The following is a 144,179-nucleotide window of genomic DNA, read 5'->3' as shown; positions in this document are numbered from 1 at the left end:
GAATTCACAACCTTAGGTAAAAATTCAAAAGAAGTTCGCAACACCGCCTTATCCTGATGAAAAATCAGAAAAGGAGACTCGCAAGAAAGAGCAGATAATTCAGAGACTTCTGGCAGAAGAGATCGCCAAAAGGAACAAAACTTTCCAAGAAAGTAATTTAATGTCCAATGAATGCATGGGTTCAAAAGGAGGAGCTTGAAGAGCCCCCAGAACCAAATTCAAACTCCAAGGAGGAGAAATTGACTTAATGACAGGTTTTATACGAACCAAAGCTTGTACAAAACAATGAATATCAGGAAGATTAGCAATCTTTCTGTGAAAAAGAACAGAAAGAGCAGAGATTTGTCCTTTCAAAGAACTTGCGGATAAACCTTTATCTAAACCATCCTGAAGAAACTGTAAAATTCTCGGAATTCTAAAAGAATGCCAAGAAAAATGATGAGAAAGACACCAAGAAATATAAGTCTTCCAGACTCTATAATATATCTCTCTAGATACAGATTTACGAGCCTGTAACATAGTATTAATCACAGAGTCAGAGAAACCTCTTTGACCAAGAATCAAGCGTTCAATCTCCATACCTTTAAATTTAAGGATTTGAGATCCTGATGGAAAAAAGGACCTTGCGACAGAAGGTCTGGTCTTAGCGGAAGAGTCCACGGATGGCAAGAGGCCATCCGGACAAGATCCGCATACCAAAACCTGTGAGGCCATGCCGGAGCTACCAACAGAACAAACGAGCATTCCTTCAGAATCTTGGAGATTACTCTTGGAAGAAGAACTAGAGGCGGAAAGATATTGGCAGGATGATACTTCCAAGGAAGTGATAATGCATCCACTGCTTCCGCCTGAGGATCCCGGGATCTGGACAGATACCTGGGAAGTTTCTTGTTTAGATGAGACGCCATCAGATCTATTTCTGGAAGCTCCCACATTTGAACAATCTGAAGAAATACCTCTGGGTGAAGAGACCATTCGCCCGGATGCAACGTTTGCCGACTGAGATAATCCGCTTCCCAATTGTCTATACCTGGGATATGAACCGCAGAGATTAGACAGGAGCTGGATTCCGCCCAAACCAGAATTCGAGATACTTCTTTCATAGCCAGAGGACTGTGAGTCCCTCCTTGATGATTGATGTATGCCACAGTTGTGACATTGTCTGTCTGAAAACAAATGAACGATTCTCTCTTCAGAAGAGGCCAAGACTGAAGAGCTCTGAAAATTGCACGGAGTTCCAAAATATTGATCAGTAATCTCACCTCCTGAGATTCCCAAACTCCTTGTGCCGTCAGAGATCCCCACACAGCTCCCCAACCTGTAAGACTTGCATCTGTTGAAATTACAGTCCAGGTCGGAAGAACAAAAGAAGCCCCCTGAATTAAACGATGGTGATCTGTCCACCACGTTAGAGAGTGTCGTACGATCGGTTTTAAAGATATTAATTGAGATATCTTTGTGTAATCCCTGCACCACTGGTTCAGCATACAGAGCTGAAGAGGTCGCATGTGAAAACGAGCAAAGGGGATCGCGTCCGATGCAGCAGTCATAAGACCTAGAATTTCCATGCATAAGGCTACCGAAGGGAATGATTGTGACTGAAGGTTTCGACAAGCTGAAATCAATTTTAGACGTCTCTTGTCTGTCAAAGACAGAGTCATGGACACTGAATCTATCTGGAAACCCAGAAAGGTTACCCTTGTCTGAGGAATCAATGAACTTTTTAGTGAATTGATCCTCCAACCATGATCTTGAAGAAACAACACAAGTCGATTCGTATGAGATTCTGCTAAATGTAAAGACTGAGCAAGTACCAAGATATCGTCCAAATAAGGAAATACCACAATACCCTGTTCTCTGATTACAGACAGAAGAGCACCGAGAACCTTTGTAAAAATTCTTGGAGCTGTAGCTAGGCCAAACGGCAGAGCCACAAACTGGTAATGCTTGTCCAGAAAAGAGAATCTCAGGAACTGATAATGATCTGGATGAATCGGAATATGCAGATATGCATCCTGTAAATCTATTGTGGACATATAATGCCCTTGCTGAACAAAAGGCAAGATAGTCCTTACAGTTACCATTTTGAACGTTGGTATCCTTACATAACGATTCAATATTTTTAGATCCAGAACTGGTCTGAAGGAATTCTCCTTCTTTGGTACAATGAAGAGATTTGAATAAAACCCCAGCCCCTGTTCCAGAACTGGAACTGGCATAATTACTCCAGCCAACTCTAGATCTGAAACACATTTCAGAAATGCTAGAGCTTTCACTGGATTTACTGGGACACAGGAAAGAAAAAATCTCTTTGCAGGAGGTCTTATCTTGAAACCAATTCTGTACCCTTCTGAAACAATGTTCTGAATCCAAAGATTGTGAACAGAATTGATCCAAATTTCTTTGAAAAAACGTAACCTGCCCCCTACCAGCTGAGCTGGAATGAGGGCCGCACCTTCATGTGGACTTAGAAGCTGGCTTTGCTTTTCTAGAAGGCTTGGATTTATTCCAGACTGGAGATGGTTTCCAAACTGAAACTGCTCCTGAGGATGAAGGATCAGGTTTTTGTTCTTTGTTGAAACGAAAGGAACGAAAACTATTATTAGCCCTGTTTTTACCCTTAGATTTTTTATCCTGTGGTAAAAAAGTTCCTTTCCCACCAGTAACAGTTGAGATAATAGAATCCAACTGAGAACCAAATAATTTGTTACCCTGGAAAAAAACGGAAAGTAGAGTCGATTTAGAAGACACATCAGCATTCCAAGTTTTAAGCCATAAAGCTCTTCTAGCTAAAATAGCTAGAGACATAAACCTGACATCAACTCTGATAATATCAAAAATGGCATCACAGATAAAATTATTAGCATGTTGAAGAAGAATAATAATATTATGAGAATCATGATCTGTTACTTGTTGCGCTAAAGTTTCCAACCAAAAAGTTGAAGCTGCAGCAACATCAGCCAATGATATAGCAGGTCTAAGAAGATTACCTGAACACAGATAAGCTTTTCTTAGAAAGGATTCAATTTTCCTATCTAAAGGATCCTTAAACGAAGTACCATCTGACCTTCTGACGTAGGAATAGTAGTACGTTTAGCAAGGGTAGAAATAGCCCCATCAACTTTAGGGATTTTGTCCCAAAATTCTAATCTGTCAGACGGCACAGGATATAATTGCTTAAAACGTTTAGAAGGGGTAAATGAATTACCCAAATTATTCCATTCTCTGGAAATTACTTCAGAAATAGCACCAGGAAAAACTTCTGGAATAACCACAGGAGATTTAAAGACCTTATCTAAACGTTTAGATTTAGTATCAAGAGGACCAGAATCCTCAATTTCTAAAGCAATTAGTACTTTAAGTAAAGAACGAATAAATTCCATTTTAAATAAATATGAAGATTTATCAGCATCAACCTCTGAGACAGAATACTCTGAACCAGAAGAGTCATTAGAATCAGAATGATGATGTTCATTTAAAAATTCATCTGTATAAAGAGAAGTTTTAAAAGATTTTTTATGTTTACTAGAAGGAGGAATAACAGACATAGCCTTCTTGATGGATTCAGAAACAAAATCTCTTATGTTATCAGGAACATTCTGAACATTAGATGTTGATGGAACTGCAACAGGTAATGGTACATTACTAAAGGAAATATTATCTGCATTAACAAGTTTGTCATGACAATTAATACAAACAGCTGGAGGAACAGCTACCAAAAGTTTACAGCAGATACACTTAGCTTTGGTAGTTCCAGCACCAGACAGCGATTTTCCTGAAGTATCTTCTGACTCAGATGCAACGTGAGACATCTTGCAATATGTAAGAGAAAAAACAACACATAAAGCAAAATTGATCAAATTCCTTAAATGACAGTTTCAGGAATGGGAAAAAATGCCAAGGAACAAGCTTCTAGCAACCAGAAGCAAAGAAAAATGAGACTTAAATAATGTGGAGACAAAAGCGACGCCCACATTATTTGGCGCCTAATTGCTTTTGGCGCCAAAAATGACGCCACGTCCGGAACGCCGACATTTTTGGCGCAAAAGAACGTCAAAAATGACTCAACTTCCGGCGACACGTATGACGCCGGAAACAGAAAAGATTTTTTGCGCCAAAAAAGTCAGCGCCAAGAATGACGCAATAAAATGAAGCATTTTCAGCCCCCGCGAGCCTAACAGCCCACAGGGAAAAAAGTCAAATTTTTAAGGTAAGAAAAATAATTGAATCAAGTGCATTATCCCAAATATGAAACTGACTGTCTGAAAATAAGGAATGTTGAACATCCTGAGTCAAGGCAAATAAAGTTCTAAATATATGTATTCAAACATTTATTAAAAAAGTGCCCAACCATAGCTTAGAGTGTCACAGAAAATAAGACTTACTTACCCCAGGACACTCATCTACATGTTTGTAGAAAGCCAAACCAGTACTGAAACGAAAATCAGCAGAGGTAATGATATATATATATATATATATATATATATATATATATATATATATATATATATATATATATATATATAAAAGAGTATATCGTCGATCTGAAAAGGGAGGTAAGAGATGAATCTCTACGACCGATAACAGAGAACCTATGAAATAGACCCCGTAGAAGGAGATCATTGAATTCAAACAGGCAATACTCTCCTCACATCCCTCTGACATTCACTGCACGCTGAGAGGAAAACCGGGCTCCAACCTGCTGCGGAGCGCATATCAACGTAGAATCTAGCACAAACTTACTTCACCACCTCCATAGGAGGCAAAGTTTGTAAAACTGATTTGTGGGTGTGGTGAGGGGTGTATTTGTAGGCATTTTGAGGTTTGGGAAACTTTGCCTCTCCTGGCAGGAATGTATATCCCATACGTCACTAGCTCATGGACTCTTGCTAATTACATGAAAGAAAAAGGGTGGGCCTCATGGACTCTTGCTAATATGAAAGAAATGAATTTATCAGGTAAGTTCTTACATAAATTATGTTTTCTTTCATGTAATTAGCAAGAGTCCATGAGCTAGTGACGTATGGGATAATGACTACCCAAGATGTGGATCTTCCACGCAAGAGTCACTAGAGAGAGAGGGATAAAATAAAGACAGCCAATTCCGCTGAAAAAAATCCACACCCAAAAATAAAGTTTAAATCTTATAAAGAAAAAAACTGAAAATATAAGCAGAAGATTCAAACTGAAACAGCTGCCTGAAGTACTTTTCTACCAAAAACAGCTTCAGAAGAAGAAAACACATCAAAATGGTAGAATTTAGTAAAAGTATGCAAAGAAGACCAAGTTGCTGCTTTGCAAATCTGATCAACCGAAGCTTCATTCCTAAACGTCCAGGAAGTAGAAACTGACCTAGTAGAATGAGCTGTAATCCTTTGAGGCAGAGTTTTACCCGACTCGACATAAGCATGATGAATTAAAGATTTCAACCAAGATGCCAAAGAAATGGCAGAGGCCTTCTGACCTTTCCTAGAACCGGAAAAGATAACAAATAGACTAGAAGTCTTTCTGAAATTCTTAGTAGCTTCAACATAATATTTCAAAGCTCTAACTACATCCAAAGAATGCAATGATTTCTCCTTAGAATTCTTAGGATTAGGACATAATGAAGGAACCACAATTTCTCTACTAATGTTGTTAGAATTCACAACCTTAGGTAAAAATTTAAAAGAAGTTCGCAACACCGCCTTATCCTGGTGAAAAATCAGAAAAGGAAACTCACAAGAAAGAGCAGATAATTCAGAAACTCTTCTGGCAGAAGAGATGGCCAAAAGGAACAAAACTTTCCAAGAAAGTTATTTAATGTCCAATGAATGCATAGGTTCAAACGGAGGAGCTTGAAGAGCCCCCAGAACCAAATTCAAACTCCAAGGAGGAGAAATTGACTTAATGACAGGTTTTATACGAACCAAAGCTTGTACAAAACAATGAATATCAGGAAGATTAGCAATCTTTCTGTGAAAAAGAACAGAAAGAGCAGAGATTTGTCCTTTCAAGGAACTTGCAGACAAACCTTTATCCAAACCATCCTGAAGAAACTGTAAAATTCTCGGAATTCTAAAAGAATGCCAGGAAAAATGATGAGAAAGACACCAAGAAATATAAGTCTTCCAGACTCTATAATATATCTCCCTAGATACGGATTTACGAGCCTGTAACATAGTATTAATCACAGAGTCAGAGAAACCTCTTTGACTAAGAATCAAGCGTTCAATCTCCACACCTTTAAATTTAAGGATTTGAGATCCTGATGGAAAAAAGGACCTTGCGACAGAAGGTCTGGTCTTAACGGAAGAGTCCACAGTTGGCAAGAGGCCATCCGGACAAGATCCGCATACCAAAACCTGTGAGGCAACAACATGCTGGAGCTACCAGCAGAACAAACGAGCATTCCTTCAGAATCTTGGAGATTACTCTTGGAAGAAGAACTAGAGGCGGAAAGATATAGGCAGGATGATACTTCCAAGGAAGTGACAATGCATCCACTGCTTCCGCTTGAGGATCCCTGGATCTGGACAGAAACCTGGGAAGTTTCTTGTTTAGATGAGAGGCCATCAGATCTATTTCTGGAAGTCCCCACATTTGAACAATCTGAAGAAATACCTCTGGGTGAAGAGACCATTCGCCCGGATGTAACGTTTGGCGACTGAGATAATCCGCTTCCCCAGGACACTCATCTACAAGTTGTAGAAAGCCAAACCAGTACTGAAACGAAAATCAGTAGAGGTAATGGTATATATAAGAGTATATCGTCGATCTGAAAAGGGAGGTAAGAGATGAATCTCTACGACCGATAACAGAGAACCTATGAAATAGACCCCGTAGAAGGAGATCATTGAATTCAAATAGGCAATACTCTCCTCACATCCCTCTGACATTCACTGCACGCTGAGAGGAAAACCGGGCTCCAACCTGCTGCGGAGCGCATATCAATGTAGAATCTAGCACAAACTTACTTCACCACCTCCATAGGAGGCAAAGTTTGTAAAACTGATTTGTGGGTGTGGTGAGGGGTGTATTTGTAGGCATTTTGAGGTTTGGGAAACTTTGCCCCTCCTGGTAGGAATGTATATCCCATACGTCACTAGCTCATGGACTCTTGCTAATTACATGAAAGAAATCAGTATAGGTGCCCCACTATCCATTTAGTTTTATACATATAAGAGCCAGACTCTAATATTGTACTACTAGCACGGTATGTAAACGCATAGTGAACATAATATATGAGCAGCTGAGGATAGGTTTTATGCCTTTAATTACACACCACAGAATAGAGCAATTCATTGTAAAACAAGCGCAAAGCCACATATTATACAAAATTTAAACACGTAGTTAGCAGCCCTCTGACATTGCCAGGACACATCCCCAGTAGTGTACCACCCTTCTTAGTACACTCTAGCAAGGAGAGTATCTTTTGCTCACCTGCACTAACATTCTAGTGGATAGATTGATAGGTAGACCAGATTGCTAGTTTAGCTAACAACTTCACAACGCCTGGCCACCAGGATTAGAGGCTACCTACCTTTTCTTCCTACTTCTTCTACTTTCTATTAACCTTTCTACTTTTCCTTTCCCCTGCTACATTCTCTTCTCCCCTCTGATTATCTTACTCACCTACCCCCTTCCATTCCCCCCCCTTTTTTTTTTTTCTTTAAAATGAGCGCACCTAACACCCGCAAAAGGGACCACACTCTGACTCTAGTAACTATCAATGCACACGGACTGAACAACCCTGGAAAGCGCTCTATAGCGATACAAGAGTTTTCTAAGCTACACAGCTCAGTAGTCTTCATACAGGAGACGCACTTTCAACGAGGTAGGGAACCTAAATGGTACACACAGAAATACCCTACAGCTTTCTTTGCATCAGGTTCTCAAAAAAAAGAATGGGGTGGGCATTCTGTTACACAACTCCATAGACTTTCAACTGACATCCATACACAAAGACACGGACGGCAGGTATCTACTAGTGGTGGGCCTCCTTTTTGGAAGACCAATCACGCTTCTAAATGTCTATGCGCCTAATGTGCAGCAGCACCTCTTTTTCAAAAAGATCTCTGGGCATTCTGGATAATGCAAAGGGTACTGTTTTGCTGGGGGGTGACTTTAACACTCCACTCCATCCATTACTAGACACCTCAAACTCTCAAACGATGTGTGGAGAACGCTGCATCCGACAGGGAGGGATTATACCTACCTCTCCAATGTACATCATAAGTATTCACGCAACGACTATCGGTTCACAGACTCAATCAGCCTCCCAGTCATACATTCATGTCACATAGGGCCCATCACATGGACAGACCATGCACCAGTGATATGTGAAGTGGTCTGGCCGGAAGCACCATTAACTGACTATATATGGCGACTAGATAATTACATTCTATCCGACCCTATAGCGGCAAGTACACTAGATAAAGCCTTAAAAGAATTCTTCTTATTTAATGACCACAATGATACATCCCTTCTTACAAACTGGGAGGTCCACAAATGTGTTATTAGAGAGGAATTTTTAAAGATAAAAGCAAACAAAATGAAAGAGAGGCGGTCTCGGTATGAACAAATACACGCCACAATAGCCACACTGGAGAAAACGCACAAAGCAAACCAACAAGACATAAACATTACCAACAACTTAAGTCAAGCTAAGGGGGAGCTTAGGGATCTTCTGACAGCCGAATCACAGCAGCAAACCCTACACTTGAGGCAGATATACTATGACCAAGGGCACAAGCCAGGTAAATTATTGGCAAGATCAATAAAACGTAGAAGGCTTAAAACTTTTATTCACACAATTGTGGACAAAAGGGGAGTAGCAGTCCAGGATAGCAAGGGGATAGCAAACACACTATGAGATTTCTATCATAGTCTATATAATCTAGATCCCCCAACATCAATACCTACCAATAAAAACAACATAAGCAGTAAAGAAGCACTAATAACAAAATATCTCTCAAATTTACCATTACCTACACTGACAGTAGAAGATTCTAGCTCTCTGGATTCTCCCATTACCTCAGAAGAGATTAGTGCAGCGATAAAAAACTTACCAGCCGGAAAGAGCCCGGGCCCAGATGGCCTCACTCCCAAATATTACAAAGTATTCAAGGAAACCCTGGTTCCTCACATACAGGCCTTATTTAATGAATTAACAGAAACCAAAACCCTTCCATCAACAATGCTTGAGGCACATATAACAGTCTTGCCGAAGCCTGGAAAGAAACCAGACAAACCAGAGAATTTTAGGCCCATATCTCTTTTAAACACAGACGTTAAAATATTGGCAAAAGTATTAGCGACCAGACTCAACAAACACTTACCCAACCTCATATCCACTGACCAAGCCGGGTTTGTTCCGGGCCGTGAGGCTAGGGACAATACCCTACGAGTCCTCCAAATAATCAGTTACGCCAAACAAAATTCCATCCCACTAACATTTTCGTCGGACGCCGAAAAGGCGTTCGACAGAGTGAACTGGCAGTTTCTTAGAGAAGTCCTAATTAAAATGAATTTTGGCACCCCCTTCCTTAATATGGTATTCTCCCTATATTCTAATCCCAATGCAAAAATCAAGACCAATGGCACGCTGTCAGATCCATTTGATATCACGAATGGTACCCGACAGGGATGCCCCCTTTCCCCATTATTATTTGTCCTATCCATTGAAGCCCTGGCTGTCTCGATACGGCTTAATCAGAACATATCAGGCATCACAGTAGGGGACAGGGAACATAAAATGATTATGTATGCAGATGACATACTATTTACAATTTCCAAGACAGAAACTACCCTCCCAAATATCTTAGCAGAACTCCAAAGATACGGGCAAGTTTAAAATTTTCATCTAAATGTCACAAAGTCTGAGCTATTAAACATATCAGATACCCCACAGACCATCGCTCAGGTGAAGAACACCCTTCAGATACAGATAGCGAAGACACACATGAAGTACCTTGGGATTAACCTAGCGAGTAAAGAGAAAGATATCATTCAGTACAACTACCATAAGCTTAGTAAGGAGATAGCAAATGACCTACAACTATGGAGTAACAAGCCTATATCATGGTTGGGTAGATTGGGAATAATAAAAATGAATATTCTACCACGGATCCTATATATTTTTCAAACTCTACCTATTCCATTACCCTCAGCATATCTAACTCAGCTACAAAAAACTATTGATAATTATATATGGCAGGGAAGGAAGGGAAGAGTAAGTAGGCAAACATTATATCTGCCCAGACATGCAGGAGGATTGGGGCTCCCTAATATCAAATTATACCGCAGAGCAATTATACTACAACACATTGTAGACTGGAGCCACAACAATACACAAAAGGCTTGGGTACATCTGGACAACCAGATTTTTTCTAAAGGTAACATGGCCACACTGGCGTGGATAGAGCCATGTCATAGACCCCCGATCCTGAAACCTTACTCCATCACACAGGAAACATTTAGAGAATGGGACAAAACCATCTCCACTTCTAATAACATTTCTACACTGTATTCCCCTCTTATGCCCCTAAGAAAACATCCTGGTATCCCGTTAGCCAACCAAAAAATAGCACACAGACAGATGTACAGGTTAAGAGATGGGATTCTACACTCAGCACTAGACAAAGGAGGCATAGCCTCTAGGGAGTTTTTCCAACAGTGGGATGAAGCTCTGTTTTCATCTTGGTTTGCGTACACCCAGGTCAAACATTTCATTATTACGCACAGACACAAAGACAAATTAAATAGTGAACTTACCCCTTTTGAGCAGTTGTGTGTTCAGCAGTGTCCACCAAGGCATACTATATCTCTTATATATAAATTGTTGTTGGTAAGAGATGACCGGGTACTACCCACTTATACACAAGCATGGGATAGAGAGACTAATGCAGTCACTCAACCCGATGACTGGAGACTGGCTTTCCGGATTGCAGTAAAGACATCCTCCTCCGCAAGCACTCAGGAAATGCACTTTAAAATATTGAGCAGATGGTATCTTACCCCTGCAAGGCTACACAAATCCAATCCACAGATTTGAGATCTGTGTTGGAGGGGCTGTGGCCAGGGTGGGACAATGCATCATATTTGGTGGACCTGCCCAGTGATAGTGTCTTACTGGGAAGCAGTGTTTTCGGCGATCTCAGAGATCATAGAAGCCACTTTACCTCGCCAGATGTACACTTTGATGTTTCAGGGTCTCCCTAAACTTCAAAATAAAGCTTTGAGGGCTTTGCTCCCGTTGATGCTCAATGGAGCAAAAATGCTCATCCCAAAAGGATGGAAGTCAATAACCCCCCTGACGGTTGACAACTGGTGGGCGCGAGTATCGGACCTTCTTGTGTTAGAACGATACCACTTTATGAAAACTAACAAAATAGACTTGTATTACCGGATGACAGAGGTGTGGAACCGTTATAAATCGCCAGTGCGGCTTGCCGCAGACCTTTAAAGGGTCATATATCAGGAAATTAGTGCACATATTAAAGGCCCCCTAGGCAGTAGAGTCAGGGGGAATTAACATCATTAATATTAATATTCTTAGTTTTTTTTTTTTCCCCCATTACCTTGCCCTCCCTCCCTCTTCCTATTGTATATCCCCCCCTTCTTCCAGTCAAATCTTTCCTTTCTACTTTTTTCTGTTTCGTAATTAGGCGCAGACCAATGTACTGTTTTTGTGAGAAATGAAGTAAATCCTACCACATCTAAGGATCACAACATATCTTATATATTATCATCAATCATTATGTCTTTAAAAATGTGTTGGATGGCTTTGTAATTATTGAGCATGGCACTGCGCAACTGTTAATTTTTCTCAGTTTGTATATTGTATCTTTGAAATTCTTAATAAAAACTATTTAAAAAACAAACTTTAAAGCACGAATCACGTCAAGATTGTGTAAAAGACGTTCTTTCTTTGAAGAAGGATTAGGACACAGTGACGGAACAACAATCCCTTGATTGATATTCTTATTAGATACCACCTTAGGAAGAAACCCAGGTTTGGTACGCAAAACTACCTTATCTGCATGGAAGATCAGATAAGGGGAATCACACTGCATGGCAGATAACTCTGAAACTCTTCAAGCCGAAGAGATAGCTACCAGAAACAGAACTTTCCAAGATAAAAGCTTGATATCTATGGAATGCAGGGGTGCAAACGGAACCCCTTGAAGAACCTTAAGAACTAAATTTAAACTCCATGGCGGAGCAACAGGTTTAAACACAGGCTTGATTCTAACTAAAGCCTGACAAAACGCCTGAACGTCTGGAACATCCGCCAGACGCTTGTGCAAGAGGACAGAGCAGAAATCTGTCCCTTTAAGGAACTAGCTGACAATCCCTTCTCCAATCCTTCTTGGAGAAAAGATAATATTCTTGGAATCCTGACTTTACTCCATTAGTAACCCTTGGATTCACACCAATGAAGATATTTACACCACATCTTATGATAGATTTTCCTGGTGACAGGCTTTCGAGCCTGAATCAAGGTATCAACGACCGACTCTGAGAAACCACGTTTTGATAAAATCAAGCATTTAATCTCCAAGCAGTCAGACGCAGAGAAACTAGATTTGGTTGTTTGAATGGACCTTGGAGTAGAAGGTCCTGCCTCAGCGGTAGAGTCCATGGTGGAAGGGATGACATGTCCACCAGATCTGCATACCAAGTCCTGCGTGGCCACGCAGGTGCCATCAAAATCACCGAAGCTCTCTCCTGCTTGATCTTGGCAATCAGACGAGGGAGCAGAGGAAACGGTGGAAACACATAAGCCAGGTTGAAAGACCAAGGCGCTGCTAGAGCATCCATCAGCGCTGCCTTGGGATCCCTGGACCTGGATCCGTAACAAGGAAGCTTGGCGTTCTGACGAGACGCAATGAGATACAGTTCTGGTTTGCCCCAAAGTTGAATCAACTGTGCAAACACATCCGGATGGAGTTCCCACTCCCCCGGATGAAAAGTCTGTCGACTTAGAAAATCCGCCTCCCAGTTCTCTACTCCTGGGATATGGATAGCTGATAGATGGCAAGAGTGAACCTCTTCCCATAGAATTATTTTTGAAACCTCCAACATTGCTAGGGAACTCCTTGTTCCCCCTTGATGGTTGATGTAGGCTACAGTCGTGATATTGTTTGACTGAAATCTGATGAACCTGACCGCAGCTAGCTGAGGCCAAGCCTGAAGAGCATTGAATATCGCTCTTAGTTCCAGAATGTTTATCGGAAGGAGTGTCTCCTCCTGAGTCCACAAGCCCTGAGCTTTCAGGGAGTTCCAGACTGCACCCCAGCCCAGAAGGCTGGCATCTGTCGTTACTATTGTCCAATCTGACCTGCGAAAGGTCATACCTTTGGACAGATGGACCCGAGATAGCCACCAGAGAAGAGAATCCCTGGTCTCTTGATCCAGATTTAGTAGAGGGGACAAATCTGTGTAATCCCCATTCCACTGACTGAGCATGCAGAGTTGCAGCAGTCTGAGATGTAGGCGGGCAAACGGCACTATGTCCATTGCCGCTACCATTAAGCCGATTACTTCCATACACTGAGCCACTGAAGGGCGAGAAGTAGAATAAAGAACACGGCAGGAATTTGAAAGTTTTGACAACCTGGCCTCTGTCAGGTAAATCTTCATTTCTACAGAATCTATCAGAGTTCCTAGGAAGGAAACTCTTGTGAGAGGGGATAGAGAACTCTTTTCTTCGATCACTTTCCACCCATGCGACCTCAGGAATGCCAGAACAATGTCTGTATGGGACCAGGCGATTTGAAAATTCGACGCCTGTATTAGAATGTCGTCTAGGTAAGGGGCTACTGCTATACCCCGCGGCCTTAGGACCACTAGGAGTGACCCCAGAACCTTCGTAAAGATTCTTGGTGCCGTAGCTAACCCAAAGGGAAGAGCCACAAACTGGTAATGCCTGTCTAGGAAGGCGAACCCGAGAAACCGATGATGATCTCTGTGTATCGGAATGTGCAGATAAGCATCCTTTAAGTCCACTGTAGTCATATATTGACCCTCCTGGATCATAGGTAGGATGGTTCGAATAGTCTCCATCTTGAAGGATGGGACCCTGAGAAATTTGTTTAGGATCTTGAGATCTAAGATTGGTCTGAAGGTTCCCTCTTTCTTGAGAACCGCAAACAGATTTGAATAGAAGCCTTGCCCCTGTTCATCCTTTGGAACTGGGTGGATCACTCCAAAAACTAGGAGGTCTTGAACACAATGTAAGAATGCCTCTCTCTTTATCTGGTTTGCAGATAATTGTGAGAGGTGAAATCTTCCTTTTGGGGAAGAAGCTTTGAAGTCCAGAAGATATCCCTGAGACACGATTTCCAATGCCCAGGGATCCTGGACATCTCTTGCCCAAGCCTGGGCGAAGAGAGAAAGTCTGCCCCCTACTAGATCCGTTACCGGATCGGGGGCTGATCTTTCATGCTGTCTTAGAGGCAGCAGCAGGTTTTTTGGCCTGCTTTCCTTTGTTCCAAGCCTGGTTAGGTCTCCAGACCGGCTTGGACTGGGCAAAATTTCCCTCTTGTTTTGTATTAGAGGAAGTTGAAGCTGCGCCACTCTTGAAGTTTCGAAAGGCACGAAAATTAGGCTGTTTGGTCCTTAATTTGTTAGACCTATCCTGAGGAAGGGCGTGACCTTTTCCTCCAGTAATATCAGAAATGATCTCCTTCAGTACAGGCCCGAATAGGGTCTGCCCTTTGAAGGGAATGTTGAGAAGCTTAAACTTTGAAGTAACGTCAGCTGACCAGGATTTAAGCCACAGCGCTCTACGCGCCTGAATAGCAAAACCTGAATTCTTAGCCGTTAGTTTGGTTAAATGAACAACGGCGTCAGAAACAAATGAATTGGCTAGCTTAAGAGCTTTAAGCTTGTCAAGGATATCATCCAATGGGGTTTCTACCTGTAGAGCCTCTTCTAGAGACTCAAACCAGAAGGCCGCAGCAGCAGTGACAGGGCCAATGCATGCAAGGGGCTGGAGAATAAAAACTTGTTGAATAAAAATTTTCTTAAGGTAACCCTCTAATTTTTTGTCCATTGGATCTAGAAAAGCACAACTGTCCCAGACAGGGATAGTTATACTCTTCGCTAGAGTAGAGACTGCTCCCTCCACCTTAGGGACCGTTTGCCACAAGTCCCGTGTAGCGGCATCTATGGGAAAAATCTTTTTAAAAACAGGAGGGGGAGAGAACGGTACACCTGGTCTATCCCATTCCTTAGTAATAATTTCTGAAAACCTCTTAGGTATTGGAAAAACATCAGTGTAAACAGGCACTGCGTAGTATTTATCCAATTTACACAATTTCTCTGGGACTACAATGGCGTCACAGTCATCCAGAGTTGCTAAAACCTCCCTGAGTAACATGCGGAGGTGTTCAAGCTTAAATTTAAATGTAGACATATCAGAATCAGGTTGAAGTGTCTTCCCTGAGTCAGAAAAATCACCCACAGAAAGAAGCTCTCCTTCGGCTTCTGCACATTGTGAGAGCTACTAAAGCGTCAGAGAGCTCTGTATTTGTTCTAGCCCCAGCGCTGTCTCGCTTTCCTTGTAACCCTGGCAGTTTGGACAATACTTCTGTAAGAGTATGATTCATAACTGCCACCATGTCTTGTAAAGTATACGCAATGGGCGCGCTAGATGTACTTGGCGCCCCTTGAGCGGGAGTTATAGGCTCTGACACGTGGGGAGAGTTAGTCGGCATAACTTCCCCCTTGTCAATTTCCTCTGGTGATAAATCTTTTAAAGCCAGAATATGGTCTTTATAACTTATAGTAAGATCAGTGCATTTGGTACACATTCTAAGAGGGGTTCCACAATGGCTTCTAAACATAATGAACAAGGAGTTTCCTCTATGTCAGACATGTTTAACAGACTAGTAATGAGACCAGCAAGCTTGGAAAACACTTTAATTAATGTGAAAAAGCAGATTATAAAAAACGGTACTGTGCCTTTAAGGGAAAAAAACAAACAAAAACTGCAAAACAGTGAAAAAAGCAGTTAACTATGAAATTTTTACAGTGTATATAATAGACTAAAATAGCATTGCACCCACTTGCAAATGGATGATTAACCCCTCAGGTTCAAAAACGAAGCAAAAAAAACGGTAAAAACCGTTATAACAGTCACAAGCAAACTGCCACAGCTCTACTGTGGCTCCTACCTTCCCATAAAACAACTTTTGTAGGCACAAAAACCCTTTACAGAGGCCCAAAATGTCAGGGGACTCCTTCAGGGAAGCTGGATGTCTCAGAATGTAAAAACAACTGCGCAATTAGAGCGCGAAAATAGGCCCCTCCCACCATGCACTCAAAGTCAGAGGGCCTAAAAAAACTATTCCTAGGAGTAAAATAACAGCCATGTGGAAAACTAGGCCCCAAACAAAGATTTATCACCTCAGTAAAAAACGTTCTTTATATAAATGCAAACGTTTTACATACTAAGCCATACTAGAAAGTAATATGAAAATTACTTTTTACTGCAAGCATGATGCCAGTCGTTTATTAAATCACTGCAATCAGGCTTACCTTAACTATATCAGGCACTGTCAGCATTTTCTAGTTCTTATCATCCTCTAGAAAATAATATACTGAACATACCTCAGGGCAGTTAATTCTGCAGGCCGTTCTCCCAGCTGAAGTTTCCTCATACTCTTCAGTTATGTGTGAGAACAGCAGTGGACCTTAGTTACAACCTGCTAAGATCATCAAAAACCTCAAAAAACAGTACAACGCCGGCACCGTTTAAAAATAACAAACTTTTGATTGAAGATAAACTACACTAATTCACCACATCTCTCTAGCTACTTCCCTTGTCGAGAGCTGCAAGAGAATGACTTGAGGTGGCAGTTAGGGGAGGAGCTATATAGACAGCTCTGCTGTGGGTGATCCTCTTGCAGCTACCTGTTGGGAAGGAGAATATCCCACAAGTAATGGATGAATCCGTGGACTGGATACACCTTACAAGAGAAACAGTCATTTTCAACATAGGACTAACATGTCCAAAACAACTTCAGAAGAAGTAATAAAGACCATCAATCCCAGAAGGTTCCCGAAGGAAACAAAAACAAATAAAAGACAACCCATCAGGAGCCCTATCTTTCAAAAACTGGGAAATATCTCAAACAAATTACAATCAGGAGATTACTTCATCCCCACATGTCTAATGAGGTGCACCATTCAAATTAGCAGACTGAAAATCCCTGTATCTGGTAATGATAGGGTCATTCAATAACTGAAAAACATGTCTGAGCAATACAGGAAGGCGCGCAATCCTGTAACGAAAGGCACAACACTCAGGGACAGTTACACCCACGGGGAACTGTAGAGGCCCTCCCCAATACGGCACAAGCACATTCTCAAATAAACGTCTGGACTCTGCAGGCGAACAATCGCCAACATTATGTGGAAGTGAAAACATGCTACAACCTCCAGGGGGAACACGCCACCCTGCATGGAGGAATCAGAAACTGGGTTACCCGCCTGTGTAGAAGTATGAATTGGTAGGGAAAGCGCCTCTCGGAGGACAGGACTCCCAGAGGCAGATGGCTCAGCAGTCCCTTGATTCCCCAATCCCAAGGAACCAGGCGCTCTTAAATAGCATATGGAACAAAATTGGTTGACATGTGTCAACGAGGCCAATCCGGATTTGTCACCGGACACAGAATCTGAAATAAAAATAGTCTCAGTATCAGAATCCTCCATAACTGAATCTGAAATCAGCACAGTCTCAGCATCAGAATCCTCCTTAACTGGATAGAGGATAACAGAATTTATGTTTACCTGATAAATTACTTTCTCCAATGGTGTGTCCGGTCCACGGCGTCATCCTTACTTGTGGGATATTCTCTTCCCCAACAGGAAATGGCAAAGAGCCCAGCAAAGCTGGTCACATGATCCCTCCTAGGCTCCGCCTTCCCCAGGCATTCGACCGACGTAAAGGAGGAATATTTGCATAGGAGAAATCATATGATACCGTGGTGACTGTAGTTAAAGAAAATAAATGATCAGACCTGATTAAAAAACCAGGGCGGGCCGTGGACCGGACACACCGTTGGAGAAAGTAATTTATCAGGTAAACATAAATTCTGTTTTCTCCAACATAGGTGTGTCCGGTCCACGGCGTCATCCTTACTTGTGGGAACCAATACCAAAGCTTTAGGACACGGATGAAGGGAGGGAGCAAATCAGGTCACCTAGATGGAAGGCACCACGGCTTGCAAAACCTTTCTCCCAAAAATAGCCTCAGAAGAAGCAAAAGTATCAAATTTGTAAAATTTAGTAAAAGTGTGCAGTGAAGACCAAGTCGCTGCCTTACATATCTGATCAACAGAAGCCTCGTTCTTGAAGGCCCATGTGGAAGCCACGGCCCTAGTGGAATGAGCTGTGATTCTTTCAGGAGGCTGCCGTCCGGCAGTCTCGTAAGCCAATCTGATGATGCTTTTAAGCCAAAAAGAGAGAGAGGTAGAAGTTGCTTTTTGACCTCTCCTTTTACCAGAATAAACAACAAACAAGGAAGATGTTTGTCTAAAATCCTTTGTAGCATCTAAATAGAATTTTAGAGCACGAACTACATCCAAATTGTGCAACAAACGTTCCTTCTTTGAAACTGGATTCGGACACAAAGAAGGCACGACTATCTCCTGGTTAATGTTTTTGTTAGAAACAACTTTCGGAAGAAAACCAGGTTTAGTACGCAAAACCAACTTATCTGCATGGAACACCAGATAAGGAGGAGAACACTGCAGAGCAGATAACTCTGAAACTCTTCTAGCAGAAGAAATTGCAACCAAAAACAAAACTTTCCAAGATAATAACTTAATATCAACGGAATGTAAGGGTTCAAACGGAACCCCCTGAAGAACTGAAAGAACTAAATTGAGACTCCAAGGAGGAGTCAAAGGTTTGTAAACAGGCTTGATTCTAACCAGAGCCTGAACAAAAGCTTGAACATCTGGCACAGCTGCCAGCTTTTTTGTGAAGTAACACAGACAAAGCAGAAATCTGTCCCTTCAAAGAACTTGCAGATAATCCTTTCTCCAAACCTTCTTGAAGAAAGGATAGAATCTTAGGAATTTTTATCTTGTCCCAAGGGAATCCTTTAGATTCACACCAACAGATATATCTTTTCCATATTTTATGGTAGATTTTTCTAGTTACAGGCTTTCTGGCCTGAACAAGAGTATCAATGACAGAATCTGAGAACCCTCGCTTTGATAAAATCAAGCGTTCAATCTCCAAGCAGTCAGTTGGAGTGAGACCAGATTCGGATGTTCGAACGGACCTTGAACAAGAAGGTCCCGTCTCAAAGGTAGCTTCCATGGTGGAGCTGATGACATATTCACCAGGTCTGCATACCAAGTCCTGCGTGGCCACGCAGGAGCTATCAAGATCACCGATGCCCTCTCCTGATAGATCCTGGCTACCAGCCTGGGGATGAGAGGAAACGGTGGGAATACATACGCTAGTTTGAAGGTCCAAGGTGCTACTAGTGCATCTACTAGAGTCGCCTTGGGATCCCTGGATCTGGACCCGTAGCAAGGAACCTTGAAGTTCTGACGAGAGGCCATCAGATCCATGTCTGGAATGCCCCACAACTGAGTAATTTGGGCAAAGATTTCCGGATGGAGTTCCCACTCCCCCGGATGAAATGACTGACGACTCAGAAAATCCGCTTCCCAATTTTCCACTCCTGGAATGTGGATTGCAGACAAGTGGCAGGAGTGAGACTCCGCCCATTGAATGATTTTGGTCACTTCTTCCATCGCCAGGGAACTCCTTGTTCCCCCCTGATGGTTGATTCCAGAATATTTATCGGGAGAAGAGATTCTTCCCGAGACCAAAGACCCTGAGCTTTCAGGAGTCCCCAGACCGCGCCCCAGCCCACCAGACTGGCGTCGGTCGTGACAATGACCCACTCTGGTCTGCGGAAGCTCATCCCCTGTGACAGGTTGTCCAGGGACAGCCACCAACGGAGTGAATCTCTGGTCCTCTGATTTACTTGTATCGTCGGAGACAAGTCTGTATAATCCCCATTCCACTGACTGAGCATGCACAGTTGTAATGGTCTCAGATGAATTCGCGCAAAAGGAACTATGTCCATTGCCGCGACCATCAAACCTATTACTTCCATGCACTGCGCTATGGAAGGAAGAGGAACAGAATGAAGTACTTGACAAGAGTTTAGAAGTTTTGATTTTCTGGCCTCTGTCAGAAAAATCCTCATTTCTAAGGAGTCTATTATTGTTCCCAAGAAGGGAACTTTTGTTGACGGAGATAGAGAACTTTTTTCTACGTTCACTTTCCACCCGTGAGATCTGAGAAAGGCCAGGACGATGTCCGTGTGAGCCTTTGCTTGTGGAAGGGACGACGCTTGAATCAGAATGTCGTCCAAGTAAGGTACTACTGCAATGCCCCTTGGTCTTAGCACCGCTAGAAGGGACCCCAGTACCTTTGTGAAAATTCTTGGAGCAGTGGCTAATCCGAACGGAAGTGCCACAAACTGGAAATGCTTGTCCAGAAAGGCGAACCTTAGGAACCGATGATGTTCCTTGTGGATAGGAATATGTAGATACGCATCCTTTAAATCCACCGTGGTCATGAATTGACCTTCCTGGATGGAAGGAAGAATTGTTCGAATGGTTTCCATTTTGAACGATGGAACCTTGAGAAACTTGTTTAGGATCTTGAGATCTAAGATTGGTCTGAATGTTCCCTCTTTTTTGGAAACTATGAACAGATTGGAGTAGAACCCCATCCCTTGTTCTCCTAATGGAACAGGATGAATCACTCCCATTTTTAACAGGTCTTCTACACAATGTAAGAATGCCTGTTTTTTTATGTGGTCTGAAGACAATTGAGACCTGTGGAACCTCCCCTTTGGGGGAAGCCCCTTGAATTCCAGAAGATAACCTTGGGAGACTATTTCCAGCGCCCAAGGATCCAGAACATCTCTTGCCCAAGCCTGAGCGAAGAGAGAGAGTCTGCCCCCCACCGGTTCCGGTCCCGGATCGGGGGCCAACATCTCATGCTGTCTTGGTAGCAGTGGCAGGTTTCTTGGCCTGCTTACCTTTGTTCCAGCCTTGCATTGGCCTTCAGGCTGGCTTGGCTTGAGAAGTATTACCCTCTTGCTTAGAGGATGTAGCACTTGTGGCTGGTCCGTTTCTGCGAAAGGGACGAAAATTTGGTTTATTTTTAGCCTTGAAAGACCTATCCTGAGGAAGGGCGTGGCCCTTACCCCCAGTGATATCAGAAATAATCTCTTTCAAGTCAGGGCCAAACAGCGTTTTCCCCTTGAAAGGAATGTTAAGCAATTTATTCTTGGAAGACGCATCCGCTGACCAAGATTTTAGCCAAAGCGCTCTGCGCGCCACAATAGCAAACCCAGAATTTTTCGCCGCTAATCTAGCCAATTGCAAAGTGGCGTCTAAGGTGAAAGAGTTAGCCAATTTGAGAGCATGAATTCTGTCCAAAATCTCCTCATAAGAAGAATCTTTATTGAGCGCCTTTTCTAGTTCATCGAACCAGAAACACGCTGCTGTAGTGACAGGAACAATGCATGAAATTGGTTGTAGAAGGTAACCTTGCTGAACAAACATCTTTTTAAGCAAACCCTCTAATTTTTTATCCATAGGATCTTTGAAAGCACAACTATCTTCTATGGGTATAGTGGTGCGTTTGTTTAGAGTAGAAACCGCCCCCTCGACCTTGGGGACTGTCTGCCATAAGTCCTTTCTGGGGTCGACCATAGGAAACAATTTCTTGAATATAGGGGGAGGGACGAAAGGTATGCCGGGCCTTTCCCATTCTTTGTTTACAATATCCGCCACCCGCTTGGGTATAGGAAAAGCTTCGGGGGGCCCCGGGACCTCTAGGAACTTGTCCATCTTACATAATTTCTCTGGAATGACCAAATTCTCACAATCATCCAGAGTAGATAACACCTCCTTAAGCAGAGCGCGGAGATGTTCCAATTTAAATTTGAATGTAATCACATCAGGTTCAGCTTGTTGAGAAATTTTCCCTGAATCTGAAATTTCTCCCTCAGACAAAACCTCCCTGGCCCCCTCAGACTGGTGTAGGGGCACTTCAGAACCAATATCATCAGCGTCCTCATGCTCTTCCGTATTTTCTAAAACAGAGCAGTCACGCTTTCGCTGATAAGTGGGCATTTTGGCTAAAATGTTTTTGATAGAATTATCCATTACAGCCGTTAATTGTTGCATAGTAAGGAGTATTGGCGCACTAGATGTACTAGGGGCCTCCTGTGTGGGCAAGACTGGCGTAGACGAAGGAGGGGATGATGCAGTACCATGCTTACTCCCCTCACTTGAGGAATCATCTTGGGCATAATTTTTTCTAAATTTTGTGTCACATAAATCACATCTATTTAAATGAGAAGGAACCTTGGCTTCCCCACATACAGAACATAGTCTATCTGGTAGTTCAGACATGTTAAACAGGCATAAACTTGATAACAAAGTACAAAAAACGTTTTAAAATAAAACCGTTACTGTCACTTTAAATTTTAAACTGAACACACTTTATTACTGCAAATGTGAAAAAGTATGAAGGAATTGTTCAAAATTCACCAAAATTTCACCACAGTGTCTTAAAGCCTTAAAAGTATTGCACACCAAATTTGAAAGCTTTAACTCTTAAAATAACGGAACCGGAGCCGTTTTTATATTTAACCCCTATACAGTCCCTGGTATCTGCTTTGCTGAGACCCAACCAAGCCCAAAGGGGAATACGATACCAAATGACGCCTTCAGAAAGCCTTTTCTATGTATCAGAGCTCCTCACACATGCATCTGCATGTCATGCTTCCCAAAAACAAGTGCGCAATAGAGGCGCGAAAATGAGGCTCTGCCTATGATTAGGGAAAGCCCCTAGAGAATAAGGTGTCCAATACAGTGCCTGCCGGTTATTTTACATAATTCCCAAGAATAAAATAATTCCTCAAAGCTATGAAGTATTAAAAATGCTTATATATCAATCGTTTTAGCCCAGAAAATGTCTACCAGTCTTAAAAGCCCTTGTGAAGCCCTTTATTCTTATGTAATAAAAATGGCTTACCGGATCCCATAGGGAAAATGACAGCTTCCAGCATTACATCGTCTTGTTAGAAATGTGTCATACCTCAAGCAGCAAAAGTCTGCTCACTGTTTCCCCCAACTGAAGTTAATTCCTCTCAACAGTCCTGTGTGGAAACAGCCATCGATTTTAGTAACGGTTGCTAAAATCATTTTCCTCTTACAAACAGAAATCTTCATCACTTTTCTGTTTCAGAGTAAATAGTACATACCAGCACTATTTTAAAATAACAAACTTTTGATTGAAGAATAAAAACTACATTTAAACACCAAAAAACTCTAAGCCATCTCCGTGGAGATGTTGCCTGTACAACGGCAAAGAGAATGACTGGGGAAGGCGGAGCCTAGGAGGGATCATGTGACCAGCTTTGCTGGGCTCTTTGCCATTTCCTGTTGGGGAAGAGAATATCCCACAAGTAAGGATGACGCCGTGGACCGGACACACCTATGTTGGAGAAATATAAATATGGACAAAAGTAGTACAAACAAAAACGGCACCTGACCCCTGCGGACTAGAACATTTCCTTTGCCACACGGTCGGGAATGCGGAAATGGAGAACGAAACGTAACCACGCCCGAACACATGGTAAACCATAAAGTCCAAAAAAGTGCAGCCAACCAAAAGGCTGCGTCACTTCCAAAGGCCTCAATGTTCCAAACCACGAGCCCATAAACATCACACATAAGCAGGTTCAATTACATAAACATGATTACAAACCCCCCTGTTCAATAACCTCCCTCAGGAGATATTAACCCTCGATTCCAAGATACTACAAGAGACTCACTGAGACCCTTATGATAAGTTAGACCCGCAAGGAACACATTCACATTACAGTATATTGATGATAAAGTAAAATGAAACAATCTTACCGGAATCTACGCCGTGGAAGAGGAACATGGCCTTTCAAGTGTGACGAACAGTGACATCGCCTCCGCCATGGACTTGAGAGAAGAAAGCAGGCAGCAGAGTGAAGTTAGACAACGCAGATTGCTTGAGGAGCTGTTAACATGAGTTGAGATGGTTTCTCAGAAAGACTCTCCCTGCATCTCCGGACTCTAACTTTCATCCAAGCCCTAACTGAGAGACTGACAAGACTACATAAAAACTCCTGCCCCATGCTTAAGAGTACTACCCTCCATAAGAGACAAAAAAAAAAAAAAATTCTGACACTTCTCTGCCAACCTTCTGGGACGAAAGGCAAAGAATGACTGGGGGATAAGAAGAGTGGGAGGAATGTTTAAGCCTTTTGCTGGGTTGTCTTTGCCTCCTCCTCGTGGCCAGGTTCTTATTTCCTAAAAGTAATGAATGCAGCTGTGAACGCTTTCCATTTAAGAAGAAAACTATATATATATATATATATATATATAAAATTAAAGTGTCATTTGAGCATTAAAGGGACATTAAACACTTTGAGATGGTAATATAAAATTATAACTCATATATGTAGAAAAAACTTTGCAATATACTTTCATCATTTATTTTGTCCCCTTTTCCTGTAATTCCATTGTGAAATTGTGAGCATTTTAGTTCCTGTTAGAAATGGAAGTGCAGAACACATATTCCACACAGCCATTGGCTGCTTACCCTAGTGACCCATTTATAACTGTCCCTAATTGGCCACAGCAGAGAAGGTAACCTAAGTTACAACATGGCAGCTCCCATTGTTTTATAGACAACAAAACTTTACACTTATATTGTCAATATTTAACCAGCTAATGAAACTTTAAAAAATACATCTACATGTTATTTTAAGACTAATCTTTTCTTTGAATGCATCATTTTACATAGCATTTATTTAGTGTTTAATGTCCCTTTAAGAGAAAATATGAAATTTTAATGTAAGGGACTATTTCTAATCAACACAAAGTTTAAATTTATGTCTCCAGTAAGCCTCAACAATCAGCTACCAAAATATCAATTACCCCAATTATGTTTATTTTACTTTGGGTAACAAAAAGCCCCACAATTGCACTAAAATGCAGCAAGAGCAGTTTGAACATATTCTACAGGCAAATAATTCAACAAAATGGGAATTTAATTTCAGAAAAGGTGTTAAAATATATATATATAATCTTTACAATAAGTTCTAACAGACTTGTGTTAGTATACACAAAATGATTCTCTCGCAAATCTATTTATGAAATGTACATTTTTTTAATTTAAATACTCGTTATACACTGTACTTAATCTGCATGTTGCATTTATTAAATACATTAAAATCTGCAATGTAACAAAAAACTTTTCTGCATACGAAATTCATAACACCATGTAATGAACAAAGGATGGCTCACTTCATTTTGTTTGCTTTTGTGTGTGTTGTAACTAGTGTATATATATATATATTTATTTTTTTACACTAGTTTATCTCCACCAACACCAGCTGTTTGCTCCGTTTATTTGACGTAGTTCACAGATTACATATTACAATAAGAGTGCTGGACAAAAAAAACATGAGGTACCAAAGTGGTTCAGAGACTATAAATCATGCAGATCATGCTAAACAGCAAAAAGAAAATGTGAATGAGAGAACACTAAATAAAAATACAGAAAATGTGCATAACAGAATAAAAAAAAAAAAATTACACAGCTTTGCTTCTTTGGTTACAAAGTAGGTTGAACAATTTCACAGTTTTCTTTTACATCCCACCCTAAAAAAATTATAACATAAAATGTCTAAAAAGCATAGAATCATGGCAAACTTTCTCTCTTACAGTCGCAAAGAAAAGAACAAAGTTTTCTTCATCAAAATAGCTAATCTATCATTTATTTTAGAATCAGAACTGTTGCTTTGCTGTACAGGTGCATTATGGTTGCATACTTACACTGTTTACAAAATTTACATTCAGACTGGGTCTTAACTATTTTAAAAAATAAATACCAAAAGTAAAACAGCGGTTAGTGTTAGATTATATGCCAGGATAGGTTTGCACAGTTATTGCCTAAACATTTAACCTACTAAATGAAATCCTGTCTATTTTGTCTTATTTAGCGATACTTACATTTATTTTCAAGAAAAAAAATAAAAAAAATAAAGAAACTTTGTGACATTGTTCATACACATGAAAATAGCAGCCCTGTAATAAATAAAAACAACTATAAATGAAACTAAGAGGCAAATGTTATTTATACTTTAAGTACGGTGGCTCTCAAATACAATGAATAGTTTTTACCTAGTACTGACATAACATGGCTCAGAGTATCCAAGGGTGACATAACCTTGGGAGAGCCACCACAAGATCAGAACCTTTTGCTCTGTGCTAAAGAGCAGATGTTCCTAGTTTAAAGCAGCATTTTATGTTAAAGACTATAAATGGGAGGGGTGGTATTAAGTAAAAGACTTATACGTGCTAGTGATCAAGTTCCAAATACACTTTAAACAACCCACTGTGCTGTCTGAGGAAGCAGAAAGGCCTATTTAGCTTTAAAAGCCTTTTGTCTTTCATAATTCAATTTGGAGGAAAAGTACTAAAAAGCTATTCAATAGCAATTGTATAGCATACAAAAATATTGTATCATCATTGTTAGAGGAACGTATATATAGAAAGTGGCCGGCTGGTATATTACTTAAGATAGCCAATATGGTGATTCGGCCACAGCTGCCTGCAAACTCTACTACAACAAGCAGCTTTGAAGCATACATAAATGATTAACAAAGAACACTCTGTATGCTTCAGATTCAGGCAACTGGAAAAGAAAAAACTACAGATGAGCAGTAGAACTTAAGCTGCAAATTCTAATTTAAGCCTTCAATCAGAGCCAGAACCCTTTAATACAAGTGGGCTAAAGCAGATGAAACACTCAAAATTGGAATATTTTTGCATGCGATCACATCTGTATTTATTAATAAGTACAATATTAAACAGTATGATTAGGCAATAACCTAATACAACATACATATATCATGCAATTAAATGATATTCTGATAAGCATCATATTTATGATGAAAAAAGATTTTTCAAAACACAAAATGCTGCTTTAACCTACTCAAGTAACAGAAGAGTTTTGTGCTGTAAATCCCCTGATACTCAACAGGTTAACATCTTCAATGTAAGTGGTCAGTATCTAACATATAGACGAAACCACTGCGCACAATGCAATAGGTATCACTCCTCTCTCGCATTGAGAGAGGTCTGGGAGAATGATTGTCTAATACTGAAAAGGCCAAACACACAAATGAAGCATGGCTATTTGCTTTCATTTTTTTTCTCATTTTCGGTTTGTTGATTTTTTTTGTCTTTTTTTTTTTTTTTTTTTTTTTTTACAGTTTTTGAAGTGAAAAACAGCAGTGGCACACAAGGACAGATTGATTTCTTTTTTTGTTTTTCTTTTTTTGCGGAACAAAGCCAGAAAGCAGTGCCTATTCTTTATGCTGAGGAGACATTCGGTTGTTGCGGGGGTAGTGCTGTCTGTGAAGCAGTGAGGGTAGCAGTAGTCACAGGAGGCTGTTGCTGCTGCTGGCAAGTACTTAGACTAACTTGGGTTGAAAGTTGAGACAACTGATCACTGTTGGAAAGAGATTTTAACAGTGCATTCTCGCGTTCAAGCGTAGAGTTTTTTTCAATTAATTCCTTTATTTGTTCCTTTAGGACTTCCACTTCTTCTCTCACAGCATACATCAAATGGCTTTTTACCAGGTCCTAGTAGGAGGAAAAAAAAAGGAAACTTAAATAAGGAAAATACATTTTTGGAAGTAATGTTACTATTTCTTTCATCAGGCTATTACGTGAAAGTAATTCCAGGGCTCTCTGAGAAATCAATGGAATGGCATGCAACGTGTACAATTATGGGGGCAATTATGTATGCATCTATACTGCTCTTATGTTTTAAATGTTTGTTAATAGTTAAATGTTTAGAAATGCCAAGCAGCTCCTGTTACGTATACACTACTGTATAAACAGCAAACACATGCTAATTCCTGGTATAGCTAGGGCCATTTCAGGACTTTGACCACAGCTACAGTTTCATAAAATTTTACTCTACCAAGAAAACTGCATGACTACAATGTTGAATGTAAAATACAAGCTGTGAAATTTTGTGTGAAGGAACAAAAAGCAATTATACAATTCCTGTAAAGTAGGTTTGTATTTAAAATCAGATTAAAAAGATTTTTGAATTTGACAAGGCATTCTGGTATTATATAACATTTTGTAAATAGATACAGGGCATCTATTATACACGGTATGGCGCTGATGTCCTCTGTGTGTGTGTACGTATGTGTGTGTGTGTACGTGTGTGTACGTGTGTGTGTGTACGTATGTGTGTGTGTATGTATATGTATATATATATATATATATATATATATATATATATATATATATATATATATATATATATATATATATATATCAAAATTTATGTTTACCTGATAAATTTATTTATTTCTAGAATCGGTGAGTCCACAGAATCAATTACTGTTGGGAATATCACTTCTGGCCAGCAGGAGGCGGCAAAGAGCACCACAGCAAAGCTGTTAAGTATCACTTCCCTTCCCACAACCCCCAGTCATTTGACCGAAGGAAAGGGACAGAAAGGAAATAACACAAGGTGTAGAGGTGCCTGAGATTTAGATAAAAACAAAAAAACAACTGTCTGAAATTAAGGGTGGGCCGTGGACTCCCCGTGTCTAGAAATAAATACATTTATCAGGTAAGCATAAATTTTCTTATCTTTCTTAAGACACGGTGAGTCCACGGAATCGTCCATTACTGTTGGGAATCAATACCCAAGCTAGAGGACACAGATGATTAGGGAGGGACAAGACAGGTAACCTAAACAGAAGGCACCACACCACTTGCAAAACCTTCTCCCAAAAGAAGCCTCAGCCGAGGCAAAAGTATAAAATTTATAAAACTTTGAAAAAGTGTACAAAGACCAGGTTGCAGCCTTGCAAATCTGTTGTACAGAGGCCTTATTCTTGAAAGCCCAAGAAGAAGAAACAGCCCTAGTAGAATGATCTGTGATTCTCTCAGGAGGCTGCTGTCCAGCAGTCTCATATGCCAAACGAATAATACTTCTCAACCAAAGAGAAAGGGAAGAGGCAGTAGCTTTCTGACCCTTGCATTTCCCAGAAACACACACAAACAATGCTGAAGACTGGCGAAAACCTTTGGTCGCCTGCAAATAAAAATTAAGAGCATGCACAACATCCAGGTTGTGTAACAAACGTTCCTTATGAGGATTAGGACAAAGAGAAGAAACCACAATTTCCTGGTTAATATTTCTGTCTGAAACAACCTTAGGAAGAAAACCAAACTTGGTACATAGAACTGCCTTATCTGCATGAAATATGAGATAAGGAGAATCACACTGCAAAGCTGAGAGTTCAGAAACCCTCCGGGCAGAAGAAATGGCAGTAAGAAACAAAACCTTCCAAGGTAGCAACTTAATATCTATGGAATGCATAGGCTCAAACGGAGCCCGTTGAAAAACTTTGAGAACAAGGTTAAGGCTCCAAGGTGGAGCAACAGATTTAAACACTGGTCTGATTCTAACCAAGGTCTGACAAAAAGATTGTACATCTGGCACGTCCGCCAGATACTTATGCAACAAAATAGATTGTGCAGAAATCTGGGCCTTCAGGGTACTGACAGATAACCCCCTTCTCCAAGCCTTCCTGGAGAAAGGACAGAATTCTTAGAATCCTGATCCTACTCCAAGAATATCCCTAAGACTCACACCAATAAAGATATTTACGCCATATCTTGTGGTAAATCTTTCTAGTGACCGGCTTACGAGCTTGAATCATGGTCTCAATGACCGACTCGGAAAAGCCAAGCTTAGCTAGAATGAAGTGTTCAATCTCCAAGCAGTCAGCTTCAGAGAAACAAGATTTGGATGAAGAAAGGGCCCCTGAAGTAGAAGTTCCTTCCTCAGAGGTAGTCTCCACGGAGGTAGAGACGACATTTCCACTAGATCTGCATACTAGATCCTGCGATACCACGCAAGAGCTATTAGAATCACCAACGCTCTCTCCTGCTTTATCCGAGCAATGACTAGTGGAAGGAGAGCAAACTGAGGAAACAGATATACCAACCTGAAGTTCCAAGGAACTGCCAGAGCACCTATCAGAAAGGCCCAAGGATCCCTTGACCTCAAACCGTACTTTGGAAGCTTGGCGTTCTGATGAGACGCCATCAGGTCCAATTCCGGTAATCCCCATCTAATTGTTAACCTGGCGAACACTTCCGAATGAAGTTCCCACTCCCCGGGATGAAAAGTCTGTCTGCTCAGAAAATCTGCTTCCCAATTGTTCACTCCTGGGATGTGGATGGCAGATAGATGAAGGATTCTCGCCACTTCCTTCATGGCTAAGGAACTCTGTGTTCCCTCCAAATTCCAGAATGTTTATGTGGAGAGTTGATTCCTCTTGAGACCAAAGTCCCTGCGCGCCTTCAACGAGACCCAGACCGCTCCGCAGCCCATCAGGCTGGCGTCCGTGGTCACAATCACCCAAGAGGGTCTCTCAAGAACATCTGTCCCAGGGGACATGCTTTAAGACAGCCACCACGGCAGTCTCTTGTCGACTGATCCAGAACTATCCTCAGAGAGGTCTGCATAATCGCCGTTCCATTGACTGAGCATGCATAACTGAAGTGCTCTCATATGGAACCGAGCAAAGGGAACTATGTCCATTGAAGCCATCATCAAAGAGGCCCCCTGAATTAAACGATGATGGTCTAACCACCAAGTCGGAGAGAGAGTTGAATGTTGGGATTTCAGTATATCAATTGTGATATCTGAGAATAATCCCTGCACCATTGATTCAGCATACAAAGCTGCAGAGGTCTCATATGAAAACGAACAAAGGGGATCTCGTCTGATGCTGCAGTCATGAGACCTAAAACTTCCATGCACATAGCCACTGAAGGGAATGATTGAGACTGAAGGTTTCGACAAGCTGAAACCAATTTCATTAGTCTCTTGTCTGCTAAGGACAGAGTCATGGACACAAACTATCTGGAAACCTAAAATGGTGACCCTTGTATAAGGAATCAAGAAACTCTTTGGTAAATTGATCCTTCAACCATGTCTTTGAAGAAACAACACTAGTTGATTTGTGTGAGATTCGGCTAAATGTAAAGACTGAGCTAGTACCAAGATATCTTTCAAATAAGGACACACTGCAATACCCTGTTTTCCGATTAGATAGAAGGGCACCGAGAACCTTCGAAAAGATATTTGGAGCTGTTGCTAGGCCAAATGGAAGAGCGACAAATTGGTAATGCTTGTCTGGAAAAGAGAATCTCAGAAACTGATAGTGGTCTGGTTGAATCGGAATGTGAAGATATGCATCCTGTAAGTCTATCGTGGACATATAATGACCTTGCTAAACAAAAAGGCAAAATAGTCCTCATAGTCACCATCTTGAAAGTTTGGACTTTCACAAAACGATTCAAAAACTTCAGATCCAGAACTGGCCTGAATTAATTTTCTTTCTTTGGGACAAAGAATAGATTTGAATAAAACCCCAGACCCTGTTCCTGAAAGGGAACTGGTATTATTACCCCTGAAAGCTATTGATCTGAAACACTTCAGAAAAGCCTGAGCCTCACCGGATTTGCTGGAACTTGAGAGAGAAAGAATCTTCTCACAGGAGGTCTTACTCTGAAACCTATTCGATACCCATGAGAGACAATACTCTAAATCCACTGATTTTGAACAGAATCTGACCAAATGTTTTGGAATAATTTCAATCTGCCCCCCACCAGCTGAACTGGATCAAGGACCGCACCTTCAAGCAGACTTTGGGGCTGGCTTTGGTTTCTTAAAAGACTTAGATTTATTCCAACTTGAAGAAGGTTTCCAATTGGAACCAGCGTCTTTAGGGGAAGGATTGGTTTTCTGTTCCTTGTTCTGATGAAAAGAACGAAAACGATTAGAAGCTTTAGATTTACCCTTAGATCTTTTATCCTGAGAAAAAAAAACTCCCTTCCCCCCAGTGATAGTTGAAATAATTGAATCCAACTGAGAACCAAATAAATTGTTACCATGGAAAGAAAGAGATAGTAATCTAGACTTGGATACCATGTCAACATTCCAAGATTTGAGCCATAAAGCTCTTCTAGCTAAAATAGCTAAATACATAGATTTAACATAAATTTTGATGATATCAAAAATAGCATCACAGATAAAATGATTAGCATGTTGAAGCAAACGAACAATGCTAGACAAATCAGGATCTGTTTCCTTATAGCACTCCTAGGTCTGTAAATGAATTAAATCTAACTGGATGATACAAATTATTCCCTAAGGAATAAGTGGAAGGGGAGAAAACAGATTACAATTAAAATATAACTTTTATTGGGTTTACGTTAAAAATAGGAATACACTTAAAATCACTCTTAAGCACCGATTTTCCTGATGTCAGCAAATTAGTATAAGTCAAGGTTATTGCTCCTAGTACTTAGGTGTTGATTGTGGGCTGGAATAGGTGCTGCTATATACTTGTATCAGGGGACCTGATATACCAATTTATTGAAGTCCAAAGATACTAATTCTTATGTGAGAATTAAGTATATGATATATTCTTTATATCTCAATAGTGATATATCTTAGCGTAGCCTGATTTAGATTAAATACTGGATATATAATTTTTAATATTTCTGCTTGTTGCCAAGGTGGAATTATATATACCCAATTGATTATTGGATTCTAAATAGAATCTCTTGACTCCGCTTTAGAGTATTAGCAGTTGCCTACCTCCGGATTGAAGAGTAGGTTGTTCCCTCCATTATAACAAAAGCTAACCTTCATATATGTTTTTAAATTGTATCTGAATAATTGAGCTACAATTTTATCTTTATTGAGACAATGTATATTATTGTTGTACTTAATAGACTTATGTGTGTTGGTTTCTCTGCGATTGTGAATGACATTCGTTGCTGTTTGGTGTACTTAAACAATAATTTCAAAGATTATATTCTTTAATCTTTGCACTTAAACTGTATGTGCTTCCGACTTGTGAATCATACACAGTTTGTATATTATGAATGAACTTCGGTAAGATTTATCTGCTCACAGTTTCTTTAATATCAGTTTAAATAGCTCTCTGTGATGCGGTAGTAGATAACCTTATATGTCGCAACTTTGGAGCTTATCTGATTCTATCATCACAGAATGATTAAATACCCATCTGGATAACTCATAATATACTAGTGATTAAATAATATAGTTTCTTAGTATAATGGAACGTATCTGTTCTCAGTGACAACAAAGTTTAAACAGATAGATGTACAAGCATTCCGCTTATTTTGTGAGTCTCTAAAATTGTAACCTAATGTTCATATCAATTTCACACTTGCAGTAAATTATACTTAATCTGTGTACATTTCACTTTGCATACAGACAGGATTGCCCCGGAAATAGGTTTGTGCACTGTTTTGTTGTATAAGCTGTATTAACGGCAAAAATTATGCATACGTGATCAAGCTGCACATACTCATCTAGTCCAAAGCTAATATGATAGTACTCTAAATATATTTTGTGCACCTAAGTTATGTAAAACACAGTTATCTTACAACAAGCGGTATCATGGATGTGGATGTATACCAAATACAGCTCGAAATGAATTAAATTATTAGGCAGTAGCGCCAAACAAAGTTCTATTGTTAAGTCTTTATATATTTTGCAAATTTAAGTTAGCTCATATAGGAGAGATAGTACTTGCAATAATATTCAGTACCAGCACCATATATTCAACACCTGATTAGATCTGAGCGTTCATTTTCAAGTGAAACCGTGGCTGACTACAGTAATTTGCGGTAGCTTAAGGCTGTCTAAAAACACAGGAGCTCCTAGGACTCCTCACCATTGCCCTATCGTCCCTAACATGTTTCGCAACTAACCGTTGCTTTTTCAAAGCAACGGTTAGTTGCGAAACATGTTAGGGACGATAGGGCAATGGTGAGGAGTCCTAGGAGCTCCTGTGTTTTTAGACAGCCTTAAGCTACCGCAAATTACTGTAGTCAGCCACGGTTTCCAATGGTGAGGAGTCCTAGGAGCTCCTGTGTTTTTAGACAGCCTTAAGCTACCGCAAATTACTGTAGTCAGCCACGGTTTCACTTGAAAATGAACGCTATAAGTGTATACTTTCTCTTTCTTTGCTAAATACGGTTTTATACACAGCACCCACATCCTGACAAATTATTAAATAAGTGTAGGAATAAGGTCATATACGCTAGTAGTGCCATTGGTTTCCTTTCAAATCTCGAGGATCTGTTTCCTGTTGCGCTAAGCTATCCAACCAAAAGTTTGATGCAGCTGCAACATCAGCCATAGCAATGGCAGGCCTGAGAAGATAGCCAGAATATAAATAAGCTTTCCTTAGATAAGATTCAAGTTTCCTAGCTAAAGGATCTTTAAAAGTACTGTTTTTCCATAGGAATAGTAGTACGTTTGGCAAGTGTAGAAATAGCCCCATCAACTCTAATCTAGCCGCTGGCAAAGGGTACAACCTTTTAAACCCAGAAGGAATGAAAGTACCACCAGGCTTAATCCATTCCTATAAACAGAATTTAAGCTTTTACTAGTTATGATAGCAAGAGGACTAGCCTCCTCAATATCCAAAGTAACCAACACTTCTTTTAACAAGGAACGAATATACTCAATCTTGACAAGATAAGTAGATTTGTCAGTGTCAATGTCTCAGGCAGGATCCTCTGAATCAGAGAGATCCTCATCAGAGGAGGATATTTCAGTAAGTTGTCGGTCATTAGAAATTTCATAAATTTTATGAGAAGTTTTAAAAAGAACTTTTACGTTTATTAGAAGGCGGAATAGCAGACAAAGCCTTTTGTATCGCATCAGCAATATAATTTTTCATATCAACAGGGATATCATGTACATTAGATGTTGAAGGAACAGAAACTGTACTAGTACTGATGGAAACGTTTTCTGCGTGCAAAAGCTTATCATGACAACTGTTACATACTACAGCTGGAGATATATAATCTCAGCTACCGTACAAAGGATACACTTAGCTTTGGTAGAACTGTGATCAGGCAGCAGAGTTCCAACAGTTGCTTCTGAGACAGGATCAGATTGAGACATCTTGAAAAATGTAAAAGAAAAAACAACATTAAAGCAAAATTTACAATTTCCTTATATGGCAGTTCAGGAATGGGAAAAAATGCAAACAGCATAGCCCTCTGAACATAGAAGGAAAGAGGCATATAGGAAGTGGGGTGAAAAATAAATTAATTTTTTTGGCGCCAAGTATGACGCACAAAGCAAAAGTTGGAAAAAAAATTGTTGGCGCCAAGTTTTCGCGCCAAGAACAACAGCATTTTGCACCCTCGCGAGCCTTATTTTGCCCACGAAATTAAAAGAAAAAACAGTCAATTTGAAAAAAAGGACTATACCCCAGGTAAGACAAATAACTTCCCAAACTGAAACCGACAGTCTGCAAAAACAGAATTTATGTTTACCTGATAAATTACTTTCTCCAACGGTGTGTCCGGTCCACGGCGTCATCCTTACTTGTGGGATATTCTCTTCCCCAACAGGAAATGGCAAAGAGCCCAGCAAAGCTGGTCACATGATCCCTCCTAGGCTCCGCCTTCCCCAGTCATTCGACCGACGTAAAGGAGGAATATTTGCATAGGAGAAACCATATGATACCGTGGTGACTGTAGTTAAAGAAAATAAATTATCAGACCTGATTAAAAAACCAGGGCGGGCCGTGGACCGGACACACCGTTGGAGAAAGTAATTTATCAGGTAAACATAAATTCTGTTTTCTCCAACATAGGTGTGTCCGGTCCACGGCGTCATCCTTACTTGTGGGAACCAATACCAAAGCTTTAGGACACGGATGAAGGGAGGGAGCAAATCAGGTCACCTAAATGGAAGGCACCACGGCTTGCAAAACCTTTCTCCCAAAAATAGCCTCAGAAGAAGCAAAAGTATCAAACTTGTAAAATTTGGTAAAAGTGTGCAGTGAAGACCAAGTCGCTGCCTTACATATCTGATCAACAGAAGCCTCGTTCTTGAAGGCCCATGTGGAAGCCACAGCCCTAGTGGAATGAGCTGTGATTCTTTCAGGAGGCTGCCGTCCGGCAGTCTCATAAGCCAATCTGATGATGCTTTTAATCCAAAAAGAGAGAGAGGTAGAAGTTGCTTTTTGAACTCTCCTTTTACCAGAATAAACAACAAACAAGGAAGATGTTTGTCTAAAATCCTTTGTAGCATCTAAATAGAATTTTAGAGCGCGAACAACATCCAAATTGTGCAACAAACGTTCCTTCTTTGAAACTGGATTCGGACACAAAGAAGGCACGACTATCTCCTGGTTAATGTTTTTGTTAGAAACAACTTTCGGAAGAAAACCAGGTTTAGTACGTAAAACCACCTTATCTGCATGGAACACCAGATAAGGAGGAGAACACTGCAGAGCAGATAATTCTGAAACTCTTCTAGCAGAAGAAATTGCAACCAAAAACAAAACTTTCCAAGATAATAACTTAATATCAACGGAATGTAAGGGTTCAAACGGAACCCCCTGAAGAACTGAAAGAACTAAATTGAGACTCCAAGGAGGAGTCAAAGGTTTGTAAACAGGCTTGATTCTAACCAGAGCCTGAACAAAGGCTTGAACATCTGGCACAGCTGCCAGCTTTTTGTGAAGTAACACAGACAAGGCAGAAATCTGTCCCTTCAAGGAACTTGCAGATAATCCTTTCTCCAATCCTTCTTGAAGAAAGGATAGAATCTTAGGAATTTTTACCTTGTCCCAAGGGAATCCTTTAGATTCACACCAACAGATATATTTTTTCCATATTTTGTGGTAAATTTTTCTAGTTACAGGCTTTCTGGCCTGAACAAGAGTATCAATAACAGAATCTGAGAACCCTCGCTTTGATAAGATCAAGCGTTCAATCTCCAAGCAGTCAGTTGGAGTGAGACCAGATTCGGATGTTCGAACGGACCTTGAACAAGAAGGTCTCGTCTCAAAGGTAGCTTCCATGGTGGAGCCGATGACATATTCACCAGGTCTGCATACCAAGTCCTGCGTGGCCACGCAGGAGCTATCAAGATCACCGATGCCCTCTCCTGATTGATCCTGGCTACCAGCCTGGGGATGAGAGGAAACGGCGGGAATACATAAGCTAGTTTGAAGGTCCAAGGTGCTACTAGTGCATCTACTAGAGTCGCCTTGGGATCCCTGGATCTGGACCCGTAGCAAGGAACCTTGAAGTTCTGACGAGAGGCCATCAGATCCATGTCTGGAATGCCCCACAGTTGAGTAATTTGGGCAAAGATTTCCGGATGGAGTTCCCACTCCCCCGGATGTAATGTCTGACGACTCAGAAAATCCGCTTCCCAATTTTCCACTCCTGGGATGTGGATTGCAGACAAGTGGCAGGAGTGAATCTCCGCCCATTGAATGATTTTGGTCACTTCTTCCATCGCCAGGGAACTCCTTGTTCCCCCCTGATGGTTGATGTACGCAACAGTCGTCATGTTGTCTGATTGAAACCTTATGAACTTGGCCTTTGCTAGCTGAGGCCAAGCCTTGAGAGCATTGAGTATCGCTCTCAGTTCCAGAATATTTATCGGTAGAAGAGATTCTTCCCGAGACCAAAGACCCTCTGTATAGTCCCCATTCCATTGACTGAGCATGCACAGTTGTAATGGTCTTAGATGAATGCGCGCAAAAGGAACTATGTCCATTGCCGCTACCATCAAACCTATTACTTCCATGCACTGCGCTATGGAAGGAAGAGGAACGGAATGAAGTATTTGACAAGAGTTTAGAAGTTTTGTTTTTCTGGCCTCTGTCAGAAAAATCCTCATTTCTAAGGAGTCTATTATTGTTCCCAAGAAGGGAACCCTTGTTGACGGAGATAGAGAACTCTTTTCTACGTTCACTTTCCATCCGTGAGATCTGAGAAAGGCCAGGACAATGTCCGTGTGAGCCTTTGCTTGAGGAAGGGACGACGCTTGAATCAGAATGTCGTCCAAGTAAGGTACTACTGCAATGCCCCTTGGTCTTAGCACCGCTAGAAGGGACCCTAGTACCTTTGTGAAAATCCTTGGAGCAGTGGCTAATCCGAACGGAAGTGCCACGAACTGGTAATGCTTGTCCAGGAATGCGAACCTTAGGAACCGATGATGTTCCTTGTGGATAGGAATATGAAGATACGCATCCTTTAAATCCACCGTGGTCATGAATTGACCTTCCTGGATGGAAGGAAGAATTGTTCGAATGGTTTCCATTTTGAACGATGGAACCTTGAGAAACTTGTTTAGGATCTTGAGATCTAAGATTGGTCTGAACGTTCCCTCTTTTTTGGGAACTACGAACAGATTGGAGTAGAACCCCATCCCTTGTTCTCCTAATGGAACAGGATGAATCACTCCCATTTTTAACAGGTCTTCTACACTGTAAGAATGCCTGTTGTTTTTTTTTTTATGTGGTCTGAAGACAATTGAGACCTGTGGAACCTCCCCCTTGGGGGAAGCCCCTTGAATTCCAGAAGATAACCTTGGGAGACTATTTCTAGCGCCCAAGGATCCAGAACATCTCTTGCCCAAGCCTGAGCGAAGAGAGAGAGTCTGCCCCCCACCAGATTCGGTCCCGGATCAGGGGCCAACATCTCATGCGGTCTTGGTAGCAGTGGCAGGTTTCTTGGCCTGCTTTCCCTTGTTCCAGCCTTGCATTGGTCTCCAGGCTGGCTTGGCTTGAGAAGTATTACCCTCTTGCTTAGAGGACGTAGCACTTGGGGCTGGTCCGTTTCTACGAAAGGGACGAAAATTAGGTTTATTTTTGGCCTTGAAAGACCTATCCTGAGGAAGGGCGTGGCCCTTGCCCCCAGTGATATCAGAGATAATCTCTTTCAAGTCAGGGCCAAACAGCGTTTTCCCCTTGAAAGGAATGTTAAGCAATTTGTTCTTGGAAGACGCATCCGCTGACCAAGATTTTAACCAAAGCGCTCTGCGCGCCACAATAGCAAACCCAGAATTTTTCGCCGCTAACCTAGCCAATTGCAAAGTGGCGTCTAGGGTGAAAGAATTAGCCAATTTGAGAGCACGGATTCTGTCCATAATCTCCTCATAAGAAGGAGAATTACTAGTGATCGCCTTTTCTAGCTCATCGAACCAGAAACACGCGGCTGTAGTGACAGGGACAATGCATGAAATTGGTTGTAGAAGGTAACCTTGCTGAACAAACATCTTTTTAAGCAAACCTTCTAATTTTTTATCCATAGGATCTTTGAAAGCACAACTATCTTCTATGGGTATAGTGGTGCGTTTGTTTAGAGTAGAAACCGCCCCCTCGACCTTGGGGACTGTCTGCCATAAGTCCTTTCTGGGGTCGACCATAGGAAACAATTTTTTAAATATGGGGGGAGGGACGAAAGGTATACCGGGCCTTTCCCATTCTTTATTTACAATGTCCGCCACCCGCTTGGGTATAGGAAAAGCTTCGGGGGGCCCCGGGACCTCTAGGAACTTGTCCATTTTACATAGTTTCTCTGGGATGACCAAATTCTCACAATCATCCAGAGTGGATAACACCTCCTTAAGCAGAGCGCGGAGATGTTCCAACTTAAATTTAAATGTAATCACATCAGGTTCAGCTTGTTGAGAAATTTTCCCTGAATCTGAAATTTCTCCCTCAGACAAAACCTCCCTGGCCCCCTCAGACTGGTGTAGGGGCCCTTCAGAAACAATATCATCAGCGTCCTCATGCTCTTCAGTATTTTCTAAAACAGAGCAGTCGCGCTTTCGCTGATAAGTGGGCATTTTGGCTAAAATGTTTTTGATAGAATTATCCATTACAGCCGTTAATTGTTGCATAGTAAGGAGTATTGGCGCGCTAGATGTACTAGGGGCCTCCTGTGTGGGCAAGACTGGTGTAGACGAAGGAGGGGATGATGCAGTACCATGCTTACTCCCCTCACTTGAGGAATCATCTTGGGCATCATTTTCTCTAAATTTTGTGTCACATAAATCACATCTATTTAAATGAGAAGGAACCTTGGCTTCCCCACATTCAGAACACAGTCTATCTGGCAGTTCAGACATGTTAAACAGGCATAAACTTGATAACAAAGTACAAAAAACGTTTTAAAATAAAACCGTTACTGTCACTTTAAATTTTAAACTGAACACACTTTATTACTGCAATTGTGAAAAAGTATGAAGGAATTGTTCAAAATTCACCAAAATTTCACCACAGTGTCTTAAAGCCTTAAAAGTATTGCACACCAAATTTGGAAGCTTTAACCCTTAAAATAACGGAACCGGAGCCGTTTTTATATTTAACCCCTTTACAGTCCCTGGTATCTGCTTTGCTGAGACCCAACCAAGCCCAAAGGGGATTACGATACCAAATGACGCTTCAGAAAGTCTTTTCTATGTATCAGAGCTCCTCACACATGCATCTGCATGTCATGCTTCTCAAAAACAAGTGCGCAATACAGGCGCGAAAATGAGACTCTGCCTATGATTAGGGAAAGCCCCTAGAGAATAAGGTGTCCAATACAGTGCCTGCCGGTTATTTTACAAAATTCCCAAGATTAAAATAATTCCTCAAGGCTATGGAGTATAAAATATGTTTATATATAAATCGATTTAGCCCAGAAAATGTCTACAGTCTTAAAAAGCCCTTGTGAAGCCCTTATTTACTGTCTGTAATAAAAATGGCTTACCGGATCCCATAGGGAAAATGACAGCTTCCAGCATTACATCGTCTTGTTAGAATGTGTCATACCTCAAGCAGCAAAAGTCTGCTCACTGTTCCCCCAACTGAAGTTAATTCCTCTCAACAGTCCTGTGTGGAACAGCCATCGATTTTAGTAACGGTTGCTAAAATCATTTTCCTCTTACAAACAGAAATCTTCATCTCTTTTCTGTTTCAGAGTAAATAGTACATACCAGCACTATTTTAAAATAACAAACTCTTGATTGAATAATAAAAACTACAGTTAAACACTAAAAAACTCTAAGCCATCTCCGTGGAGATGTTGCCTGTACAACGGCAAAGAGAATGACTGGGGAAGGCGGAGCCTAGGAGGGATCATGTGACCAGCTTTGCTGGGCTCTTTGCCATTTCCTGTTGGGGAAGAGAATATCCCACAAGTAAGGATGACGCCGTGGACCGGACACACCTATGTTGGAGAAAGGAAATATACATAGACCTGACTCACGGCAAATATAAATCAAACCATAGCCGAGTGTCTTAAATAAGAAAAAACATACTTACCGAAAGACACCCATCCACATATAGCAGATAGCTAAACCAGTACTGAAAAAGTATCAGCAGAGGCAATAGTATATAAGAGTATATCGTCGATCTGAAAAGGGAGGTAGGAGATGAATCCATACGACCGATAACAGAGAACCTTTGAAAAGATTTCCCGCGAGGAAAACAATAAAATCAATAGGCGATACTCCCTACACATCCCTTTTACAAACACTGTACTCTGAGAGGAATTGGGCTTCAAAATGCTTAGAAGCGCTTATCATAGAAGAAATCATAGCAATCAAGCACAAACTACCGGACCAACTGGACATAAAAAAAGTGCCGCATGTCTGAACTAGGCCTCAAAGACAGAAGGATCTGTACCCAGTCAGGACCAGCCTGAAGCCAAGGGCCCCAGCACTGTCAAGGCCACAGAGTCTCCCCCGAGATGGAGGGATAAAGAACAGTCAGACAGACTCTTGTAAACAATGCAACCACAAATTGTGAGTATCAATTCCAGAGAAGAAAGTTCCCGAAGGAAACATCACACCACAACAAAAAGACCAAATAAACATCATCCTCACTGGATGAAAGTAAAGGATAAGGCAACCAGTAGGCTATCGCCCAGGAAGAACGAACGGACAGACCCGCAGGACTAGCCCAACAGGGGTCCAAGACTTCCAAGCTCAGAACTGGAAAAGGATACACATATAACAAAGACTATAAAGACGCTTACTTCATCCCCTTATGTCAATGCATGGAAGCCAGTCGAAGATTAAGACTGAGAATCCCCAAACCCATTAAGAGTGGGATCCTCCAGCAGCGCCAAAAACGTGCCTTAGAACATGAAGGCGCGCCAATCTATAACGAAAGGCGCAACATACCTCCACCGGGACAAAAGAAAACACCGGCCCCGAAGGTTGACCCCCTGAGGCCTCAGGGGCAGTGGCTCCCCTGGAGGGCTGAACTGGACCAGCTGATCCCAGATAGTTGCTTCGCTTCTGCCATGGACTTGAGAGAAAAAAGCAGGCAGCGAAACTAGTCAACGCTGATTGCTTGTGGAGCAGTTAATATGAGCAGGATGGTTTCGCAGAAAGACTCTCCCTGCATTTCCATACTCTTTCACCCATGCTCTCACTGAGAGGCTGACAGGACTACTTAAAATTCCAGCCTGACGAGCCCCCGTTAACGGAACACGGACAATATCGTGAGCACACTCCCGGGAGGTGCAGATGCGCCAGCGCCAAAGATATGGCCATGCGGAACTGTGTTGTAACCTCAGTGGCGTTTGGGTTACCTGCATGCGCAGTAAGAGTTGGCGGTAGGGAACTCGTCTCATGGGAAATAGAATGCCCAGAGGCGGATGGCTCAGTGGGCACCTGATTCCCTGATCCCGAGGAACAGAGCAGTCTAAAACGGCATTTGGAACATAACTGATGGGCATGCATCACCCAGGCCAATTCATATTCTTCGCAAGAAGTAGAGTCTGAATCAGAGACATCCGTCTCCAAAAAAATCAGAATCCTTCAAAACTGGGACACTGAATAAAAAACGGCACCTTACACACCCTATGGCTGGGGTACTCACCACCTCCAGAGAACCAGACACCAGCAGACTAGGATTTCTCATTCGCCACAAGGTCAGGAATGCGGAAATGGAGTCACAAGGTAAACCGTGCAGTCCATGCAAAAGCACGCCCGACCGTAAAGGCTGCGTCACTAGACCTAGGCCGTTATGTTCCAAAATAGCCATAAGCCGAAGCAAACACTACACAGTAGCAGACAGAATCACATAAACAGGATTATAAACCCCCCTGTTCAATACCCCCCCCCCCAGGAGATATTAACCCTCGATACAAAAAGGAGCCTCACTGAGACCCTATGTTAATGTTATCCCCAAAAGGTTGTAGCCCCTCTCAACAGTTGTATTACAATACATCCATGATGAAAGTAAAATTAAATGATCTTACCGGAATCTACGCCGTGGAACAGAAACATGGCCCTTCAAAGTGTGACAGATAGTTGCGTCGCTTCTGCCATGGACTTGAGAGAAAAAAGCAGGCAGCGAAACTAGTCAACGCTGATTGCTTGTGGAGCTGTTAATAGGAGTCGGGATGGTTTCCCAGAAAGACTCTCCCTGCATCTCCAGACTCTAACTTTCACCCATGCTCTCACTGAAAGGCTGAGAGGACTACTTAAAATTCCAGTCCCATGCCGAAGAGTACTACCCTCCATAAGAGACTATCGAAAATTTCTGACACTTCTCTGCCAACCTCCTGGGATGAAAGGCAAAGAATGACTGGGGGATGAGGGAAGTGGGAGGAGTATTAAAGCCTTTGGCTGGGGTGTCTTTGCATCCTCCTGGTGGCCAGGTTCTGATTTCCCAAAAGTAATGAATGCAGCTGTGGACTCTTTCCATGTATGAAGAAAACCGAGCTCTAGACAGAAACAACTGCATGAAGAACTTTCCTACCAAAAGAAGCTTAAGATGAAGCAAAAACATCAAAATAGTAGAATTTAGTAAAGGTATGCAAGGATGACCAAGCAGCTGCCTTGCAAATTTGCTCCACAGAGGCCTCATTCTTGAATGCCCAGGAAGTGGCTACATAGCAAGTAGCATGAGCTGTGATAAGTTTAGGAGTTTGACCTGCTCCTACATATGCCATATGAATTAATGGTGTAATTTAAGAGGCCAGAGCAACAGAAGATGCCTTCTGCGCTTACCTGAAAAATGAACAAACAAATCAGGAGTCTGTCTGAAATCTATAGTAACCTCAAGATAATATTTCAGTGCCCGGACAAAATCTAAGTTATGAAGAAGTCTCTCAGAAGAATTCTTAGGATTAGGCCAAAGGGAAGGAACCAAGATTTCCCTACTAATATTGTTTGAAGAATAAAAAAAAAAAAAAAAAAAAAAAAAAAAACAGGCAGAAAATCAAAAAGAAGTTCTCATAACAGTCTTATCCTGATCATAAAATAAAGGAGGCTCAGAAGAAAGTGCATACTTACTTCAAAAAGCTTTTAACCTAGTACTGAGAGCATTATCAGTAAAAGGTTCAAGAATACCCAGGAATAAGAAATAAAAGACAAATAAGTGCAAAGAAAGTTCCCTGCACTAAATGTCAGAAAAACAATTTATGCTTACCTGATAAATTAATTTCTTTCATGGAGGTGAGAGTCCACGATCTATTACTCAAGGGAATTACTTTTCTCTACCACTAGGAGGTGGCAAATATTCCCAAACCTCAAGAGCTCTATAAAACCCCTTCCACCTCACACAAACCTTAGAGGCAAGGAAAAGGAATAAGAGCCATAAAAAGGAGTAGGGAGAAAAAAAAAAACATGTGCTCAAAAAAACAACCCTAAGAAAAAAAGAATGGGTGGGGGCTTGGGAACTCTGACCACCATGAAACAAATGAATCAGGAAAGCATAAATTATATTTTCTTCCATAAAAGTGGTGAGAGTCCACAATCAATTACTCATGGGAATTAACACCCAAGCTGTGGCAGTGCATGAGTAATAACAAAGGGAGGGATTTAAAAAACAATTTTTTCATTGAAAAAATAAATCCACAACCCCAAAAGAAATATTTATTTTTACAATGAACTTAAAAATCAGGCATAATCAAACAGACAACTGCCCGAAGGACCTTTCTACCAAAGGCTGCTTTAGAGGAAGCAAAAAAAGTCAAAATTTTGTAAAAGTATGCAAAGAAGATCAAGTAGCAGCCTTGCAACTCTGATCAATTGAAGCCTCATTCTTGAAAGCCCAAGAAGTGGCAACTGACCTAGTAGAATGGGCCGTAATCCGCTGTTGCCGAGGCTGACCTGCCTCCAAATAAGCTCTGTGAATCAAAAGTTTCAACCAAGAGACTAAAGAAGCCTTCTGACCTTTCCTAGGTCCAGAGAAAAAAACAAGTTAGGGCATTGAAATATTATATAGATGCTAACATCCAGAGTGCAAAGATCTTTCAGAAACATTCTTAGGATTAGGACACAAAGAGGGAACAACAATCTCTTTAAAAAGTTGTCTGAAGAAACATTAGGCAAAACAAAATATCCTGAGGATCCCAAACCCCCTGTGCTGACAGAGACCCTCAAATAGCTTTCCAACCTGAAAGATTTGCATCTGTGGTGATCACAGACCAGGGTAGGATGAGCAAAAGAAGCCCCCTGAATAATAAACTGATGATTCAGCCACCAAGTCAGGCATCTACTTCTACAGAAATCTAAGAATATCTTTTGAGATAGCCGAGTAAAATCCCTGCACCATTGACGCAGCATACAAAGTTGAAGAGGCCTCATGTGAAATAGAGCAAATGGAATTGCATCTGAAGCTGCAATCACGAGAAGTAGTACTTCCATACACAGAGCTACTTAAGGGAATGAAAAAGACCAACGGTTCAGACAAGCGGATACCAATTTCATCCATCTACTCTGTTAGAGAAAGACTCATGGACACTGTTTAAACCTTGCAGAAGGATTAAAAGACACCTGGCTTAGACCATTCCCTAGCAATCATGTCAGAGACAGCATAAGGCACAGGGAAAACCTCAGGGAGAATAATAATTTTAATAATAATAATAAAAATAATAAGAGAGGAAATATTAGATTCTACTTCAGATGAGATGAATCTGTGAAAAAAGATCACATACAGAGGGCGTCTCCTAGTGTAATACTGCAGTGATAAAGGGAAGCGTGAGTGTCTTGTGATATGGGTATGCTCACAAAAATGGCAGAACCCAATGTGCTATATAGCACAGGCTGGGAACTCTAAGTGCCCAAGCTAAATGTTCCCAGGTGTAGAGAATATGGCCCAGTAATCCAGGAGTCTGTGTCAGGCGGATCAGATAAGAAAACTGTATCTATAAAAGAATATCTGTTATTTGCATTGTTTTTATATGCTTTGGGAGAATGCGTAATCCTGTTTTAAAATAAAATATACTGAACTTTTGGGAAGCTTGAGCTTGGTTTGATTTGCCTGGTACAGACACTTGGACTACTGGGCCCTTTTCTCTACGCCTTGGATCAGTTAGCTGGGGCACTGAGAGTTCCCAGCCTGCACAATTTAGCACATTGGGTGCTGCCTTTCTTGTGAGTATAACTAAAACACAAGACACACACGCTTCCCTTTACTATCACAGTAATACACTAGGAGGCGCCCTCTGTATGATCTTTTTTCACAGATTCATCTTTTTTGTTTTAGTTGTTTATACTTGATGAGCAGCCGTGACGTTCACCGTGGATTGCACTACCCAGGATTGTACCAATTGCAACTGAAGTTACATCTGACACTGGTCTGTTTTCCGGTCTTCAATTGAACTCAGATAAGAACTTTGTTGGTGTCCGTGACACAAATATTGTGCCTCTTTCTCCTTAACTATATAGTGTTAACCATATATATCTTGTAAACTTTGATCTTATTGTATCTAGTTCATATGATCACCATCTCTTTGTACTATTGCCCCCCTAGAGCTGGACACGCCAGTGTTACCAGCAGTTTTGTATACTTCAGATGAGGAATCCTCACCCCCCGAGGAAACTTTACCATCTGAAGATACAACAGTATTCCTTGGTTCAGAGCACACAGTGTTTGTAGAAGGTAAAATCTGAACGGACCTTTTACGCTTATTTGAAAGCGGGAGAGCAGCCAAAACCTCATTAACCTGTAATGAATAAAGAGTAGGTGCATTAGTATTTTTACAATAAGCACACCTAATAATGGTAGAAAGGCGTTTAGTAGACTCCAATTTTTAGGGTAAATTTAGGGACAGAATTCCGCTGCTCCATTATAGCATTTAGCAAAGCAATGTAATGAACACTAATAAAACCCCTTAAAACAGCTCTTGAGGAAAAGAAACCATATACCCCCTCTTAAGCAGCTTACTGAGACAATGCACGCTAAACTGAGTTGAGCATAGAAGGAAACATTACTGTTGAATGCGTGCCAAACAACAGTATAAATGGCAAAGAGCGTGCCAAAAACACGAAGTGCGCATAACCTGACTGACTACACCTGGTGCGCAAAACTAACCTGTAACTCCTAGAAGGCTAAGGGACGTGTGCCAACCCGATGAGCGCATCCAGACGTGTGTCGACACGTGAAAAACATTTTATTTTTTTGTGTACATCACATGCCACGTCCAAAGCAAGGGGAAGAGGTTAGGATATGTTCTAGGGCCATATATAATTAAATATAATACATAGAAAAACATAATTTATGTAAGAACTTACCTGATAAATTCATTTCTTTCATATTAACAAGAGTCCATGAGCTAGTGACGTATGGGATATACATTCCTACCAGGAGGGGCAAAGTTTCCCAAACCTTAAAATGCCTATAAATACACCCCTCACCACACCCACAAATCAGTTTAACGAATAGCCAAGAAGTGGGGTGATAAGAAAAAGTGCGAAGCATATAAAATAAGGAATTGGAATAATTGTGCTTTATACAAAAAAATCATAACCACCACAAAAAAGGGTGGGCCTCATGGACTCTTGTTAATATGAAAGAAATGAATTTATCAGGTAAGTTCTTACATAAATTATGTTTTCTTTCATGTAATTAACAAGAGTCCATGAGCTAGTGACGTATGGGATAATGACTACCCAAGATGTGGATCTTTCCACACAAGAGTCACTAGAGAGGGAGGGATAAAATAAAGACAGCCAATTCCTGCTGAAAATAATCCACACCCAAAATAAAGTTTAACAAAAAACATAAGCAGAAGATTCAAACTGAAACCGCTGCCTGAAGAACTTTTCTACCAAAAACTGCTTCAGAAGAAGAAAATACATCAAAATGGTAGAATTTAGTAAAAGTATGCAAAGAAGACCAAGTTGCTGCTTTGCAGATCTGGTCAACCGAAGCTGCATTCCTAAACGCCCAGGAAGTAGATACTGACCTAGTAGAATGAGCTGTAATTCTTTGAGGCGGAGTTTTACCCGACTCAACATAGGCAAGATGAATTAAAGATTTCAACCAAGATGCCAAAGAAATGGCAGAAGCTTTCTGGCCTTTCCTAGAACCGGAAAAGATAACAAATAGACTAGAAGTCTTACGGAAAGATTTCGTAGCTTCAACATAATATTTCAAAGCTCTAACAACATCCAAAGAATGCAATGATTTCTCCTTAGAATTCTTAGGATTAGGACATAATGAAGGAACCACAATTTCTCTACTAATGTTGTTGGAATTCACAACTTTAGGTAAAAATTCAAAAGAAGTTCGCAACACCGCCTTATCCTGATGAAAAATCAGAAAAGGAGACTCACATGAAAGAGCAGATAATTCAGAAACTCTTCTAGCAGAAGAGATAGCCAAAAGGAACAAAACTTTCCAAGAAAGTAATTTAATGTCCAATGAATGCATAGGTTCAAACGGAGGAGCTTGAAGAGCTCCCAGAACCAAATTCAAACTCCAAGGAGGAGAAATTGACTTAATGACAGGTTTTATACGAACCAAAGCTTGTACAAAACAATGAATATCAGGAAGAATAGCAATCTTTCTGTGAAAAAGAACAGAAAGAGCAGAGATTTGTCCTTTCAAAGAACTTGCGGACAAACCCTTATCCAAACCATCCTGAAGAAATTGTAAAATTCTCGGTATTCTAAAAGAATGCCAAGAAAAATGATGAGAAAGACACCAAGAAATATAAGTCTTCCAGACTCTATAATATATCTCTCGAGATACAGATTTACGAGCCTGTAACATAGTATTAATCACGGAGTCAGAGAAACCTCTATGACCAAGAATCAAGCGTTCAATCTCCATACCTTTAAATGTAAGGATTTCAGATCCGGATGGAAAAAAGGACCTTGTGACAGAAGGTCTGGTCTTAACGGAAGAGTCCATGGCTGGCAAGATGCCATCCGGACAAGATCCGCATACCAAAACCTGTGAGGCCATGCCGGAGCTATTAGCAGAACAAACGAGCATTCCCTCAGAATCTTGGAGATTACTCTTGGAAGAAGAACTAGAGGCGGAAAGATATAGGCAGGATGATACTTCCAAGGAAGTGATAATGCATCCACTGCCTCCGCCTGAGGATCCCGGGATCTGGACAGATACCTGGGAAGTTTCTTGTTTAGATGAGAGGCCATCAGATCTATCTCTGGGAGCCCCCACAATTGAACAATCTGAAGAAATACCTCTGGGTGAAGAGACCATTCGCCCGGATGCAACGTTTGGCGACTGAGATAATCCGCTTCCCAATTGTCTACACCTGGGATATGAACCGCAGAGATTAGACAGGAGCTGGATTCCGCCCAAACCAAAATTCGAGATACTTCTTTCATAGCCAGAGGACTGTGAGTCCCTCCTTGATGATTGATGTATGCCACAGTTGTGACATTGTCTGTCTGAAAACAAATGAACGATTCTCTCTTCAGAAGAGGCCAAAACTGAAGAGCTCTGAAAATTGCACGGAGTTCCAAAATATTGATCGGTAATCTCACCTCCTGAGATTCCCAAACTCCTTGTGCCGTCAGAGATCCCCACACAGCTCCCCAACCTGTGAGACTTGCATCTGTTGAAATTACAGTCCAGGTCGGAAGAACAAAAGAAGCCCCCTGAATTAAACGATGGTGATCTGTCCACCACGTTAGAGAGTGTCGAACAATCGGTTTTAAAGATATTAATTGAGATATCTTCGTGTAATCCCTGCACCATTGGTTCAGCATACAGAGCTGAAGAGGTCGCATGTGAAAACGAGCAAAGGGGATCGCGTCCGATGCAGCAGTCATAAGACCTAGAATTTCCATGCATAAGGCTACCGAAGGGAATGATTGTGACTGAAGGTTTCGACAAGCTGTAATCAATTTTAGACGTCTCTTGTCTGTTAAAGACAGAGTCATGGACACTGAATCTATCTGGAAACCCAGAAAGGTTACCCTTGTTTGAGGAATCAAAGAACTTTTTAGTAAATTGATCCTCCAACCATGATCTTGAAGAAACAACACAAGTCGATTCGTATGAGACTCTGCTAAATGTAAAGACGGAGCAAGTACCAAGATATCGTCCAAATAAGGAAATACCACAATACCCTGTTCTCTGATTACAGACAGAAGGGCACCGAGAATCTTTGTGAAAATTCTTGGAGCTGTAGCAAGGCCAAACGGTAGAGCCACAAATTGGTAATGCTTGTCTAGAAAAGAAAATCTCAGGAACTGATAATGATCTGGATGAATCGGAATATGCAGATATGCATCCTGTAAATCTATTGTGGACATATAATTCCCTTGCTGAACAAAAGGCAATATAGTCCTTACAGTTACCATCTTGAACGTTGGTATCCTTACATAGCGATTCAATAATTTTAGATCCAGAACTGGTCTGAAGGAATTCTCCTTCTTTGGTACAATGAAGAGATTTGAATAAAACCCCATCCCCTGTTCCGGAACTGGAACTGGCATAATTACTCCAGCCAACTCTAGATCTGAAACACAATTCAGAAATGCTTGAGCTTTCACTGGATTTACTGGGACATGGGAAAGAAAAAATCTCTTTGCAGGAGGTCTCATCTTGAAACCAATTCTGTACCCTTCTGAAACAATGTTCTGAATCCAAAGATTGTGAACAGAATTGATCCAAATTTCTTTGAAAAAACGTAACCTGCCCCCTACCAGCGGAACTGGAATGAGGGCCGTACCTTCATGTGAACTTAGAAGCAGGCTTTGCCTTTCTAGCAGGCTTGGATTTATTCCAGACTGGAGATGGTTTCCAAACTGAAACTGCTCCTGAGGACGAAGGATCAGGCTTTTGTTCTTTGTTGAAACGAAAGGATCGAAAACGATTGTTAGCCCTGTTTTTACCTTTAGACTTTTTATCCTGTGGTAAAAAAGTTCCTTTCCCACCAGTAACAGTTGAAATAATAGAATCCAACTGAGAACCAAATAATTTGTTTCCCTGGAAAGAAATGGAAAGTAGAGTTGATTTAGAAGCCATATCAGCATTCCAAGTCTTAAGCCATAAAGCTCTTCTGGCTAAGATAGCCAGAGACATAAATCTAACATCAACTCTAATAATATCAAAAATGGCATCACAGATGAAATTATTAGCATGCTGGAGAAGAATAATAATATCATGAGAATCACGATTTGTTACTTGTTGCGCTAGAGTTTCCAACCAAAAAGTTGAAGCTGCAGCAACATCAGCCAATGATATAGCAGGTCTAAGAAGATTACCTGAACATAGATAAGCTTTTCTTAGAAAAGATTCAATTTTTCTATCTAAAGGATCCTTAAACGAGGTACCATCTGATGTAGGAATGGTAGTACGTTTAGCAAGGGTAGAAATAGCCCCATCAACTTTAGGGATTTTGTCCCAAAATTCTAACCTGTCAGGCGGAACAGGATATAATTGCTTAAAACGTTTAGAAGGAGTAAATGAATTACCCAATCTATCCCATTCCTTAGCAATTACTGCAGAAATAGCATTAGGAACAGGAAAAACTTCTGGAATAACCGCAGGAGCTTTAAAAACCTTATCTAAACGTATAGAATTAGTATCAAGAGGACTAGAATCCTCTATTTCTAAAGCAATTAGTACTTCTTTAAGTAAAGAGCGAATAAATTCCATCTTAAATAAATATGAAGATTTATCAGCATCAATCTCTGAGACAGAATCCTCTGAACCAGAAGAGTCCAAAGAATCAGAATGATGGTGTTCATTTAAAAATTCATCTGTAGAAAGAGAAGATTTAAAAGACTTTTTACGTTTACTAGAAGGAGAAATAACAGACAAAGCCTTCTTTATGGATTCAGAAACAAAATCTCTTATGTTATCAGGAACATTCTGCACCTTAGATGTTGAGGGAACTGCAACAGGCAATGGTACATCACTAAAGGAAATATTATCTGCATTAACAAGTTTGTCATGACATTTAATACAAACAACAGCTGGAGGAATAGCTACCAAAAGTTTACAGCAGATACACTTAGCTTTGGTAGATCCAGCAGGCAGAGGTTTTCCTGTAGTATCTTCTGGCTCAGATGCAACGTGAGACATCTTGCAATATGTAAGAGAAAAAACAACATATAAAGCAAAATAGATCAAATTCCTTATAAGACAGTTTCAGGAATGGGAAAAAAATGCCAAACATCAAGCTTCTAGCAACCAGAAGCAAATGAAAAATGAGACTGAAATAATGTGGAGACAAAAGCGACGCCCATATTTTTTGGCGCCAAAAAAGACGCCCACATTATTTGGCGCCTAAATGCTTTTTGCGCCAAAAATGACGCAACATCCGGAACGCCGACATTTTTGGCGCAAAATAACGTCAAAAAATGACGCAACTTCCGGCGACACGTATGACGCCGGAAACGGAAATGAATTTTTGCGCCAAAAAAGTCCGCGCCAAAAATGACGCAATAAAATGAAGCATTTTCAGCCCCCGCGAGCCTAACAGCCCACAGGGAAAAAGTCAAATTTTTGAGGTAAGAAAAAAATATGATAATTAAAGCATAATCCCAAATATGAAACTGACTGTCTGGAAATAAGGAAAGTTGAACATTCTGAGTCAAGGCAAATAAATGTTTGAATACATATATTTAGAACTTTATAAATAAAGTGCCCAACCATAGCTTAGAGTGTCACAGAAAATAAGACTTACTTACCCCAGGACACTCATCTACATGTTTGTAGAAAGCCAAACCAGTACTGAAACGAGAATCAGTAGAGGAAATGGTAAATATAAGAGTATATCGTCGATCTGAAAAGGGAGGTAAGAGATGAATCTCTACGACCGATAACAGAGAACCTTATGAAATAGACCCCGTAGAAGGAGATCACTGCATTCAATAGGCAATACTCTCCTCACATCCCTCTGACATTCACTGCACGCTGAGAGGAAAACCGGGCTCCAACTTGCTGCGGAGCGCATATCAACGTAGAATCTAGCACAAACTTACTTCACCACCTCCCTTGGAGGCAAAGTTTGAAAAACTGATTTGTGGGTGTGGTGAGGGGTGTATTTATAGGCATTTTAAGGTTTGGGAAACTTTGCCCCTCCTGGTAGGAATGTATATCCCATACGTCACTAGCTCATGGACTCTTGTTAATTACATGAAAGAAAACAAATTAAAAGTGCCCACAATATAGCTAAATGAGTGTCTACATATTAAAATAAAATATACTTACCCATAGACACTCGTCCACTATCAACCAGGTAGAAGATAGCCAAACCAGTACTGAAACATATCAGCAGAGGTTATGGAATAGAAGTATAATGTAGATCAATAAAGGGAGGTAGAAGATATGTCCCTGCGACAAATTACAGAGGGTTTATGAAGGATTTCCCATGAGGTGGATCATAAACCATACCCCAAATACATCCCTCTGACAAGCACTGCACTCTGAGGGGAACCAGGCTCAACATAGATTGAAAACCCCTTTCTCTGAAGAACACATGCACATCTTCATTTGTCAACCACCTCCAGTGGAGGCAAAGTAAAGACCAAGGTATATGTGAGGGGTTTTATAGAGCTCTTTGGGTTTGGGAATCTTTGTCTCCTCCTAGTGGTAGAGAAGAGTAATTCCCATGAGTAATGGATAGTTGACTCTTACCACCTGTATGAAAGAAACCCATTTTACTTCTTGAGAAATACCCAATTGAGAGGGGCATTGCATTTGCGAGGGAATGGTGTAAAGAACTTGCAATACTGTCCACACAACCATTGCATAGTTGTGCAGGATGACAAATAAACACAAGTTTGCAAAACTTGCACTTAGTCTGAGATGGCAAAAAAAAAAAAAAAATCTACAGAGCTCCCCTCTAAAGGGTCAGGATGTATATTAGCAGAGTAGACAGTTAGATCCTAGTCCATAATAAGAGATAACAAAACAGACAGGTACAATGAAATAAAACAGTACACACACAATAGTAAATTTAACAGTAACTGAACTTGCATAAAAGATCACATATGCAGAAAACTAAGGACACTAGCACTAACAGACTGTCAGAATAAGTCCCAATGCTAGGCAATGTGGGAGAACTTTAATGAAGACTGATGCAAGTCTGGCACTAAAACCCAATATTATATGTCATAAGCAGTGAGACATTAACAGCAATGATTTAAATAAACATGCCCCAGTAAGCTCTTGATACGTGGGTACCTTTAACTTCGCTGGAAGACATCACTGGAGCACCGCAACAGCAGAGTGCATAATATGGCAACCGCTGCACTGAGGAAACGGAAGAGTGTGGGAGCGCAAAGCACAAAAATGTCTTAACCCTAGTTTGACCAGAAAGCTTTCACAATAGCACTAATATAGCCCCTTCGGAACAGCAGCGCTAAGTAAAATATAAGTAGCCAAGACGTAAGGCTTTTGAAAAACATCCAGAGCATATTAAAAACATAGAAATGATCTAAAGAATGACAAATATATAGAGTATGCTATACATGCCACGCTGTCTCTCACTAGCCACATGAATAAAAGGACCCCACATTACATTATCCCGTAACACCATTTCCAGTTACATGTCCACTATGTGCGTCCCCTATCAATAATGTCCCCTGGCCCTAATATACAAAAAAATATTGTACCTTCTAAGCAGCCTGAGGGCTTTGTGAGTGTAGTGGCATATGCTTACTGTAAACACCCATTCTATAGATTTTTCTTACCCAGCATTTGCCTTGCATCCAGTAGATGAGCCCATCCTAATTAGATAGGACTAACTTGGGATGTATCCTAATGAGGCCAACAGGAGGAGGCTGCAGGACCAGTCCCAGTGATACCTGTGGCAGGCTAGTGAAAAATTCCTTTAGAATTACTCATGGCATATGGTACTCCTCTACACACCTTTGCCCTATTCTCGGTCCTCTGTGGGCAATATTGTGCATCAACTGTTTGAGCACACCATTCTATGAACATATAGCAGCACAACACCATGTCACCTATCTCCAGCGAAGGAGGAAAAAAAAAAAAAGAGAGTGAGGGGAATCCGGAGGTGGGAAGGATTAAACCTCTTGGTATGATGGGTAATTTTTGCCTGCCTCCTGGTGGAGTACAGTGTAATCCCAAATGTCAAGGCTTGTGGACTCTCGCCACCTTATGAAAGAAAAACAAAGGCATTGTTTATATATGTAAGATTGGGGCATTTGTACAGGCATAAAAACAGACCCCAAAATGAACTCTAGAGAGGAAATGATGCAAAGACTGCAGAAAAGAGAAGTGGACTTAAAACCGCACAAAAGCGTCCTATATCATGAAACCATTTAGGAGTCCGGATGAAAAAGCTGTAAGGGACATTAACCACATTGTGCTTACGTGTGTGTGTGTGTGTGTCTGTAAGTTAGGTTTTCAAAATGCAAGATGTGTTTAACCCCTTCCTGCTGGGCTTTAGCGCTGTTAGGACGGCATGGAGCATCCTAGCAGTTCTGCTGTCCTGAAGCCATAACTGTTTCCTAACTGTGATTGCGGACTGGAGGGCGTGCCTAACGTCATAGGCACTCCCCCCTTGACCCGAGCCCATAGTTGAAATCATGAAATGTAACAAATAAAGTACCGGCAGGAAGGGGTTAAAGGTACTTGGAAGTAAAAATTAAACACTCAATATTCAGATAGAGCCTGTAATTTAAAATAAACAAATTTTCAAATTTATTTCTGTTATCTAATTGACTGTTTTTTGGTATCCTTTATTAGAAGCATTATGCCCCAAAATATGCATGTCCATTGAGCAGTATATGTCAGCAGTGTTTGCAACTATATTTGAAGAAATTATATATATATATATATATATATATATATATATATATATATTTTGTGTGTGTGTGTACAGTATGTACTGTGTGTGTGTGTTTATGTGTATATATATATATATATATATATATATATATATATATATACACATATATACATACACACACACACACACACACACACAGTACATACTGTACACACACACACACACAATATATATATATATATATATATATATACACACACACACATATATACACATATATACACATATATATACACACAAACACACAGTACATACTGTACATATATACACACACACACATATACATATATATATATATATATATATACACACACACACACACACATATATATACACATATATATACATATATATATATATATATATATATATATACACACACATACACACATATATACATATATACTCACACACATACATATATACACACACACACACACACACACAATGCAGCAAACTCAGCTGCTATATAGTGACCAGGACATGTGTATGTTCCTGAGCCCAACTAGGTACACTCTCCAATTTACTTTTTTTCTCTTTAAAACATTGGTTGGACAATTAAAGTGATTGTAAAGTTTAAGGAAATAGTGCCCGGTATCTAAAAATAATCTTAAACAGGGGCACTTTAATTCATTAAACTTTACAATGATGCTTCTTTAAAATCCGGCTTCCTCCAAACCTTGCGTGCCCCCTTTGGCGTCCAGCTCTTGGGGCACACAACTATTTGAGGAAGCCGGATTCGTCATCCATATGCCAAATACAGTAGGAGATGTGGGCAGAGTATCGGCAGTAGGTTTTCCATAATGTAACGATAAGAATTTAAAAAAAAAAAAAAAAAAAAAAAAAGAGTAAAGTTTAATGAATTTAAGTGCCCCAGTTTTCAAGATTATTTTTTTTAGATACCAGGCACTAGTTCCTTAAACTTTACAATCACTTTAACATTGCATCTGGTGCCTGAATCATGAAAGTTTAATTTTCATACTTTCAAATCTCATAGTATCTTGCACACATTTCTTTAACAGTAAATCAATACCTATGCTATAGATGCAACTGCTGCAAGCCTATTTACCACACTTCAGATTAGGCCATACACAACCAGCTGCCAAAGTCACACAAATAAGTTCTCCTTTTAACCTATAAAAACTTTGCATTAATTACTCACCATTGCCTGTTCTATTTTGTTGTCGATGGCTACGACATTTGCACTTGATGAACTGCAATGGAAAAAAATATATATATATTATAATAAATTTAGAAAGCTTAAAAAAATTGATAAAATAAAAAAACTGCAAATACTGCAGAACAAATACTACTAAAATAGTTTTTAATAGCTAAATCAAAAACATGCAATAGAACATTTTATAAATTGTATAAAACGTAAATATAAAACGTATTTCAGATAATCACGTAAATGCAAAACAAAACTACAAATCACAAATGATTTGGCGATTTATGTCCTTAAAGGGGTACGAAAGTCAAAATTAAAAACATTTCAGATGGAGCATATCATTTTAAGACACTTTCAATTCACTTAAATTTCCAAATTTAATTTGTTCTCTTGGAATCCTTTGTTGGAAAAGAATATGTACATATCCTACACTACTGGGAGCTAGCTTGTGATTGGCGGCTTTACAAGTCTCTCGCCATTGCTGCTCTGGATCTGAATTCAACTGTGTTTAATCCCTTTGCAAGGTTTAAACACAGAGTTGTATGCAAACAAAAGTGCAATATCAAAACGCTATAAAATAAGAACATTTTCTTTTTGCACTTTTAGGTTAAATGGATATGGAACCCACATTTTGTCTATTTTGATTCAGACCGAGCATGCAATTTTAAATAACTTTCCATTTATATTCAATTTGTTTTGTTCCATTTCTATCCTTAGTTTAAAAAAAAAGAAGTAATAGCTAGGTATATATTTTTAGGTGTAGGCACAAGCTAGAAGCATCTAACAACTTATTTTTTAACAGAATTAAAGGGACACTAGTCAAAATGAAATGTTTATGACTCAGATAGAGAACAAGCAATTTTAAACAAATTTCATATTTACTTACATTCAAAAAATGTAAATATAAAAAGACTATGCACTTTTTGTTAGTCACCAGATCCCACTGAGCATGTGCAAGAATTCACAAAATATACGTATATGCATTTTTGATTGACTGATGGCTGTCACATGATGCAGTGGGAGTGGAAATAGACCAGGGGTGTGGAAATTCAAAAAAACAAAAACTACTTGTCCAAGGGACTAAAGCAGGAGCCCAATCTACTTGTCCCTTGTGACAATTGACTTGTCCTGTGCGTGTGTTGTCTGTAGAGCTGCATTACTTTATACAGTACTAGAGGGGTGTTATCTGTAGAGCTGCACTACTTTATACAGTACTAGAGGTGTGTGCGTGTCGTCTGTAGAACTGCACTACATTATACAGTACTAGGTGTGTGTGTTGTCTGTAGCGCTGCACTACTTTATACAGTACTAGAGGTGTGTGCGTGTGTTGTCTGTAGCGCTGCACTACATTATACAGTACTAGAGGTGTGTGCGTGTGTTGTCTGTAGCGCTGCACTACATTATACAGTACTAGAGGTGTGTGCGTGTGTTGTCTGTAGAGCTGCACTACATTATACAGTACTAGATGTGTATGTTGTCTGTAGCGCTGCACTACTTTATACAGTACTAGAGGTGTGTGCGTGTGTTGTCTGTAGAGCTGCACTACATTATACAGTACTAGATGTGTGTGTTGTCTGTAGCGCTGCACTACATTATACAGTACTAGAGGTGTATGTTGTCTGTAGCGCTGCACTACATTATACAGTACTAGAGGTGTGTGCGTGTGTTGTCTGTAGCGCTGCACTACATTATACAGTACTAGATGTGTATGTTGTCTGTAGCGCTGCACTACATTATACAGTACTAGAGGTGTGTGCGTGTGTTGTCTGTAGCGCTGCACTACATTATACAGTACTAGATGTGTATGTTGTCTGTAGCGCTGCACTACATTATACAGTACTAGAGGTGTGTGCGTGTGTTGTCTGTCGCGCTGCACTACATTATACAGTACTAGAGGTGTGCGTGTGTTGTCTGTAGAGCTGCACTACATTATACAGTACTAGATGTGTATGTTGTCTGTAGCGCTGCACTACATTATACAGTACTAGAGGTGTGTGCGTGTGTCGTCTGTAGAACTGCACTACATTATACAGTACTAGGTGTTTGTGTTGTCTGTAGCGCTGCACTACTTTATACAGTACTAGAGGTGTGTGCGTGTGTTGTCTGTAGAGCTGCACTACATTATACAGTACTAGATGTGTGTGTTGTCTGTAGCGCTGCACTACATTATACAGTACTAGAGGTGTATGTTGTCTGTAGCGCTGCACTACATTATACAGTACTAGAGGTGTGTGCGTGTGTCGTCTGTAGAACTGCACTACATTATACAGTACTAGGTGTGTGTGTTGTCTGTAGCGCTGCACTACTTTATACAGTACTAGAGGTGTGTGCGTGTGTTGTCTGTAGCGCTGCACTACATTATACAGTACTAGAGGTGTGTGCGTGTGTTGTCTGTAGCGCTGCACTACATTATACAGTACTAGATGTGTATGTTGTCTGTCGTGCTGCACTACATTATACAGTACTAGAGGTGTGCGTGTGTTGTCTGTAGAGCTGCACTACATTATACAGTACTAGATGTGTATGTTGTCTGTAGCGCTGCACTACATTATACAGTACTAGAGGTGTGTGCGTGTGTTGTCTGTAGAGCTGCACTACATTATACAGTACTAGAGGTGTGTGTATGTTGTCTGTAGTGCTGCACTACTTTATACAGTACTAGAGGTGTGTGTGTATATAATGTGCTTTATAAGAATGCACTATACAGAGCTGGCAGCTTATATTGTACAGCAGGCATGTATTATCTGTTCAACTGAACAGTAATTGTTCCTAAATATAGAATTTTACAGGGGAAACCTTTGTACATTATGTAACCTTCTGGACAAACTAAAACAAATGCAATTTACCAGGACAAATAAAGAAATATGTACAGTAGTATAAATTAAGCAGTAAAATGCAGGTATATATAATGGGTTTGTAAACATATACCCACATTGTCACTGTAAAGAACATATATGGAGCAGTGAATTACCAGACACATAGGAGCAATGATTGACAGAAGCGCATATCCAGCAAATAATGTACCTGCAATGCGGAAATCACCCGATAGTCCTGGCTATGAAGTACGCGTGATTTATACTCTTGTCTCAGCGCCCTGTTAAACTTCTGCCCAGCCCGACCAATAGCGTCTGACAGTGACACAGAGGAGTTATTCTATGGGCCCCAGGATGTCAACCTGTTCTGAATTGCTATCTCTTGAAGCGGTTTTTCTAACTGTAATGCTGCCAGGTAGCCATAAAGTGACAAATGCTATATTAAAGCATGCCACAAAGGGCTATGTCTCCCGTCACTTTCTGGTTGCCTGGCAGCGTTGGTTAGAAAAACTGCTTTAAAAGATAGGAACTCAGGCATATCAAAGAACTCCTCTGTGTCAGTGTCAGACGCCATCGATCGGGCTGGGTGGAAGTCGGCCTGGCATAAAATCTGCAGGCTCCCGCTAGCAGGCAAAGCTCTGGGAGGATAGGGGAGGGGGCGGACCCGGCACACATACACACGACTACCGGGATCTTGCGAAAGTACGCCTTACTGACAGGAAGAGGCTGGTTGAGCACAGGGAGCTGCTACACATTGGACAAGTATGTCCCCTGCTCACTCACAGCCGCTCTGTCCTTATATAAGGCAGAGCGGACCTTTTAAGTGTAAAAGAGAGTGTCACCCCGCGGGCCATTATTTAAATAAAAAAAAAAAAAAAAACTTTAGCCCTGCTACGGTCTGCTTGCCCGCAGCAGGACTAAATGTAAAAAAAAAAAACACAACACATATCCTGCGCAAGAAACTACATGTCCCGGGCGTTGGGCAATAGGAATTGCGCATCCCTGTAGTCATAACTGAAATTTGTCAGAAACAATTTTTACTACTCATTTGAAGTTCAGACCAAGTGCTATTGCATTGTCTTTTTATCGCACATTTGTTGATTATGCAAATCTACTGTATTTACTGGTTGTTTAAGTAGTGCTTAAAATGGACTTTCAGTAATGAAGTATAAAAAAAACAAAAAACTTCACGCTTACTGCAGTTTATGCGAGGCTGAGTGCCTCCAGCCACTCAAGGCAAACCGCTATTTTTTCTATGAGGTGACGTTTCAACCACTTAACTAATAGCAGTGCAAGCTGATCGGCATTATGTTAGATGGCTAGCAAGCTATTGGCTAAGAGGTCTGGTTGAGAAAATAGCGATTTGCCGTGGGAGGTGCTCAGCTTCACAAGTTTTTATACTTCATGACAAAGTCCCTTTATTTTTAAATCAAAGAATATGTTTTAACCTACAGAATTAGTATTAAGCTTTGTAGAAAGTGTGTAATTAAAATTTAGAACACTTTATAGCAATATTGTAAGCACAGTCATAGCTAAAATTGTCAATTTCAAGGTTATCTTTGGAGATTGCATGCAGCATATCCTTAATGAATACAGCAATAGCATCAGGAACACTTTTACCACCACACAGATAAAATCTGCAGTTACAACACTAAACCTCTATGTTTTCAATGGAAGAACAACACTGCCATACCAAGTGTATATGGGAAGAAAAAAAAAAGGGTTAGGTTCTGGTAAGATGACAAAACTACTAAGAGTAAAGATAATAAAGGAGTGTTTTATAATCAGTACACACAATATGTAAATTTTGCTAAAAAGGTGATGTGTTGGCTCAACACAAAATACCAAGCCGGTCACATTGACAAAAAAGAAATTGCAGCTGCTCCAGCAGAGATAACTTACTGAGAGAATGTTTAGAGGTTATAGAGAAGGCTTTGTTCAACCTAAGACACAGGGGCCACAATGTGTTCTGCTAATGCTCTTCACCAGTCCAGACTGCATACAAATGAACCAGGGTATTTTATATGCTACAGTATCAAGAGTTTCCACTTTTCTTTAGATATGAAGCAATAATGAAACGTGTAATGTGTATTATCATTCCAATACATTACTTACAGCATTATTAGTGCTGTTTAGGGTCTGAATCACTGAACACAGCTAATCCAACCTACACATTTAAGAGCTGCAATACCCCCCAGTCGGATGTGCACTTCTAAACATACAATCTCTCACACTTTTGCTTCCAAGTACTGTGTTAAATAGCAATCCCATTAAAAGAGTGAATGCAGCAAGAACAAACACTTTTGGACAGTAGTGTTTGAGTTTTAACAGAGGGTAGGTTTAACTTGCAGCTGGGTGAAGCTTCTTTCCAGAGAAAAAGCAATGCTCATTTAAGTTATGGTGGAGATAAAAAAAACTTTTGGATTAAAATCATCCATTACATAAAAGACATAGAAAATTAGCAAATCTAGGCAAATATTCCCCCTTGCTTTTCCCCAGAAGTACTTTGTATACATTGTTGCCAATGCACCATGGAATTCTGGGTATGATATGCAAATTAGATATACAATCTCACACACTTTTTGCTTCCAAGTACAGTTTTAAACACAGCAATCCCCTTTTATAGAGTGGATGCAGCAAGAGAAGCCACTTCTGAACAGCTGTTTTAAGTTTTTTCATCTGCAGAAAGTAGGTTTAACTTGCTGCTTGGTGTAAAAGGATTTTAAATCTCATGCTTTTATCTCCACCATAACTCAAGGAGTATTGCTTTTCTTTGGAAAGAAGCTTCATCAAGCAGCAAGTTAAATCTACCTTCTGCCGATGAGTCAAAAAACCTTGAAACGGCTGACCAGCAGTAGTCTCTCGTGCTGTATCCTTGCAGTCCAAGCTCTTCTAAAGAAGCACAAGGAAACTGTCAACATTGAGGACAATAGAGGCAGGGGTCTGCCAAGGAAACAATGTAGCAGATGAAAGACACTATTGCTCAGAGAGAAGACTGGTCAGAAATGGTCTTCATGGAAGAACTAAGTTCGAAAAGTCATACCTCTGATGTGGAAACAAGGTCAAACTATGCACAAAAGCACAGGAGCTTGGGTGCTCTAGATCAGTGTTTTTCAACCAGTGTGCCGTGGCACACTAGTGTGCCGTGAGAGATCTTCAGGTGTGCCACGGCAGACTGACAACAGTGTGACATATTTTTTAAACTTTGCTTGTTTTTTACTCCCAGTGCAGGGGTAGTTTGTAGGAGGCATGGCATAACAGCACAATACATACAGTATGTGTGTGTGTGTGTGTGTGTGTGTATGTGTATATATATGCTGTATTAGGCTACAATGTGTGATTTTTTTTAACATTTTGGGATGGTGGTGTGCCACAGGATTTTTTAATGTAAAAAAGTGTGCCACGGCAAAAAAAAGGTTAAAAATCACTGCTCTAGATTGTCAAGTTAATTTTAAATATTTGGCTGTAGCAGAAGCTTTGTTTTCCGAAGGGCTGGAAAGCAGTACAAAGAATGAGTGCCTGCAGGCAAAATTGAAGCATGGTCGAGTTCCTTACAAGTTTGGGGTTGCATTTCTAAAAATTGATTTGGGGATTTGGTCAGAATGAATGGTTACCTCATTGCTGAGAAGTACAGACAGATACTTATCCATCATGCAGTACCATCAGGGAGGCAAACAAACAACGTTTCAGGCCTACTTTAGACCCTTAGTCATATATATTAGTCATGACTAAGGGCCTATAGAAGGCCCAAAATGTTGTTTGCATTCCTATGGACTATGGCGTTAATTGAATAAAGGTAATTTTTAAATCAAGAGACTGGAATCATACCTTGTTATTTTGTAAATCCACAGAACTACTGTGCCAAGTCTCATCAAAAAAACTGTGTGCAAGTGTACCTAGAAGAATGGATGCCGTTTTGAAAATAAACCAAGTTAAAAGGGACAGTCTACCATAGAATTGTTATTGTTTTAAAAGATAACCAACACAGTTATATTATTACACTTTTTACCTCTGTGATTACCTTGTATCTAGGAACCTTCTTCCAGCCCCCTGATCGCATGACTGACTGTTTATTATATATTGTCTTAAAATTTAGCATTGGTTTGTGCTAGATCTTAAATAACCCCCTATGCCTGAACACAGTGTTCTCTATAGGCCCACATGTACTTTCTGTCTCTGTGTTGAAAAGAGATTTTAAAAGCCTGTGATAAGAGGCAGCCCTCAAAGGCTTAGAAATTAGCATATGAGCCTACCTAGGTTTAGTTTAAACTATGAATACCAAGAGAAAAAAGCAAATTTGATGATAAAAGTAAATTGGAAAGTTGATTAAAATTAAAAGTCCTATGTGAATAATGAAAGTTTAATTTATACTAGACTGTCCCTTTAAACTATTAATATTTCTATTTTTGAAAGCATTCTTACTTTACAGCATTTTTTCCGACCTGCCTAAAATGTTTGCACAGTACTGTATATAAAAACCTTTAGGAAACATAGTTTTTACCCAGTTATCTATGCTCTGAAGAATGGCAATATCAATGCACAACATACCAAGGGAAACCGAGTTATGAGTAACATGTAACAAATGTACATCAAGGCAATACATACAAAGAAATTGTACAATGTATTATAATGTAAGGAGGGAAAGAAAATGTGTGTGTGTGTGTGGGGGGGGGGGGGAGTAGGAAACACACAGGTGAGGATAAAGATAATCACCAGGTATCAAATTTAAACACATGCTAAGACACCCCTCTAAATTTGTGTTTTATGTCCTTTTTTTAGATTTATTTCGCCCTTTTCCTGTTTTTAACTATTAACTTTTAAACTTTCCTATTTTGACTTGTCTGTTCCTAACTGACCTCAAAAAGGAGATCAGATAAAAAAAATGCATAACAATTTCTATGAGCAAAATGACAGTGGCAAACCTTGTCTTTTCCAATAGACACGCAAACGTCTATATTGGTTCCACCATACAAGAACAAGTGATAGGAGGGAATTTGTTTAGAAAACAATTGCAGCAAACACGCTGTTTATTCATTCAAATAATGTTCATGCTCAATGGGTTAATTTATTGCAGGACAGCAGAAAAACATAATTTATGTAAGAACTTACCTGATAAATACATTTTTCATAGTGGCAAGAGTCCACAAGTTAGTGACGTATGGGATATACATTACTACCAGTAGGGGGCACAGTTTCACAAACCTTAAAATGCCTATACATACACCTCCCACATACCTCAGTTTAACGTATACCCAAGTAGTGAGGTGTGTAAAAAAAAAAAAAAAAAAAAAAAAAAAAAAAAAAAAAGAGTAAAAAGCATACCAAGAGAGGAACTGGAAAAATAATGTGCTTTATACAAAAACAATTATAATCACAAAAAAAATATGGACTCTTGCCACTATGAAAGAAATTATTTTATCAGGTAAGTTCTTACATAAATTATTTTTTCTTTCATGTAAAGTGGCAAGAGTCCATGAGCTAGTGACGTATGGGATATAATACCCAAGATGTGGAAGTTCACAAGTCACTAGAGAGGGAGGGATAAAATAAAAACTGCTATATCACTGAGAAATTAAATCCAAAAAATAATTAAGTTTTCTTAAAAATTAAAAAAAAAACAAAAAAAACAAACTCAAATCAAAAAGGCACTAGAATCAACCAAAGGCTGCTTCCGAAGCAGCAAAGACATAAAAATTGTAAAATTTAGTAAATGTATGCAAAGACAACCAAGTTGCTGAAGCTTCATTCTTGAAAGCCTAAGAAGTGGCAACTGATCTAGTAGAATGAGCTGTAATTCTCCGAGGCGGAGACTGCTCCTCCTCCAAATAAGCTTTGTGAATCAAAGGTTTCACCCAAGATTAAGTTTCAACCTTATTAATGTTAGAATTCACAACTTTTGGCAAACATTTAAATTAAGTCCACAAAACAGCTTTATCTTGATGGAAAAATCAGATAAAGGAGACTCACAAGAAAGAGCAGACAATTCAGAAACTCTTCTAGCAGAAGAGATAGCCAAATGAAATAACACTTTCCAAGAAAGTAATTTAATATCCAGAGAATGCATTGGTTCAAAAGGAGAAGCCTGTAAAATCTTCAATACCAAATTGAGACTCCAAGGAGGAGAAATAGATTTAATAACAGGTTTGATACAAGTCAAAGCCTGAACAAAACAGTGAATATCAGGAAGCTTAGCAATCTTTCTATAAAATAAGACAGAAAGAGCAGAAATTTGTCCTTTCAAAGTATTTGCAGACAACCCATTATCCAAACCATCCTGAAGAAACTGTAAAATCCTAGGAATTTTGAAAGAATGCCAAGAATAATCATGGGTGGAACACCATGAAATATAGGTTTTCCAAACCCGATGATAAAACTTCCTTGAAACAGACTTACGAGCATGTATCATAGTGCTAATCACTAGTCAGAGAAACCTCTATGACTAAGCGTTCAATTTCCATGCCTCCAAATTTAGAGAAATTTGAGATCCTGATGAAAAAACATCCCTTGAGACAAAAGGTCTGGCCAAGGCTGGCAACTAGACATCCGGACAAGATCCGCATACCTAAACCTGTGACGCCATGCAGGTGCTATCAGAAACACATAAGATTGTCCCATTATGATCTTGAGATCACCCTTAGAAGAAGAACCAGAGGCAGAAAAAATCCACATCTGTACAAGATGAAAAAACATCTGGATGGAGAGACCACTCCCCCGGATTTAAAGTCTGACGGCTGAGATAATCCGCTTCCCAATTGTCTACACCTGGGATATGAATCACAGAAATTTGACAAGAGTTGGATTCCGCCCAAGAAAGTATCTGAGATACTTCTTTCATTGCTAAAGGACTGTGAGTCCCTCCTTGATGATTGACATACGCCACTGTTGTGATATTGTCTGTCTGAAAACTAACGTAAAGTTCTCTCTCCAATAGAGGCCAAGCCTAAAGAGCTCTGAAAATAGCACAGAGTTCTAAAATATTGATTTATAACCTCTCCTCTTGACGATACCAAACCCCTTGTGCTGTCAGAGACCCCACAGACTGCTCCCCAACCTGTAAGACTTGCATCTGTTGAGATCACAGTCAAGAAAGGACGAACAAAGGAGGCCCCTTGAACAATAAGGTGACGGTCTAACCACCAAGTCAGAGAGCGTTGAGTGTTTAAGGATTTAAGTATATCAGTTATGATATTGGAGTATAGTCCCGGCTACATTGGTGCAACATGCAAAGCTGTAGAGGCCTCAAATGGAAATGAGCAAAGGGGATCGCGTCCGATGCTGCAGTCATGAAACCTAAAACTTCCATGCACATAGCCACTGAAGGGAATGAAAGAGACTGAAAGTTTAGACCAGCTAAAACCAACTTTATTCGTCTCTTGTATGTCAGAGAAAGAGTCATGGACACTGAATCTATCTGGAAACTGAAAAAGGTGACCCTTGTCTGAGTATTTAAACTCTTTTGTAAATTGATCCTCCAACCATGTCTTTGAAGAAACCACACTAGTTTTGTTTGAGATTCTGCTAAATTAAAAGACTGAGCTAGTACTAAGAAATCGTCCAAATAAGGAAACACAGCAATACCCTGCTCTCTGATTACAGATAGAAGGGCACCTTTGAGAAGATTATTGAAGCTGTCACTAGGCCAAATGGAAGAGCAACAATTTGGTAATGCTGGTCTAGAAAAGAGAATCTCAGAAAACTATAGTGGTCTGGATGAATTGGAATGTGAAGATAAGCATCCTGTAAGTCTATTGTGGACATGAAATGACCTGGCTGAACAAAAGGCAGAATAGTCCTTATAGTCACCATCTTGAAAGTTGGGACTCTTACAAAACTATTTAAAAATTTCAGATCCAGAATTGATCTGAACGAATCTATCTTTAGGGCAATGACCAGATTTTTAATAACAACCCAAACCCTGTTCCTGCTGAGGAACTGGAACAATTACCCCTGAAAGCTCTAGGTCTGAAACACTTCCAACAAACCCTGTGAAGGCTCAGGCTTTTCGGAACATGAAAAATTAAGAATCTTCTCATGGGAGGTCTTATTCTGAAACCTATTCGATACCCTTGAGAAACTATATCGTGAATCCACTGATTTTGAACAGAATCTGTCCAAATATCTTGAAATAATTTCAGTCTTAGGGGCTGAATTTGGTTTCTTATAAGGCTTGGATTAATTCCAATTCAGAGATGGTCTCCAATTAGAGCCAGAGTCCTTAGGGGAAGGTGTCATGATACAATCATGTAGAGTAGTTGATACCTGGATTGGCTACCTGGCAGAGGTGGTATTGTGTTCTCAGCCTGGAAAAGGTTAATGTGAATTGCCTTTTCCTGTGTGTGAAAACTGCTTTGAGAAAAGCTGTAAGCTGAGACTCCCCTCCCCCCCCCCGTAACTGTGTGTAGGAATGCAGAACGCTCCTCCCCTTGGAGACCGATAGTGGGAGCTAAGAATTATTTGCATTGGTTGCCCTCATTGTAATTATAACCCGGGCGTTGTCTTTGATAAGACAAAGAAAATTTGGTTTAAATATGTAACAGAAAGACTTGGTGGGGAGAACTGCCCTGTGGACCAAACCACTAACATCAGGAACGGCATTCTCCACATATCTAAAGGAACTTGGTAATAAGTTAGATATTGTGTGTAATTCTTTTCATGTCCCATTTTCTTTTTAAAGAGCTGCAGCATTGCATTTGTATGTTATTTTGAATGTCTTTATAATTTTGCACTGTGTAACCTGTATTGATATTTTGTTATTAAACACGTAGAAAATCTAATTCTGTCTTTTGGGCTCTAATATCCGAATTCACACTCCTGTTGAGACAAGGTTAAAGGCACGTTACCTAATTGTTGAATAGTGTGAGTTTTTAGGGGTTCCCCAAAACTCCCATTTAATTTAAAAAGTTTTGGTGGTGGCAGCAGGGAAATTGTTATTTAGAGCAGTGTGAACAAGATTTGGGGTCTAATGTGGTATCCCTTTTAAGGTCCTTTTGCTAAGTTGCAAGGATAAGGGAACCAGAGCTGTGTGCAATTAACCCCTTCATGCCCACATCCCTCTATTGTGACGTTGAGGTGGTTTGATTCGTCACAGAAGGAGAGGTCTTTTGTTCTCTATTCTGACAAAAAGGAACGAAAACTATTGGGAGCTTTAAACTTAGCCTTTGATTTCTTATCTTGGGGCATAAAAACTCCCTTTCCACCAGTGATAGTGAAAATAATAGAATCCAATTGAGAACCAAATAAATTATTACCCTGAAACAATAGAGACGGTAATCTAGATTTAGACACTATATCAGCATTCCAAGATTTAAGCCATAAAGATTTTCTAGTAAGAATAGTCTTGATAAGGTCTCTTTGTGACCGAAAACGCCTTGACTGGTAAGCACAATTTCATTTTCCATTTGATCTAAAAACAATCTACACCATCATATCTTTCTTTTACAGAAGGATCATCCAGGGATTATAACAAAATATTTGCCAAGAGGACAGAATTTTGGGTTTCGAAAACAGCTAGCAAGTACTGACACTGCTATTCAGTATAAAACACTTGGAAAATCACCATAACTATTGCCGTTTAGGATTCACAACACTTTAAGGATTATTGTTTTTTCTTAAATAGACACACTACCTATTATAAATTTATTGTTGTATTATTTTTTCTATTAAGTTTTCACTGTTGGACTATTTTTAACGGTTGGACTATTATTTACTTTTATATGAGTCAATATTTGAACACACCACAATGTTTTTGTAAAATTTTTGGTTTTTCATTTTTCACAATCTTTGTTCTTTATTCACATTTTTTGAAGATCCACCTATTTTTTTGACCATTAATATTTTTTGTACACTAATTTTTGCACACAATTGCTGTCACATTTTTTACATTGGCATATTGCCGTCACTATATTTTTCACTTGACAATGCGTATGTGTTAAACACACAGTTAATGGTCTTACTCAGAGCCTTACACATTAGTAACCATTGGCAATATTTAGGAGCATTGCATAAAATCGAGAACATTATTGGTTAGATAATATTATATAACTGACTAATATATTTCACCTATTATGTGTATGTGGTAAACACAAAGTTGAATTTTTGTTGTGAGCCTTATACAGTAGATGTATTTGTACTTATAGAAACATTATCAGCATGTAATAATTTACTATAACAAGTGCCACATTTGAGCTGAAGTAGTAAGATCAGCTAATTTACAACAAATAGACGTAGCTTTGGTAGAATTGTGTTCATGCAGCTTAGTTCCTATGGTAACATCAGAGGCAGGATCAGTTTGAGACATCTTGCAAAATGTAACAAAATATAAAAAAATAACATTTAAAAAAAAAAAAAAAAAAAAAAAAAAAAAGACGCCAGAAATGATGCGACTTGAATCACTACAGATGCGACTTTACATCAAAAATTTTCGCACCAAAAATGACGCAATAAAGAGTAGCATTTTGCATCATCGCGGGCCTATTAGCCCACGAAAATTTAGAAAACAAACAAACTCCAAGCTACAACTAAATGGAACCCCAGGTAAGAAAAAAAAATTCCTAAAATCTCCCATAAACATAATTTCCCTGCTGAAACCCTTAGAATGCAAAGGGAAATACACAGACCTGACTGATGGCAAATATATGCAATATACATTAAAAACTTTAAAATATAAAGTGCAAAACATAGATGAAAGCGTCTTTATAAACAAAATAAAAAAAAAATGAATGATATATACTTACCAGAAGACACCCATCCACATATAGCAGACAGCTAAACCAGTACTGAAACATATCAGCAGAGATAATGGTAGAGGAGTATAATGTCAATCTGTAAAGGGAGGTGGCAGATGAATTCCTGCGACCGATTTACAGAGAGCCTTTGAATAGATTTACCATAGGCAAAAACATGGTATCATCAGGCAATACTCCCTTCACATCCCTCAGACAAACATTGTACTTAGAGAGGAATTGGGCATCAAAATTCATAGAAGGGCCTTTCACAGAAGAAGATCAAGCACATCTTGCTTCACCACCTCCACAAGGAGGCAAAGTTTGTAAAACTGAGGTATGAGTGAGGTGGGAGGTGTATTTATAGGCATTTTGAGGTTTGGGAAACTTTTCCCCTTCCTGGCAGGAATGTATATCCCATATGTCACTAGCTCATGGACTCTTGCCACTTACACAAGGGTCTTATTCAGCTCTATGAAATTTTACTAAATTATGAAGACTGACTGATTGGCAACAGATTGCTTACTATAAAAGGGTGATTTATTTCCTTCCCATTTGAGTACAGCCAAAACCTAGTGCTCTCTCTTTGCAATATACTTCATAAAGTTGACATGTGACCACTGTTTAAAGTGAATCCATGTTGTCTCCATAAATCACATCTTGCTTTCTGTTTGCTTTGGAAGAGATCATACTCAAAAAAACAAAAACAAACAAAAAAAAAAAACACATTTCAATCCACAAACTTAAAATGGTTTTAAATTATGGTTTCCAAAATAAACACAAAATTAAAGAAAATGGTTTGCAAGTATGGTGAAAGGTTTGTCATCACAAAATGATTCTAGGTCAAAAACTAAACACTCCGTATAACACTCCCACCCCATAAGTGCTTATACACCAAATTGTAAATTGACAAATTACAAAATGCTACTCAACTCATGAAGGCCACATCTCACAAACCAGATTTAAAAGGTACAGTATCCACCAGTTTTCCTATAACTGCATGTAATAGACACTGCTATAAAGAATATGCACAGATAACGATGTATAAATCCAGTATAAAACCTTTTAAACAATTCCTTAGAAGCACCCAGTTTAGCTCTGTTGATGGGGCCGAGAAAGCAGGAAAAGCAGACACTATCCCCTCCCCTGCATATGAAAAGAGCCATTAGACAAACAGGAGCCAGCTTGAATCTGTAGACATCAGTCTACATCTAAAACTGTGGGTTTTGGCTAGGGAGTTTGAATAAGCAAAACTATACATTGCTACAAAAAAACTCCCAGATAGGCTATATAAATGGATCATCCACAAAACATTTATATAAAGAAAAATCTAATGTACAATGTCCCTTTAACATTCCTACAAAGCCAGGTCAAAAAATGTGCAGAGACTGCAAAAAGGGTAAAACTATTTCCTAATATTTTTCCAGTTTGACTGACCAATCCCCTCACTTCTAAAACAACTAAGGACCGAAACAATGCAAAGGCTAAAATATATTTAAATGGTTATGGTACAATCTTTAGATCATATTTCAAATCACATTTCAAAGAAGGAAGCTATAGATATTATAATCTCTTCTGCTCCAAACATCTATTATGTTGTATCTGTCATTAAGGCAGGCACCTCGGTTGCTTAAAGGGGCTTCAATAACATTAGAGGAAAGTTAAAGTCACAATTGTTTCTTTGCTGCATCCAAAGGGGCATTTAAAATAATTTCTCGTAGGCACTTTCTGTTTTCATGCTCTTAATGGCACATACCAAGTAAACAGAGCTGTGGGATTTGTCCTCCTCCGCCAAACAGAAAGGGATTTATTGGGATCCGGTGATCACTACTGTACAGTTAAGCATTTCCCATTTGTTTCAACAACATTACACAAGTGTTGTATATCCCTATTAAACTGAAGAGTTGCAATAAATTAAAAGGGGCATGAAACCCAGTTTTTTTCTTTTAGGATTCAGAGTATACAACTTTAAAAAGTTTCCAATTGACTTCTATAATCAAATTTACATTGTTCAAGTTATTCTTTGTTGATAAAAATAACTAGATAGGTAGTGTACACGTCTAGAGTACTACATGACAGGAAATAGTGCTGCCATCTAGTGTTCTTGCTAATGTATAACACTGTTGAATAACTGCTACCATATAGTGCTGCAGACACATGCACGCTTCTGAACTTACCTTCCTGCTTTTCAACAAAAGACAACAAGAAAACAATTAAAATTTGATAAAGTACATTGGAATATGGTTTAAAAAGTGTATGTTCTTTCTGAATCATGAAAGAAACATTGAGTTTTTATGTCCCTTTAACATGTGTCCAGAATGAAAGCATTCCAAACAGATTATCAGCATGTTTGCTGAATGATTTTTCCAAGGCCAAATCATAGGGCTGGTGGTAAATGGGGAAAATATAAAATGTGTAAAAAATAAATAAAAAAAAATCTACTTATTTGAAATTCAGAGTAAATGTTATAACATTGTTTTCATATTATGCACTTGTTAATTGTTCAATTCTATTGAATTTAGTGGTCCTTGAAGCCTGTAAAGCCCCAGTGTGTACTTCCAATTCTCAGAAAAGGAAAATTTGCAAGTTTCATAGATAAATTACAGGGGGAGGGGTGGATCAGGTGATACCTTTAATGGTTAAATAATAGGGGATACAATTGCAAGCTTTCGTGACACTGAGATCTCTTCGTTAGGCATTAAAAGGCATCATCTGTACATCAATTGTTATTTTCTTGCTAATGGATTTGAATACACTGGCTAACATGGTATTGACCTTTTTCTGCATGAGTTGGGGGAAAAGGATTTTATTTTTTGTATAAACCAACCTTTTATGCAACAGTTTTATGTTGCTATAATAGTGATCAATTAAAATGATCTTGGCATGAGACCAGTCTTAAATTGTTATTTATTTAGAAACATTATTTATAAAACCAGTTCATTCAATACTAATATAATAAATATTAAAAAGTTCACATTGCACAGTTAAACATATGTTGCTGGGTTTTCCTTTAGAGTTTATATATTGTCCACAGCCACCTCTGTATTTCCAGGGAGCCAATGTTCCTATTCCAGAGATCAGGAAGGAGGTAAAGAGAAAATCAGTCTCAAAGCCAGGATTCCCTCTCCCCAGAAAAGGGAAAAGCCACCATGAGCAAAGCAAGATGAGGTTTTGTTTCTATATAAAGCCCCACTCAGTAAATCTGTAGTAAAAATAGAAATGATTGTAAAAAATTACCTCTACTATTATGTGCTAACAATAACCAGTGACAGTACCCAATTATGTATTTAATGTGGCATTGGGACACTATTTGTGAGAGCTGCATTTGTTAAAGTCTAGGCACACAGAATATTTGTGGTTTAAAAAGAAAGATAATCCCTTTATTACCCATTCCCCGGATTTGCATAACCAACACTGTTATGCCTCTGCAAATTGTCCCCTTATTTCAGTTCTTTTGACCGACTTGCATTTTAGTCCATCAGTGCTCACTCCAGGGTAACTTCACATGCATGAGCTCAATGTTAGCTATATAAAACACAAGAATTAATGCTCTCCAGTGGTCAAAATGCATTCAGATTAGAGGCAGTCTTCAAAGTCTAAGAAATTAGCATATGAACCTCCTAGGTTTAGCTTTCAACTAAGAAAACCAAGAGAACAAAGCAAAATTGGTGATAAAAGTAAATTGGAAAGTTGTTTAAAATGACATTCCCTATTTAAATCATGAAAGTTTTTTGGACTTGACTGTCCCTTTAAGATGAGGCATAAAGCGCTGTGCTACTAATTTTGTGTCTAACACAATTTTTAATTGTGTGTAGCAGAGCAATTCACAAGAGAGTAAGTAGAAATAGAAACAATCACTAAAATGAACCAGCTGATAAAAGCGTAATAAAAAGATTGTTATTTTGTTCTTTATTGTTTGTATCAAGGCCAGATACCTGACCCGTATCAAGATAAAGATTGTATCAGTTTAATCCATATCCAGGCTTTGTATCGGTATTCAATTGTCTCACCTGATCCAGTTTAAACACTAACTTATCAAGAGTTTACAAATGTGAAACTCCTGAGGATCCAGGCACAGGTTAGAAACCATGGCTCACTTACTTCAGGGATTTATGACGCCCTAAAGTATGCCAAGATAACAATTTTAACATTGCTGCCATTGTAATTTTGGCAATCCTTTGAATAAATTACACACCACGTCACCCAACAGATCTTAACTTTTCTTTTATAGTGCTTTTCCCCATTAAGTTTGCACTTTATGTATAGATATAAGTTATTTGATGCTAAAAGGGAAAAAAGTTCTCTGTAAATCTAAACTTGCTAAAAGAGTTAGGAAACAAAAACAAACACCTTTTTTGCCCTTAGGAATTGCTAAAAGCCCAATTTAGCAATCAGCCAATGGGTGCTCCTGTAATAAAAAGGTGTAAGGACCCACAACAAAAAACTTGAGCAAAATCTGTCTAAAGTGTTGCTAACACTGTGGATTTCTCACTCAAGTATAATGTTTTACATACCCACAAAAAGCAGAACATATAAACACACTTATCTACTGAAGCAATATCAAAACGACAGTAAACAACTCAAGATATATTTTTTGCATTATACATTCAGTATTTATTTTGCCTTCTTTCAATGTAATTTAGCTCTACAAATTTATAATTTTCTGATTCTCAGAAATGAAAAAGCATTAAGGCTAGCCCTGTTACATATCCACTAACAGGCTTTAAAGAGACAGTCTAGGCCAAAATAAACTTTCATGATTCAGATAGAGCATGTAATTTTAAACAATTTTTCAATTTACTTTTATCACCGATTTTGCTTTGCTCTCTTGGTATTCTTAGTTGAAAGATTAACCTAGGAGGTTCATATGCTAATTTCTTAGACCTTGAAGCCACCTCTTTTCAGATTGCATTTTAACAGTTTTTCACCACTAGAGGGTGTTAGTTCACATATTTCATATAGATAACACTGTGCTCGTGCACGTGAAGTTATCTGGGAGCAGGCACTGATTGGCTAGACTGCAAGTCTGTCAAAAGAACTGAAATAAAGGGGAAGTTTGCAGAGGTTTAGATACAAGATAATCAGAGGTTAAAAGTATATTATTATAACTGTGTTGGTTATGCAAAACTGGGGAATGGATAATAAAGGGATTATCTATCTTTTAAAACAATAAAAATTCTGGTGTAGACTGTCCCTTTAACAGATAACTCAATTCACTTTATACTAACAATATAACCCTAGCTAGGCTTGCATATAATACATTATATACACAAAATATACATAATTACATAACTAAAGGTCTGTAATGTACCACTTGTACACTAATCTATAACCAATATAAAAAGAAAACTTTCCTATTTCTAACATAAGACTAGTAACCTCTTTTTGCTGGCTGTCAGTTTAGTAAATAAATTTTACAACCTAGGTATCTGAATATAAGCCTTCATCATAGTTGCGTTTTTATAAATTGCCTTCTGCATAATAAAATATGAAGTTGCATTACATAAACAAGCAGCTGCACATCTCCCTTTTGTAAGGCTCAAATAAAAGGTTAGTGAAACAATTATGCTTCAGTTTATTTTAAGAACAAAAAATGTTCCAGAAATTCACAACTAAATTAAGCATTAAATTATTTATATATATATATATATATATATATATATATATATATATATATATATATATATATATATATATATATATATATACATACACACACACACACACACACCTGCCTCTATAAATAAAATGCGGGATAATATCAGACTCACCAATACACTTTTACACGTGATGTTGAAAAAGGGGTGCCAATATAACAACGTCTGCATGCCATTTTCTTTTACATTAAACAATTCCTGAGACGACAAAAACAGAAAACTTTCTTAATAAGCTGTCAGCCTTTCACTCAGCACGTAGATATGGGAGGATTGAGCAACAGAATTGTGTGTCATGAAAAAGCTCAGCAGCAAAGCTTTATCAACAAGGGGTGTGTTACCTGCCATGCCATTTGATTAATGACCCAAAACATTAGGGGTGGGGACAAAAGTTTACGAACCTACCAGCAACAACCAATTAGTGTCTTCAAAAGAAGTCAAGTCATCCTAATTTAATTAAGTCAATTCAATTAAACACAAATTATTTACCACTGTGTTCACAAAGTTTAGCAGAGGACATTTTAACCTCTTAAGGACATATGACGGAATTTTTCCGTCATAAAACAATTGAACAAACTGAAAGCTTTGTCCTTAAAGGGTTAATAAACAAAATTATAAAACAAGATTGTATATGCAATTTGTCCACAGTTAAAATTATAGTTCTTGATTGATTAAACATTTTCAGTTTTTAAAAGGGACACTATATTTACAAAAATGCTGCTTATGGAATAAGCAACTGAACAGGCAAAAACTTTTTTTGCATAAAAACAAACCAACCAAAAACACAAATTGTGCACAGATATTTTGGTGTAATAATGTTTCTATGGCACAGGAACAACTATTTTTCAAACAAAAAACAAATATTTCTTTTGAAAATGTACCATTTTAAGAGGAAAATAGACCCGATCTGAGTAGTGTCCCTTTAATTAGGACTATGTTTCATTTATCATGCATAATCTAAAAAATATATATATATTACTGAATATGAGCAGGAAGCATGTTGTGCAGTCTGCATTCTTGCTAGGCCTCAAGAACCTATGTAAAGCAACAGAACCACTTATTGCTTGCCCTATCACTTCCAAACTAGACTTACAAAATACTCATGCAGAGAGTTCTAGAGTAACAAAAATATCATTTCTTCAGTCTTACCATTTTGCTTGTAGCATGTCAGAAATAAATGCAATTAATCAAAAATACAGAAGGGACTTTCCATGCTAGTTTTATTTACATATTTATCAAAACATTTCTTTAAAAAAACTCCTGAGACAGAAATGTAATCCAACTGGAAAAACACAACGTTACTGCTAAAACAAACTATCAGTATAACAACTTAAAAAAAAAGTGCACTAATTTACTTGCTTGTAAAAAGGGTTTGAGGACTGTAATATTGCAGTTGTCTGTGCACTGTACGATATGGTTTGTGCATACTTTACTGTAAGCACTCACCTCAAATACTCTAATTCTTCATAACATGCTCTATTAGGAAAATAGTGTTACTAATATGGTGGAATAAGGGATTGTGACAAAAACAGGAAGGGCAGCTTTAGTTACAAGTGAGCACTGTAGTCAGTCATTTCTTTAGCAGGCAGTATTTCAAGTATTGACAGAAACCTATACAGGTAAATATTGCCTCAAATCAGATTGTGATATCATCCTTACAAAAACAATTGCATTAGTCACAGTTTTAACCTAAGAGTGCTGTTTAAAGAGCTTTGCTTTGTAAACCAAAAAGTTGCCATTGTCAATTCCTAATGACTCACCTAATTACAAACTATCTTAAGTATTAGGATGACAAATTACCTCAGAAAACTGGTTTAAACGGACACTTTCAGGAATAGGAAAGCTTTTATTTAACTTTATTAAACAAAAATGATCAGATTTCTTTCAGGAGTACTTTGCGCACTTTATATATTTTTTTAAACTGTCTCTACATTGGTAATCTATTTAGATATCAAGAGCACATGGTTTTCAATCTGCTGTATTGAGTTTTGTTTCATGCATGGAAAATAATGACCGTGTGATGTTCAGAGCAGAAAGCCGAGACGTAGGATTGTATGTTCTCCTGTTTCAAATGAAAGCCAATGGAATACAGACATAACTAATATTTAAGGGACGATGTCCTTGTGTGTATATTACTTTTGAATGTAAGCACATCTGCAGTATAGATCATATACTAGAAAAAATGATTACTGCTTCAGGGGCATATGTACATATACTGCTCATTCCCAGTGCACTCACATTTAATCACCACACCACTGAAGCCCTGAAAATGTTTTACTAGAAGCAGTTTTGATAATGCAAAAACATTGCAAAATTAAGTTTACTCGCACATCAATTTTAAAGGGACACTCAAGTCAAAAACTGTACTTACATGATTCAGATAGAGCACACAATTTTAAACAACTTTTCAATTTACTTCCATTAACAAAACGTGCAATCTTTTTATATTTATAATAAGTCACCAGCTCCTACTGAGCATGTGCAAGAATTCAAAGAATATACGTAATGCATTTGTGATTGGCTGATGGATGACACATGATACAGGAGCAGAGCAAATAGACCTAACTTTGAAATTAGTCAGAAAATGCAAATCTACTGTATTTACTGGTCCTTTTACTATTATACCCCTTTACGCACACTGTAGGTATAAAATATGATGACCGAACTAGATTTTAAAAGCCCCATATTACAGGTGTGTAGATTTAATCTTCCAGCAAAGATGAAATCAGTTATTGTAAAATAAAAAAGTGTAACAAAAATATATATTAGAGACTGTATTAAAGGGATATGAGACCCATTTTTTTCCTTTCTTGACTCAGATAGGGCAAGCAATTTTAAACATCTTTCTAATTTACATTTCAGTTTTCTTCTCTCTCTGCATCTTTTGTTGAAAAGCAGGGACGTATGCATCGGAGCAAGTCCCTTTTCTGGAGCACTATAGGCAGCAGTTTTGCAAGAATGGTATCCATTTGCAAGAGCACTAGATGGCAGCAGTATTTCCTGCCATGTAGAGTTTACAATGTCTACCCAAATACCATGGGAACAAAGCAAACTAATGGCATGCTCTGTCTGAGTTCCTTTAAATAGCAAGTGTATGCATTATATATTACAGAAGAGAAAATGTTAATAGGAAATAACTACACTTACAGGCACTCGTTCAAGATGCAAATATTATTGTTTGTGTAGGTTTTAAACAAAATATACCCCTGGGCTTGCAGTCTCCAGCTTGGACACAACCAAGCAGTGCCTGGGCCATTGTAATAATGGTTGCACAGTCTGAAGGCTGCATGCATCAGATATAAGTCAATCAAAATATGCATTAAAGGACCATTATAGTGGCGGGGAAAAAAGTACATGCCAATTTGTTAAGAGCGTGCAATTTGAAGACCATCCACCCTAGACTACAGTGTGCTTAACCCCCGCAAAACACACAATAAAAATACAGCTCAGGACTTGCAGAGCACTACTGATCTAGAGTAGTAGCAGCGCTAGTTGCACATCTGAGTCATGTGACTAGCACTGCTGATTGGATCAGTGACGTTTTCCGCTTGGGACCTGCAGTGCTCTGCGAGTCCCAAGCAGTATGTGTGTTTAGTCCCTTTCTGGGGATTTAAACACACAGTAGTCAAGGGTCAATAACCTTATGATAACATGTTCTAACAAATTAAAGCATGTAATAGTTTGACTTTTATGGCTCTTTGACAGACAAAAAAAAAAAGTATATTTGACGGTACGCTTGACTGTATAGCAGTGCCAGTTCTCATCAACCCCTGAAGCGATGTATTAATGTTTCCCTCCCTTTGCTCAGAAGGATGATACTGCAAAACACTAGGAACTAAATTCAAATCCCTCGGAGACCTGTATCCTTTTAAATAAAAATGCATTCTCCAGATCATGGAGGTAAGCCAAAGCATGGTGAGAACCAATCTTACATTGAAGGAAAAAAATAAAGATGCATACTATGCAAAACTTCAAAGAGATGATGGCCGGTCTAATATCTGTACTGCTCAGAGACATTCCAAGTTCTAACATAGTAGATGAGGTTGAAAAAAAGTCCATGAACTTCAACCTCTACAAATCTAATATACTTACAAAAAGCTCCAGTTGATATTAAATTAACCCCACTAAAATGTGACCATTTAATACAAACAATCATATCCATGAATTCTTTTTCTAGACAGAAATGCATCCAAACCATTTTTAAATGTATCTAAGTTTGGCAAAATAGACCTAATGAGTATTTGGGGGAAAAATACTCAAAACTAATAACATGATCTAGATTTAATGCCACAAGAGGATGGGAGAACGCCCCTCCCTCCCAAAAAAAAACCCCTTCTTTAGCATTTAAATTCTCAAACAATTTCTTAACATTTAGGGAAATAACTGCCTTTGGCAAACTTCTGATCTGTATGTCAAGTCAAGTTAACACACAGCAGTTAAACTTCTCTCGTCATAAAATTGCAAGGGAGAAATAATAGCTTGTACATAAGAACCCCTATGGGAGTATGATTAATCATAGGAATCGCAATACCTAAACCTCTTAGGATCATCAGGGTTAGAAGAAGTGAGGTTAAACTAAAAACAATATCTCTCTTGACAGATGCTGGCTAAATCAGGACACAGCTTGCAAGGCAGAAAAAAATAAATTAGGCAAAAGCAACAACATTCTTAAATAACAAAACACAACTAAATCATGATCCAACTTGATACACTCAATATAGAAAGATATACTCCATATCTTATACTGTGTCTCCCATGCAAATTTACCACTGCAAATATGAGAAGCAAACACCTTGAGATATTAAAATAAAAAATATTTAGTTATGCATAATCAAAACATTTAGCTCTGAAAATCGAGCAATTTCTAGTTTTCAGAAAATGAAAAGCACCTTGCTGACTGCTCAAGGGTAACTTTGCTACATATCTAACTAATTTGCAAAACAGAGTACTTTATACCAACTTTATGGACCGGCTTTGCAGACAAGGCTAAAAATAAAAACTTCATGTAGAAAATTAAAATGAATTTAAATCAAGTCTTATTGCTAGTGATTTAAAGGGACATGAAACACAAATTTTTTCTTTCATGATTCAGATAAATACAATTTTAAGCAATTTTCCAATTTACTTCTATTATCCAAGTTGCTTCCTTCTCTTGATATCCTTTGCTGAAAGGTTTATCTACTTAAGCTCAGGAGCAGCAAAGAACCTAGGTTCTAGCTGATTGGTGGCTGCAGATATATAACGATTGACATTGGCTCACCCATGTGTTGAGTTAGAAACCAATAGTGCATTGCTACTCCTTCAACAAATGATACCAAGAGAATGAAACAAATTAGATAATAGAAGTAAATTAGAAAGTTGCCAAATTGTATTCTCTATCTGAATCATGAAAAAAAAATTGGGTTTCATGTCCCTTTAAATCAAATATTTATAAGCAAATGTGCAAGAACATACATTTTAACTGTGTTTTATGCCTGCTAAGAAATTAAACGCAGAGTTAAAAATTAACTCCAGAGCAGCAATGCACTACTGCTAGGCCTGGGTACAGCTACAGGCCATATAACAAAAGTTATAAATTTTCATATGTACTAAAATATTGTGTTCTTTCAAGACCCATTACTTTTTTTTTTCTATCCTGAAGTGGCTTACATTTGTGTGAAGGTCAAAAAAGCATTCCCTTACAAGAACAGCAGGTGGTGCCATTACTCAAACATTTACAAAGATATACATGTTTCAATCTGATTCAGCATGATTGAAAGTTTTTTTTTACATGGAGCTGAACCAAAATAATAATTAGTAGTTTGTTTAGTATTTATTTCCATTGTGTGTATTCTTTAAAAAGAAAATAAAGAGCCCTCATAATTCAACTTTTACATTATCATATGTAATGTTTTAACCTTAATTGCTAATTGGATAATAATTGTATGCAATTAAATGATGCATATTCTTTAGAAAAAAAAAGTCCACCTATATAAGTACATATATTTTTGATAACTATTAAAACTAGTTCTTAATGAGAACAAATTCCAATAGATCTAAACATGGCACAACAGTGAAAAGTTTAAATGAAGTCAGTATACAAACACTGACTAATCAAAGGCTATAGGTTATGTGCTAAACACAATTAACCTCAAGTTTTAAAAACATTAATAAAAAAAAATAAAGATGAAATGTATATAACCAACATATTCGTCTACAGCATTCAATAATTTTGCACTACTTTAAGGGTAAAAATGTTTAGAAAGTGAAGTTAGTTCAGAAATAAACCTGTTACTGTGCCCAAGTACGCTAACAATGTTATGACAACTATACGCGATTATGAAATAAAACGGAGACAAATGAACTACCATTTTTCAACAAGCAATATCCTGGACCCTAAATACAGGTTTACAAAGGTTTTATTATGCTCAGTGATGCTCTTTTTTTTGTCCCTAGAAACAGGTAGAGCCTAATACAGGGCTCGACAAACACAGGAGCCTGGTAGCCACTGGCTCCTAACCTTTTGGGTTATTTTCCATATATCTATATACAAATCACACTATCTGGCTCCTAATTTTTAAACATATTTGTCAGGCACTGGCCTAATAGGCTTCTCAGTGATGACAATGTGCACAGCAGAAAGTCTGTAGGGTCTTGCTGCAAACTATATCAGTGCTGACACATTACATTTTTATGATGCTCTAAAGAAGGCCAGTGGTAAACAATAAATCATCTCTCCCCCCCCCCCCCCTAGTTTATGCTTACCTAATAAAATTATTTTCTTTCAGAATGATGGTCCATAGGGCTCCATAACATATGGTATATATTTCCCACCACTAGGAGGCGGCCAAGAAAAAATACAAGAGTTTAAAATCCCTCCCACCTCTACTCAGTTTAAAGGGACAGTATACACCAATTTTCATATAACTACATGTAATAGACACTACTATAAAGAATAATATGCACAGATACTGATATAAAAATCCAGTATAAAACAGTTTAAAAGCTTACTTAGAAGCTTCCAGTTTAGCTCTGTTTAAAAGGTAACTGGAACACCCACTGCAAGTGAGAAATAGCAGAAACTCCCCCTCCCTTTGCATATGAAAAGACCCTTTACACAAACAGTATTCTCCTAAAACTTTGGGGCTTGGTTAGGAGTCTGAAAATCAGAGCAATGTTACTTAAAAATAAGCAAAACTATACATTTAATTTTTATTTTTTTTAAATGTATAGGCTATATAAATGGATCATCTACAAAACATTTATGCAAAGAAAAATCTAGTGTACAATGTCATTTTAATGTATAACTGATCAGAGAATAGGAAACATAGGTAGGAAAGACAAAGCAGGGTTAGTAGAGGTGTCATTAGTACTATTGCCCGAAAATTTAAATTGGGGAGGGGGCCTATGGACCATCATTCAGAAAGAAAGAATTTATCAGGTAATCTATCTTATGGAAAGGGTGGAACTATTTTTCTGGCAGCTCCTATTTAGCCAATACTGCGGCCTGAAGGACTTTCCTGCCAAAAGCAGTTTGCTAAGAAGCAAAAACAAAGCAATACAATTTAGAAAAAAGAATGCAGAGAAGACCATGCTGAAGCTTTGCAAACCTGCTCCAAAGATGCATCATTTTAAAAAGCCCAAGAGGTTACAACTGTTCCTGTAGAATGAGCTGTGATACGCTTAGGAGGCGACTTTCCCGCCACCAAGTAAGCCTTGTGAACCAACACTACCACTGTAGCCTTCTGCCTCTCACGAGTCCCAGAGTAGACAATCTAGAACAGGGGCATCAAACTCAAAGTATTTGGGGGCCACTTGCCAAGTGTTCTTCTCCCATGGGGGCCGCTTGAACTGAGTAAGTGCTCCGAAACTGGATATACTAGAAAATGGAAGTGACATTTATCCAAATAGTAGTGAAAGTGGGAGTTGTAGCCCACAATAGACATACACAGTTGTATAATTATCTTCTGAGTACCAAGTGAAGAGATCATCTTGGAACTGTATAGCAACGTAAAAAGTGACATGTACCCGACACATTGTGTGGTAGGAGTCTACACTGGATGCTTTGTCCTTATATTTGTCTTGTGAGTGCCTATATAGAATATCAACTAGTTACACCTCTAAGAACCCTAAAAAAAATTGACAGCTCAAACTAATCGTTTACCTATTAAACAAGGGAGGGTCAGATGAAACTATCTGAGGGCCGCATTTGGCCCTGGGGCCTGTACTTTGAGACCACTGATCTAAAAGATTGTTGGAATTCTTTAGTAGCTTGAAGATGGAACTTCAAAGCTCTACTACATAGGGATTATGCAGAAGTCACTCTTTAGAGTTAGTAGGATCTGGACCTAAGGAAGGAACAACAATCTTCTGATTGATAGTGTCCGAAGAAACTAACTTAGGAAGAAAATCATATGTAGTATGAAGTACAACCTTATCGTTGTGAATAATTTTAAAATGGAGAATCAGTCAAGACAGACAACTTACTCTACTAAGGAGATAGCAGGCATTTTAAGCTCTTGGGCTCCTCCTAGTGGCGGGAAATATACCCCATATGTTATGGTGCCCTATGGATAATCATTTTACGAAACAAAAAGGATTCACGTAACAATTGCATGGTGCATCTGAACACGTGCAATCTTTGGAACCTTTTCATTCCTGTTTACCTAAAATTACATCTAGTTTGCTTATGTTGAGTCAATCTGGTGCCACAATCTTTTGTTGTAAGCTGGGCGTCATCTAAAGCTACAGTTGAAGGCACATGAAACCCAATTTTTTTTCTTTTAGGATTCGGAGTATGCAATTTTAAAAGGGACAGTGTACACCAATTGTCATAACTGCACGTAATAGACACTACTATAAAGAAGAATATGCACATATGATCTAAAAATCCAGTATAAAACCTTTTTTTAAACTTACTTAGAAGCTCCTAGTTTAGCACTGTTGATGAGGTTAGGTTGGGACACCCAGTAAATGGGCTGGGAAAACATAAGCGCAGACAAATTCCCCCCACCCCCACTTTCCCTGCATATGAAAAGACAAATAACAAACAGGAATCAGCAGGAGTCTGTAAACGCACGTATACATCCGATACTGTGGGGCTTGGTTAGAAGAATGAAAATGTTTTTAAAAAATATGCAAAACTATACATTCTAACAAAAACAGACCCAAATGTGCTATATAAATTGTTCATCTACAAAATATTTCTGCAAAGAAAAATCTAGTGTACAATGTCCCTTTAAATAATTTTCCAATTTAATTCTATTTTTCTTCAATCTCTTGGTATCCATTGTTAAAAGGAACAAGTATTCACTAATGAGAGCTAGCTGAACACATCAGGTAAGCCAATGACCAGAGGCATTTGTATGCAGCCATCAATCAGAAGCCAACAACCAGTAATGCTCTGCTGCTCCTCAACCTACCTAGGTAGGCTTTTATAAAAATAAAAAAATAAAAAGATACTCAAACAATTAAGCAAATTCAATAATAAGAGTACATTGAAATGTTGGTTAATATTATATGCTCTGTTTGAATCAGTAAAGAAAAAGAAAATTTGGGTTTCATATCCTGTTGAGTGTATTTAAATCAGTCAGTTTAACCTAGCATTTTAGCAGTTACCCTGTCTGTTTAGGGAATAAATCATTTTCCAGATTTACATAATGTTTTTTGGAACTAGAGCTAGATTGGGCTAAAGATTATCAATCACATGCCCTCAAATCTTGAAGCAATGCTGTTGTCACAAGGAGTACCTATTTTAGGATAAACAAATAAACTGTCCAACCATTATTACAAACGTTTTCCCACAACATGTGAATAAGTTATTCATCGCTTTAGAGATCACTATTCTATGTACAAGACACCATAGGCAATTAAACATCTAGGTCTTCCTCAAGATGCCTTTCTACGCCAAGGAAGGTATCTTAACTTTTGCTGGGTTATAATTGGTATTTCAAATTAAATGTTGGATTCTAAATTTAGAGTTTATAAAATCTAGAAGCCAGGCAGAATTCAGTGCTGGAACATAAAAGCTAACAGTAATGTCAAAATTAAACTTCCATAAGTCAGATACAGCATGCAATTTTTAGAGACTTTCAACTTACTATTGTCATAAAATGTACTTTAATCTCTTGGTATCTTTCGCTAAAAATGCATCCTAGGTCGGCATTGGAGCCCTAAGGGAGAACATGCTGTGATCCGAGATATCATTGCATAAAATGTAGCATGTCTGCAGAAAGAAAATGACATATGCAGAAACTGTTAAACTCTTTCGCTTTGCAGCGCTGCTCCGTATCAAGCTGTTTTTGTCAAAAAGTGCTGTGCTCTGGTTGCCCTGTATAAAAGTTTTCCATAACAGTTCAACCAGAGAGAAGCACTGTTGGAAGAGATCAAATATGTACCAGGAATAGCTCTCATGGATTATTACAACCCACCCCACTAGCCTTTCCTGGTCTGCAAAGCTGTGACTCCTAAATGTAAGACATTCTGGTGAGCAATGCATCTTTTTATTGTTACTAAATATTTAAATATTTACCTTATTTACCAAGAGCAAAGGAAACAAATGTATTAAAGAGAGGGAGTGTGTATCTGGCATATGCAGATGCAGTCATGTTATTTTCCTATTCAGTTTAAAAGGGACACCCAAGTCAAAATAAAAAACTCATGATTCATCAACAACTTTCCAATTTACTTCTATCAACAAACTATGCCCAGTCTTTGTATATTTACAAATGTACTGAGCATGTGAAATAATTCACCTAATATACGTATATGAATTTGTGATTAGCTGCCTGCTGATGGCTGTCACATGATACAGGAGGAGTGGAAATAGACATAAGCTGGTGTCTTAGAAAGTTTGCACATAAAAAGATTGTGCACATTTCTATAATAGAAGTGAATTGGAAAGTTGTTTACAATTGTGTGCTCTATCTGAATAATGAAAGCTTAAAATTTGACGTTTGTATTCCTTAAAGGGACAGTCTACACCAGAATTGTTATTGTTTTAAAAGATAGATTATACCTTATTTACCCATTCCCCAGTTTTGCATAACCAACAGTTATATTTATATATTTTTTACCTCTGTGATTATCTTGTATCTAAGCCTCTGCAGACTGCCCCTTTATTTCAGTTCTTTGACAGACTTGCAGTTTAGCCAATCAGTGATGGCTCCCAGGTAACATCACGTGCACGAGCACAGTGTTATCTATATGAAAAACATGAACTAACTCCCTCTAGTGGTGAAAAACCTGTTAAAATGCATTAAGAGGCGACCTTCAAGGTCTAAGAAATTAGCATATAAACCTCCTAGGTTAAGCTGTCAACTAAGAATACCAAGAGAACAAAGAAAAATTGGTGATACAAGTAAATTGGAAAATTGTTTAAAATCACATGCCCTATCTGAATCATGAAAGTTTTTTTTGGACTAGACTGTCCCTTTAAATTCTCTAGTTTGTCTTTGATGAAAATGTGGGATCAACCTTTCTGTGGAAGTGTGAGAGAGATCGCAAATTTAAATACAATGAATTCAGCTGCTTCTGCTTATCTGAATACATTGTCCCTTTAAACATTTATGTTCAAATGCTTATAACTTTCAGTTGGATACACAAATATGGCTACAGACTGGTAGTAACTACAAATCATAAAGCATCTGAAGTAAATTTGTTCAAAGGTTTTAAATGAATTGAAAATGATTATTTTTAGTCAAATTTACAGGGTAAAACAGTGGTTCCCTAAGTGGGCTGTACTGTGAAATTACCAAGAGCTGCACTTATAGGCAAAAGAGTTGAAAGGAGGCGCTAGCAAACAAGAAGGCGTGGAAGCAGCGTGGACTCTGCTGTTCAAGGATGCATACAACCTATGCTAACCTTACTTTATACCAGTTCCACTCCTCCATTGCTATCCCCTGAACCCCCTTAGCATGCAAGCCTAAGAGTCCAGCTATTTGTAGATCACCTTCTTAAGAGTGGATTACAACAGTGCAACTCTTGGCAGGGCCCTCTACCCACTTTATCCCTTAATTGTTTTATACTCCCCTTTGTTTATAGCGCTGCTGAATCTGTTGGCGCTCTACAAATAACCGATAATAATAATAATAATAATAAAAAAGCAGAATTTAGTGAGGCCCTTCAAGTGCAATTATCTCAATTTGCTAAGCTTTACCAGAGATGTGTAAACAAAACAAGTTTCTCGCTTTCTATCCGAATTTTTATACCTTGCATTTATGATAATTCAGGTTTATCAGCAACTTGAAGCCACTTGTACAAAAGGCTGTAATTTGTTGTTTTATTAGCACGTATTGTTAAAGGGACACTGTACCCAAAAAATTTCTTTTGTGATTCAAATTGAGCATGAAATTTTAAGCAACTTTCTAATTTATTCTTATTATCAAATTTTCTTCATTCTCTTGGTATCTTTATTTGAAATGCAAGAATGTAAGTTTAGATGCCGGCCCATTTTTGGTGAACAACCTGGGTTGTCCTTGCTGATTGGTGGATAAATTCATCCACCAATAAAAATGTGCTGTCTTGAGTACTGAAACCAAAAAAAAGCTTAGATGCCTTCTTTTTCAAATAATGATAGCAAGAGAACGAAGAAAAATTGATAATAGGAGTAAATTAGAAAGTTGCTTAAAATTGCATGCTCTTTCTGAATTACAAAAGAAAAAATTTGGGTACAGTGTCCCTTTAACATTAACTGCACATTTTGGAATTACTGAACAGTAGCAGGAAACACAGCAAAAGGCCTGTTGTGCTGGTCTGAGTAGTTTTACATAGAGCTTTCTGTCTGCTGCCTATGGATATAAGCCATGTGGTGAGCACTACAAAACACTTTAGTAAGCGTAAATTTTCCATAAAGTTTGTGTATTGTGCAGGTGTACAACTATGCACCAGGCAAAGAAGTTGAAACCAAATAGTCAAATGGAGATTGAAGACTCCAATTATACTATTTTTCAGTATACTGTCCCTTTAATATCATCAACTATCACATAGCTCTAGTTCTTATGGGGTAAAGTATTTTAATCTTAAAATGATGAAAACCCCTAGAGATAAAAGTTTTGTTTTTTAAATAAAAACACTTGATTTTGGTAAATATGCACAGATCGTTTCAGGTCTTTTTCAGTACCAGATCATACTTTTTATTTAATAGTGAATTTGCAAGCTGTGTGTCTAACTTGCATTTCTCATTCAATTTTTAATTGCAGATATATAGTTTAACTTTTAACAAAGTTTCTTTTTAAATTTCAGTTTTCAAAGCTGCAAAACTTTGAAACAAAAAAAACTAAAAATTATGCTCAACTTCTTTCATGATGGTTAGAGTCTACAAGCCACTACTCCTGGCCACTAGGAGGCGGACAAAGATATCCAAAATTCCAGAAGCTTTTATTCCCTCTCAACTCTCTCTAGTATCCCAGCCTAATGTATAGCCGAGAAAAGCAGAAAATAGAGAAGTAGGAAAGGACAAAGCAGGGCAAATGGTACACACTAAAAGGGCTACACATGAAAAATATAACAGGGCAGGTCTCATAGACTTTCACCACCATAAAAGAAATTAAATTAATTTATCAGGTAAACCTAAATTTTGTTTTCTTTCATAAGGTGGTGAGAGTTTATAAACTATTACTCCTAGGATCTAATACCCAAGATGGAGTCCACGAGTAAGGGCTAGATTACGAGAAGCACACCATTTGGCGCTCACACATCAATTTTCGATAGAGGCTTTTTGTGCTCGTATTACAAGTTAATAGTAAAAAGCTTGCACGCAAGTAAAACCCAAAACCTTCAGAAATTATACAGCATACAAATTATTTAAATCAAGTAGCATTACTACTTTAATTCCTAATGCAATATAAGATCCACATAAAATTGCAAAACAAAACATTCAATTTGGAAAAAAAAAAATAATGAACTGGATCTACCCTTTGTAAGGTGTATAGCAGAATCAAAGTAAAGACCTTTCAGGTATGTGCCACATTAATTATGAACTAGAGTAAAAAAGACACAACGACAATAATAGTGAATATATATTGATATTACATATAGTACCTGGGACAACAGGGATAAAGTCCGATATATCCGGCGTACGGAATATATATTCTTGCCCCCTCCAGCAATTACTAACCGGCAGAGCAGCACAGAATTTAAAAAAAAAAAATTAAAAAAAGGGCTGCTGCCTATAAAGGAAAAAAATGTAAACGGTGGGAAATAGTGTGGCATTGTCCTACTATGCCAAAGCTGGGCACATTAGCTTCAACCAAGAACGTGTCACAATATCTTGTATGCAGGGGGAAAACAGTTTGAGCATGTGACTATAAAAAGCTTATAAATGGCCAGGAATTGAATCCCAGGAGTAACAGCTTGTGGACTCTCACCATCTTATGAAATTTTTCAAAACTGGCAAAATTCCAATGAATTAGTCAACCCTTTTTAAACTTATTTAATGTAGAAAAATTCCATTGACTTATTATTGGGATTTGTGGGCAGTTTTACATGGCTGAATATATTTTCATGAAACTTTGATTTGTTCGAATGTCTTGGTAGTTTGAAGTATATAACTTCCATTATTTAAGTTATTTTATACAAACTTGCATTTGTTTTGCTACAGTCCACAGCCCAGTACAGCACGCCAACACCTGACACACTCAGAGTGCTGCTTCTTCAGCACATTAGCAAGCGAGTCTGCAATCAGCATCATCAGTTCTTTACTATGATCAAGGAATTTCAATGAAATCTTACAAGATTTTATAGTAAACTTCATTAAACTGAGGGAAATAAAAAGACTGATTGGATGTTTAAAGTACCTTTAAATCGGATTTGGCTAATGAGGAAATTATGAGTTAAAATATCTTCCTATTTTACGTTGATACATTCAGATATGCTGCATCACTATCAAATATCAAGTGATTGAACATAGAAAGTAATGAAGCCCTCTGTGATACAAAAACACTCAGTGGAGAGTCTGCCAGAACTAAAATAAAAAAAGCATTTTTTTAAATTTATTTTTTATATTAATTATGCAGTGTTGCATCCCCCTTAGCCCCCAACCTTCCTGATCCTCCCCCCCATACAGCTATCTAATTCCTCCCCCCTCTACCTACTTGCCGCCATTTTGGGTACTGGCAGCTATCTGCGAGTACCCAGTTTGCCCAAATAAAAGTTTTTCTCTTTATTTTTTATCTTAAAAATAAGTTTTCTATGTAGTGTAGCTGCCCCCCTCAACACCCCCCCCCCCAGATCCCTTGGCCAATATTTAAATATCGCCCTCTCCCTCTCGTTGATGCTTACTTTTATTTTCTGTGTGTAAATGTGGCGCGCGCACGTCCCCGACGTCCACCGTGCCGCATCCGCGACTGAACGAGCACACATCAGTGTACACCGGAACAAGCCATTGATCGGCCGCCCACCCGCCTCCCTGCTGCTGCTCCCACCCACCAACGATCGGCACCGTCAATCGCCAATGCAGGGAGGGCCACAGAGTGGCTTTCTCTGCATCAGTGGTTTAAAAAGGGTATTGCAGTTATGCCTCAATATCGAGGCATCACTACAATACCCTGGAAGCGATAACGATCGCTTCCAGCGCTTTAAACCCAGAGGACGTGCCAGGCACGTCCTTGGTCGTTAAGGGTAGTTTTTTGGAGGACGTACCTGGCACGTCCTCTGTCATAAAGGGGTTAAACTTGCACTTGCCTCTAATTTAGTAACAATACTTTCAGTTAAAGGGATAGTAAACACCAAATTTTTCTTTTACGATTCAGATAGAGCATACAATTTTAAACAACTTTCCAATGAATTCTATTATCACATTTTCTTCATTCTCTTGTTATCCATTGCTGAAGGGACAGCCTTGCACTACGGACAGGAAGCTGAAAGTATCTTTTTAGCCAATCACAAAAGACAAATGTGTGCATGCATCAATTAGCAGCAGCTCCCACTAGTGTAGGATATGTGCATATTCATTTTTTTAACAAGGGATACTAAGAGAACGAAGCACATTTGAAAATAGAAGTGAATTTAAAAAAAGTGTCTTAAAATGACATGCTCTATCTGAATCATGCAAGTTTAATTTTGACTTTCCTATCTCTATACATTACACATATACATACAGCTCCCTCGGCTAAAAAATAAACCAATATTAAACAAAGATTAGTTAATATTGACTAATCATGTGTAAGTCATTTGTGCATTTATAAATGACAGAAAAAGTTATATTGCAATATTCCACTGCCTTTTCTGTGTAGAACACTGATAATATAGGAGCCCTGTGCTTAAGGGGTGAAATGTGCATAGCCGGCAATGCATACAACGGAGTTTAACTTTTCACTCATTCACCGTTTGTATGGGACCTCAGCCTGAACATGGTCCTGAAGGTGACTTATGGCTTAACACCAAGTTTGGATTGGAAGAACAGGAGCTGTTAGCGACATACGGTTACAAAGAAGGTCACATTGGCAACACTGACCTGTGGGGTAAGCAGCTACTAAAGAGAAGCGGTTATGGAAGCTGAGAGACAACTGCGGATGAACTCCCAGGTGGAAAAAAGTCTGAATGAGTACTCCTTGTAATTATCTGGATTCCCTGTAGCTCAGTTGGGCAATTTTATATGTAAAGGGGTGCTGCTTATTAAGTAACTGCTCACTAATCTACTAAAATTAATTAGTAACACTTACAGTATATGGAACGTTATGGTGACAGAGGAAACTCTTGGCCATAATGAAAATTGAATATAACTGGGGTTAGCCACTTACATCTCTATGGACAGACCTTATTGGATTTTCATTATGCTACATAAAGGGACACTTGCTTTTTTTCTGAGTTGCGCCCCCCTTTTTTGCTTGAATGCTTATAGAGCTCCAGGATTAAAAGGATAGTGCCGATTGTGGTTTGTGGTCCTTTGTATTTATTTATGGATTTAGTCATTTATTCACTAAAGATTATACACTCTTCGTAATTGTCAACTATAAATTATTATTATTATAGTATTTTGTGATCTTGTTGGTCACTGCCTGTATAGACATCATTTATCTACCTCTCTATTCACCGCACTTCAATTTCTACTCACACAGGGTGAGTGGAAATTTTGAGCCCTATATTAATTATATAAAACATGTATTTATATATAAATATAAAGATAACAGACAAAGTTTGCACTAGTTGCCCTACTCAAACTTAGGGGTTAAACATCTTACTTTTTATTTTTGGTTTAACTTAAATGGACTTACCATTGCCTATTCTTTGAATGTTAGTCATAATTAGAACATTGGAGACTACAACAGTTACTAATAAAGTCCATCAATGTTTAAATTAAAAAAAACTTTAAATGGAATAAAGGAGGGAAGAATAGGTTTCAGTGCGGCAGTATGCTTGAAAAGTCCGGGAATCACTAGTAAAAACATCAATCATGAATTCACATATTTGTGGATATCAATAATGTATTGGATTTTAATTCAGCAACGGTTTTATATTACATATCCATAAACACCAGACGTGAATACTTGAGGAAGCAGACTAATTAACTGAATATGTATTATATAAAAAACTAAATGCAACAGTATCTGCCATACAAAGCAAAGTATTAAAACATCTTGGGAACACACACACACATTATATATACATTTAACATAACTATTAACAGAAGCAAGGATTAAAAATATGCAAAATTACAACCATAACCAAGTGAGGAAAATCATTAGTCCGGGCTATAAGTAGATTCAGAGCTCCACAAGACAAGATCCACACACAACACATAGCTCCTGTCCCTAACTTTAAGACTGTAGGTAATAAAAGGTTGATATAATTCAAGTTAGAACTCATTTTCCAATGCAGAATTTATCATTTTGTGGTCATACAACAAACCCTTTTAAAAACGGAAAATGAATCTTACCTTTCATCATATTTATATTTTTTTCTGCTTGGGCCTTAGAATTAGATGCTAAATGAGTTGATATTCAAAAATTGTTAATCCCTCTTACTTTTCCTTTACGATATCCCTTGCACCCTTGACTGCTCTAATCCAGTTCCAAATTCTTCCATAGAAAAAAAGCAATACTGTAGATCTAAAAAAAGACTAGAGAAAAACGTTGTACAAAATTAGAAATGCTGCTACCTCTAAAGATACCAGAAATGTCAAAGGTTCAAAATGGGTTGGGATGAGGTATCTGGTCAAAAAGATGAATTATCAATAGATAATTTTAGCTTTAGCAAGTGGTCAAATGGCCATTTATTTGATGAATGAACAGTTTCCTCCATTTGGTGACAGCACAAACTTTAGAGTCATTAAACCAAGAAATCTTTAGCAGCAGAGAAGAAAATGCATGGCTCAGTAGGAGATTGAGAAAAAAAAGAATATGTAAAACTTTCAAAACTGAAAGTGATGTTATTCAAAACTAAACTATTCTGGTAAGCGACCCAGTACTAGGCAAGTCCTAGTTCAGCTGAGGGTGCCTTCTGTCACATGTAAAACAAGACACCATTGTGACTGTACTGTATGGTACAATAACTAACAATACAACTAATGTGCTAATAGTTTTGGTACCACATAAACTAAAATTTGAACAATACCACCAAGACATAATTTTTTTTAATGAAGGTTATAACATAACATTGCTTCCAATTACCTCACATGAAAATAGCAAAAGAAAAAAATAGAGGGAATTCAATATAAAAATGTATCTATAAGATACAGCAATACAGCAAAAGTATATTATTACATCAAACATCTTCGGGTACTGAGGGGACTACTATTTTTGATGGGGTGCATTAGAATGATAAATATTTTTTAAAAATGACCATAACCTTGGTTGGTAAACTATGGTAGCATTGCCATAAAAAAATTAACTAATTTTCTCCCACTGCCATTTGCTTTAGGCAAAATCATGTGGGACAGCCCCACAACAAGTTCATCCTTCTTGTTTAGAGGGGGGGGGGGGGAATTTATGTTGAAAATATCACAGTATTACTTCTTGCCAATCATGGATCTTAAAACCATAAAAATGGTAGCGGTCACTTTAAAACAAAAAGGTGCGATTTGGCCAGACCTTAAAATGTCCTTGCTGAATTTAATCAAAGCCCAGAATGCCATTATTTTATATACAAGTAAGATAGCCTTTATTCTTTGATAGAATAGGATGGGTCAGTATGCTTCAGCTTCCAAAAAGACTTATCCACAAATGCCAATTCTTCAGAGGACATTTGGGGGAACCTTATTCAAAAATTAAAGAACACCAATAAAATTGAAAAGCCATGAAGGGTAAAAAAAAAAATGTTCCTATAATCATATGATTAAAAGAGACAGTCAACTCCAAAAAAACTTTCATGATTCAAATTGTGCATGTAATTTTAAACAACTTTCCAATTTACTTTTATCACCAATTTAGCTTTGTTCTTTTTGTATTCTTAGTTGAAAGCTAAACCTAGGAGGTTCATATGCTAATTACTGGTGTTGACTGTCCCTTTAACCTAAACAACAGGTAGAATACTAGAACTGGATTGAGCAGGAAAAACTAAAATATGGAATTAATACTTGATTTCACAATCTGTTAAGATTAAGAAGAAAAAAAAAAAATTAAGTGACAAGACACAAACTGTACAAATTCCAAAGCACCATTCCCAAGCTTTTTTTTTTTTTTTTTTTTTTTTAATTAAAGAATGATCAACCTGCAAGCAGTTCATGCAAACATCTGCATGGGGACATTCAGAAGTCATACCTATCATAAAGTTTCTTTGACCCACGGAACTTCACTTGAAATGCTTCATAGAAAGCAGATGAAGGATTCCTAGGAGACCCAAGAACCAAATAAAAAACAAGTTGAATTTTTTATTTTTAAAAACAAACATAAAAAAGTTGTGGGAAAAGCTTTTAATTAAAGGGATAGTGAACACAGATTTGTATGTAAAAATGTTTAGTTATGTGGAACAAAATAACTTTACAATATACTTAAATTTAAAATGTACCCTGTTGACTTCTCAAGGGTAACCATGCTGCTACATATATCTTTCCCTAATTGGTTTTAACTGAGGACGCCTGCAAAACTATGTACTTTATACTAAAATGATATCCATAGCTAGCTTGTTGTCTGCAGAAGCACAGATTGGCTCCTCCAAATAAGGCAAATGGTGCGTGCAGTGGCTATTGGAAAATGAATTCCAGTATAAAGGATGTTAATTTCTATTAAAACCATTTAGACTTAGCCGATATGTTGTTCCATAGCAACACATCAGAAATGTCTTGTAATTGCTAGGTTCACAATATAAAAAAATGTTTGCTGCACAGCTGAAATTTGACTGATATAAAAAATCAAAATTAGAAATCAAATTTTATAAGCCAGAAAAGGTTTGGATTTTGGAATTTGTGTATACTAGTATCTGTAAAATGTGTCATTTAGGCAATATTTACATGTCATAGTACAGTATATACATACAATAAAGGTAGGCTTTATCTTTTGTATACTTTTTTATACATAGTACCCTCAGAAAGATAATACAGTACTGTTATTTAGAAAGGTATTAGTTGCCGTTTTAAATACACAGACTATTATTTGAATTTTATAACTCAAACCAGACAAAGGCTGAGAACATTGTGACTTACTGGCAGGGGGAAAATTTGTTTTGATAATTGTAAAATAAAAACAACAAAAAAAACATAATTTATGTAAGAACTTACCTGATAAATTCATTTCTTTCATATTAGCAAGAGTCCATGAGCTAGTGACGTATGGGATATACATTCCTACCAGAAGGGGCAAAGTTTCCCAAACCTCAAAATGCCTATAAATACACCCCTCACCACACCCACAAATCAGTTTAACGAATAGCCAAGAAGTGGGGTGATAAGAAAAAAGTGCGAAAGCATAAAAAATAAGGAATTGGAATAATTGTGCTTTATACAAAAAAATGATAACCACCACAAAAAGGGTGGGCCTCATGGACTCTTGCTAATATGAAAGAAATGAATTTATCAGGTAAGTTCTTACATAAATTATGTTGTTTTCTTTCATGTAATTAGCAAGAGTCCATGAGCTAGTGACGTATGGGATAATGAATACCCAAGATGTGGATCTTCCACGCAAGAGTCACTAGAGAGGGAGGGATAAAATAAAGACAGCCAATTCCGCTGAAAAATAATCCACACCCCAAACAAAGTTTAAATCTTATAATGAAAAAAACTGACATTATAAGCAGAAGAATCAAACTGAAACAGCTGCCTGAAGTACCTTTCTACCAAAGACTGCTTCAGAAGAAGAAAATACATCAAAATGATAGAATTTAGTAAAAGTATGCAAAGAAGACCAAGTTGCTGCTTTGCAAATCTGATCAACCGAAGCTTCATTCCTAAATGCCCAGGAAGTAGAAACTGACCTAGTCGAATGAGCTGTAATCCTTTGAGGCGGAGTTCTACCCGACTCAACATAAGCATGATGAATCAAAGACTTTAACCAAGACGCCAAAGAAATGGCAGAGGCCTTCTGACCTTTCCTAGAACCAGAAAAGATAACAAATAGACTAGACGTCTTTCGGAAATCTTTAGTAGCTTCAACATAATATTTCAAAGCTCTAACTACATCCAAAGAATGCAACGATCTTTCCTTAGAGTTCTTAGGATTAGGACACAATGAAGAAACCACAATTTCTCTACTAATGTTGTTAGAATTCACAACCTTAGGTAAAAATTTAAATGACGTTCGCAAAACCGCCTTATCCTGATGAAAAATCAGAAAAGGAGACTCACAAGAAAGATCAGATAATTCAGCCCCCGCGAGCCTAACAGCCCACAGGAAAAAAAAGTCAAATTTTTAAGGTAAGAAAAATTGATTATTCATATGCATAATCCCAAATAATGAAACTGACTGTCTGAAATAAGGAATATCGAACATCCTGAATCAAGGCAAATAAATGTTTAAACACATATATTTAGAACTTTTATATAAAAGTGCTCAACCATAGCTTAGAGTGTCACAAAAAATAAGACTTACTTACCCCAGGACACTCATCTACATGTAGTAGAAAGCCAAACCAGTACTGAAACGAGAATCAGTAGAGGCAATGGTATATATAAGAGTATATCGTCGATCTGAAAAGGGAGGTAAGAGATGAATCTCTACGACCGATAACAGAGAACCTATGAAATAGACCCCGTAGAAGGAGATCATTGAATTCAAATAGGCAATACTCTCTTCACATCCCTCTGACATTCACTGCACACCGAGAGGAAAACCGGGCTCCAGCCTGCTGCGAAGCGCATATCAACGAAGAATCTAGCACAAACTTACTTCACCACCTCCACGGGAGGCAAAGTTTGTAAAACTGATTTGTGGGTGTGGTGAGGGGTGTATTTATAGGCATTTTGAGGTTTGGGAAACTTTGCCCCTCCTGGTAGGAATGTATATCCCATACGTCACTAGCTCATGGACTCTTGCTAATTACATGAAAGAAAGTGTGATGATTCTCTTCTGTTTCTAACCCTTTACATTGCACGTAGTAGACCGAACTTGGCCAAGAGTTAAGCGCATATCAATCCCCCCCCCCCCCATGGACTTTCTGACCAGAGAAATTGACAGCCCTTGCTCGCACGTAACTGGCTCCATGCCATCAGGAGACTGCGTTGCACAATAGCCATAGTGTGTAATGATTAATGTAGGGACGCAAAGATGTACTCCCGTCTGCCGGTTTTTGTTAATTCTGGCCCATTTTATGACACATTTTTTAAAAAATGGTTGAAACAAAAAAAGATGAGAAAATAAGATATAAATTCACCCTCTGTTGGTGTCTACACAACTTCAATAGAAACAGGCAGATCAAAATAACCATAGATAATCTGGAACAGAGTAACAATTCCTATTTTACATGTTATCATACCATAATTTTATTATTTATTTATTTATTATTTCCATAGAATATCCAAGCATCACTGACATTTTCAGATATTGAAGCAATTTGGATTTTGATGCAATATACAAATACGAAATCTAACTTACATCAGATTTGAGTAAAACATTGTATGGTACTCGTTTACCTCACAACTTAACACAAAAAAAGATGTTTCTCAACTTGAATTTTTTTTTTTTTAAATAATCATTCTTAAAATCTGAAAATGATTACAATGTTGCATTTGATAATCAGTGGCTTATCTATCATTGATTGGATGGACAAGGTTCAAATTCCACATTTATTACTGCACGAGTAGACACTTGTGCAATGGTTTAGAAAACAGCAGTTGAAACAGTTGCTTCATAACTATATTAGATGCAGTGAGCTTGCAACTGATAGGGGCATATGTCTCAAAGGGATATGAAAGAGAGCATACGATTTAAAAAAAAAAAGTTTCCAACTTCTGAAGTTAAAATTTGCTTTATTCCCATAATATTATTTGTTGAAGATACCTAGGTAGAAATCTGGGGCACTACATCAGGAAAACAAAATGTATTCTAACCTGATAAATTAAAATGTATTTTTTGGTAATTAAGAGTGCACAAGATCTTACTCTTAGGAATTACATCACATGTCAACCAGGAGGAGGCAGAGACATCCTACCAGAGTTCTAAATATCCCTCCTACTTCCCCTTCCCTCCCAGTAGTGCTTGTAGCAGAAGATAGATAATAGAGTAAAGAGGTGCAAACTAGGACTGCCACCACCAGAAACTAATTGGGTGGGTTTGTGAACCTTTCTGCCAAAGACTGCCTCTGCTGAGACAACATTTTTGAAATGCTAACATTTAGTAAAGGTATGCAGAGACCACCAAATCGTGGCTTTGCAGATTTGTTCTAAAGTAGCTTATTCTTGAAAGCTCAGGATGTGGAAATCAAGCATGTAGAATTAATGAGTAATAATTATTGAAGGCGGTTGTTGACCCGCCACCAAGTAAGCTTCACTTATCAAACTTTGTAACCAAAATGACAAAGACAATGCTGTAGCCATCTGGCCCTTACGCTTACCAGAAAACAATGCAAACAAACGGTAAGACTGACGAAAATATGTATTCGCTTGGAGATACAAATTGTTAGAGCCCTAAAAAGCCTCTACTTTAGAATCACTGGGTTTAGGACAAAAAAGATACAGGAAAAGTTCCAGGTGCCCTGGACCTGAAAATGATATCTAATTTAGGAAGTGGTTTTTCCTCAGATGGTTTAGACTCCTATAGTTCTAAGTACATGAATTTCTAAACTGTAACTAACAGCAGAAGGATCCTAGAAATACATCCATCTGGCCATAAAAGGAGGTGGCTTAGGAACTACCAAGCAACATCCTTGGCTACTGTTGTGCAAAATACTTTATAATAAGATTTACATTGCACCAGTTGGCTATTCCATAACCGTTCTTCAGGGAACTATTAACTAGGGGAAAATACACAAATAAAAATCTTTGTACATTAAATAACTCTCTCCATGCTTTTTCCTTGACAAGGACAAAGAACTACTGGGAGGGAAGGGGAGTAGTAGAGGAATTTAGAACTCTGGTAGGGTATTTGCATCCTCCTGGTGGACAGGTGATGTAATTCCCAAGAGAAAGGACTTGTGGACTTTCACTACCATTAGAATAATATTGCTGCCATCTAGTGCTTTTGCAAATGGATAACATTCTTGCAAAATTGCTGCCATAAAGCGCTCCAAAAATGGTTCCTAGGCACACATGCCTTTCAACAAAAAAGATACCAAGAGAACGAAGAAACAAATAAACCAATAAGTAAATTAGAAAGTTGTTTAAAATGGTATGCTCTATCTGAATCATTAAAGGAAAAAAATGTCCTATATATATAAGTATATAAGTAAAACAAGGGCTTAATAAACGCCAGGCGTTTAGGAATTACTGCTTCTGGCTCAAAATGTCCTATAGAAAGCATCCCTCCTAAATTTTGCTTCAAAATCCTAAATATACTGTATTATAAATGGCTAGGAAAGCCCCAAACATTTTTTTGATCCTACAGAAGGTTATAGATACAGAACACAAAGTATTACTTGAGCCCTGACAAAAAATAAAATGTATTTCAAATGGTACTCTTCAGCAGGTTCAATAATAAATAGCCAAAGCAAATCATTACTATATGAGACAACGGGCACCAAAGAAAGAGGGTCTTCAATCAGTTTTAATGCTGCTAAATGGCTGTGGACACTACAATCACTGGCATTCATTAGACCTTTGGAATGATGCCTGCAAAGTTCATGCTGGTCAGCTATCTATGGAAAATGATCTTTACTCTGTTGAGTCTGTTCTAATTCCAACACACGGTGGTACATTTTGAAACTAAAACTGTGCCAAACATGAAGTTTTGAGCAGTTTTTCAAGAAACATTCTTCCTCGATGTGCAAATATGTAAATCTAATAAAATAATTTTAAAATGACATGGTGCATGATTTTTAAAAATATATATATACACACACATACACATATACATACATACATATATTCTGTGGAGAGAACTTCTCCTGAAGAGAATAAGTTAGCTTTAAAATACATTGGTCCCTACCATTTGTTGAATGGGGTGGGGGGCAGTAAAGGACTAGAGGGCTACATTGTGGCTTGATGGGGAAACCACACCCTTAAAAGGCCATAAAACAAAGAGTGTAATATAAAATGTTAGTATGTATTATAACAAAAAATAAATTTGCAATATACTTGCATTGTTTGTTCTTCCCAATTGCCTGTTCTTTAACTAAAATTAAGAGTTTTTTGATTCTGAGAATTGGAAGTACACATGACAGTCTAAGCCTGCTACATATATGATCCTAACTAGAGCAGAGATTACCAGGTAGAACCTGCAAATCTACAGAATGTTTGTTAAAGGGACAGTCTAGTCCAAAACAAACTCATTCGGATAGGGCATGTAATTTTAAATAATATTCTATCTATCATCAATTTTGCTTTGTTCTCTTGGTATTCTTAGTTGAAAGCTAAACCTAAGGGGTTCATATGCTAATTTCTAAGTCCTTGAAGGCAGACTCATCTCAGGACATTTTGACAGTGTTCCCCACTAGAGGGTGTTAGTTCATGTGTTTCATATAGATAACACTGTGCTCATGCACATGGAGTTCCTAGGAGCCAGCACTGATTGGCTAAAATGTAAGTCTGTCAAAAGAACTGAAATAAGGGGCAGTTTGCAGAGGCTTAGATACAAGATAATCACAGAGGTAAAAAGTGTATTAATATAACTGTGTTGGTTATGCAAAACTAGGAAATGGGTAATAAAAGGGATTATCAATCTTTTAAAACACCAAATATTCTGGTGTAGACTGTCCCTTTAACCAAATTGCCACAATTTACTGTGTCAACTTTAGTAACAAGTCTGGATTGACGCCCCTTAATAAAAGCAAATGGCGGGTGAACTCAGCTACTGAAAACAACTGCAGCAAACAAGGTGTGTCAAGTCAAAATTGTTTCACACTTACTTACTATGTTAATATATTGCAAGACAACATAAAAAAATATTGTAATTGTAATGTGTTTACTGTTGCAAATTTGTTCCACAGAAGCTTCATTTTGAAAGCCAAAGAAGAGGTAACGGCTATTGTGGAATGAGCCGTAATTCTCTCAGGAGGCTGCTGTCCAGCAGTCTCATAAGCCAAACGAATTATACTTCGTAACCAAAAAGAAAGAGTAGTAGTAGTAGCTTTCTGACCTTTACGTTTCCCAGAGAACCAGACAAAGAGGGCAGAGGACTTGCGGAAATCCTTAGTCGCCTGTAAGATTTTAAGAGCACGTACAACATCCAAATTGTGTAACAAACGTTCTTTGGAAAGAGGAGGATTAGGACACAGAGAGGGAACAACAATTTCCTGATTAATATTTCTATTAGAAACAACCTTAGGAAAGAAACCTAACTTAGTACAAAGAACCGCCTTATCAGCATGATAAATAAGAGAAGGGGAATTACACTGCAGAGCTGAGAGTTCCAAGACTCTTCGAAGAGAAGAGATAGCAACAAGAAACAAAGTTTTCCATAGATATTATCATCTTAGAAGGTTTTAAGGTCAAGGTTAAAGTGAAGGTAAACTAAACTGGTGTGCAATAAATCAATCAATATATCAAGACAAATAAATATGTTCATTCATCAATATTTCTATATATCAATATTACCTTAGATATTTGATATATTTCGCATCGATTCTGCTATTTTAAAATCAACCCGTAATATTTTTTTTTTTCCAAACAACGGTCACGTTGTCTAAACATCCAATTGATTCTTTGGCCGTTAGGCGGCCGTCAATTGACATAATCAGTGGATGTTTCATTCTGCGCATGCCCAAGTTCTTTTAGTTCATACTAGCAAAGCGAGCGTGTCCACGTTCACCGATGACCGGGATTAATGCATGTGCAAAGGTGAGAGTGAAGTCAGGATGCGCATGCGCCGTTGTTAGATGCTAGATGTGCACGAGCCTAGTAGACACGTATAGAGCGGGTGGGACCGCTCTATACGTCACTATCTAACAAAGCCGGAAATGGTGAGTGGGAGGAGAATTGCAAGGCAACGAGCATAAAAGTATATAAATAATGTAAAAAATAAATTTATTGAAAAAAAAAAAAAAAAAACTTAGCGACTGGGTTTAAGACAGTAAAAGGATTCTAAATATCATTCTTTAATGCCCAAACTTTACCTTCACTTTAAGGCTCCAAGGAGGAGCAACAGACCTAAAGACAGCCCTGATTTTGACCAAGGTCTGACAAAAAGATTGCACATCTGGCACATCCGTCAAACGTTTATGTAGTAAAACTGATAAAGCAAAAATCTGACCCTTCAGAGTACTGACTGACAACCCCTTCTCCAGGCCTTCCTGAAGAAAAGAGAAAATTCTAGTAATTCTAATTCTACTCCAAGAGTAGCCCTTGAATTTACACCAATAAAGATATTTACTCCATTTCTTATGTTAAATCTTTCTAGTAACAGGCTTGCGAGCCTGAATCATGGTCTCAATGACCGACTCAGAAAAACCACACTTAGACAGAATTAAGCGTTCAATCTCCAAGCAGTCAGCTTCAGAGAAACGAGATTTGGATGAACGAAGGGACCCTGAATCAGGAGGTCCTTCCTCAGAGGTAGTCTCCAAGATGGGAGAAATTACATCTCAACTAGGTCTGCAAACCAGATCCTGCAAGGCCACACAGGGGCTATTAGAATCACTCACGCCCTCTCCTGTTTTATACGAGCACTGACTCATGGAAGGAGAGCAAATGGAGTAAACAGGTATGCCAACCTGAATACCCAAGGAACCGCCAGAGCATCCATCAGAACGACCTGTGAATCGCTTGACCTTGAATCGTACCTTGGAAGCTTGGCGTTCTGAGGGGGCGCCATCAGATATAACTCCGGCACCCCCACATTTGAAAACTAAGCTGGAAAACATCTCTGGATGGAGTTCCCACTCCCTGGGATGAAAAGTCTGTCTGCTCAGAAAATCCGTCTGGAATGTGGATGGCAGATAGACAGCAATTGTGGGTCTCTGCCCACTAAAGAATCCGAGTAACCTCCTTTATGGCTAAGGAACTCTGAGTTCCTCCCTGGTGATTGATGTAAGTGACAGAGGTTATGTTGTCTGACTGGAACCTGATAAACTGGGCTGAGGATAACTGATACCAAGCCAATAGAACATTGTAAATCATCCTCAACTCCAAGATGTTGATGGGAAGAGCAGACTCCTCTAGAGTCCAAAGGCCCTGAGCTTTTAACAAGTTCCAGACTGTTCCAGCAGGTTTGTGTCCGTTGTCAAGATCACCCAGTAAGGTCTCCAAAAGCATGTGACCAGAGACAGATGTTCCAGAGAAATCCACCACAGGAAAGAGACCCTTGATGACTGATCTAAGTTTATTCTCTGAGAAAGATCTGCATGGTCGCAATTCCATTGTCGGAGCATGCACAACTGGAGAGCTCTCAAATTGAATCAAGCAAAAGGAATGATGTCCATGGAAGCCACCATCAGACCGATTACCTCCATACATTGAGCCACTGAAGGATAAGCAGTAGTAGAGAGACAAGAGGAAATGATTTTGTTTTTCCTGACCTCTGTCAGAAAAATCTTCATCAATAGAGAATCTATTATAGTCCCTAAGAACACTACTCTTGTAGCAGGGGAAAGGGAACTTTTTTTTCTAGATTCACATTCCCTTTGTGAGATTTTGCTTGTTGAAAAGATGGCGCCTGAACCAATATGTAGTCCAGGTAGAGTGCCACAGCAATTCCACGAGAACTGATCACTGCCAAAAGAGCCCCCAGAACCTTTGAAAAAAATTCTGGGAGCCGTGGCTAGACCAATTGGAAGGGCCACAAACTGGAAATTTTTGACCAGAAAGGCAAATCTCAGGAATCTTTGATGGTCCCTGTGAATAGGAACATAAAGATACGCGTCCTTCAGGTCTATGGTTGCCATGGACTGACCCCTCTTGCACTAAAAGGAAAAATGGAGCATAAAGTCTCCATCTTGAAAGATGGAACTTTGAAAAAACTTGTTTAGACACTTCAAGGCTAGAATGGGATGGAAAGTTCCCTCTTTTTTGGGAACCACAAATAGGTTGGAGTAGAACACGAGACCCTGTTCCTGCACTGGAACTATCACTCCCAGGGAGGAAAGATGTTGTATACATGTCAAGAACGCCTCTCTCTTTATCTGGTCTGCAGATAATCTTGAGAGAAGGAATCTGCCTCTGGAAGGAAAAAGTCTTGAATTCCAATTTGTAACCCTGGGATACTATGTCCACAGTGCAGGGATCTGGGACATCTCGTATCCAGGTTTGAGATAATTGAGAAAGTTTGCCCCCCACCTAATCCGATCTCGGATCGGGGGCAAACCCTTCATGCTGATTTGGAATCAGCTGCAGGTTTCTTTGATTGTTTACCATTGTTCCAAGGCTGACTGGGTTTCCAAGAAGACTTGGATTGTTCCTGTTTGGAAGAAGGGGTAGGCTTTCCTCTGGAGTTACGAAAGGAACAAAAATTACTCTGATGTCTTTCAGGCCTATTCTTATCTGGAGGTAGAAAATACCCTTTTTCACCCGTAATATCAGAGGTAATTTCTGCCAAACCGGGTCCAAACAAGGTTTTGCCCTTGTAAGGAATCGACAGAAGCTTGACTTTAGAGGAGACGTCCGCAGACCAGGATTTCAACCATAACGCCCTGTGGGCTAGGACAGCGAAACTAGAAGTTTTAGCTCCTAGTCTAACAACCTGTAAAAAGGCATATGCAATAAAGGAATTGGCTAATTTAAGAGCTTTAATCCTATCTTGAATTTCATCCAAGGAAGTATCTACTTGAAGACAATCAGACAAGGCATCAAACCAATAAGATGCCGCACTAGTCACGGTGGCAATACACACCGCAAGGTGCCATTGGAGACCTTGATGAACATAAATCTTTTTCAAATAAGCCTCCAGCTTCTTATCCATCGGATCCTTAAAAGAGCAGCTATCCTCAATAGGAATAGTGGTTTTCTTAGCCAAAGTGGAAATGGCCCCTTATGAGAAATGGCAACTTGGGAAGCAGAACTGAGGACAGGCACCTTACTTTCTGAATTTCTAGATTTCCTCTTGCGGTTTCCCTGTAATCTGGGAATGGCAGCTAATGCCACAGATACCGCGCTGAAGATACTTGGGCAGCAATTTCTTTTAAATAAACTCCACTAGGATTTATAGAGGAACCGCAGGGCACTGTATCTGACGCCATTGAGGCTTGGGACGTAGCAGGAGAAAGCTGAGGTTTTATTTTAACAGCATCCTCCTGAGAGACATTAGGCCAGGGGTCAAAAAATCTGTTTAAAATTTAGGCGCCAGTTCTATTTGTATATAGATATATGGAGAATAAACCAGAAAGTTAGGAGCCAGCTGTGAAATTCTAGGAGCCAGTGGCTCCCTGGCTCCTGGGTTTGTCAAGCCCTGCATTAGGCTAAAAAAAAATTACCTTTATTTTGCAAGGTTTTCTTGACACATGAAGAACAAAATTGCATAGAAGCTGCAATTTGTGCATCTAAACATAATAAGCATGAATTCATGAAGGCAGGCTCTTGCTCCATATCAGACATGTTGTGAAACAGTAAATAAACTTGTACAGATAAGTTTCAAGGATTTCAATATTCAATCAAAATAAGCCAAGGAAAAAATACTTTAAATTTTATTCCAAATTAGGATCGAGTCCCAGCTAAAATTATGTGAGAAAAAAAAGTTAAAACAAAACATTTAATAAAGATCAAATAAACTTATAAAATACTCCTCAGGCAACCCTATGCCTCAATTATTGAGGTGCCTTACCGCTACCAATTAAGACCGGATCACCCAGAAAATGAGAAAAAAAAAAAAATTCTCTCTCAGAAACGTTATGAAGTAAAGCTGGTCATGTGACTGATACAACACAGGCACTACTTTCTGGTACACTGAGTACCAGAAATAACCGTTTTTTTTTTGTTTTGTTTTTAAACCTGACAGTTTAAAATGTTGCATTGTTTTATTTTAAAGCACAGGGGAAATGAATAAGCTGCTGAAATAGAAAATTTAGCCTTACATTCAGTTTAAAATTGTATTTTTTAAGTAAATATGTGTCAGAAAATAAAGCCTAATAAAACGCTTTTAAAAAGAAAGGGTAAAACATTTTAAATGTTAGTCTCACACATGCTACAGTGCCTGCTTCATGCCCCAGTGTAACCTATACAACAGGATTATCTATGTCCCAATAAAAAAAGCAGTGTCTTAATTTGTTAAGTGCATGGTCTCCCTAACTGGAAGAAAAAGCACTTAGCTGCTCTGCTGTCCGGCATGTAGACAGTTACAAGGTATGAGAGGACACAGTTCCTCACAGAGACCTTTGAAAAAGAAAGAACAGAGTAGCCAACTCTGGATTTCTAAACTAGGGCAGCAATTGTTAGGAAAACGCAGCAAGTACCTCTTTACAAGTTCCTAACTGCTTTAAAGCCACCACTACCCGACTGCAAGGAATGACGTGGAATTAAGCTATACCCCAAAACTTGCTTGTAGATTAAATCAAAATTTTTCAGACACCTAAGCTTCACCTCCTCCATGCACTGAAGGCAAAGAGAATGACTGGGGGTTGTGGGTAAGGGAGTGATACTTAGCAGTTTAACTGTGGTGCTCTATGCCTGATATTTCCAACAGTAAATACTCAAGCCGTGGACTCACCATATCTTAGGAAAGAATCAAACCCTATAGTGAATTGCTATTCTGTGGTGTTCTTATTTTTTTGTTAATAAAATGTGTTACTCTGAACAAGCTGCAAACTATTAAATAGCACTGGTTGTGATGGAAACAGAATGTTTAATAACAGACAAATAATTCAGAGCAGCAATAACATCATATGACTTTTGTCCCGTGAGAATTATAATTACATCATTTATTTACATATAACATTTAGCATTAAAATGGCACAGATGGTAATAAATAGGTTAGTTTAAGGGGGGCACACAAAAAAATACTAGTTGTAATTAAAAACATTTCTGTTCTATTGCTATTTAAGAAAAGCCAAATTGAAACATATTCTAAACAAATTAACATTTGCTGAAAAAATATTTCAATAGCCAAACTCCACCCACCATTTGGAGAACCCAATTCAGACTTTTTACTGGAGTAGAAAAACAACCAATGGCCTTTACATTGTTTTGCAGTTTTTTTTACTGTGCCTTTAACACTGTTCACAAAGATGGAACATTGGCCAACTTAGCTGAAAGATATATTAGCATTGTACATTCCGTAAACTAATTGCATCCATCCGAGCCGCATGTAAAGATGAGATTATCTTTTTAAAATTAAGACTGGATGAGGGCGATGTATCCTGAAAAGAAACGTAGTAATAAAAGACAGTTTATGTTTAAAAGGGACATAATACTCATACTTGAAAGTGATGCAGCATAACTGCTAAAGCTGACATGAAAAAATCACCTGCACATCTCTATGTAAAATGGGAAGATATTTTACCTCTGTGAACAGTTGTACTTTAATGCTGTCCAGCTTTGCTGTGATCTCATGAGATCACATAGTAAACTTCCTTAAAGGGACATTATACACTCGTTTTTTTTTCTTTGCATAAATGTTTTTTAGACAATTTATATAGCCCATAAAGTTTTTTTTCAGACTCCTAACCAAACCCCAAAGTTTTAGGAGAATACCGACATATACCTACTCCAGCTTGCTCCTGGGCATGTGCAAGAATTCACAGTATATACACTTATGATTGGCTGATGGCTGCCATGATACAGTTGTAGTGGAAATAAGACAATACTTTAAAAATTGTCAGGGAAAAAAATCTACTCATTTGAAGTTCAGACTAAGTGCTATTGCATTGTCTTTTTATAATTTGTTGATTATGCAAATCTACTGTATTTACTGGTCCTTAAGTTTGAACTTCAAATTTGTATATTTTTTTCTGACAAGTTTCAAGTTCTCTCTATTTTCACTCCTGTATTCATGTGAGATCCATCAGCCAATCAGAAATGCATATGCGTATATTCTGTGAATTCCTAAATACGCTCAGGAGCTGGTGACTCAAAGTGTGCATAAAAAAAAGACAAAATTGTGTGCTCTATCTGAATCATGAAAGTTTAATTTTGGACTTGAGTGTCCCTTTAAACTGTAAATGAGAACATGACTGTGCCTGCACACGCCAGAGGCACACTACCTTGCAAGTCCTGGGACTAGCATCCTGATTGGCTGCTTAAAGACTCTTTACAGTGGGGTTTGAATGCTTAGGAAATTTTGAGGCAACATATCTTCCTCTTTACCATAGAGATGTTTGGGTGATATTTTCTAGTCAGCTTTTACAGCTATGCCTCACCACTTTCAAGTGATTCAACATTTGGTTATGTTGCTTATAAGTGGCAAAAAGTCTAAAACTGCAGCTACTTAAAGTGAAAGTCAACCATAGCGTTTTGGAAACGCTAGGGTTGACTGTTGAAACAAATAAAGGGCACTTTCATTCATGAAGTATAAGATACTTCATGCAGAAAGTGCCTTTATTTCTTTCAATCGCCGTTCTTAACTGCTACGGCAGCCCACGGCTAAACAATAATTTTCTATGAGGTCACGTTTTCACCGCTTAGCCATTAGTCGTGCAGTAAATTCAACTTGGCGCCCATGGGAGCCGGATTTACCGCACGGCTATTGGCTAAGAGGTGAAAACGTCATCTCTTAGCAAAAATTTTTTAGCCGTGGGCTGCTGTAGAAGCTAAGAACGGCGATCGGTTAAAACAAATAAAGGAGCTTTCTACGTGAAGTATATTATACTTCATGAATGAAAGTCCCCTTTATTTGTTTCAATAGTCAATCCTAGCGTTAGGATTAACTTTCACTTTAAGAAGACTTTGCATAAACATAACAATCATTGTTGATTATTCAAGTAATACGTTTTTGCCGTACTTTTAAGGTTACACCTTACAATCAACTTGGCAAACAAGGGATGAAAACACAAACATGCTCAAGAGGACAGAACACCCAACAAATGTTGTTCTTGCATTCCACATGTTAAAAATATTTTGAACACGAAAAGAGTTGAAGGGATGTGAACCCCAAAATGTTCATGATTCATAGAGCATGCGATTTTTAAACAAACTTTTTAATTTACTTCTATTATCAAATTTTCTTTGTTCTCTTGGTATCTTTTATTGAAAAGCAGGGATGTAGGCTTAGGAGCCAGACCATTTCTGGAGCACTATATGGCAGCAGTTTTGCAAGAATGTTATGCATTTGCAAGAGAACTAGATGGAAGCACTATTTCCTGCCATGTAATGCTCCAGATTTCAACCTAGATATCTCTTAAACCCAGATTATCATGGTAAGCAAATTGGATAACAGAAGTAAATTAGAAACATTTTTAAAATGGTATGCGGTGTCACAAAAGAAAATGATTAGGTTTCATAACCCAAAGTGGTTTATTTTTACTTTGAGGCTAACAGGAAGTGTAAATGGGCCTTAAAAAGGATATGAAACAGATTTTTCTTTTCTTTAATGATTCAGACAGAGCATGCAATTTTAAAGGGACAGTATACTGAAAAATAGTTTTTCCCTTAATGTGTTTACAATTGCTTTTTTTTACCAACTGCAGAGTAAAAAATGTATGAAAAATAGCTTTTTAAGGTTTTTTGTGTTTATTAAAGCTCTGATTTTGTGTTTTGAAGCCACCACCTAATAAAATGGGTTGAGCTTGTAGGTATAATCAGATCTCATTACTGTATCACATTGTGCACATATACCTGCTTCTTTATCTTATATCTGTCCATAAAACAATCACCAGTACTTGGAGAGAACAATGGAAAATCAACATTTTATTACCTTATCTCTGCTACATCCCACTGGGAGTGTAATTTATTCTGCTGGCTGCGTTTACAAAGCTTATCTATAGCTTCTACCTGCAGCCACAAATAGGTGTGGATACCATATGCTAAATCAACTATTTCAAATGCCAATATAAAGGTAAAGGAGCTAATTGTAAACAATTTAATACACTCCAGCAGGTAAAGTGGATCATTGGGAACAAATTAAAGGGGAGAACATTTTTGAGTAAACTGTCCCTTTAAAGTGCATGTAAAAATACTTACATTTGTTTTATGGAAAGCAGACCGGCAATCCTCCGCCCGCAGCTCCTGCTGTAGTCAGCAGATCGATAACGAATCCGGCTTCCTCCAATCGTTGCGTGCCCCCCTTTGGCGTCCAGCCCGTGAGGCACGCAGCGATTGGAGCAAGCCAGATTCGTCATCAATCTGCTTACTGCAGCAGGAGCTGCGGGCGGAGGATCGCCGGTCTGCTTTCCATAAAACAAAAGGTACGTTTATTAAAAAAAAAAATCTGCTTCATTGTAAAGTTTAACAAATGAAAGTGACGATTTTTAAGAGAATTTTTAGATACCGGGCACTTATTCATTAAACTTTACATTCACGTTAAACAACTTTCCAATTCTACAATATTGTCAAATTTTTTATTTTTTTTTATTTTTATTTTTTTTTATTTTTTTTTGACAGGGAAAACACAACTTCTTTAATAACAAGTAAATACGAAAAAACTTACAATGTCTTAGTAACTCTTATAAATACATAATATGGCGGATAAATAATACAAAAAAAGAAGAGAGAAAATATTTTTTCGGCTTTCATAAGCAGCATTAATAAATATATATAAAATATAAATATGTCAAATTTTATTAATTCTCCCGGCATCCTATGCTGAAGGAGCAGATATGCACTACTGGGAGCTAGCTGATCCCATCTGGTGAGCCAATGACAACTCTGAGTAGTGTAATGCTGCTCCTATTTAGGCATGCATTTCAGCAAAGGATAAAAAGAGACAAAGCAAATTAGTTACATTTTGAATTTATTGTCCCTTTAAAGTGAAAGTAAATCCAAGCGTTTTACAAACGCTAGGATTGACTTTTGAAACAAATATAATATACTTCATGTAGAAAGTTCCTTTATTTGTTTTAACCGATCGCTGTTTTTAGCTGCTACAGCAGCCCACGGCTAAAAAAATTTTTTGCTAAGAGGTGACATTTTCACCTCTTAGCCAATAGCCGTTTGGTAAATCCAGCTTGGCGCCCATGGAAGTCGGATTTACCACACGGCTATTGGCTAAGAGGTGAAAACGTCACCTCTCAGCAAAAAATTTTTTTAGCAGTGTGCTGCTGTAGCAGCTAAAAACAGTGATCGAATCGAATCAAATAAAGGAGCTAGGATTTACTTTCACTTTAAAGTACTGATTGCTCACTAGGTGATAAAAAAAATGTACACTGCTCCTTTTGTGGATATTTTTCTCTGTACAGGAGCACACGGACACACATACAGCCAGTTCTTGACCATGGCTTTTGGTACAGGAACAAATAGGGGGGGAGGGACGGTCCTGCATATTTTCCAGAGTGGGTTTTCAAAACCTGATAATGAATCACTGATACCTGATGAAGAACACTTTCTTTTCAATGGGAAAACATTATGAAATGCAGGAAATTGTGACACATGAGGAAAGTAGCTATAAAACTAAAACAAAAAGGGTAGAATAGCAAACATTGGTACCCCATTTTATATAACTTACATAACACTTTTCACATGAAACATTGTTATTAGCAATTGATCATTTATCTGTATGGGGTCACTTAGTCATTTGATTGTGTATACGATGTAAATTGGTTATAGGATGAAGCTTAAAAAAAAAAGACAATGTAATCAAAAATGTTTGTTCATGCAAATGAAAGTAGCATTTAAAACATGCGAAAAAGTAAATGAAGAACCAATTGCTTGCTTCCTACTAATAGAATCACTGGGTTGATAAAGACATCTCCCTTAGCTTCATTGGTAGAGAGAGGGACACAAAGCTTATTCAAAATAGGTACATTTAAAGAGACAGTAAAGTCAAAACAAAATGTTCACGATTCAGACAGAACATGCAACTTTCCAATTTACTTATTGATCACATTTGCTTTGTTCTTTTGGTATCCCGTGTTAAAATACCACTAAATACAGTAAATTTGCATAATCAAGAAATGCATGATAAAAAGACAAGTTTGAACTTCAAATGAGTAATATTTTTGTCTGACAAATGTCAGTTATGTCTATTTCTACTCCCACTGCATCAATGTAATAGCCGACAGCCAATCACAAATGCATATACGTATATATATTCTGTGGATTCTTGCACATGCTCATTAGGAGCTGGTGACACAAAGTGTAAATATAAAAAGACTGTGCATGGAAAGTTGTTTAAAATTGCTGCTCTATCTGAATCATGAAAGTTTAATTTTGACTTGAGTGTCCCTTTAAAGTGATTGTAAAGTATAATGAATTCAAGCCCAATATTTAAAAACAGGGGCACTTTAATTCATTAACCTTTACAGTGCTGATCTAGGTAGCTTGACAGGAGCTCAGGAGCATGCACACGTCTTTAGCATTCTATGGCAGCAATTTTTTGAACTATGTATAACATTACTATAAAAACCATTGTTGCAAAAACAGCTGCCAAATTGCTAAAAGATAGGTGCAAGCTCCTAAACTCACCTAGGATTACTCTTTAAAAGGGATTTGAAACCCCCCAAAAATATTGTGTGATTCAGACAGCGCAAACAATTTAAATAAAAACACAAAAATTCCTGTTGACATCTATTATCAAATTTTCTTCATACCTATGGTATTCTTTTGTTGAAGAGATACCTAGGTAGGCGTCCGAGGCACTACATGATAGGAAATAGTGCTGCCATCTAGTGCTCCTACAAATGGATACCATTCTATCAAACCTGCTGCCGTATAGTGCTCAAGACACATGCACGCTTCCTAAGCTTACTTTCCTGCTCTTCAGCAAAGGATACCAAGAGAATTAAAAAAATATTGATAATAGAAGTAATTTAGAAAGTGGTTTAAAAATTCCATGCTCTATCCGAATAAGGAAACAATAATTTGGGTTTTCATGTTCTTTTAAGAAAGGATAACAAGAGAACTAAGCAAAACAGAGGCAAACTGCAAAAAAAAGTTGTTTAAAACGTAATGATCTTTGAAATACATTTAAGCTTAATCTTGACTTTACTGCCCCTTTATAAATTATAGAAAATGTATATAATACACACACACACACACACTGAAATGCCATTTTTAAATTAAATAAAGGGACTTTAGTAATTTGTTTTCTTTAAAATATAGCAAAAAGCATAGAAAAACACTATGCTAAGAATGAACAGAATACCATAGAACACTGGTTTTCAAACCTGTCCTCAGGCCTCTCTAAGAGGCCAGATTTTCAGGATTTACCTTGGGTGAGAGCAGGTAAAAAAAAAAAAGTGACCATGGTTTCCTAATCAGCCGAATATTTCACCTGTTCTCTAGTTCAGATATCTTCAAAATCTGACCTGTTAGGGAGGCCTATGGACCAGTTTGAAAACCAATGCCATAGAATAACTTTTCTATCAGCGTTTGTTCAGTGTACTTTTGTAAAAGTTATATACACAAACAAATGCCTATATAAATAATCATAACTTTAAATAAAAATACTTTCTTAAAACATCCCTTTGTAGCATGTTCACCGTGCAATGCAGGGACGCCCTTTGAAAAGGGCAGAGCAAGTATGTAGACACCACCCCAGCCAATCAGGATAGCATATACAAAAGAACAGGCCATGCATACATGCATTAAGCTTGCATGTGATAGCCCCCCACCTTTCTAGACAACATTCAAAAGGGCATAAATCTTCCAATGTGTTGTAATAGTAAGCACAGCCCACAAGAACTCCCTCCCAAGCACCAAAGAGAAAATTGGCCCATTGGCACCTAGTAAAGTGTTCCCACAGCTGCAATCACCATCAAAACACTGATGCACGTTGCATTTTTCCTTTTTTACAAGGCCCACATTTATAACATTTTAAAATTAGTTGCTAATATCATTTGTATGGTGCGGTTTTGACTTACTCCATTTATTTCAATTATTTAGTGCTTAGTATAAAGAATACTAGTTTAATTCCCATGCCTGGTAAACAAATTTGCAGCATACAGCATTACAACCTGAATCTGTTCTGGTACAGCAGGCTGTGCACAAGCTTTTAAACAGACCCTTTAGCGGTGTGAACAATGGAATGTTGCGCATGCACAAAACACACACAGACTACATTAGTCCAAGTAATACTTTTTTTTAGAAATGTAAAAGGATTTGGGCATTGGTTTGCCTTTGAAAATGTGAAACATTAAAAACTTGGAGGTATTAGATTAGCAACGTTTTGAAAAATCACATACCTAAATACGTCTTTTATTAACAAGTATACCACAATGCGGAATGTCAAACATTATTTTTTTTAAGTTTTCCTAAAACAAAAGGGTTGTATTGATCAGCTTAAAATGGACATTATACCAAAAATTTCTCTTTGCATAATTGTTTTGTAGATGATCCATTTATATAGCCCATCTGGATGCATTATGTAAAAATGTATAGTTTTGCTTATTCTTAAATAACATTGTGCTGATTTTGAGACTCCTAACCAAGCCCCGAAGTTGTAGATGCATACAGACTTTAGACTGCTTCTGTTTGTATAATGGGTCTTTTCATATGCAGGGGAGAGGGGATTCTATCAGCCCCTTTCAGTGGGTGTCCCAGACTTATCTCATTAACAGTGTTAAGTTAGTAGCTTCTAAGTAAGTTTTTTTTATACTGGATTTTTATATCAGTATCTGTCCATATTATTCTTTATATTAGTGTATTATATTACATGCAGTAAAATAAAAAATTGGTCTATACTGCCTTTTGAATGCAGAATATGTGTCAGTATTCTAAGATATTATGAGCTGCATGATCTCCTTAAATATATATACACTTTTTTGACAAATGTGTTGTAAATGTAGGGGCCAACCAAAAAATGTAGAAGCTCTGGGTTTTTTGGAGGGGCTGATAAAAGATATCCAGAGAGTATTAAAAAAAAAAAAAAAAAAAAAAAAAAAAAAAAAGCACAAATTACCATAGTCCTGGTGCAAAAAGTGGCATCTATATGAATTTGGTTCCCACACATTTGTGCTGGCTGCGTATGTGACTTTACAAAACTATGTCACTGGCACCCACCACAGAGCTGCACTAGGACTGTGGAAATTGAGAGTCCTGTTTACACAGACAAAAAAAAAAAAAAAAATTATTATAATGTAAAGGACATGCAAATGTAAGGACATTACTCAAGAATGTAGTGTAATGTAAATTAAAGAGCATCAGTTAACCTTCCATATCAAAAAGTGATATTGTATATAACAACTGTTCAAATGTAAAGTGAAAGAAACAGGAAATGCATGACTGTACAACAAACAGTTTTAGGACTCTACAGCTCACTGGCTAACAAGGAGAACTGTCACAGGGGTGAAAAGTTGCTCTAATCATCCAAGGAACATCAATTTCTGGTTTGAAAAAAATAAAAAAAGCACTGGACGACATTTGTACACAAACTTTTTTCTGCTTGATCTAAACTATCTAAATTCCATAAACAGATAAAACGTTGAGAAGCATATTAAGCATAATTCTTTATGAATTATTTGTTTACACACAGACATGGCTATAACAAAAACAAATTAATCAATGTTAAAGCAAATGTAAATAATATTCACGGCCTACAACAAAACACTAGAGAGACAGCTTCCCATTCCAGATATGGTATAAGGATATGAATACAAACAAATAAATCCAAAGAGAAAGTTGTTTTTCCACCAGATAAAACAATGCAAAAATAAAAAAAATTATATATAGATAGACACACACACATATATACTGATGATGCATTACACAGATAATGTCTTGCCCTCAAGGATTTAATAAACGGTTTCAAGTAGGCCTGTCAAACTGTGTAAGGGGGTGTTGTCAGTCATGCAATCATTTTATTACACATGATAGCAAAACAAAAAAACAAAAATACACAAGCATATAACAATTAAAGAACAAAGAAAAACCAATGCACAATAAATGTATACGAATACTGTTAATAAGGCAAGCAGATAAAGCTATCATGTAGGACTCACAGCTTCTCAAAAATTGTTACACAGAAGTCACTTAATTTGACTTACAAGCAGTTTATCATTCTGGGGCTGCAAATGCAACACAATAATGTAGAGCGTTTAGCATCATTGCACTTCTTTTAAAATGTCAAATGACGGTACATAAATCACTTGGTATTGCAGAACATTACAAACCTGCTATTCGAGTGTGTCATTCAGTTATGCTTAAACACTAACTAGGTGTAAGTTCCTGGAAAGAAAGGAATATGCATTTACAGTCTTAAAACTAATTTGAAGAGCATCATACCTGTCATCATCACCATCAACTGGAATAGGTAAACCAAACACAGGTAAGTGGAGAGGGTTTGTTAGAGTATCCGTGATAGGAGCTTTCACAAAAGACTTCTCAGAAATCAAGGAAACTGGTGGCTGAGGTAGGGGTTCTGATTTTCTTCTATCATCAATATGACCAACCAATGGCTGGGTCTGGTTCTGAAATTGATTAATGTTTGACTGTGGCAGACTTGTATGTACATTTGCTGTACCTTGCATTGTTGGAAGCCCAACAGGTGGAATTAGGCTATTGCTCCTACTTACAGTTGTATGGCTACTCATTTGGGATTGCACAAAAGTATTAGGAGCTATTGGCATAGTAACAGAATTTGCAGACACACTAGGCACACTACTTGGCATTCCAGTACCAGGGACATTTTGCACCCCAGCAGCCAAAGTATGTTGTCCCCCTGGAATGCCTGACATATGACTACTCACACTGACTTGCTGTTGATTTAAAGATGTATGTTGCACAACTCCAATTGTTGGCACATTAGGCTGTGCCACACCTCCTGGTTGCTGCATATGCATTGCTTGGCTCTGGCCTGTTTGGCCACTCTGTATTAGCCCTTGGCTCACAGAGTCATTTACTTTAGAAAGTAAACCCATCATTTGTACTCCACCAGTTTGCAGATGCTGGCCAGGAAGACTAGATTGTGGCCCAGTACTTGAAATAACAGAACTTGGAGGGGCTGTTCCTTGTGATTGTATAACAGTAAGGTGTTGTAAGTATTCAGTCTGGCCAGATGTCTGTGTGGGTATTATATGTCCCTGTTGTTGGCCCTGGGAGTATGTGAATTGTTGAGGCTGACTCACAGACATATTTGACTGAACTATGGATACATTCGGAAGTGCTGTGCATTTGCCATTATGTCCACTTTGTGCAATATTGTGTGCAGTTACATGAGACTGGCTTTGCTGCACCATCATCTGCTGACTAGTAACTGCAGCACCAGTATACATTGGTTGAGCAGCAACCTGTGATACTGCTCCACCTATGGGTTGCTGCCCAATAACAAAATGCTGCTGCGGGGAGGGCTGGTTCGTCTTCTCGGTCTGAAGCAACTGTGACACAGCAGTAAGAGAACTGTCAGAAACAGATTCAGTACCATGTCCTACGTGCACCGCAGACACCACCACTGAGCCCCCTGTGGCGCCCAAACCGCTGTCCGCAGAATGTTCAAAGTTACTCGTGTGCCTGATTGTATCCCCAGTCCTATTAATCAGACTGCTGTCTGAGTCCCTGTCATAAAACTCCGTGCATGTCCAGCGCCCCCTCCTATAGGGCTCCCCGGAGCTGTGATCCAACTTGATTACCCTGAAACGTGAGCTACAAGCGGTCGTGCTGGTGGTGGCAGGCTGCGTTGTGACAGAAGCCACACTGGTGGGGGTAGCACAGGGGGTCTGAGAGCATGCAGGGGGCTGGGTCGCAGGGATTGAGGAAACCGGCTGACTTCTTATCACAGCTCCTCCGTTAGCTCCCATTACTTGTCCGACAGACCCTAACCCTTCTACTGCCACATTAGGTGACATGGTCCCCGGTGTCTCCGCTTCCCCAACGTTATTCAAGGTCTCCTCAGACGAGCTTCTCTCCACCACGTCCTCGGGGCCATAGTCCGTAGCCCTTGACACATCGAATATTTCAGAAGAAACATCCTCCGTTCGTGATTCGTCTGGATCGTCCAGGCTCTCCGTATCCTCCGTGATACTGCTTGCCGCCTGGGCCGTGGTGACACTGGTTATCTGGAAACAGCTTTTCTTCTTAGCAGGCATTTTGGACATCTTGGAAGAGTCAAGCCAGCACCAATCCCTCAGGGAGAGTGTGAGGGGGAGGCGGCCGCCTCTGCTGAATCCTCTGCTTCCTTTTCCCCTCTCTAGATTGCTGATGCCCAATATGGATAGGGAGTTAATGTGCCACTTGTCAGTGATCGCGCAGCACACGCATCCCGTAGCTTCCACGTCCACTTGCTCACTCCAATACCAAGAATCTCAAAAGTGGGCCTGTTGCCGGTGTAAGTCCCGTTCGCCACGAAGGTGCCACCAAGGCCCGGCCCCTCTTCAATCCCAACTCGGGGATGATACAGGCCGCTGTCACAGATGGCGCTGCCGGCTCCAGCTGACGCCTTGGTGGGGAGGGGGGAAAGCCCCGGTGCTCCCCTACCTGAACTCCTGAGCGGGTGACATGGCGAAAGCCTAGGCGGGCGGATATGAGACAACCCGTCCTGTAAAACTCTCAAAGAGAGAGAGAAACCTCCCCGAATACTACACACAGAGGAAGTGATACACTCACTGAGCTGAGAGTGAAATGTCTGTTACTGAGAGCCACTCCCCCTGCGCCGTGACCTCCACCTCCTTCCCCGTTTCCACCTCCCTCAGCGCCGCCGCACACACTGAAATTCAAACTAGAAGCTCCCACCTTCTCCTTCTCTGCAAGATGGCCGCCAGGGGCACTGTAGGGAGAGAAAAAGAGATGGGCGGGGCAATGCCCTAGATACACACCCCTTCCACTGACCAGAGGCTGGTTATTCCAGAGAGAGGCCGGGAGCGAGGATTACTAGAGTTTGCGCTGCTCAGGGTTATGTGTTGGATGCGGTTTAGGGGCTCTGTGCTTTGGTTTATACGATGTTTACCACAGCTAGGCGATCTCCCTGGTGGACTGGTGCTGTTCTTTTAAAGCTAGGCTAATAACGATTGTCATACGAATTGCAGCAACGGGCGAGGAAATCTCACACGAAAGAGCTCGCCTAAGATAGTGTCGTCCGAATTATTAATGTTGGAACTCATTCTCTCCATCTACAGGCTGCTCAAATCAAACGATTGGAATCTTTAACGGGCGTAGTAGTTGTGTAGCTCCTACCGGTTAAACCAGCGAAGTGAACTGAAGAAAGTGGTTTCGCTGTATGAAACAGCTAGTGGGAATGTTATAAATTACTGGTAGTACAGATAGTAACAGTATACTTAGAGACTTTTATTAGTATTGTAAGAGGTTTATCACGCTTAAAAGGACGAATGCAGACGGGCACATTAGTTGAATGTGAACTTTTTTTCTTTTTAAAGGGGCATAGAAGTGTAGAAAGACTGTTGCTTGCATATTACTAAAGGGCCATTATAGTCGAAAGGTTATATATTCAAAATTGTTAAAACATCAGACATACCAATCTGCAAAAACTAATTTCAGGGAGGTGGCTTCACCCGCTACTTCGCTGCCTCCCCCGTTATATAATGGACACCTTGAAACACTAAATAAGATAGATACTTATCATTCAAGTAGCTTCCCACTAGAGTCGCATTTAAAAAAACATTAGCTTTATTGCACAACCACATACAACAAACCTATTTTTCAGTGATCGTTTGCTTGTTGAATGCTTAAATATTTTAGAATACGAAGTTTAATTGCATGCAGTAAATGAGGTAGTAAAGCACTTCCGAATTTGGGCCACATTGGATCATGGTACTTGGAGTTTCAAGGAGATTGCATTCCATTTGCTGTCATCAGGGAGCCGCTATTACAATCCGGGAGACTCCCTGAACTTCAGTGGGAGTTGGGATGTCTGAAACATGTAATTGTAAAATAAGTCAATTTATAATGCAAATTTAAAAAAGTAAACTTACTGTAAAGTGCACATTACATAGATTCTTACCTTCTGTCAGCAACACTGTTTACTATCCCTTTAAAGGGACACTGTACCCAAAAATTTTTCTTTTGTGATTCAGATTGAGCATGAAATTTTAAGCAACTTTCTAATTTACTCCTATTATCAAATTTTCTTCATTCTCTTGGTATCTTTATTTGAAATGCAAGAATGTAAGTTTAGATGCCGGCCCATTTTTGGTGAACAACCTGGGTTGTCCTTGCTGATTGGTGGATAAATTCATCCACCAATAAAAAAAGTGCTGTCCAGAGTACTGAAACCAAAAAAGCTTACATGCCTTTTTTTTTCAAATAATGATAGCAAGAGAACGAAGAAAAATTGATAATAGGAGTAAATTAGAAAGTTGTTTAAAATTGCATGCCCTTTCTGAATTACAGAAAAAATTGGGTTCAGTGTCCCTTTAAATCTTTTATATTGCAACCTCAGTGTTTCATGTCCCTTTAATTACCTGTACCATGTGACAGCCATCAGCCAATCACAAATGCATATACGCTTATTCTTGCACATACTCAGTAAGAGTTGGCGATTCAAAAAAGACTGTGCACATTTAGTTAATGGAAGTAAATTGGAAAGTTGTTTAAAATAGCATGCTCTATCTGAATAATGAAAGTTTAATTTTTGATTGAGTGTCCCTTTAAGGTTTTGGGTTAACTAGAAAACCGGATGCGTCGGTCCAAGTTTCTTTATTTTATGCAGCAATCTGTAAATGGAAATGTGTTTTTTAACTTCATGTGAAATTTCCAACAGTTCTATGTTAGACATTGTTCACCCAAATACACTGCAATCAAATGTACATCTCCCTCCATTACAAAGCAGAACTGGTATTAAAGGGACATTAAACACTTTAAGATTTGAAAGCATAGTATTGCGGTTATTCTCCACCTCCCTATAATCATGGGATGCTGTCAAGCTTTCACTGCATTCCAGTGCTGATGTCTTAGCACATGTGCAGCAACCGCCTTCAGATACTTCCAGTGAAACCTAAGTTCTAATATGGCTAAACTCATAATTAGAGGGAGGTGCATGAACATCAAAACAAATTAGATAACCCTCTTTTCCAAAGAACCCCCACACACACACAAAGGCAATTCTACTAAATGTTGGGATTATGGGTAAGGATAACTAAATTAGTTTGATAACGCTTCACACTTTTGCTTCTTGCATAAATTTAAACAAACCTCCCTTTTGCCAGTGCAGTGCTACTCTATGCAGTTTTAAAGCATGACATTAACCCCTTAGTGACCACAATGTACCCTGTATGTCACTGGTTGTTAAGGGTTTTTTTCAGGACATAATAGCACAAGTCTAGCAAGAACACGCTATTAATGCCCTCCCTCCAGAAGGCTTTGTGGAATAGAGCAGTCTCAACGCTGGTGGCAAGACCGCGCTATAAAACAATCAAGTCCCAAAAAAAGGCCAGCGACATACAGGGTACGTCGCTGGTCCTTAAGGGGTTAATAGATTTGTACAGCAAAATAAATCGCAATTTGATAGCTATTTCAGTCTAGACCTTATCAGCACATGATGGAGAAGCAATGTACGGTTTAGCAATTCATTGCTCTGCTATACATGTCATGTTATATATACTGCATGTGTATGTTATAAATAATTTCCAAAGTTTGCAACACATCTGCTGATAAAGCTCCAGGAACTAGAGTTTCTGTGCTAACTACTCCAGTATTGCTTTGTAAATGTTTCACAATATTATCCGAGTCTTAGAATTTATGGTCTCATTTGTGTAGAAAATAGGCTACATCACAAAGTTTGTTGGTTTCTTACAGGGTGGATTTTATTTGTCACTAGTCTGTAAGATTTATTTTAAATCCCTGCTTTCTACATAAAGGCTCATTCTTGACGTTTGTTATAATCTCAATATTATTAAAGGGACATGAGAGCCAACATTTTTTTTATCATTCATTCATTAAATACCATTTAAAACAATTTTCCAGTTTACTCATGATCAAACCGACTTTATTCTCTTGTTATCTTTTGTTGAAAGAGTAGCAGATGTATATGTTCAGCCACCGATCAACAGCTAGCCCCCAGTGGTGCATTGCGGCGCCTGAACCTACCTAGGTATGCTTTTCAGCAACGGATACCAGAAGAATGAATCCACCCTGGTTTCTTACTCCACCATGGTTTTTTTTGTTTGTGTAAGTTGGGTTCTTATTTTCTTCAGACAGGTTCACACAGTTTAATCTAAAAATATAGTTTTTAGTTAAATAAAATCTGATTTCAGTCATGCAAACATACAGAAGGAAAGCAAAATCTATCTCCTAATGTTTTTAATGATTCTGTACAAAAATACCTTTGTCCCTTGTCTGCCATCTCAACCAGCTGTCTTTGTAACTGTCTCATGTGTGTCTTCACACTGCTTTCAGCTCAATAAGTCAAAAACAGATTTTTTTTTTCTTACTCTCCCAATTATAGACCCCCTACCCCACATATCTCTCTTGTAGGCTCTGTACTCAAACCTCAATACTGATCTGCTGTGATGCAGGACCCTGAATTCTGCTTCAGTCTAAATGTGCTCACTAAATTCAAAGAAAACTGATTCATTAGCATAAGACAAAATACAGGTAGAAAGCCCGAATTCCAAAATTTAAACGTATTGCTTTTCAAATAAAGATACCAAGAGAATGAATAAAAATTGATAATAGGAGTAAATTAGAAAGTTGCTTAAAATTGCATGCTCTATCTGAATCTGACAAATTTTGGGTATCATTTCCCTTTAAGTTCAAATATACATGAAGGGAGATGTCTTTCTACAGCAGAACTTTGTATTACCATTGGCTGTCTACATTTTGTAAACTAATACAATATTTTTCAAAATTGGTAAATCTGCCAGTGCTTAAGAAAAATAAATTGGCTAGACTTGTCATAACTTGCTCTCTTTTTAAAAAATCATCTTTAAACCCCTTTTGTGGTAACGGAAGCAGCATATGAGGCCCTCATAATATTTTAGTTGTCTTTCTATGCTTTTAAAGTACCTCTTTTGCCTTCCTATTTTGAGGACTGTTTGGTGGATATAGATTGTCTTCCTCGAATAGAAGCTGCTTTTATGGGTGTCAATTAATATCTAAAAGATCTATAATGATTTGTCATCTTTTTGAAAAAGACAATTCTAGATTTACTGTCATATATGTAGGGGACATTAAAGGGACAGTTCACCCAAAATTTTTCTCCCCTTTAAATTGTTCCCAATGATTCATTTTACCTGCTGGAGTGTTTTAAATTGGTTACAAGTAGCTCCTTTACCCCTATTTTGGCATTTCAAATAGCTGATTTAGTCTGTGGTATCCCAACCTATACTGAAAGTTTCTATACTGGAGTATATTCTACTGAATAGCCTAAATAAACACAGCCAGCAGAAGAGATTACACTCTCAGTGGGAGGCATGATAGTTAAGTAATACAATTATAATTTTCCATTGTTCTCTCTAAGTATTGAGCTTTAGTTTTCTAGACAAATATAAGATAAGGAAGCAAGTATGTGTACATAAAGTGATAACATAATGAGATCTGATATCACCTGAAGCTCAATCCATTGTAAAAGGCTGTGGTTTAAAAGCACAAAACCAGCTACTTCATATACACAAATAAACCGAAAATGCAATTTCTCATAAATTTTATACTCTGCAGCTGGTCTAACAAGTCATTGAAAATACATTAATTTAAAAACAATTTTACAGTGTACTGTCCCTTTAAATGGCAGATTGATTTTACAGAGTCACAAGTAGAGTAGGCACATAAAAGAATACACATAAGCACATGAAAGTTGTGTGCACATTTAGTATTATTAAAAAATAACTTTTATTCAGTATCAGTGTCTAAAACTTAAACAGGTATTTTCAAAATCTGCTTGATGGGACAAAAAGAGAAATTATATTAGCCCTGCTGGAAAAAGTAAAATCACTACACTATTGTCTGTGAACTTATCTTCTAAAATGAATGTATCTTGTATATATAGCATAAAACTGATTTATCTGATATTACTAAATGAGAATACCCGCAATGTAAGGTTAACTTAGGATGGAATTATTGTTTTTAAGAAAAATAGGGCTACCTCCAAATATTCACAATAATTATTTATTAGAATTTACATAATTATTATTCCTACTCTGTATAGTGCTATATTATCTCCCTAATAAAGAAATAATAAAATAATCAGATTACACCCATACACTTTTTTATTCCCTGTGTTCAAGGTTCCCACTGAAAAAATATTTATAAGCAAAAAAAAGAATATCAACTGTTTCAAATTTAAAAAAGGCTTCAGCTACTACTGAGCAGGTACAAGAGTTTACGGTGCATATGTATATAAGTCTGTGATTGGCTGATGACTGTCACATGAATCAGGGGATGGCAAATTGAAGTCAATTGAAATTTGTCAGAAAACTTCTAATTTAAAATTCAGAATAATTGCTTTTGCACTGTCTTTTTATTATGCACTTGTTGATTATGCTTTCTACTTTATTTAAGGGTCCTATAAATGGTTCAGCATCCAGGCTTTCAAGAATAATGCCAGTCCAGGATAAAATATGCAACTTTTCTACACTCCAATTGCATAAGAATAAGATGCTTTAACCTTTTAAGGACCAGTGCTGTACAGGGTATGACACTGGTCGTTTAGTCATTAAGGACCAGCACTGCACCCTGTACAGTGGCTGTGTCCTGGGCTGTTAGTACACCTATCTCATCATGTCGTCACGACTGAGCTAACTGCATGCCTCAGGAGTGAGGCATTGCCAAAATAGTGTAACGGACGACACCCAAGGCTAGCAATCACAGGGGCAGGATGTTCCAAGCCTGTCAGTTGAGTGTCTCCATACATGTGATTCACGCTGTGATCAGTGTGTATCTCATGCTGTTGCTTGAAGCCTGCATGTGAGGCTATCCAGCAACAGTACAGTAACTGTAAAAAATGACAGTTACTATGTATACAGTCACTGTGATAGCAAGTAACAGTAATTGCATAATTAAAGGCACAGTCTACTCCAGAATTTTTATTGTTTAAAAAGATGTACAATCACTTTATTACCTATGCCTAGAAATGGGCCAGCTCCTAAGCATACATCCCTGCTTTTCAACAAAAGGTACCAAGAGAACAAATAAATATTTATAATTGAAGTAAATTAGAAAGTTGTTTAAAATTGCATGCTCTAGCTTAATCATGAAAAAAAATTGGGCTTAATATTCCTTTAAGCACTGAAACTACAACAAAAACATGGTTCTTAATGGGTCAATTTTTTAGAGCATTTTATTGCTGGACTGGGTAAGCCATACACAATACCTTTTGTTAAAGGGACAGTCAAGTCCAAAAAAAACTTTCATGTTTCAAATAGGGCATGTAATTTTAACCAACTTTCCAATTTACTTTTATCACCAATTTTGCTTTGTTCCCTTGGTATTCTTAGTTGAAAGATAAACCTAGGAGGTTCATATGCTAATTTCTTAAACCTTGAAGGCTGCCTTTAATCTAAATGCATTTTGATAGTTTTTCACCACTAGGGCATTAGTTCAAGTGTTTCATATAGATAACATTAAGCTCATGCACGTGAATTTATCATGGAGACAGCTCGGTTTGGCTAAAATGCAAGAACTGAAATAAGGGGGCAGTCTGCTGAGGCTTAGATACAAGATAATTACAGAGGTAAAACGTGTATAATTATAACTGTTGGTTATGCAAAACTGGGGAATAGGTAATTAATAGATTATCTTTTAAAACAACAAAAATTCTGTTATTGACTGTCCCTTTAAATACACAATAAGAAACAAGCTTAAGTTAATGATAAAATGCTGTAACTAAATATGTATGGTATTGTTACACTTTAATGTCCCTTTAAAATGCAGAGAGAGAGAGAAATACACATTTTAGTGAATTTAGGAAGTCAAAAAGATGCATTTTGTGTAAGTTGCACACTAGCTAGCTGTCTAGTAAAGGGTTTGTCTAGTCAAAATTAAATTTCATGATTCAGATAGAGCATGCAATTTAAATCAACTTTCTAATTTACTGCTATTATCATTTTTTTCTTCGTTCTCTTGGTATCTTTATTTAAATGTGAGTTTAAGAGCTGGCCCATTTTTGGTTCAGAGCCTGGGTAGCGCTTGCTGATTGGTGGCTACATTTAGACACCAATCAAAAAGTGCTACCCAGGTCTGAACCAAAAATGGGCGGGCTCCTATGCTTAAATTCTTAATTTTTTTTAATAAAGATATCAAAAGAATGAAGAAAAATTGATAATAGGAGTAAATTAGAAAGTTGCTAAAAATTCCATGCTCTATCTGAAAGTTTCATTTTGACTAGACTATTCCTTTAAAGGGACAGTAAACGCCAGAATTATTGTTGTTTAAAAAGGTAGATAATCCCTTTATTACCCATTCCCCAGTTTTGCATAACTAACACAGTTATAATAATATACTTTTTACCTCTTTGATTACCTTGTATCTATGCCTCTGCAAACTCCCCTTTATTTCAGTTCTTTTGACAGACTTGCATTTTTAGCCAATCAGTGCTGACTCTTAGGAGCTTCATGTGCCTGAGCTCAATGTTATCTATATGAAACACATGAACTAACGCCCTCTAGTGGTAAAAAACTGTCAAAATGCATTTATATTAGAGGCCTCTTTCAAGGTGTAAGAAATGAGCATATGAACCGCCTAGGTTTAGCTTTCAACTAAGAATACCAAGAGAACAAATCAAAATTGGTAATAAAAGTAAATTGGAAAGTTGTTTAAAATGACATGCCCTATTTAAATTATGAAAGTTTTTTTTTTTTTTACTTGACTGTCCCTTTAATCATTTTATGTATATGTTATTAGAACCATTCTCAGCTGTTTAACATTAATTCAAATCTTAAAGAATTGAAGACATATCAAAACGCTCCTTCCAAATAAAATACAAGGCATAAAGGAATAAAATAGGGCATTTGTATTAGTCTCAGTCATCATTACTGTTTTATGATCTTTTTAAAAATGCACATTAGTTCATCAGCTTCTTAGATTTCATCTTATTTATAACCGCACCTAATTGGGCTCAGTCGGGCAGATCAGATAAGAAAAACAGGCTTTTTTAACCTGTGATAAGTTAGTTACAACATGGTGGCGCCCATTACTAAAATGAAACTAAAATGTATGCTTATTTCTTAAATATTTATACAAATCTGATTTAAATAAAACATCTGCATACTATTATCATGCTAATAGTTACTTTTGAACATACGTCATTAATATTTATTCATTTTGGATAGGTTCACATATAATAATAAGATCTCTTGTTTACGCTAAAGGTATGCAGAAGTATTTTTGTGATAAATTATATGCTACGTATAACCAAAATTTAGTTACTTGAAAACAACTTAAAAAATGTTTACTTATACCTTACTTAGTTTCACACTCTCTCAAAAGGTTATTTATAGGGCTTAGACTGTATATTTTTCAATTTAGCTGGAACTAATTAAGAGTTCATGAATTATTTTAATTACCAGCAGTTTGAAGTAGTAAAACTAATTCTTTATAGAAGGCAAGGTCAAGAAATTATCTATTTATTGAATTATTTATTTAGGTTTTACTTAAAGGGATATGAAACCCAAAAAGTTTGTTTTGTGATTCAGACACAGTATTACTTATTACCAAATTTGCTTCCTTCCCATAATATTCTGTGTTGAAGAGATACCTTGGTAGGCATATGGAGCACCGTGGAAGGATATAATGATTCCATCTAATTCTCTTGCAAATGGATAACATTCTTGCAAAATTGCTGCCATATAGTGCTCTAGAAATGAGCCAGCTCTTGAGCATACGTCCCTGCTTTTCAACAAAAGATACCAAGTGAACGAAGAACGATTTATAATAGAAGTAAATTAGAAAGTTGTTTCAAATCTCATGCTCTATCTGAATTGTGAAAAAAAAATGGGATTAATATCCCTTTAATGGGATATGAAACTCAAAATGAAATCCTCCCTAAAATGTTTTATTTATACTAGTAATTCACAACACCTCTCCGGGTTTTCTCTCCTAATTTTTTTTAGTGGGTACCTAGGCAATTATAGTGTGCATGTAGAACATTTAAGGTTTGAGGCTTCTCTTATTTATTTATTTTTAAACTGAGGAGAATCTGCACTTTTTTTACATTTCCCCTCACTTTCAGGTTATCTCTAGTGGAGGATTACAGCTTCGAAGAAAAAGAGTCAATAGGGCCCATTTATCAAAGGGCTTGCGGACCTGATCCGACACTGCGGATCAGGTCCGCAAGACCTCGCTAAATGCGGAGAGCAATACGCTCTCCGCATTTAACATTGCACCAGCAGCTCACAAGAGCTGCTGGTGCAACGCCGCCCCCTGCTGACTCGCGGCCAATCGGCCGCCAGCAGGGAGCTGTCAATCAACCCGATCGTATTCGATCGGGTTGATTTCCGGCGATTCCTGTCCGCCTGCTCAGAGCAGGCGGACAGGGTTATGAAGCAGCGGTCTTTAGACCGCTGCTTCATAAGTTGTGTTTCTGGCGAGTCTGAAGACTCGCCAGAAACACGGCCCTTCAAGCTCCGTACGGAGCTTGATAAATGGGCCTGATAGTGTTCAAGGGTAGGATGTGATGTTACACCAGTTTGTAAGTACCATGAAAACAAATTTCTATTGAAATATCATCACCTCTTTGGTAACAATTGCTGTAATCCCTTGAAATATCACAACAAACCTATTACAAAAGGACTATGAGAAATTCAATTAGAGCACATATCAATGAAAAAAGTTCTATCCTCTAAACTTGTCCCTGGTAGGTCACTGTGTTCCACCTGCTACAAAAATAAATAAAATAAAGTGATTGAAAAAGAAACATGTATGGAGCAGAGAGAGAACTAATTTTTATTCGAAAATTCTCTTGAGAAGGTTGACTCAGTTTGTGCTGCTTTTGGAGTATACTCTGCATCCAAGATTAGGAACATAAGTGCTTTTAGAGCTAAAGTAGAAAGGATTTCTGAAACTTTAAAAAGACATCTGTAAGAATCATTTGATGAGACGGTTGCAGCAGAGTATAACAGTGCCAAAATTGTATCAGAAGAAGAATATGACAGATTAATTGAGGCTCCTAAAGAAAAATGGGCCGTAGCAAACAAGGCAAAGTTAAAATTCTCAGTCTATTATCAAGCTCATGGTCCCGGAACAAAATCATAATTTGGTCGGGTATATATAATAAGCCACTCAATATTTTTTGCTACTGTTTTTTAATCCCAAATATTTAATACGTTCTTTGGCAAACATTTATATTTTTCAGTGTCCAGAAATCCTCCTGCCATAAATTATATATGGTGGTAAATTAACCCGCAAACTAGCTTAACCCCTAGACGCCGTAATGAGGCTCCATGCCACCCTAACAACGCAGGGCTTTAACACCATTAGGACGGCATAAAACGTCCTACTTTACATGGCATCCTGCAGCTTCCTTCTTTTATGCAATCAAGAATCGGACTAGGGGGCGTGCCTAGCAGCGTAGGCACTCCCCCATGATCCAATCCCGGCCTTGATTTAATTTTTACACAAGTGTTTACAGTTAAACACTTTTATGCCAGCAAGAAAGGGGTTAATAGACCGCGAAAATCAAAATTAAACTAATGATTCTTGATAGAGCACACAATTTTAAACAACTTCCCAATTCACTTTCATTATCTAAATGTGCACAACCTTTTTATATACACTAAGTCATTTTGCATTGTCTATTTATAATGCATTTATTGATTATGCTATTCTACTCTGTTTAGTTGTCCTTTTATTTTTCTAAAAATCTATTAATCCAGTTCTTTTTCTACTAACATCTTTCCAATAGGTCACAATACATTATAAGTCTTCTAAATATTAGGTTTGAAAAGAGGTCAACTTATAAATAGAAATTCTACAGGGGATCACCATAAAAATACAACTCATAAAATGTTATTTGTTTTCTTTCAAGATATATTGGATATGTTCCATTTCTATAAGTTATAAACTGCTGGTAGAACAAATGTGTATAAATATGTTTAGGTTTACAACCTTATCCTCTTGCAGTTTTAAATTATAATCATTAAAAGAGTAATCCATAAAAGTGTAAAAACAAAATGATCTAATGTGTTAGAGCAATGCATTATTATACTGTTGCATGTATATAACTATGTGTTTACCCAACAAAGGGTTTAAACATAAAGAGCCAGATTACAAGTCGCATGCTAACAGTTACGCGTGAGCGATATCGCGTCTGCGCGAGTCGGATGTAGCATGCGTATTACAAGTTAAAAGTAAACGTGATCGCTTGAGCGGAATTTCATTTAATATGTTACCTCAGAGCTCTGCTTAACTGTTTTCCCGAAACAAAAAAGTGGTACAAGACGGCACATTTAAAAGTACAGTTACACTCTTAATAACATTATCTAATAAAAATTATAAAAAAAATATTGCACAAAAAAGTCATAAGAGCTCAAAGATATGAGGTCTCAGGTGTTAGAAAAAAACAGGCAGGCAAAGGGTTTTAATATAGAGATACATACATGTACAGTACATGTCTAAAGATGTGTGTGTATATATACAGTATATATATATATATATATATATCTGTATATATGTATTTACAGACACATAAATACATATATATACATACTGTTTATAGATATATACTGTATATGAGTGAATTGGAGCCCTTTGCAGTTTAGTAGTTAAAAACATGTTAAATCATATTCATGCAATATTAATTATTAATAACGTGTTATACTGTGTATTTACTGTAAATATTTCACATTCCAATGTTCTGCACATAGCAGAATATGTTCTTAGTATTTATAGATATTCCTATCTATTTATATATACACTTATATATAATTATATATAATTATATATATATATATATATATATATATATATATACAATACCATAAATAAAAGAAGGATTGAGCGATGTGAATGGTCTATCAAAGAGGGACACAGGCCGCAGTCAGAGTTTTTATTACTATATAGCTCTAAACAACCAAAAATCAAAACGTCTACCCTCCACCCTATTCCTTTGAAGCGGAATATACACACAGTAAAATACACAGGTATTTGAACAGGCTGGCCAGCTCACTATATTATTAATAATTCTGTTTCAATCTCACATTTACCATATACAATGTATCAACTTGAATCTGCAGAAAAACGGAGGGAAAAAAAATTATTCTATTGTATCATCATAGTCCGTATGTTATTACGGGGCCCCAAAGTTGCAGCTGTTACAAACAAAGTGGATATTCAATTTCCAGGCTCTTAAGTGTATAGACACGCTCTGGTTCTGAACTCAATTCCTTTACACCAATACGATGTGACAGCTTAGTTGCAAAGTTCATACTTGTTACTTCATACTGTGATAAAAACTTGTGAGTGATTTACATCCGGTCTCTCAAAAGAAAAACGCACAATGTACCCGGGTGGGACAGACCCGGCTGTCAGCCGCAAGACTTTCAAGCCAAGACAAAAGACAATTTCCACAGTACCTGTTTTGCAGTTTAGACGATTTGAGAGTCTTTATTACTGCAGTTGGCTACTTCACTTGCTTACCGCCATGTACCCTTCAGCGTTTCTCTTAGAATCCGAATGCCGCTGGCTCTGTTCTCAGCTGTTCACCTGTCGTGCTTGCTCAATCATGACGCGTTTCTCCCCTCCCACATAGGGCTGAGTATCGGGGCCTCATCAGATGTATTCCTTAGGGGGTGTGTATCAGACTTTATATTGCCATTGGTTAGAAAAACCACCCCCTCTTTATTGCAGTATTAGCTTGTTTTTACAGCTTTAAAACAAAACTGTGTTTTCTAACCGGTGTCAGACCGCCTTTCGTTAAGCCACGCCTCTTTTTAGCTGTCATAGTATGTATGTATATATATATATATATATATATATATATATACACCCTGTTCCAAATTATTATGCCAATGATATCTTTCTCATTTACCTAAATAATTGATGTAAACAACAGTCAGCATAATTCTCATGTTATCAACTATTAAGAGTACAATTCAAGTTTTATTGAACAAACCTCCTAATGATAACAGTATTTTTTTTCAAAATAAAAAACTTACAATGCACTGTTCCAAATTATTACGCACAGTAAGTTTCAAAACACTTTATAGGTTGTAAAGAACTGATAATTGTCATTTGTTGTGTTTGCAGCATATTTACTGAAATTAATAACTATTTCAATCAAACTTTGAACAACATTTTAACTTTTTAAACATTTTAACAGGTCCCGTTACATTTTAACATAGGACCCCTTATTTGATAGCAGCTTCACAAGTCTTGCATCCATTGAACTTGTGAGTTTTTGGACAGATTCTGCTTGAATTTGTTTGCAAGATGTCAGAATAGCCTCTCAGAGCTGCTGTTTGGATGTAAACTGCCTCCCACCCTCATTAATCTTTTGCTTGAGGATGCTCCAAAGGTTCTCAATAGGATTGAGGTCAGGGGAGGATGGAGGCCACACCATGACTTTCTCTCCTTTTATCCCCATAGCAGCCATTGATGCAGAGGTATTCTTTGCAGCATGAGATGGTGCATTGTCATGCATGAAGATGATTTTATTACGGAAAGCATAGTTCTTTCTTCTGTACCAGGGAAGGAAGTGGTCAGTCAGGAACTCCACATACTTTGCAGAGGTCATCTTTACACCTTCGGGGACCCTAAAGGGGCCAACCAGCTCTCTTCCCATGATTCCGGCCCAAAACAAGCAATATGGGGAAGAATAAGGATCTCTCTGCTGCCGAAAAGAGTGAAATAGTTCAATGCCTTGGACGAGGTATGAAAACATTAGATATTTCACGAAAACTTAAGGGTGATCATCGCACTATTAAGAGATTTGTGGCTGATTCAGAGCACAGAAGGGTTCGTGCAGATAAAGGCACATTGAGGAAGATTTCTGCCAGATCCATGCATTGGATCAAGAGAGCAGCTGCTAAAATACCATTACATAGCAGCAAACAGATATTTGAAGCTACTGGTGCCTCTGGAGTCCCACAGACATCAGGTGTAGAGTCCTCCAGACTCTTGCAACTGTGCATAAACCTTCCATTCGGCCACCACTAACCAATGCTCACCTGCAGAAACGGCTGCATTAGGCAGAAAAATACATGAAGACTAATTTTCAAACAGTCCTGATCACTGATGAGTGCCGTGCAACCCTGGATGGTCCAGATGGATGGATTAGTGGATGGTTGGTGGACGGCCACCCTTTTTCAACAAGGCTACAACGAAAGCCTGCAAACAGTACCTTGGATTTGCACGGCGTCGTGATCCTTGCAGTGAACTCCGGAGAGCGGCGTCGCTTCCGGAGTCGGTGCAGGAGTCGTTGGGCCCTTGGTGTTCACACGCGTTGCGGATTGAACTCCGGACTGATGAAGTCAGGTGCGCCGGCGTCGGGGCTGCGGGACGATGCGACGTGCGGTGCCCACAGGTTATGGTGCAGGCAGCAGCTCGGTGACGGCGTCCAGCGTCGTCGGTGAGACCAGGGCGGTGCAACGTGCTGTGTCCACAGGTCACGATGCAGGCAGGGATGCCTGGTGATGACACTGGAGTCGATGGTGCTGGCGTCGGGGGGCCAGGGCTGCGGTGCAGGACAGGACGGTGCTTCATGTACCTTACGAGCGGTGTCCACAGGCAGCGTCGCCGGTGTCAGCAGGAGCGGCGTCGTCGGGGATGCCCAGGCTGCGGTGTGAGCAGGCGATGCCGGAGTGCGGGGCCCACAGGTCGCGTTGCGAGCAGCGGCTCGGTGAAGTCGTCTGATGACGGCGTCGGTGAGACTAGGGTCGTGGTGCGAAGCGGCTCCGTGCGGCATCGACAAGTCACGGTGCAGGCCAGCGGCATCGGTGGCGCAGTGATTTCTCCTCTTGAACAGCACAAAACACACAGTTCCCAGTGCTGCAGGTTGAGGAAACTGAAGTCTTTGGTGTCCCTGAGACTTCCAACAGGAGGCAAGCTCTACTCCAAGCCCTTGGAGAACTTTCTCAAGCAGGACACACAGCAAAGTTTACCCTTTGCACTCTTTTCAAGCAGAAGCAGCAACTGCAGGCCAGTCCAGCAAAGCAACACAGCAAAGGGACAGTACTCCTCCTCCAGCTCTTCTCCTTGCAGAGGTTCCTCGTGAGTCCAGCAAGATCCTAGAAAGATTCCAGAAAGATTCTAAAGTCTGTAGTTTTGGGTGCTCTTCTTATACCCATTTTGGCCTTTGAAGTAGGTTTACTTCAAAGAAGATTCTCATTTGCTTGTGAAATCCTGCCTTGCCCAGGCAAGGCCTCAGGCACACACCAGGGGGTTGGAGTCTGCATTGTGTGAGGGCAGGCACAGTCCTTTCAGGTGTGAATGACCACTCCTCCCCTCCCTCCTAGCAGAGATGGCTCATCAGGCAATACGGGCTACACCCCAGCTCCCTTTGTGTCACTGTCTAGTGAGAGGTGCAAACAGCCCAACTGTCAAACTGACCCAGACAGGGAATCCACAAACAAGGCAGAGTCACAGAATGGTTTAAGCAAGAAAATGCTCACTTTCTAAAAGTGGCATTTTCGAACACACAATCTCAAAAGCAACTTTACTAAAAGATGTATTTTTAAATTGTGAGCTAAGGGACCCCAAACTCCACCTGTCCATCTGCTCTCAAAGGGAATCTACGCTTTAATCATTTATAAAGGTAGCCCCCATGTTAACCTATGAGAGAGATAGGTCTTGCAACAGTGAAAACCGAATTTGGCAGTATTTCACTGTTAGGACATATAAACCATATTACTATATGCCCTACCTTAACCATACACTGCACCCTGCCCATGGAGCTACCTAGGGGTGTCTTACATGTAAGAAAAGGGAAGGTTTAGGCCTGGCAAGTGGGTACACTTGCCAAGTCGAATTGGCAGTTGAAAACTGCACACACAGACACTGCGGTGGCAGGTCTGAGACATGGTTACAGGGCTACTTATGTGGGTAGCACAACCAGTGCTGCAGGCCCACTAGTAGCATTTGATTTACAGACCCTTGGCACCTCTAGTGCACTTTACTAGGGACTTGCCAGTAAATCAAATACGCCAATCATGGATAAACCAATCAACAGTACAATTTACCTAGGGGGCACTTGCACTTTAGCACTGATTACAGTGGTAAAGTGCGCAGAGACAATAAACCAGCAAAAACAGAGTCCAAAACCAGGAGGTCAGAAGGCAAAAAGATAGGGGAGACACGCCAAAAAGCTGCCAGGTCTAACAGTATGTTACTGAGATATAGCTGACTACATCTGGCGAGCCAATAAGAAGGCGCACATGTGTAGCCACCAATCACCAGCTAATTCCCAGGAGTACAGGGGTTAAAAACATAGAGAATTTTATTATTGTTTGCGTATAACATATTAAAGCATGTTCTTTTTACATTTGTTTTACTTTTGACATTATTTTTATTAATGGATATCAAAGATTTGCTACAAATCTGTTAACTGTGTAAAGTGCAATGTCCTTGGTCCAATTTTTTAACCAAATATTTAAATTTGCATAACAGTCGAAGTTAATATTAAAATACAAGTAGAAAACTCTTTATCCAAACTGCTTGGAGCCAGAAAAGCTTTAGATTTCGGGAATAGTTTGGATTTTGTAATATTTATATATTTACAGCTGTAAAAATGGACAACTTGGTGAGGGGATAGAACCAAGTGTATACAACAATATCTGATGTCATGTAGTCAATGTGTACATGTCATAATACATTTTATACATGCAACCTATAGGTAGCTTTATATTATTATTTTTTCATACTTTTGTATACATAGTACCCTCAGAAAGATAGTACAGCACTGTAATCAGAAAGGTAATATTTGTTGTTTTAAATAAATATAGACTATTATTTGTATTTTAAAACACGCAAATAAAAAACAAAGACACAGGCAGAGAAGATTGTGACTTACAGGCAGGCAAAAATAGTAATTGTTTTATCATTTTATTTAAAAAAAATAGTAATTTAAAAGTTTGGATTTTGGAAATCTAGATTTGGGGATTTGTACCTGTATAAGCAGTGAGTGATACTCATAGCCCCAAAAGGGCTGTGCTCTCTACAGGAAGGCAGAGGAGATTTCCTTTTGAAGTGGTTGCTAGAAAATACCTGCACTGGCTTCAGTCAGTTTCTTGTCCATGCTCAGTAGAGGACTTTTCCTGCATAAATCATGTGACAGTAGAGGTTTTATATTGGTGGCTCCCTTATCTCCCTGCAGGCTGTGTTTACACTGCTAATTTTGCAAGAAAACAAGTATGTTCACTGTTAACATAATCTGTTTTTTTTGTTTGATTTTTTACTAAATGTGCACACTGTTTCATAACCCTTTTAACAAACCTATATTTAGAGTGATAAAGGGCATCCTTTTCTTTTTGCATTATTAATCTTGGCCAAAAGAGAGGTAAAACCACATCATGTTACTGTTGCAGGGGAAGCTCTTTGTAATATAGAAAATTGTCTATAAATAACTAAACATAGAAAAAAGTAACACTTTCTCAAGGAAGTCCAAGTTGACAGTGCTAATGGCCGCCTCAGATTCCAATGTTCAAGTCAATATACCGATCTACTTTCCCAGTGTAATAATAAATGGACTGCTGTTTCTGCCAACATTATCTACTCTTGATGTATCCAGCTAGACATATTGTTAGCAGTGATTCTAAACACAGAACAACAATTTCCGTTTAGATGTTTACATCCTTGTTAATTAAAGGGACAGTAAAATTAAACTTTTTTAGCCACAACATGCAGTTTTAATTAATTTTCCAATTTTCTTTGGTTATTAAGTTTTCTTTGTTTTCTTGGAGTCCTTTGTGGAAGAGTAAACATAAGTAGACTCAGAAGTGTGCATATCTTTAGCACTTTATGGCAGAAGTGCTGCTTCTGAGTTTTTCTAAATATGCTTTATTGAACATACCCCACAATTTGACAATTTGGTATCGGATATATTTTTCAGTCTTCAGGAATTTATTTTAAAATCCAGCTTTACATAATACAAATGCAGCACTTATTAGAACGACAAATAATAAAAAAAAAAAACTTCACACACATTGTTGTTAAATATTGTGTCACTTAACAAATGATGAGGTAAGTAATGTTTATATTACCACATTTCTGCATCTAAATTACATACGCAGCTTATCTGGTCGCCTATCTGCGTTGTGTGACTAGCGCTGCTTGTTGGATCTGTGGTGGGTTCAGCTCGTAGCCAGCAGTGCACCGCAGGTCCAGAGCAGAACTATCTACTGTGTGTTTAACCCATTTGCAGGGGTTAAATACATAGTAGACCAGGGTCGATGGTCAAAAGTTTACATGCTGTAATCCGTTGGAGCATGTAATTTCTCTTGTTAAGTGTGTTCAGTCCACGGGTCATCCATTACTTATGGGATATATTCTCCTTCCCAACAGGAAGTTGCAAGAGGATCACCCAAGCAGAGCTGCTATATAGCTCCTCCCCTCACATGTCATATCCAGTCATTCTCTTGCAACCCTCAACAAAGAAGGAGGTCGCTAGAGGAGCTGGAGTTTTTACTTAACTATTCTTCAATCAAAAGTTTGTTATTTTAAATGGCACCGGAGTGTGCTGTTTTTCTATCTCAGGCAGTATTTGGAAGAAGAAACTGCCTGCGTTTTTTTTCTATGATCTTAGCAGGCGTAACTAAGATCCACTGGCTGTTCTCGACATTCTGAGGAGTGGGGTAACTTCAGAAAACTGGGAATAGCATGCGGGGTCCTCCGCAAATGAGGTATGTGCAGTACTTTATTTTCTGGGAATGGAATTGACTAAGAAAATACTGCTGTTACCGTATGATGTAAGTACAGCCTTAAATGCAGTAGTGGCAACTGGTATCAGGCTGATAAATGTATGCGCAGTCGAGTTATTTTCTAGGGACTAGAATTTGACTTAGAAAATACTGTTAAAACTGAAATAATACTTAAGCCTTATCTGCAGTGGTAGCGACTGGTAGCAGGCTTAGTGATAGCTTTGCATGACATTGGAAAATGTTGTTTTTTAATAAAACGTTTACTGGCATGTTATTCGTTTTTGTGAGGTACTTTGGTGATAAATCGCCTTGGGCATGATTTTTTTCCACATGGCTAACATATTTTTCTGCATGGAAACCGTTATATCAGGGCTCCCACTGTTGTGATAGGAGTGGGAGGGACCTTGTTTTAGCGCCTTGTTGCGCAGTTAAAATTCTTGCACAGTCTTCCTGCTTCTTCCTCCTTGATCCAGGACGTCTCTAGAGAGCTCAGGGGTCTGCATAATTCATTTGTGAGGGAGGTAATCAGTCACAGCAGATCTGTGACAGTGTGCTGACTGTGATTAAAAGCGTTAAATCTTAATTGATATCTGTTTTATCCGTTTTGGGTATTGAGGGGTTAATCATCCTTTTGCTAATGGGTGCAATCCTCTGCTAATAATACACTTCTTGTTAAGAATTGTTTAATTATATCTGTATTTTTGAAGCGCTGCAGCGTTTTTTATATTGCTTGTAAACTTATTGAAAGTGATTTCCAAGCTTGCTAGTTTCATTGCTAAGTCTGTTTAAACATGTCTGATTCAGAGGAAACTGTTTGTTCATCATGTTCAAAAGCCAATGTGGAGCCCAATAGAACGATGTGTACCAATTGTATTGATATTGCTTTGAATAAAAGTCAATCTGTACCGATAAAGAAACTATCACCAGACAACGAGGGGGAAGTTATGCCGCCTAACTCTCCTCACGTGTCAGTACCTGCGTCTCCCGCTCGGGAGATGCGTAGGATTGAGACGCCAAGTACATCTAGGCCCTTACAAATCACTTTACATGATATGGCTAATGTTATGAAAGAAGTATTATATAATATGCCCGAATTAAGGGGCAAACGCGATAGCTCTGGGTTAAGGACAGAGCGCGCTGATGACACGAGAGCCATGTCTGATACTGCATCACAATTTGCAGAACATGAGGACGGTGAGCTTCATTCTGTCGGTGACGGTTCTGATCCGGGGAGACCGGATTCAGAAATTTTAAATTTAAGCTTGAGAACCTCCGTGTGTTACTAGGGGAGGTATTAGCGGCTCTGAATGATTGTGACACGGTGGCAATTCCAGAAAAATTGTGTAGGTTGGATAGATACTATGCGGTACCGGTGTGTACTGATGTTTTTCCTATACCAAAAAGACTTACAGAAATTATTAGTAAGGAGTGGGATAGACCCGGTGTGCCTTTTTCCCCTCCCCCGATATTTAGAAAAATGTTTCCTATAGACGCCACCACACGAGACTTATGGCAGACGGTCTCTAAGGTGGAGGGAGCAGTTTCTACGTTAGCCAAGCGTACCACTATCCCGGTGGAGGATAGCTGTGCTTTCTCAGATCCAATGGATAAAAAATTAGAGGGTTATCTTAAGAAAATGTTTGTTCAACAAGGTTTTATATTGCAGCCTCTTGCATGCATTGCGCCTGTCACGGCTGCAGCGGCATTCTGGTTTGAGTTTCTGGAAGAGGCGATTCACACAGAGCCGTTGGATGAGGCTTTGAGCAAAGTTAGAACCCTTAAGCAAGCTAATGCGTTTGTTTCAGATGCCGTAGTACATCTAACCAAACTTACGGCTAAAAATTCCGGATTCGCCATACAGACGCGCAGAGCGCTCTGGCTTAAATTCTGGTCAGCGGATGTAACTTCCAAGTCTAAGCTACTTAACATTCCTTTCAAAGGGCAGACCTTATTCGGGCCCGGCTTGAAGGAAATTATTGCTGACATTACGGGAGGTAAGGGCCACGCCCTTCCTCAGGACAGGGCCAAACCAAAGGCCAAACAGTCTAATTTTCGTGCCTTTCGTAACTTCAAGGCAGGAGCAGCATCGACTTCCTCCGCTCCAAAACAGGAAGGAACTACTGCTCGTTACAGACAGGGTTGGAAAGGCAACCAGTCATGGAACAAGGGCAAGCAGGCCAGAAAGCCTACTCCCGCCCCTAAGACAGCATGAAGACAGGGCCCCCTATCCGGAGACGGATTTAGTGGGCGGCAGACTTTCTCTCTTTGCCCAGGCTTGGGCAAGAGATGTGCAGGATCCCTGGACGTTAAAGATTATATCTCAGGGATACCTTCTGGATTTCAAAACCTCTCCTCCACAAGGGAGGTTCCATCTTTCGAGGTTATCGACAAACCTAGTAAAGAGAGAGGCATTTCTACAATGTGTACAAGACCTCTTAATCATGGGAGTGATCCACTCAGTTCCGCGATCGGAACAGGGACAAGGTGTAACAACCCGATTAAATATTCTGAAGTTGTAATATAAACAAGTACAATTATTCAATAAAATGCTTTTAAAAATTATACTTCCAAAATAAGGTGTATGTCTCTTTAAATCAATACCGTTGTTTGTCTGAATAACAACTGTAAAGATTACAAGAAGTTTTATATATTGAGCAAAGGATTGGGATAACATATGCTTAATGTTATCCTTTGTATCCCTTTTCTCATTGGAAGGAATGATTAGGTATGGTAGAAACATAAATGTTAACAGGTAAGCAGTGAGACGTAATAGCAGATTGATATGGCAAATAAGTAAAGTTTTAAGTAAGATGTTCAGCCTCACCAATTTGTATGTATAGAGGAGCTGAGGAAACGGCAGGCAAATACTGTCAAGCTGGAGAGGAGGAGAAGCTGTTCTCACAGAAAACACTGCTGCAGGGTCCGGTGTAAGCAAGCTGAACGAACTCGGCGTCAGCGTGGAGAGAGAGAAAGTTGTTGGAGCGGCCGCCCGTGACGTCAGAGGAAGTTCCGTGTGGTACGGTGCTGGAGGATTACCAGGTAGATGAACAACGAAGCAGCTTGAATGACTTGGCTGAGTCTGGATTGTCAGAGGTAAAACTGACAGAGGCAAGAGTATCAAAGTAGGTAGGCAATAGATGAACACAATAAAGTGCACAGGATAAATGCGGGCTGAGTATTGACAGGAGTCAACCAGGTAATACCAAGCAATGAAGCTATAGGCTAAATTGCTTATAAAGGATATTGAAAATGTAAATGAGGCTAAAAGCAGAATCAGTTCTTAAAGGGACAGACTGTTACAGAGGGCCCCCCAAAAATGAACCACTCCGAGGTTCAGGGGCGCGGACGATCCGGATGTCGCCTATGAAAAAGGGAGACCAGACGAGGTGCTGACAAGTTGGCCGAAGGCTCCCACGAATCATCTTCTGACGAATAACCCTTCCAACGGATTAAATATTGCAATCTTCCCGATACTAGCCGTGAGTCAAGAATACTATGTATTTCAAATTCAGTATCAGGAGCGAGTGGTGGCTGCTGAGATGAATGTGACCTAGAGTCTCTCAATGCCGTATAAGGTTTTAATAAACTGACGTGAAAAGTTGGGTGAATTTTGTATTGAGAGGGTAAGTCAAGAGTGACAGCATTCCTATTAACCACCTTAGTGATGGGGAATGGACCGATATAAAATTTATTCAACTTCCTTGAAGGGGTTGTTAATCGTAAATGTTTCGTCGATAGCCACACCAAGTCACCAGGTACGTAGGTGGGTGATGGCCGTCTCCGTAGATTATAGTAACTCTGTTGTCTTATCTGAGCTGATTTTATGTTGTCATGAAGAATGGAGAACGTTTCTGCAATGGTGTTGGTTGTGTCAGTTACGACCGGACAGGCACTGTCAATTTGAGTGTTGATATGGAAAGTGGGGTGGAAACCATAGTTTGCAAAAAAAGGTGTAGTTTTAATGGAGGTGTGTAAAGAGTTATTGTGAGCAAACTCTGCTAATGGGAGTAGGGAGGACCAGTCATCCTGATGCTGAGTGACATAACACCTGAGGTATTCTTCTAACCATTGATTGGTTCTTTCACATTGCCCGTTTGATTGAGGATGGTAAGCAGTACTCAACCTACTTTCGATTTGTAATACATTACATAATTCCTTCCAAAGTCGTGACGTAAATTGTGTCCCCCTATCCGTAGTTATGGAAAGGGGTAAGCCATGCAATTTTACTACATGTTGGATCAGCAGTTTAGCAGTCTCCAAAGATGTCGGCAATTTATGGTAAGGAATAAAATGCGACATCTTAGTGAATAAGTCTACAACCACCATAATCGTTTTGTTATTATCTGAAATTGGTAATTCCACGATAAAATCTGTGGCTATATGAGTCCATGGTTTTTCTGGAGCTGGTAGCGAGAGTAGGTAGCCTATAAGTTTTTGTTTCTCTATTTTAGAGGTGGTGCAAGTTTCACAACTCTGTATGTAGGTTCTTATGTCCTTTTGCATCTTTGGCCACCAATAAGATCTTTTAGCCAACTCGATCGTTTTATGTATTCCTGGGTGACCAGAGAGTTTATTGTCATGTAAACTCTGTAGTAAGCTATTTCTCTGAGATGGGGGTACATAAAGTTTATTTGAATGATAGTATAAACCATCATCACGTTTTTCTAGCT

At 38.6% G+C, this 144,179-nt stretch overlaps 1 protein-coding gene across 2 annotated transcripts; it reads right to left on the bottom strand.

The window, feature by feature from the left end:
• Nucleotides 1-25,111: 25,111 nt before the first annotated feature.
• Nucleotides 25,112-120,486, bottom strand: TSC22D2 (TSC22 domain family member 2). Of its 2 annotated transcripts, XM_053710033.1 has the most exons (4): nucleotides 118,064-120,486; nucleotides 96,063-96,131; nucleotides 57,193-57,244; nucleotides 25,112-27,731 (listed from the first exon to the last, which is right to left on the bottom strand). In XM_053710033.1, exons 1-4 carry the CDS (start codon nucleotides 119,869-119,871, stop codon nucleotides 27,459-27,461), a joined length of 2,202 nt encoding a protein of 733 aa, XP_053566008.1. In that variant the 5' UTR covers nucleotides 119,872-120,486; the 3' UTR covers nucleotides 25,112-27,458. The 2 variants fall into 2 exon arrangements, with proteins under 2 accessions (XP_053566008.1, XP_053566009.1); XM_053710034.1 differs by lacking the exon at nucleotides 96,063-96,131 and having other exon boundaries at nucleotides 118,064-120,485.
• Nucleotides 120,487-144,179: the final 23,693 nt, after the last annotated feature.

This window comes from Bombina bombina, chromosome 4, assembly GCF_027579735.1.
Source record: "Bombina bombina isolate aBomBom1 chromosome 4, aBomBom1.pri, whole genome shotgun sequence".
Taxonomy (NCBI): domain Eukaryota; kingdom Metazoa; phylum Chordata; class Amphibia; order Anura; family Bombinatoridae; genus Bombina; species Bombina bombina.
Note: the sequence above shows the minus strand (reverse complement) of the source record. Positions and strands in the feature narration are given on the sequence as shown.

Bases quoted from the DNA above. Each gene is read 5' to 3' on its own strand.
- TSC22D2 (XM_053710033.1), bottom strand. From the start codon at position 119,871: ATGTCCAAAATGCCTGCTAAGAAGAAAAGCTGTTTCCAGATAACCAGT. The intron at 96,132-118,063 runs GTATGATGCTCT...TGGGTCTCCTAG, and splicing joins GTTGATGGTGATGATGACAG to GAATCCTTCATCTGCTTTCT. The intron at 57,245-96,062 runs GTATGACTTCTG...TTTCCATTGCAG, and splicing joins TCAAAGAAACTTTATGATAG to TTCATCAAGTGCAAATGTCG.